The sequence below is a fragment of the Vitis riparia genome, chromosome 8 (genome assembly GCF_004353265.1).
Source record: "Vitis riparia cultivar Riparia Gloire de Montpellier isolate 1030 chromosome 8, EGFV_Vit.rip_1.0, whole genome shotgun sequence".
NCBI classification, from domain to species: Eukaryota; Viridiplantae; Streptophyta; class Magnoliopsida; order Vitales; family Vitaceae; genus Vitis; species Vitis riparia.
The window spans coordinates 3,998,829-4,143,007 of NC_048438.1; the positions used below are offsets into that span (position 1 = coordinate 3,998,829).

The 144,179-nt window shown below is 35.9% G+C and overlaps 7 protein-coding genes and 1 pseudogene across 19 annotated transcripts; 5 read left to right on the top strand and 3 right to left on the bottom strand.

Annotated features, from left to right (window-relative positions):
* Positions 1-1,785: 1,785 nt before the first annotated feature.
* LOC117920233 (ubiquitin carboxyl-terminal hydrolase 12) lies at positions 1,786-40,369 on the top strand. 5 transcript variants are annotated; one of them, XM_034837648.1, is made up of 32 exons: positions 1,787-1,914; positions 2,240-2,306; positions 2,645-2,795; positions 2,894-3,051; positions 5,668-5,933; positions 6,028-6,246; positions 6,324-6,432; positions 6,574-6,689; positions 7,606-7,704; positions 12,064-12,173; positions 16,106-16,180; positions 17,619-17,697; positions 17,791-17,937; positions 18,039-18,119; positions 18,232-18,351; positions 23,648-23,770; positions 32,196-32,273; positions 32,456-32,544; positions 32,628-32,736; positions 32,858-32,926; positions 33,010-33,120; positions 36,202-36,257; positions 36,352-36,529; positions 36,656-36,757; positions 36,858-36,929; positions 37,351-37,416; positions 37,701-37,766; positions 38,379-38,465; positions 38,559-38,675; positions 38,853-38,927; positions 39,052-39,138; positions 40,054-40,369. In XM_034837648.1, the coding sequence occupies exons 1-32, from the start codon at positions 1,885-1,887 to the stop codon at positions 40,135-40,137; spliced, it is 3,396 nt and encodes a 1,131-aa protein (XP_034693539.1). In that variant the 5' UTR covers positions 1,787-1,884; the 3' UTR covers positions 40,138-40,369. The 5 variants fall into 5 exon arrangements, with proteins under 5 accessions (XP_034693535.1, XP_034693536.1, XP_034693537.1 ...); XM_034837649.1 differs by having other exon boundaries at positions 2,243-2,306; XM_034837644.1 differs by having other exon boundaries at positions 1,786-1,914; positions 17,619-17,937.
* Positions 40,370-43,903: 3,534 nt separating this feature from the next.
* On the top strand, positions 43,904-53,951 carry LOC117920237 (50S ribosomal protein L22-like). The gene is made up of 7 exons (XM_034837655.1): positions 43,904-43,986; positions 48,229-48,360; positions 48,634-48,716; positions 49,210-49,368; positions 52,855-52,965; positions 53,218-53,284; positions 53,361-53,951. Exons 2-7 carry the CDS (start codon positions 48,240-48,242, stop codon positions 53,618-53,620), a joined length of 801 nt encoding a protein of 266 aa, XP_034693546.1. The 5' UTR covers positions 43,904-43,986; positions 48,229-48,239; the 3' UTR covers positions 53,621-53,951.
* A 753-nt stretch (positions 53,952-54,704) lies between these two features.
* On the top strand, positions 54,705-81,132 carry LOC117920235 (ubiquitin carboxyl-terminal hydrolase 12-like). Of its 3 annotated transcripts, XM_034837652.1 has the most exons (22): positions 54,705-54,727; positions 71,088-71,163; positions 71,740-71,795; positions 71,896-71,967; positions 72,391-72,456; positions 72,741-72,806; positions 73,422-73,508; positions 73,602-73,718; positions 73,898-73,972; positions 74,096-74,182; positions 76,600-76,655; positions 76,750-76,927; positions 77,055-77,156; positions 77,257-77,328; positions 77,752-77,817; positions 78,102-78,167; positions 78,783-78,869; positions 78,963-79,079; positions 79,259-79,333; positions 79,457-79,543; positions 80,863-80,945; positions 81,111-81,132. In XM_034837652.1, exons 2-22 carry the CDS (start codon positions 71,151-71,153, stop codon positions 81,115-81,117), a joined length of 1,635 nt encoding a protein of 544 aa, XP_034693543.1. In that variant the 5' UTR covers positions 54,705-54,727; positions 71,088-71,150; the 3' UTR covers positions 81,118-81,132. The 3 variants fall into 3 exon arrangements, with proteins under 3 accessions (XP_034693543.1, XP_034693544.1, XP_034693545.1); XM_034837653.1 differs by lacking the exons at positions 80,863-80,945; positions 81,111-81,132 and adding an exon at positions 79,868-80,158 and having other exon boundaries at positions 54,712-54,727; XM_034837654.1 differs by lacking the exons at positions 80,863-80,945; positions 81,111-81,132 and adding an exon at positions 79,692-79,813 and having other exon boundaries at positions 54,712-54,727.
* Positions 81,133-82,432: 1,300 nt separating this feature from the next.
* On the top strand, positions 82,433-85,421 carry LOC117920234. Of its 2 annotated transcripts, none has more exons than XM_034837650.1 (8): positions 82,433-82,843; positions 82,939-83,178; positions 83,450-83,569; positions 83,671-84,188; positions 84,275-84,359; positions 84,456-84,551; positions 84,655-85,049; positions 85,135-85,421. In XM_034837650.1, the coding sequence occupies exons 1-8, from the start codon at positions 82,505-82,507 to the stop codon at positions 85,277-85,279; spliced, it is 1,938 nt and encodes a 645-aa protein (XP_034693541.1). In that variant the 5' UTR covers positions 82,433-82,504; the 3' UTR covers positions 85,280-85,421. The 2 variants fall into 2 exon arrangements, with proteins under 2 accessions (XP_034693541.1, XP_034693542.1); XM_034837651.1 differs by lacking the exon at positions 85,135-85,421 and having other exon boundaries at positions 84,655-84,685; positions 84,754-84,873.
* Positions 85,422-93,165: 7,744 nt separating this feature from the next.
* LOC117920236 lies at positions 93,166-103,326 on the top strand (annotated as a pseudogene).
* Positions 94,361-96,836, bottom strand: LOC117920239. 6 transcript variants are annotated; one of them, XM_034837661.1, is made up of 2 exons: positions 96,535-96,836; positions 94,361-95,723 (listed from the first exon to the last, which is right to left on the bottom strand). In XM_034837661.1, exon 2 carries the CDS (start codon positions 95,457-95,459, stop codon positions 94,668-94,670), a length of 792 nt encoding a protein of 263 aa, XP_034693552.1. In that variant the 5' UTR covers positions 95,460-95,723; positions 96,535-96,836; the 3' UTR covers positions 94,361-94,667. The 6 variants fall into 6 exon arrangements, with proteins under 6 accessions (XP_034693552.1, XP_034693548.1, XP_034693550.1 ...); XM_034837657.1 differs by having other exon boundaries at positions 94,361-96,104; XM_034837659.1 differs by having other exon boundaries at positions 96,514-96,836.
* A 6,924-nt stretch (positions 103,327-110,250) lies between the features above and the next one.
* On the bottom strand, positions 110,251-114,088 carry LOC117920853. The gene is made up of 9 exons (XM_034838515.1): positions 113,876-114,088; positions 113,543-113,743; positions 113,231-113,351; positions 112,807-112,877; positions 112,599-112,647; positions 112,363-112,436; positions 112,127-112,239; positions 111,045-111,141; positions 110,251-110,581 (listed from the first exon to the last, which is right to left on the bottom strand). The coding sequence occupies exons 1-9, from the start codon at positions 113,985-113,987 to the stop codon at positions 110,478-110,480; spliced, it is 942 nt and encodes a 313-aa protein (XP_034694406.1). The 5' UTR covers positions 113,988-114,088; the 3' UTR covers positions 110,251-110,477.
* An 18,327-nt stretch (positions 114,089-132,415) lies between these two features.
* Positions 132,416-134,128, bottom strand: LOC117920231. Its single transcript, XM_034837643.1, has 2 exons — positions 133,101-134,128; positions 132,416-132,977 (listed from the first exon to the last, which is right to left on the bottom strand). Exons 1-2 carry the CDS (start codon positions 134,126-134,128, stop codon positions 132,416-132,418), a joined length of 1,590 nt encoding a protein of 529 aa, XP_034693534.1.
* Positions 134,129-144,179: the final 10,051 nt, after the last annotated feature.

The following is a 144,179-nucleotide window of genomic DNA, read 5'->3' on the forward strand; positions in this document are numbered from 1 at the left end:
ATCATCTTATGCTTAAGGGCCTAATAGGGTGCTCCCATGGCTCAAACCAGTGATCTTGACTTTTATATCAATTATTTGATTAAACTTTTGCTATCCCATTTGAAAACTAATTGATATTTAGTGAGGGTGGGTTAAACCTTTTATAACATTCAACTAACATCATACGAGTGATCCATCATTAGGCCGAAGAGCAACACTTGCATTCCAACACAAGCCCTTATGGTTTGATCCATTTTTTCACCTCAATGATGCTATTAGTTGTCATAACCCTTTAAAAATTAATTATTACTTCTCTTCATTGTAATTTGATTTAATCCTTTTAGAAATTTTTGTTATGATCTTATTCAAAATACTCCAAATATTTGTCTTTTTATAAAACCAAAACAAACTCTCTCCTTACATGTTATAAGCCAAACTCACCCATGCTCAAATGATTGCAATAATGCAAATTAACTCAAGATATAACATAAAACCTACAATCACAAACCAATTTTGATTGCCATGAAACTATAATTAAAATAAAAAATGATTTAATATAATTAAATAATATAAACATATTTCATACAACAAAAATGAGTCTAATGACTCCATGTAATATGACTTGTGAAATTCAAACAAAACAAATTAAAATAGAATCATATCATAATACTTAAAACACATTTAAATTAGCTTAAACTTGACTATTGTTGGATTGTAAAACCTAAATTAATTTTGTTACACTTCGCTCAAGATGTCGGGGATCGAGTTGTCCGATCAGCTTGTGGGGTTGAAGGGGGTAGCCCTCACCAAAGATCAAATACTTATTAAATTAATCCATATACAATAAATATTAAAGTTTTTAATAGATATAATACATTATTGAATAAATTATCCATTAGTGTAACACTTCATGTTTCTATTTTTAAAATAAAAAGAAAATTGATAACTTTTATAGAGGACACATAAACTCTCAAAGGCTTATATTAAAAAATAATAATTTTAAAAATGGTTTAAAATAATCTACATATCAACAATTTTTTATTAATTTAAAATTATTAATAATAAATTTTAAATATATAAAATAAATTTAAGGTTTATTTAACAATTGTTTTTTAAAACACATTTTAATTAAAATAAAGAAAATATGTTTGATAATAAAAAACTATTTTATACTTTTTGTTCTTAAGAATTAGAACCATGATATTTTTAGATAACATATTTTAGTTGTTTTCAATTGTTTCTATTTGTTTTTTTAATGATTGTTTTAAAAGATAATTTTACAATATTGTAAAATTATTAAAAGTAAAATACTGAATGTAAAAATTATTTTTAAAATATATTTAAAAATATGTTATAAACATTTTAAGTTTTTAATTTTTTTTTTGTTTTATAAAACATTGAAAATAATTTTTAAAAGTTGTTTAAAAAATAGTTAGCAAACCATCTTTATAGATTTTTATATGAAAAGGTTATATTATTTAAAAATTTTTGATTTTAAAAATAGAAAATAGGGAGTATGTTAATGAGAAAAAAGTTTGTTAATTTTAATTTTGATGTAAATTTTTACTTTTTTGTATACGTGGCATGAGGATTTGCCGTACAAAGGTGCCAGATGGTATATCCCATGTCACCAAATACACTTTGATTTACATGTCTACCTGTGGGCTCTCTCGCTGATTCTCTTACGGTCTTGCCTGTTACCCAAGCCTTTTTCTCCGTTTGCTTTTATAACTTTATATCAAAATACCTAAACTACCCTCCTCCACACTAAACTCCCCCAAGCGCCTTCCCATTCACCCAGGTTTTCTTTCCTTTTTTTCCTCGTCTCTTGTTGCAGAGCCCGTTGTTTCTCTCTCTTCTCCCCTTCTTCAGATTCGTCAATCGGACGATCCATTTGCCTCCGCCATGACTCTCATGACTCCTGCGCCATTGGATGTATATACCAGCTCTGTGTTTCTCTCATACCTTTCTCCCATCTCTTTCCCTCTACTGTCTCACACACTCTCTGCCTCTTTCTATGTTGTGGTTTCTTATCATTGTTGTTAGGGTTTTTATTGGTTGACTTGGTTTTTATTTGGTTTTTCTGTATTGTTTTTTTATTTTTGGGTTCTAGGGTTTTGGTTTCGGATTCAACTCTTCGTTTTCGCAACTTCGTTGTTGAAAAAATATTGATTTCTAGGGTTTTTATTGAGTGGGCTAGGGTTAGGGTTGGGTGTTTGGTGGATCAGAGTTCTGATTTGATTTGATTTTTGTGTGTTAGCAGCAAGAGGATGAGGAGATGCTCGTTCCCCATTCGGATTTAGTCGAAGGTCCTCAGCCCATGGAAGGTGTGTTCTTGGCTTTACGATGATTTTATTTGCGAATGTGATCGATTGTAGGCGTACACGAGTTTGAAACATTGTGCATGGTAGAATTGATCCTGGCTTTGGTTTCATAGTAAGATATAGTTTTTAATTGGCGGAATTTGATCCTACCCTTTGTTTGGATGCTGAGAAAACTAGGATGCGTCAAAGGAAAATTATCTTTTTTAGTATTGGATTGGTTTCCAAATTCATTTCCCCCTTTTTCTGCTTGTTTCTTGGGAAGCTTAGAGGTATGGGGTTTTGTTTTTTATTTATTTATTTTTTGATTCGTTTTATTTAATCTGTGTCTGTGGTTTCACTAGTGGTGGCGCAAGCAGATGCTAGTAGTGCTGTGGAGAATCAGCCCGTGGAGGATCCTCAGACATCTAGATTCACATGGACAATTGAGAACTTTTCTAGGTTGAACACCAAGAAGCACTATTCCGAGATATTCGTCGTTGGTGGTTTTAAATGGTAGTTAGATGACTCTACTCACTAAGCTCCTTTATGCGGCCCAACAAGATTTATTTCGTTTGCCATGGTTGATTTTTAACTTGCATTGGTTTGAGCAGGCGGGTGCTTATTTTTCCAAAAGGAAACAACGTAGACCACTTGTCGATGTATTTAGATGTTGCAGATTCTGCGACCTTACCATATGGGTGGAGTCGTTATGCACAATTCAGCTTGTCTGTTGTTAATCAGATTCATAACAAATACTCAATAAGAAAGGGTATTCTCTTCACTGTTCCTATTTTATTGGTTATGTGTCAGAGCTTCATATGAAAATTGTGTTTTTGTCCTTAGTTATTTACGTCAAGCATTTTTATTGCATGAAATTTGTGATTCTCATGTCATCATTTACATGCTTCACTTCAATATCTTATATTGTGCCTAGAAGTATTCTCGAATGAATGTCATAAGTGACTGCAATGGTAGTAAAAGATGTGATTCATATTCTTGTAATGAAAAATGGCTTCTATTCTGTTTTACCCATTTAAATGGTTACCCATTTAAATGGTTTAAGGCCTTGTTTTTGGCAGGAAAATAAATATTTTTTTCCAAACTTTGAGTATTGACTCTGGGTATATTTACTGTATGTTTGGAACTGGAAAATTAGAAGACTCTTAATTTCAAATTTTATTTTCCTCAATCTGGTTTGGATGGGAAACTGAGAAAAGGAAGCCTGATGGGAAATGAGTGATCTTTATAATCTTAGATTTTTTTTTGAATGTGCATAGATTTTAGAAAAATTAAATTTTAATGCATCGCTTTGTTTGGGTCTATGGAATCTAGTGCTGGGATCAAGACCTGTTTCTGTTTCTGGTCCATTCTTGCTCTTGGGAAGTGCACGTAATGGAGACATAGGAATCATTTTCTGCCTTTATTGCTTATGCGGAAATTTGAGCATCCAGTTCTAGCTGAGAAGGTGCTAGTTACATTCCATAGCAAATTGGAGTAGTTGTGCTAATCGTTAAGCTGGGTTCTGACCTTGATATGAGTGTGGTTTACGACTGAGTTTTCTGGAACTCCTCTGAAATCTATTTTGATGGTTTGTGGGAAGCTCTTGAGATGGAAGGTGGTATTACATGCCAATGGATGCCTACAACCCAGTGGGCAGCCTAAAAAGTTCAATTTTGATCAGTGCTTGCTAGGTAACCTGTGGTAGATAGGAGGTTAGGGCACTGGGAGAAAGTCTAGGTAGAGATGGTCCCTTTGTTCTCTATGCTGACTGGTTTTGGTTCTATGATTCAAATTTTAGCTTTGTGGAAAAGACTGAAGGAGGCTTTCTCCAGGGGCATCTGGAGTCTTCTTGTTGAAGGGGACCCTTTGTGGTTATTTATTGGCCAATAACAGGAGGCAAGAAAGATTTGTGATTTATCCTGTGGAAGAAAGTTACTTTCCATTGAAAGCCCAGATTGCCTAATCAGGTAGACAATGGGCTGACCAGGAGGGAAGCCCTGTATTGAGATGTACTCAATCGGGAACTCAGGGTTTTGTTGGGTTCCTTTTGCATCTTTCTCTTTTTAATTTTTTTCTGTTCTGCCGTTTCTGTTTCTCTCTCTTTGAAGCACTTCTCATCCTTCTGATGTATTACCTTTATATTACTGAAATGTGTTGTTTAGAGAACACGCGATACTCTTCTTTTATATTACTAAAATATGTTTTCTGAGAGAACACACAATCCTCCTTTTTTTTTGATAGGCAAAGAAAAATATATTGAAAGCGTTAACAAAAGAGTGCACAAAAGTATACATGCTGTATACAAAGGTGCCAAAAGGCCAACCAAAACTGAGGGATAAACTAAGAACAACACACAATACTCCCTTTATTCCCACTTCCCCACCCTGGCCTCCCCCCACCAAGAAAAAAAAAAAAAAGAAAACGGAAAAGGAAAAAGAATTTGTTTTGTTTTTTTTCATTTATTTTTTTCTTGCTTGATTTCTTTTCTACCAATTCCTAGTTGCAAACAAAGTGTACAACAAATTTATGAAACTTAACTAATTCATTTGTGTATATGTAGAAAGAAATTCAGCGTGTGGGTTAAATTTTCATTTATATCATTGGCACTACAGTTGGACTGCCATATATTCTCTCTGACGATATAATGTGTTTTTGGTTGAGTTTTACTGAACCACGGTATGATAAGAGCAATGTATTTTGATTGCTTTTGGACATACTCATGTTTGGTAATCACCATTAACAGTTGAGCATGTGTTTAATAATTATCCTTTACATTATATTTGCAAATACTTCTTTGTTTTATCCAATTGTAAACAAAAGGATGTTTCATGCCATGCATATCAAACTAAAACATTGCATTAAGAAGGGTGGGAGACTGCAGCAAAGCAGTCTGTGTGAGCAAAAGTGCAACTTTCGTGCCATATCTTGTGGAAGTAAGAGAATCTGCTGGGAATATGCACAGTTACTATGCATCTGAGATACACATTATGCATATTAAGAAACTTTCTTCCAACATTTAGTATCTCTAGCCTAAAGCGTCCAAATGCAATGTTAACTAGAATTTTCGAAATGACATTTGGGTTAATCAAGCTGTAAAACCTTAATTTTGAACTTGTACTCAACCCAGAATGAGCCCCCAATCTAGTTCAATTTATTGCTCAATTACACTATTCTTTAAGAACAAATCTTTTGATGGTTGGTTTGTGAATTGGTTACTTGAACCAAACGGATTAGCATGAGCAAATATGAACTTATTTAGTCCAGAAACTATCAGAAAAGCTGGCTTCTGTCTGATTTATTTGTCTCACATGGTGCTCAGACCATGTAAGTTAAACTTGTTTATAGTTTCAACCCTATTTTTTATTTTATTTTTGGGATTCTGCAGACACACAGCACCAATTCAATGCGAGAGAGAGTGATTGGGGCTTCACATCATTCATGCCCCTCAGCGATCTTTATGACCCTGGTAGAGGGTACCTTGTGAATGATACATGTATAATTGAAGCTGAGGTTGCTGTTCGTAAGATTCTAGATTACTGGACTTATGATTCAAAAAAGGAGACTGGTTTTGTTGGACTGAAGAACCAAGGGGCTACTTGTTACATGAATTCTCTCTTACAAACTCTCTACCATATTCCTTATTTCAGAAAGGTTGGGAGTATCTTATATTTTTCTTATTGTTTATTATTATTTATTTCAATGAGTATCTAAAAGGAAATACCTTATTTTGGACTATGTATGTCAGGCGGTGTACCATATGCCAACTACAGAGAATGATATGCCTTCAGGAAGCATTCCATTGGCTCTGCAGAGTTTATTTTATAAGCTCCAGTATAATGACAACAGTGTTGCAACTAAGGAATTGACGAAGTCCTTTGGATGGGACACATATGATTCTTTTATGCAGCATGATGTGCAAGAACTTAACAGAGTTTTATGTGAAAAGCTTGAGGATAAGATGAAGGTATATGAGGTTTAACAGCTGGAGCTTTCAGTATTTTTCACTGTTCTGAAGTTTTTTTATTTTATATTACTGGACAGGGAACTGTAGTGGAGGGGACAATACAGCAGTTGTTTGAAGGGCACCATATGAACTACATTGAGTGCATCAATGTGGACTACAAATCTACAAGAAAGGAATCATTTTATGGTATTCATTTTTGGTTCAAGCTTACATTCTTTGTAGCTAGGCATTCGCTATTAATGGGAATGCATGATACTTGAAGTATATATGTCCTAATATAAAAAGAAAGGAAAAAAAATGAACTGCATTTTTATTTTTGCATGGCAGACCTACAACTTGATGTAAAAGGATGCCGGGATGTTTATGCTTCTTTTGACAAGTATGTAGAAGTTGAACGTCTTGAAGGTGATAACAGATACCAAGCTGAGAATCATGGTTTACAGGTTGGTTGCTATTTATATATGGTGCTTTGATAGGATTCTGTTGTGCTGTGTGTGTGAATGTTGGACTAATATGTTTTTAGGACTTAGGCTTAAAGCACATTAGGGGATCTATTTGGAAGAATTGAAAAACTCTCCAGGTGTGCTTTATCTTATCTGGCCATATGCATTGGAAACCAACCATATTATTTGTTAGGAGATGTGCCAAATTTCAATGTCTTATGCCCCAGAATGTGCCAGCTCACATGCTTTAGTAACGGATTCAATAGGGATGGGTTTCTTCAGTGTGGGTGAAGCAATTCTAATGATACAAACAGGCCCTTGAATGCATATAAGATGGTTCAAAGTTTTGGGAAGTGCTTTGTACAGTTTGTTCATCATGAGCTGAGACTCTCATAATGGAAAATATATCCAGGAGAAGGTTTTTCTAAGAGGTAAATGAACTCAAGTTATAAAGCTATGTTTCCCTGAAGGTGATGAATGGTTTTGGTAAATTTCCTCCAAGTTTCCCCATTAAACATTTGTTGAAGTAAGATTGGCCTTAAAAGGGGTAAATTGTTAGCAGGAATTTTTTTTATATTGTTTGTTGAATCAAATGGGCCTGTGATAGTCTGTGTCCTTCCCTCTAAGTATATGCTATAGCCATGGATGTAAGCTGTAGCTCTATTTTGAATAATAACTTTTCTTAAGTTGGGGATTCCTTTGAGCTGGTTTCTCTTAGGTGTCCTCAGATTTCCTTTTGGCTTTTTGAGGATCCTCACTCTTTTATAATCTCTATATTCTGTTTGCTTGAAGGATTGCTGATCTTTCCTTTTACTTTTCTTCATTATCAATGAAATCTATGTTCTTGCTAAGTTTTTTGATTTTTTTTTCCTGAAGTTGGTTTCTCAAGCCATATGTTTGAATTGTGTTACTTCAGGATGCTAAGAAGGGTGTCTTATTTATTGACTTCCCACCAGTTCTTCAACTTCAGCTAAAGCGGTTTGAGTATGACTTCATGCGGGACACTATGGTGAAGGTCAGTACTAGGAAATTCTCTTTGCTTCATCATGATTAGTGTTACATGGTTTGGTTGAATGTTTTGCTTGTCTCCTTGTATTTCATTAGTATTGATTGTGTAGGTCATATAACTTAGGAAAATATGAAAAAATCAGCATATGGTAATTTAAAAAAAAAATATCATATTGATGTTGAGGCTTCCACATTGCATTATGAATATTTTGTTTTTGTGTTCTTGTCTATACCTCATAAAACTGTACTCTCTTATAGTTGGATGGCTGATATTGTAAGTGCATACATAATGAAGTTATAGATTTTGATAGCAAAATTAATGTCTTTCTCAAGACACACATCATATTACTATTTGATCACGAGATTAGACTTCTGTTTCTCCTTTTCAATTGTGGTTTATGGTAATTATCATGACTTTTTTTTTTTTTGATAGGCAAAAGCAGAATTATATTAGAAAAGGGCACCTTGAGGAAAACCCAAAAGCATACAGGGAGTATACAAAAGGCACCTTAAGGCACAAACAAAAGAAGAGAAGATAGAAAACCATCCCTCATCTAGCGCCTAGCCAATAAAAAAAACTAAGTAAAGGAAGAGGACCTTCATTTACAATTGACTTTGTCCACAACCAAAGATTACAAACAAAAGAATTTTTCAACCTATGAACCAAAAAATCCTCATTATCGAAGGCAATCCTATTTCTTTCCATCCAAACCGCCCAAAAAAGGCACAACGGGGCTGCCTTCCACACCTTTCTCCGCTTCTTGCCCAACATAAAGCCCCTCCATTCAATAAGGGTATCTCTAACCGAAAATGGGAGGACCCAAAACACTCCAAAAAGGGCGAACAATAACTCCCATAAAACTCTTGCCCTGGAGCAATGTATAAGAATATGATCAATAGACTCCTCTTCCTCACAGCACAGGAAACATCTATTAGCAAGAGCCCACCCCCTCTTTTTAAGCTGATCCATAGTAAGCACCTTACCCCAAGAAGCCTCCCAAGCGAAAAAGCTCACTTTGGAAGGCACACTAGGGCTCCAGATCAAACCATGAGGGAAAAGACCAGCTCTTCTTGAAGATAGATCATTATAGAGGGATTTAACTGAAAAAATCCCATTCGAAGTCACTTTCCACAGCATACTATCTTCCACAAGAGGAATAAGCCTTACACCCCGGATTGTCAAAAGAAGTTGAGTGCTGTTATGGACAATGTGCGTACCTAAGTGTCTGCTTAGACTAACATGAAGAAATGCTTTATTGAGGAGTGCTTTTAGGAAGTGGTTTAAAACTCAAAATGTTGTGTTGTTATGGACAATGTGCCTACCTAAGCTTGTCAAGGTGCTTTGTTCTCCTTAGCCTTCAGAAGAGATGAGGTTGGCTGGCTGCTAGAATAACTATAGAAGGTGTTGGAGCTGGAGAGGTCTTTGGGCTTTATTCAAAAGTATAGGGGAAAAACCAGGAGGCATCTTCTGGAGATTTGTTTTAACAACATAAGAAGGTTCAACAAAGTGTCGAAGTTTGCTATGAATTGAAGAACCACAACAATGGTTATTCTTGAGGATGAGAAAGGTAGAGGATTGGAAACCCTAAGGATGGAGATATCTTCAATGTTGGAGCTCCCTTTGGGGCTGTTATGGTTAGAAAAAGAGATGCTATTGAATCATAGAATCTAGTGAGTGATGGTCTTTGCAAGGTGAAACGCTCCTACGTAAGAGTTATTGAAGAGGAGGGCCCAAAAATAGGAGCTATAATCCCAGTCAGGAAGTAGGCTAGAGGTGTGATTTGTGAAAGTGAGGTTGGAAATCTAGATTGGGAAGAAGTGGGAAGAATTTTTGTTGGAAAGATGGGTATGAAAGGAACTTTCTTTGGTCAGGGATTGGGGAAGGCAAAAGAGACCATCTTGTTAGATGGGATGTTGTGTGTAAGCCGAGGGTAAAAGGGGGTTTGGGGATTGGGAAGATTCCTTTAAGGAATCGCGCTCTTTTAGGGAAATGGTTGTGGAGGTATCCTAGGGAGAGTACAACTCTATGGCATCAGGTCATTCTTAGCATATACGGGACACACTCAAATGGTTGGGATGCCAACACTTTAGTTAGGTGGTCACATCGTTGCCCTTGGAAGGCCATTGCACAAGTCTTTCAGGATTTTTCCAAGTATACTCGGTTGGTCGTAGGAAACGGGGAAAGAATTCGCTTTTGGGAAGATTTATGGTGGGGGGACCAAATCTTCAAAGACCAATATCCAAGACTATTTAGAGTAGTAATGGATAAAAGTGTTCCCATATCTTCAATTCTTGGTTCGGATCGCCCTTTCTCATGGAACTTTAACTTCCGTCATAGTCTAACCGATTATGAGATAGAAGATCTAGAACGCCTCATGTGTTCTATTGATTGTATGAATTTATCCACCTCCGCTTCAGATGCGAGATCTTGGTCCTTATTGTCTTCAGGACTGTTTACAGTCAAGTCCTTCTTTACAGCCTTATCCCAATCATCTGATTCATCTCTTTTGATCCCTTATAAGTTTGTATGGAAGTCTCAAGTTCCCTTCAAAGTTAAGGCCTTTGTCTGGCTTGTGGCACACAAGAAGGTAAATACCAACGACTTGCTACAATTGAGGAGACCCCACAAAGCTCTTAGCCCTGACATCTGTAAGTTGTGTATGGGGCAAGGAGAATCTGCAGATCACTTATTCCTTCATTGTTCTGTGACTTTGGGGCTGTGGCACAGACTTTTTCAGCTAGCCAAGATGGATTGGGTCCCTCCGAAAAGCATTTCAGACATGATGTTCATCAATTATAAAGGCTTTGGCAAATCCAAGAGAGGGTTGGTTTTGTGGCAAAATGCGTGCATAGCTTTAATTTGGGTTGTGTGGCGGGAAAGGAATGCTAGGATATTCGAGGACAAAGCGAGGAATTCAGAGAATCTTTGGGACTCCATTCATTTCATCGCTTCGTTTTGGGCTTTTTGCTCAACGGGGTTTAAGGGCATTCCCCTTAACGTTTTACAACTAGATTGGCTAGCAGTGTGTAGGTCCAATGAGACGGTGTAGTGTCATGTTATCTTTTTGTGTTGTTTAGTTTTTTTTCTGGCGGGAGGATTTCTCATCCTCCTTATGTACTATTTTATCTTATCAATATATTCATGTGTGGTTTCCTATCAAAAAAAAAAAAGATGGGTATGAGGGGCATGGTGTCCACAACCCCATTTTCGATCTTTAAAAGGTTGTTCTTTGTGGGCTCCATTGAAAGAGTAGTTTGGCTTCAAGAGCAAGGAAGAGTATTAGTGAAGGGAGGCCATAGTATATCATTGAGGAGATGGCCGCCAGTAGAAATTGCAGTGGTGCTTGGAAAATTTAGGTGAGAATGGATTGAACTAAGAGACCTTCCTGAAGAATTTTTCTCCCCATAAATGCGGAGGCAACCCTACCACTTGCACCCAAACCTCTTTGACACAATTCTCAACCCTGAAATAGCTTACATCAGGCCTCCACCAATCCATCTGCAGAGCTTTCCCCTCAAACCACTTGCTGATTCTAGTTTAGGTTCTGTATTTCATGTAGCTTGATCTCTGTAAAGACTTCTCTCTCTCTTCCTCCCTCCCTCCCTCTCCTCTTCTCTTTTCCCTCCCTTTTTTTGGTTAAGTCAAATTATAGAAGTTGCTGTAAGTGTCGAACTTTAAACATATGCTCTATTAACACAACTGTCACTTAGCTATTAAAACATTGGTTATGGTATCTCTTAGATTGTGTTTTACATGAGGGATATTTGAATGTGTTGGTGGGATATGATCAACTAACTGCACCATGTTATGTGTGGTACTAGAACACACAGGTCAAAAAAAAATACACGTGTTGGTTTGGTAAATAGGAGACAACACTATTTGACTATATCATCAAGGTAATAGAAGATGTGTGGTACTGGAACACACTAGTTGAAAAAAAAATACACACGTGTTGGTTTGGTAAATAGGAGACAATGCTATTTGACTATATCATCAAGATAATAGAAGATTTGGGCCAAAGTGTATTTAGGTGAGGAGTCTTTCTCCCTTATAGGTTTCTTGGAGTGGATAGCTTCCACTTGAGGGGAGGTAGTTCTTTTTGGTCCTTTTTCTGTTTTTGGGCTGTAGCCGTCTTGTATACTCCCTGTATGCTTTGTGGCGTTTAGCCTTTTTTTATGAATATCTTGCTTACTTATCAAAAAAAAAAAAATAATAGAAGATATGAGGTCATTTGGTGAAATCATATGGGCTTACTGTAAGCAACTAATAGTATTTATGAAATTCTAAAAACTCTAGTGCTATGTGTCTCTGATTAGTGTATACTTCATCTTTTTCCTAGCAATAATAATGCCTTTTGTTGTGCAGATAAATGACCGTTATGAATTCCCTCTTCAACTTGACCTTGATAGAGAGAATGGAAAATATTTGTCACCTGACGCAGATAGGAGTGTTCGCAACCTTTACACACTTCACAGGTATCAAGTTTCTCTTTCTATTGCTACCTGTCTTTGATTCTTGTATCTTGGTTGTACTTGGTTTTATTATGAATGTATAAATAATTCTTTTTACTACTGCCACTACCATTATCATTGCTGCTGCCTGACTGCTACTGTATATTGCTGCTGCTACTTCTTTTATCACTGTTGTTATTACCATTACCACCATAACTCAACTTTGCTTTATCCCAATTATTTGCTGTTGCTTTCTTTTGTCATTTTGCTCAATCAAAGGCATTTCTTCTGTTAAACACTGCAGGTCATCTTGTCTTTCCCCATTGCTTTGCCTTTCTGTCTCTTTAAACTTTCCTCTTGTCATTCTAAAGTGCTCAACTTCTCCCAATGTGTGATCCTTAATTTTTTGCATGGAACTAGATCTTCTTGCGCAGTTTTCTCTTGTTTGGCACTTTCTCTAATATTGCATGAGTGCATTTGTTCTAGTTCTATTCTATCTTGTCTGTACATACACCCATGTCAACATCCTAATTTCACAAAGCTCATTTTATGGACTTCAGTTAAGACTACCAATGTTTTTTACCACAAGGCATGGTTGTCCTTAGTCATCTCATAAATTTACTTTAACCAGACCTAAAGAAAAATAAATTTATTTTTCATCTAGTAGGTATTCATTCATTTCATCCATGGACAGAAACCTTTAATATAATGTCCAGCAATTTATTATTGTGATGAAGCTAATGACAATCAGATTGATGGTTACCATGTTGCTGATGAGTTAATAAATCTAATGAACATGGTACTTTTGGATATCTTGTAGTCATAAATGTTCATTGTTCCCTGATTTCAACACTGGGTTTTGCTGCAAGCACATTTTGTGTGTAGATATGTTGGCTCGCCCATAGTTATCTTGAAACCTTGGATTGTGAAGGACTGAGTGCCCACAAATCTTATGATTGTTGTTATTCCATCTCACTGACAACTGCTGAGGGTTACCTTTACTAGTCATCCTCTTCTGTCCAACTCAGTACAATCTGTATGCTAAGGAAAAACACGAGGTTTATAAGTCTTGCTTGGTAAAATTCTCTATAAACATCTATTTCATTTGATATTCCTATAGCAATTAGAACCATGTAATGCTCTTAGTTTTGGTAAAGTTTTCTCTATTTGTTATTATCGTTATTTCTTAATTGGCATCCTAACTATTTAGGTTTACCTGTTTGATTATCCTGTCTCTACAACATTCTACTTAGAGAGAACAAGATGATAATAGGATTGACTGAATAATAACAGTGTGTTAAGCTAGCTGGTTTGTTGAACTAGGTGAAGAGATGATAACTTTCCCTAGCTCTATGGAAATTCAGGAGTGGAATTTTAGAGTAGGCATCAACAAAAAACCAAAAATTTGGCTCTCGAGGCTGGCTGTAAAGTGGGCAGGCTGCCTTCTTCTTATTTGGGGATCCCTTTGGGGGCGAACCACAAGTCTGTGGCTGTTTGGGATGGGGTAGAAGAGAGATTTCGGAAACGGCTGGCCTTGTGGAAGAGGCAATTTATTTCCAAAGGAGGGAGAATCACTCTAATTCGGAGTACATTGTCAAGTATGCCCATATACTTGATGTCTTTACTTCGAATGCCAAAAGTGGTTAGTCTAAGGTTGGAGAAAATTCAAAGGGATTTCTTGTGGGGAGGGGGTGCTTTGGAGAGGAAGCCTCACTTAGTTAATTGGGATACCGTTTGCATGGACAAAAGGAAGGGGGGCTAGGGAGTTAGACGCCTATCCATCCTTAATAGGGCCCTTCTTTGCAAGTGGAATTGGCGTTTTGCGAATGAAAGGGAGAACTTTTGGAGGCATGTCATTAGTAGGAAGTTCGGGGAGGAAGAAGGGGGTTGGGGTTCTAGAGAAGTTAGGGAGAGTTATGGAGTAGGATTTTGGAAGGAAATAAGGAAGGAAGGTGCCCTTATGCAAAATAAAGTCGTTTTTTCAGTGGGGAGTGGTAGAAGGGTAAAATTTCGGAAAGATATATGGTGGGGGAACTTCGCCTTATGCAATTCTTTTCCCTCCTCTAAGGAGGCTTGGGTAGAGGAGTTTTGGGATACTTCGGGAGTGGAAGGGGTTTGGAGTCCTAGATTTTCTAGGCCCTTCAATGATTGGGAGGTGGAGGAGGTGGAGAGGCTTCTTTTGACAATCCAAGGTGCAAGGCTTAATCCTCTTATGGAAGATAGAATGATGTGGAATGTGACTTTGAATGGGATTTTTTCAGTTAATTCACTCTATAATGATCTATCTTCAAGAAGAGCTGGTCTTTTCCCTCATGGCTTGATATGGAGCCCTAGTGTGCCTTCCAAAGTGAGTTTTTTCGCTTGGGAGGCTTCTTGGGGTAAGGTGCTTGCTATGGATCAGCTTAAAAAGAGGGGGTGGGCTCTTGCTAATAGATGTTTTCTGTGCTGTGAGGAAGAGGAGTCTATTGATCATATTCTTATACATTGCTCCAAGGCAAGAGCTTTATGGGAGTTTTTGTTCGTCCTTTTTGGGGTGTTTTGGGTCCTCCCATCTTCGGTTAAAGATACCCTTATTGAATGGAGGGGCTTTATGCTGGGCAAGAAACATAGAAAGGTGTGGAAGGCAGCCCCGTTGTGCCTTTTTTGGGCGGTTTGGATGGAAAGAAACAGGATTGCTTTCGATAATGAGGACTTTTTGGTTCATAGGTTGAAAATTTTTTTGTTTGTAATCTTTGGGTGTGGACAAAGTCAATTGTAAATGAAGGTCCTCTTCCTTTACTTAGTTTTTTTGATTGGCTAGGCGCTAGATGAGGGTCGATTTTGTATTTCCTCTTCTTTTGTGGGTGCTTTAAGGGGCCTTTTGTACACTCCCTGTATGCTATTGGGTTTTCCTCAAGGTGCTCTTTTCTAATATATTTCTGCTTTTGCCTATCAAAAAAAAAAAAAAAAAAAACAAAAAACCAAAAATGAAGAAAAAGAAGGAAACTGTGCCAACTATAATTTTTCATAATGGAGTGTGCAAACTCACAACCCAAAGATTCTCCAATTGGGATCTTTTCAAATATACCATGAGATTGGAAAAATCAATGAGGATTTCCAAATAAAATAGCCTTGATTCCCCATGACTTCCAATACATTTTGGACAGGAAGAACCTTGATCATATGTTGCTAATAAGAGGACTATTGAACCAGAGATTGTTCATTAGAGCTTTGCAGATGATGTACCAAGCTAAAGTTTTTTTCTATTTTGCTTTGTACTTCTGTTTCCCAAAAATCTCTTTTATCATTTAGTCCTGGTGGGATTAAAAAGGGGATGGACCTTTCTTCTATGACCTTAGTTTAGACTGTTTAGTCATGTATGTTGTACGCTTCATAATTGAAATATTATCCTGATAAATCTTATGTTTAAGGAGGTGTTTATCCCCGCTTCTTTTTTCTTTCTTTTTTTTTTTTTTTTGGATAAGTAAGAAGGAAAATATTATAAATATTAAAAAAAGATGCCATACACCATAGTAGATACAAAGGGACACCTTTTTTCATGTTTTGATTAGTTTTGGATTTATTTTTACTTCTGAAACTTTCAACCAAAGTGTGAGTCAATTAGTAGTGCCTGCTTTGCTGATGGATTTACTGTTTAATTTTTTTGAGTTAGTTTGATAAATTTGCTATTGATCTTGACACTAGTCTGTTGAGAGTTTGTTTGTATTTGTGGCTATACATTTCATTTGACTCTACATTATTTTATCTACTTGTAAACTAAAAAATGTAACTGTTGATAGAAACAAAGAAAAAGAAAAAAAAAAAAAAGTGAATGAGCTCATGTTTGCTTTGACTCAGTGCAAATATGATCTGTCTGGATGACCTTGTCTATGATGCAATTTATGCAGTGTTATGGTAGCATTTGCTTCTGAGATATGCATATGTATTAACATGTCTTTTTCCTTTCCTTTTTGCAGTGTTTTGGTTCATAGCGGTGGTGTGCATGGTGGACATTATTATGCTTTTATCAGGCCGACCCTTTCTGATCAGTGGTATGCATCATATACTATAAGATTTTTTGCTAATAACTGTGTGTGCATTTGCATATTTTGCATCCAGAAGCTAGAAATCCCTTCACAGTTGCTGGGTTTGATCTTTGTTATTTTGATGAGCTAATTTTTCTGATGAATTTTGTCTTGAAAAATTTCATATATTTGTTAATATAAAAAACATTTGAATTGTGTGGGAAATAAAATTCTGAACTTTCCTAGTGAAAGCATGAATAAGAAATTTTGCCTGTGATATATGATAAATGGTCTCAGGTGCTGAAGTGGTGTGATTCCTCTGTATTTAGTATGCCCAAGACCCTATGAGTTGGGCAATATTACTTGATTATCGTGTATTATACTGATACTGTATTGGGCACCAGGCACATCCTAATAATATTGCCTTCCAGAGCGAAGTCAGGATTTGTTAGTATCCGAAATTATTTGAACTTTCTAAAACCACCAACATAAAAATTAAAGGATCCTATGTCATCTTCTGATTGATATTCTAAACCATGATATATCACATTAGTGCCTCTGTTGTTGAGTCCCAAATTCTTACTTTTTCTGTTCAAGGGATGCAAGCATGATGCATAGTCCAGGTCCATTTCCTGGCTCACCTTGGTGTTTTTACAGAGAATATATGATTGGATGTGGTTGATGCTTTCCCCACAAGGGAGATCGGTTTTGAAGGATCATTTATGGAACTTCCATGACATTTCTTTTGAATCTTCTGCCTTAGTAAGACAAATTTGTAGAAACAGCTTTGTTCTTTTGGTGCTGAGAAGAATTGATCGGATCAAGAAATTCATCTAGGCTGCAAAATGAGAATTTATTACCTTTAGAGAGGTAAAAATAAAGAGCAGATTTTATGGATTCATACAAGCTGGGAAGCGGATGTACTCTAGAGTCGAGCATTATTCCTGGTTCCATTTGAATGTGAAAGAAATATGTTCTGGTTTTTTTGATGTCGTCTGGTGTATTGGTCCCCTTGAATATACTTCCCGTTGTAGATGGCACTTCTTGCCCTTATGGGGCCTTTGTTCTTTGTTTACCTATTCTCTGGCACTCTCCCTGTAAACTCTAGCTTTGACGCATGGCTTTCTACTATTTATCTGGTAAATTGGTTGATTCTGATTAAAAAAAACCTGAAACTTTTACCAAGTTGTCAGAAAAAAAAATCTTTATAGTTTGCACCCTTTGGAAAAATGAAAGTTCAATGAACAGGGACTCTTATAGTTCAAGGGCATCCTTGATGCTGGGTTCTTATCTTTATTATTGACCTACATATTTTGTTTATGGAACGTTGTGAATGTTCAGGCAGCTTTTGTGTTTGCTTATTTGTACTTTTTTGGATGCTGCGAATTATATCAGTTTATCTTTTGATGCCAAATGTCATCACAGTGAGGGAACTTCCTGATTTTATTTCTTATTTGTTGTTCAGGTTCAAATTTGATGATGAGCGGGTAACCAAAGAAGATACTAGGAGGGCATTGGAGGAACAGTATGGTGGCGAGGAAGAGGCATGTCTTTACCAGTGTTTCTTTACTCCGTCAACTTTATTCTTGGGTAATTGTGTACTGATCTGGTTACCTTCTCCTGCTTGTATGAAACAGTTGCCACAGACAAACCCTGGATTCAACAACACTCCATTTAAATTCACGAAATACTCAAATGCATACATGCTTGTGTATATACGTGAAAGTGACAAGGAGAAAATCATTTGTAATGTGGATGAGAAGGACATTGCTGAACACCTTAGGGTAAAACATTTGGTTTTATTTGTAATTGAACTATAGAGATTTGGTAATTTCCATGTGTCTGCATGTGTGGATCCAGACTGACAATCAAAATCTAATTCCAGATAAGGTTGAAGAAAGAACAAGAAGAGAAGGAGGATAAGAGAAAATATAAAGCACAAGCCCACCTTTTTACTATTATAAAGGTAAGTTGTGTTTCTTTCTTGCCCTCATTTTTTGTGGTAATAGGTCTAGAAATGACTGGAACCTGTTGCTCATGGGGATCTTTTAACTAAAATAATCAATCAATGCATCTAGGTTGCACGGGATGAAGACCTTGCAGAGCAAATTGGAAAGGATATATATTTTGATCTTGTGGATCATGACAAAGTCCGCAGTTTTCGCATTCAGAAACAGTGGCCTTTTACCCTTTTCAAGGTATAGTTTACTTCGGTTTTGTCTCTGATATGATAAAGTTAAATTTGTTCTATTGTTATCATCATTGCCAGTTTCTTTAATTGAAGCTTCGGGTACTGGTTGTTTAATTACTGATCTTCATGTTGTCTAGGGCATAATAAGTTAGTTCCATATTTTTGGAGTATATAATATCGATCTGTTGTCTTATTTCAGATTTTTTAAGAGCTCTTACTGGTTGTGTAGTTTCTTCTCCGAATGACAGCTAATGCATCCTTCAATGTCCCCTTAGAGGACTTGTGTGAATTGACTTTAGCTTCACGTCATATTGTCATGCTCTACTCTTTAAATACTCTCTAATCAATATTAGAAAGTAGCATTGTTAACTGCATAAGGTTTCTTCTATGTCTCTCATAACTAAGAATTTTGATTTTTATAGCAACTTGAGAGACCTACGAAATTAAGGATCTCACTTCCTTCTACTTTTGCAAAATGCTTCTCTTTTTTCGTCTAACCCAGACAAAAGGGGTGGAGACCATGTGGACAAGTGATTTTTTCTTGTCATTTTCTGCTTGTTCTAAATCTGTCCCTGTTGTGTTCTATTAGCCAAGTTCATTTTGTGAGTTGAAGAGTCCCACAAATGTTTGCCCCTTTGCATGGTTGGTCACTCACAAAAAGGTCAATGCTAATTTGGTTCAATTCGTGGAGAGCCTATTAAAACTTTACTTCTTATCTCTTCATTCTTTGTGTGAGGAGTGGCGAGTTGTCAAACCCTCTCTTCCTCTATTGCTCCTTTGTGCAAGGATTGTTGTTGAGGTTGCTCTCTTTTGTAGGCTTGGAATTGTGTGAGTTGGTCCAAGGAGCATTGCAGATATGTTGCTTTTTCTCCTAGGGTTTGGGAAAAGCCCATAGGAGTGGGGGCTTGTGAGAGGGGCTATCTTGCTACTTATATGTTATTTGACTTGAGAGAACACCCAAATTTTTTAGGATTAAAGAAGGAAGCTGGAAAACATTTGGGAGAGAAACTTGTAGTGCTTAAGGAGACTTGGGATGTCTCTTTGAGAAATTTCTTGTGAATGCCATGAGGTTTTTAGTTGTCTCTTGAAGAGGGCGAAGAGTGGAGGCTACTTGGCTGGGTGGTGGGTTAGAGTAGGAGTGGTGTAGGAATACAAATCTCTCATTTGTTATTTGCAGATGATACTTTGGTGTTTTATGAGGCGTCGTAGGACCAGATGACTTATCTAAGTTGGCTTCTTATGTGGTTGAAGGCTAGTTTGGGCTTGAGAATCAACTTGGATAAAATTGAGCTTGTTCCAGTGGGGAGGGTGGAAAATATTGATGCTTTGGCCTTGGAGTTGGGATGTAAGGTTGGCGGGCTCCCTTCCCGCCACCTGGGTCTCCTTTCAGGGGTCACTTTCAAATCTGTGGTAGTTTGAGATGGGGTTGAAAAGAGATTCTGAAAAATGCTAGCCATGTGGAATAGATAGTATATCTCAAAGAGTGGGAGACTCACTTTAATTCGTAGCACTCTTTCTAGCATGCCGATCTATTTCATGTCTCTCTTTTGTTTGCCAAGGTAGGTGAGGTTGAGGTTAGAGAAGATTTAAAGGGATTTTCTTTGGGGTGGTGGGGTTCTTGTGTAGAAGCCACATCTAGTAAGGTGGAAAATGGTCTGTGTGGAGAAAAAGAAGGGAGGATTGGGTGTGAGGAATCTTTCTATGATGAGTAAAGCCCTCCTATGTAAGTGGAATTGACGGTATGCCAATGACAGAGAAGCCCTTTGGAAGCAAGTCATTAGTCAAGGAGAAGATGTTGGGGGGTGGTGTTCTTGTGAAGTAAATGAGAGGTATGGTGTGGGGTTGTGGAAAGCTATAAGAAAAGAGTGAGATATTTTGAGTATTAGATTGGCCTTCCAAGTGGGTAATGGTCAGAGGGTGAGATTTTGGGGGGACAAGTGGTGTGGAGGTGAGCCACTTTGTGAGTCCTTCTCTTCCTTATTTGCCCTCTCTTTATCTAAGGAAGCTTGGGTGGTGGATATGTGGAACCCCAATGGGGAAGGGGGTGGCTGGACCCCCTCGGTTTTCTAGGGCCTTTAATGATTGAGAGCTGGATTATGTGGAGCGTTTTTTGCAAAAGATTCAAACAACTAGGGTGTACAGGGATGTGGATGACAGGGTGATTTGGACAACATTGAGGTGTGGGAACTTCTCGGTCAGATCTCTTTATTCTATTTTGGAACCTGAAGACTCTCTTGTGTTCCCTAGCAGCATAATTTGGGGATCTTGTGCGCCTCCTATGGTGGCTTTATTTGTTTGGGGGGCAACTTGAGGGAAAGTTGTAACTTTGGATCAGATCCAAAGGAGGGGGTTCTATTTGGCAAATAGATGTTTCATTTGTAACTCTGAAGTAGAAACTGTTGATCACATTCTTATTCATTGTGCAAAGTCGCGGGTTCTTTGGCATCTACTTTTTTCCCTCTTTGGGGTGTCTTGGGTTCCTCCCGCTCGGTTAAAGGAAACTCTTCTTGGGTGACATTGGTCTTTGTGGGTAAAACCTGTAAAAAGGCTTGGCTAGCGGCCCCTTTATGTATATTTTGGATAGTGTGGAAGGAAATGAATTTGTTAGCGTTTGACAGTGGGGAGTTATTGATCCAAAGATTGAAAATTTTTTTTGTATGTATTTTGTGGTCTTGTTCAAGAGTGGTTCTAGATATGACCCCTTTTGTCTTTTTTTAGCTTCATTGATTGGTTAGACTCAAAGTAAGGGTAGGTGATGTTTTTTGTTTCTCCCCCTTGCCAACTAGGGTGATCTTTTTGGCTTTTGTTGTATACTTCCTGTATACTTGGGAATGCTGTGTTCGGCGTATCCTCTTTCGATTTATACTATTGCTATTTACCTATAAAAAAAAAAATTCTCAATATTTTCTCCTTAATGATATGTGATAGGATATTGTTAAATTGACAACATGTTATTCATGCGTAAGAATATTTTTTTGTATATAACAATATGGTATCCTTTAGAGAAACCACTGCATCAGAGGTGCTTTAGGTTGGGTCAGTGTTTTATTAGTCCTTTATGCTATTATGGTAGTGGTAGATATGGGTATTGATGACAATATGTATTGTTATTAGTGATATTCTTTAGAAATAAAGGATAAGATGGGTTGATTGAACTCAAATGTGGCAATTATTAATATGTATTGGTATTAGTAATATCCTATAAGTGCGGTTGGAATCCTTGGGTATGGATGAGGGCTGGCTTTTTCGCTTGGGAAGCTACATGGGGAAGGATATTGACATTGGATTTGCTTAAAAGGAGGGATGGAGAATTATGAATAAATGCTATTTGAGCCAAGAAGAAGAAGAAACCGTTGATCATATTTGTTGATCGTATTGTCCTACATTATTCGAAATCAATCATTTTGTGGTAGCTAATTTACGCATTATTTGGGATTGAGTGACTGAAGCACTCCACAATAAGGAGACCCTTTTGAGTTGTCATGGTTCTTTTGTTGGGAAAAAGAGTAAGAAAGCTTGGAAAACTACTCCTTTATGTTTATTTTGGATCATTTGGAAGGAAAGAAATAAGAGAGCTTTTGATAACAACGAAAAAGTTGATCAAGTAATAAAAAATCTTGGGAAGCTAAACATATGCTATCTATGTAATGGAGAAGAAACTATTGATTATACACTGCTTTATTGCATGAAAGCAATCATCTTGCAGCAAACTTATGTATTTTATTTATTTATTTATTTAGTTTGATAATCAAGGAACCGTCCATGGTTTAGCCTTTTGGATTCTCAATGGGGACCTAAACCTTTAGGTGTTGACCATGCTTGTCACAACCAACATCTACTAATCTAGGGCATTCAACCAGTGGCAGGAATTGAACCTAGTACTGTGTGCGTCTACCACACATCTGGGTATTTGCCCTAACCAATTGGGCATCTTGACGGGCATCTTGTGACAGCTCATTTATGCCCTATTTGTCATAAAGTTGGTGATGCATTCCTTGGGAAGAAGCATTTTTTTGAGTTGGCGTTAATATTTTGTTGTGAAAAGGAGAAAGAAAGATTGGAAAGTGGCTCCTTTCTGGTTCTTTTGAATCATTTTGAAGGAGATGAAAAAGTGGACCAAACAATCAAACAATTCGTTTGTCTACATAAGGGATTCCTCAATGTCCATGGTAGACTTCATTGATTGGTTGAGCTCTAAGTAGGAAAAGGGAATTGTTTTTGTCTGTCTAGCTTTATCTGGTTTTTTGGTGCATTTCTATGCACCATGTATGCTCTTGTGTTCCGTTTATTGGGCGCTTTTAATATATTTAATCCTTGCCCACAGAAAAAAAAAAAAAAGTTTGACTTCACTTTTTACCTTATATTAGGGGAACTCTCCTCATGGTAATATAGTTGCTAAAGAATGCATGCCACTCTTTTGCTTGAGAGTTTTTTATGTCAACTTTTGTTGTCCTAGAACAAAGTTGCAGATTTCTCTTTCCATTGATTATTCCCTATTCTTCTCATGATTTGGGAGATTCACTGTTCTTTCTCTTCAATGGCTTGAAATCTTGGTTAGCTCTTACAGAAAATCAGGCCTAGTTTGTTTTTCCTTTTTAATGCTTCTACTTCCTTGTTTTTAGCCCCTTGGATTTTGGTTTGTTCATAGTTGGCCCTTCTAGCTGTTTGTTGGAGGCTTAGGAGTGAAGGGATAAGATTTTCAGAGTCATACTGCTGTTCATGCATTCATCAACAACAATCCCACTTTCTTTGATAATGTTGGACCACCCTAAGTTAAAAGGGCATAAACCTTAAGCCATATCAAGTTAGGGGAACAACATCTTTGGTGATGCTTTCTATTGCTATTTGCCCTTGTTAAATCTTTTTTGGTTGTGGTGTGCTTGTATTATAACCTTGTTTGACGGTCTTTTCCATTAGCCATATTACATGCTTTTCTGAATAGTGATTGTTCAATTTTCTCATTGAAGATTGGTTATTTGGTGAATGATTGTAAGAATAGTTACAAACAAATGCTAGCATTGGCTCTTTAAGTACCCTTTGTTTCCAAACAGTTCTCGGCATCACTAATTTGGGAAGTTCCATGTATATATATATGTGTGTGTGCGCATGTGAAAATGCCACTTGAACAAATTTCTTTTTTTTTTTTTTTTAAATTTTCGGTTCCCCCCCTTTGTGAATGTGCACTGGTCTTTGATATTGTTGTTACAAGGTTAACCTGTTCAGTAGTATCATAATGAAGCTTATTAAAGCTTATTCATCTTTATCCCAAAATTTTCAAGCTCTGATTATAAAGTGTTTCACAGGAGGAAGTGGCCAAAGAGTTTGGTATTCCAGTCCAATATCAACGATTTTGGATTTGGGCGAAGCGGCAAAACCATACTTATCGTCCCAATAGACCATTGACACCCCAAGAGGAAGCACAGTCTGTAAGTATATATCCAAGTCTCTCTCATGTGCTCTCTCTTCTCTCTCTGCCTCATTCATATCTCATGTGATAGTTTCTAGTAGTTATGATGGCAGAGGTCTGTGATAGTGATTAGTATTTTAATAGACTAATAGGATAAATAAACCCTTCAGTCACCTATAAAAAAAAATAGTATAAATAAACCATTCAGTCATTACAACTAAGATGAGGGTTAGAGAATGCTGGTGAATGTTTTAGTGAGAAAAACATGTCATTGGCATCTATAAGACCACTGTTGTGAGGGAGGTTGTACTGTTTTTTCCTTTTAAAAAATTTATTTTAATAAAATTCTGTAGGTGAAGCCTCAAGGGTGGATCCTCAAATTTTCTATTATTGGGTCGGTCCAATGGTCAACATATAAAATTTCTATTATTGGCTTGGGATGAGACTAAGAACTCTAATTTCCTTCTCTTTTTGAGAGTCATTTATGACAATAGAGTGTGGTAGAAAATCCCAGGAAGAATTATTTAGGACAAGATCCTTCTGAACAATATTCACATTTCTAGATTGGATCTCCATGATTGTTGTGTTCTTTGACGACTGGAGATTTTGCATAAGTTCTATGTGAACTGGTGTTGATAGCCATTCTACTGTTATTAGCTTTGATCCTAGTTTGTACCAGTTGTCAGGGAAAGTTTGTTTTATTTCAAAGACTTGCTTTTTTAAGACATTGTTTTAGTGACTTTGACCAATTCTCCTGCGCTGATAAACAGGGTATTTGCTATTATGTATTGGATTAGTGATGTTAATTGACTTCATTTAACAGTTGATCGTGCAATTATTGCTGTGGCCCTAACCTAAATTTTCTTTTGTTTGTTCTCTAATATATTTGCCTTAATTACTGAAATTTTGGACCACTATTTGATGGATATATTCAGTGAGGTGGGATTACAATAAGCCTACTTGACTTCATTTAACAGTTGATCTTGCAATTATTGCTGTGGGCCTAACCTAAATTTTCTTTTGTTTGTTCTCTAATATATTTGCCTTAACAACTGTACTTTGGGACCACAATTTTATGGAGATATTGGGGAAGTAGGATTACAATAAGCCTACTCCTTGAGCGAATTTATCTTTTCTTCTAATTGAGCTAGAACCCTTGACATTCATCATGGTGTCCCCTTGTTGCCTAGCTCAAGTGGTAAAGGGCTGGGGTGGTTTCATTGTTTTAAAAGGCTATTGAGGCGTATGCCTTGAGGCGAGTGGTGAGTCTATAGCCTCCATAAAGGGTAATCGAGGCTTAAGTCTCACTTGATTGAGGCTTATAGCCTTGAGGCTATTGAGGCTTAAGCCTCTAATATTCAAAAGGTTTTAATGGGCTTAGGGCATTCATGAGCTTTTCGTATATATTTGTTAAGAGTTTAAGTTTCAATATTCATTGGTTGTCATGACTTTTGCCTTTTCGTATATATTTCTTATTATTTAATTTTCATGTGATTTTATTTGTACTTTTATGATTTTTTCTTTTATTATTTATTTATTTAGTTTTTTAAAGTTGAGGCTTATGCCTTGTTGTTCTACCTCAAGGCTTACGCTTAGCCTCATATGTGCAAAATGCCTTAAGACCGCCTTTGGCCTTTTAAAACAATGGGTGGTTTTATGGGAGGTTCTAGGTTCAAGTCCTAGTAAGAATTAACAAAAAAAAATAAAAAATACATATAAAAAATATCTTTACCTCTGTGGTGTCTTAGATGCTAACAATGCAATGATTGTTGTAATTACCATGAAACACTACTTTGTATTCTGGAGTGAATCATCAGAAAGTTCATGTCTCATCCAGTATGCTAATTTTACCAGTGCATAACTTGTATATGTACATATTGCTTCCGTATCTTTTTAATGAAGCATACCATAAATGTTGTGTTGAAAATGCAATATCATGGAGAACTCTTGGAAACAGGCAAATAATGTAATCCACAAGAATCCAACATACCTGGAAATGCTTCTTGTTATGCTCTTCAGTAATAATTCGCTAAAATATATAGTTTCATGATATGAATTAGGAAACACATGCATTTTGAATATAAAATTGAATAGTCCTCTTTAAATGTAAGCAAGAAATTCCGTTTCTCCTTCATAGCTGGCAATAATGTTCCAACAGGCTGACCTGTATGAGCTTAACTCCAATATGCCACTTTTGAAGTGACAAGCCTCCTTCACTTTCATGAACCCATGAGAATGTGCCTCTCCAGAGTCTTTATTGGTAACCAAGATTCATTGGAGTAGATACAAGAATGACTTGATAGAATTTAAAGTGACAATGAGGACTGATGATAATAGAGAAAAGTGGTGAGGTAAACCTGACATCTTTCTCGGGTTGTGGAGTTTTTTTTATTTGATAGGCAAATGATCAATATATTGAAAAGCACCAAGAAAGGCTGCATAAAGTACACAAGGTGTGTAAGTGTGCTACAAAGCAGAGAACAAGACGAGAGAAAAACAAAAAGTACTTGCAATCTAACCAATTGACAAAATCAAGCATGGACATGCACCCAACCTTTAAGCCTCCTTTGGTCCACTTTAAATAGTTACACATAAAAGAAAAATATACGCTGTTGATGTGATACCTTAACATTTTCAAATCTCTTCTATTTCTCTTTTTCCAAATAATCCAAAACAAACGTAGAAGAATAACTTTCCATGCCTAATTTCTCTTCTTTCTAGTGAAATGACCTTGCCAACTTAATAATGTTGCCTTTATCGAGGAATGCAAGACCCATGCAACTCCAAACAAGGAGAAGATCAATTGCCACAATAATCTTGCTTTTAAATATTGAAGGAGGATGTGGCAACTAGATTTCTCCCCACTTTTACACAAAAAATATCTGTTCACCAACATCCAACCTTGCCCCTTTGTATTGTCCATAGTCAAAATCCCTTTCTAGTCTACTTCCTAGATGACACACCTCGCTTTTGTTGGAGCCTATGAATTCAAAACAACATCTGTCAGAAAAGACTCAAATCTCCTTGGAACGATCTTAGTATAAAAAAGATTTAACTAAAAAGTTGCCTCCCTTTGTCGCCATCCACGCTGTTCTATCATCTACTTCCCTACTCACTAATGTTTCTTGTAGTCTCAAAAAGCATGATTCAATACGGCGCTTACTAAGGCGCTTTGACATAAGAAAAGGGGGTTTGGGGGTGAAGTGCCTTCTTCTCTTAATAAGGCCTTTTGTGCAAGTGGAGTTGGAGGTTTGCAAATGACAGAGGGGCCTTGTGGAATCAAGTGATTAGGGGAAAGTATGGGAAGGAGCAAGGGGGTTGGTGCTCTAAGGAAGTGAGGGGTGGATATAGCGTGGGGTTGTGGAAAGCAATTAGGAGGGAGTGGCATGTTGTAAGTGGTAGACTCTCCTTTGTGGTGGGCAATGGTTAGAGGGTGAGATTTTTGAAGGATAGATGGTGTGGAGATTCACCTTTTTGTGACGCTTTTCCTACTTTGTTTGCTTTAGCTAGGTCCAAGGACGCCTGGGTAAAAGATGTGTGGAGTTTCGCTGAGGGAGGGGGGAGTTGGAGCCCGTATTTCTGTAGGGCTTTTCAATGATTGGGAGATGGATAAGGTGCACAGTTTTTTATTGGGTCTTAATGAGAAGAGTGTTCAGCGGGGTGTGGAAGATAGTGTGCTTTGGATAGAGACTAAATGTGGGAAGTTCTCAGTTAAGTCTCTCTACAAAGACCTAGAATCTGGACCATCAGCCTCTTTCCCATTAAATGTCATTTGGAAATCATGTGTGCAGCCCAAGTGAGTTTTTTTGGGTAGGAAGCAACTTGGGGGAAGACCCTTACTTTGGACCAACTTCAAAAAAGAGGATGACCTTTAGCATATAGATGCTAGCTTTGTCAAATGTATGAGGAATCGATAGATCGTATTCTTCTTCACTATGCCAAGACAAGGACACTTTGGGTGTTATTTTTCACTTCTTCGGGGTGCAGTGGGTGCTGCCAGCCTCTTTTAAAATGACACTCTTGGGTTGGAACGGGTCTTTTGTTGGAAAAAAGAGAAAGGAAGTTTGGACAACAAATCCTATGTATTTTTTGGACAGTTTGGAAGGCAATGAACAAAATTGCATTTGAAGATGATGTGCTGTCTATTCAAAGACTTAAGAGTTCGTTTATTTATTTTCTTTGGTCGGAGACGGAATTGTTCATAAACGATGGTCCTCCGTCTTTAGTAGGCTTCATTGATTGGGTTGGTTCTTGCTGAAGGTGGTTTTTTTTTTGGCCCCTCCACTTTTTTGTCCCAGTTGGGTAGGGGGGTGTTCCTATGCTGTATATTTTTGAGTCGCTACTTTAGCATCTCTTTTCAAGACAATTTCTCCTCTTTTACCTATCGAAAAAAAAGAAAAAAAAAAGAATGATCTAATACAAACCAACTCCCAATCTTTGAGATTTCTTGATAAACATGGATTCCAATGCCCTCTCATCATTAGCTTGCTGCCATACATCAAATACCTAAGCATCCTTTGATGTAGTTGTAGAAAAGAAAGATGGGAAAGACATCCTGAAAGGAGAGTTCCTGCACCAAATGTCCTTCCAAAATCTTACCCTTCTTCCATCGTCCATTATAAAAGAGATCTTATTTTTGAAAGCACTCCACCCTCTACTTATAGCCTTCCACACCCCTTGCTTATCTCCAAAGAGCACCTATCCCCTTCTTCCCTAAACTTACCTATAATAACCTGCTTCCACAAGGTCCCCTTTCTGACATGAACCTCCAAAGCTATTTGCCTTGGAGGGCCTTGTTCAAGATAGAAAGATTTTAGAGACCCAACCCTCCTCCCTTGTTTGGTAGACAAACTTTTACCCAATTAACTAAGTGAGGTTTTTTCTTGGCAAGAGTTTTCCCTCCCTAAAGAAAATCCCTTTGAATTTTTTCAAGTCTACAACTCACCCTTCTCGGAATGACAAAAAGGGACATGAAATGAATGGAAAGGCTAGACAAGGTGCTTTTAATTAGAGTAAATCACTCCTTTTGACAGATATTGTCTCTTCCACCTTGGAAGCCTTCTCTGCAACCTCTTCTCTACAATGTCCCAAGATGTAGTCGATCAAAAGGTTGTACCCAAAAGGAGATTGAGATACTTGAAAGGAAGTGACCCCACCCTACACTCCAAAATATCCACTAACTCTACATTGAAGAAACTCTCAACTAGGATCAACTCACTTTTTTCTAGGTTGATCTTTGTCCCAAATATTGCTTCAAACCTATCAAAATCTAGGTACGATACATCATTTGGTCCTTGTGAGCCTCACAAAAAATCAGTGTGTCATTAACAAACCGCTTATGTCCCCAAATTCTGCCCAAATATCATCCTGCTCCTCCGTAAGAATAGGTCTGTACACCCTTGTAAACACCTAGGTAAAACCATCCTAACAATTCTTAAAATAACATGCCATCTCTAATAATTCCAACACTCTTTATTTTTAAAAAACCACTAAGCCACCGGTTGACCCATTTCTTCTGTTACTCTCGGCTCTAGAAATATTCCCACACCAAGACTTCTTACTAAATGCCTCGACATCTCTTGCACCTTAGTCTCTTGCAAATAGACCACATCATCCTTTTGCAACCTAATTAAGGACTTAACAACCTTCCGCTTTTCTCTGGCATTAACCCCTCTATCATTCCATGACAAAATTTTAATTTTGAAGGAAAGATTGATATCTCCCACCCATTCTCCACTTTTCCTGCTGTGCCATCATACTTCACTAAGAATTCTAGATTCTGAAGCTCAATCTCAGTTATGGATAAAGAATTTGTCTTTCTACTCTTTTCATAGACAAACCCTTTCTTCTTCCTAGCCTCCATTTTCCTCAACAAGGCCAAAATTTTCTTTTCAAACCCGTCAGCTGGCGAATCCACGAACCCAATGAACACAACTATCTTGTTCTTTGACCATTCAACAGAAATATTTGTCCCCATCTCAAGGTTTGCAGTACCTCCCCATTGTATCCATTGGCCTTCCCTCAACTAAGCTTCCATATTGAAGAGCCATTTTTAAAGGGTCCCCTTCCTCATACCTTAAGGGAACAAAGAGCTCTTCATAAACTTTCTTCAACTGCTCTTGGTCCCACTCGCTAGTGAAATCCAAAGGAAGAGAACCTACATGGAAAATCATTGGAATAGCGGCGGTGAAACTCCATTGCCGTCATCGTTCTCAACACAGTGCTCACCATTGCAATGATCCTACATTGCAAAGCACCCTCGTTTGGCTCATCGCAGAGAAGACCAGGACTACAAACATCCTTTGGCTTGCCATAGAAATCTCTAGATGCTCCCAGCCCAAAGCCCTTGCCTTCAGATGAGGCCTTTGAGGAATGGGCCCTTCACCACCAGCCATAGCCCGATCCAAGCTGGACGAGGTCTTTTTGGATGTAATGACATGATCTCCAGGCCTGCATCCACTAACCCATTGGAGTTGATCTGACCACTTGGACCTCTAGGATCAGCTCATCGAACCCATTGGCCACATTATAAACTAAGCCCAACTTCTTTGCACCATCACCATTGCTCTCCAAATATGCCACCTTTTCCAAGTGGGTCCCACCCTGTTGGCCCATATCTCCCCTTTTACCAACAACCATACCTTTCTCAAAATACTTAGCATGAGAAAATGACACGTTCTCCACCCCTACTTTTAGCAAGATAACTCAACTCCCTTGCTCTTCTATTGGTGCGTGTACTAACAACTCTTTCCCTAACCTATGGCTCTCTGCTCCCGGAATCTGAAATGACCTGCCGGACCCATGGCAGCACCTCCCACCATAATTGAATATACAAATTCCTGTGGTCCATTGCCACCTGCACTGATCCTGACACCTTTCTCCCATTTGTTTTTATCCCATTGAAAATTTCGCTGTTCTGCAGGACAGCAGCAATAAGCCCTCTGCAAGAGTCCCCCAGCCTTTTTAAAAAAATTCCAACCTCAGAAGTGCACTGGTAATCCAACTACTCTCACCCAGACTTTATTCATGCATTGATTGAAATTCAAACAAAAGAAAAGCTTTCCTCAACTTAACCACCTGTAAGTCCCTTTCTAAGTTCCAATTACACATAGCCCATCTCTTAAGCATCATTATATTTGGGACATAGTCTGAAGTCTTCCCCCATTTCCCCATGAAACATCTTCTCTTCACAACCTTGATCTTGTTGCCAACTTCCTCTTTCTCTTAACTCCAGCTACACAACATCGCATAGTTACACTCTGGGCTTTCTTAGAACCACTGCTAAAGATTTCCCATTTAATTGTGCTACTACACTACCATCCGCATCAGACCCCAACTAACCCCCTACCTTCCCGGACCACCAGAGTAAACCAGTTTTCTTCCACAGAGCAACTTGAGCACGGAATAAACCCTCCTGCTCCATTGCTACGAAGTTCCGTCTTGTACCACTTGCCCGTCTCCTTCTATACATTCTGACAAGGCTTCTCCCCCTTTCCAAAGGAGCATGCCTCCACACCCTCCAGCAAAAGGGATAGACTCTTCTCCCTTACTTTATCCAACTAGAGAAACCACAGCCTCTTTTTAGAACTCTACCTCCCACCCTCTTCTTGAACCTCTACTGAGATTTTGAAGGATTTGGACTCTATTCCAAACCAGCACTTCCCCCCTTTCATCTCATTACTGTATCAGATTCTTGATTCAGTTCCAACAATTTTAGCAGAGTTTGAAATTGGAATCAAGGTTAGGCCAAGTTTGCCATAAGAAAGTTTCTTGGATTGTGGATATATTTGTTCCCTTAAGTGACAGATACAATAAGCCAACATAGTGATATTTTCATATGTTAGGGTCCGTTGAGGTGTTAAGAAATTTACCAAAGCGCTTTATTTGCCTTTGAATGTGTATTTTTTCTGTTGGATGTCCTTCCAAGCTGATTCATGTGTGTTATGAAATTTTACCAAGGGCTTTATTTGCCTTTGAATGTGTATATATATATTTTTTTGAATGGGTTTTTCTATTTTTTCCATTCTCTTAATTCTTTTTTTTTTTTTGGATCTTTTGATTTATTTTCCTAACAATTCAACTTTTTTAATTGGTTGGGTTCTAGATGAGGGCTGGTGAGATTTTTTGTATCCTCTCTTCTTTTTATTCTTGCCTTTTGTCGCCTCTTGTATAGCCACCGTATGCTTTGGGCCAGCCTTCAGGTTCCCTTTTCTCCCTTTATATATATATATATATATTTTTTTTCTGTGCATTTACATATCAGAAAAAAAAAAAAAATTCCTAACAATGTTTTGTCTGCAAGATCCAGTTCATAATCCTGCTTTTCATATTTGTTTTGAATATTGTGGGAATTGTTGTTAGATTCTGACACACTAATTACAATTAAGCGTGTCTAGAATTTGTAACAAATTCATTCTCAATTTAATAATATTTCTGTTTTGTAGGTTGGGCAGTTGAGGGAGGTATCAACTAAAGTGAACAATGCAGACCTAAAGTTGTTTTTGGAAGTTGAACTTGGGCCGGTATATCTTCACTGCATAATCCGGATTTTATCCTTAAGAACATTTAATCAGTGTTTGAGTTATTTTTCGGCTATTCAGGACTGGTGCATAATTGTTGCTTGGAATTAATAATTTCTATGTACAATGTCCTTTTCTGGCAAGATATTTTCCTGCGCTAAAGTTAACTCCATATAATACCTCAGGATCTGCGTCCTATTCCTCCACCTGAAAAAACTAAAGAAGATATTCTGCTTTTCTTCAAGCTTTATGACCCTGAGAAAGAAGAGCTCCGGTACTATTAATTTATTCCCTTAACACTATTTACTCTATGCTCTTTCTTCTCACTCTTTGACGTAAATTTCTCCCATTTTCCAGATATGTTGGTAGACTTTTTGTGAAGAGTTCTGGTAAACCAATAGAGATTCTAACAAAACTAAATGAAATGGCTGGATTTGCTCCTGATGAAGAGATTGAACTCTATGAGGTTCTTTTCCTGTCGAGTTTTTGGATCATCTGTGCTTTTATCATTCTTATTTGACTATTCTATGCCTTATGTGTAGTTACATTAGTAAAAAATATCTGATTGGTTGTTATCCATGGTTTAGGAAATAAAATTTGAGCCTTGTGTCATGTGTGAACACCTCGCTAAGAGGACATCATTTCGATTTAGCCAGGTACCTTGCTTTTTTGCTAGCTAGTTTTTTGTAAAGTGACATTCACTGTAGTTGTTAATATATTTTTGTTTCCTTGTTTGCAGATTGAAGATGGGGACATCATTTGCTTCCAGAAATCTGCTCCTCCTGAAAGTGAAGAACAATGCCGGTATTCTGATGTCACTTCATTTTTGGAATATGTGCAAAATCGTCAGGTACAATATAGTGAAACTTTAGTAAATATTGCTTAAGGTTCACTAAGGTTTTTGGTCTGTAAGATAATTAAGTGCAGTTTCAAAGGATTGCTACTGTGAAGTTCTAATTCTTGTGGATCTATTCTCTTTTGATTTTGAAGTTGACATAATTCCAGGAAGGATGGAAATTTTAGTTTGAAATCTTTTAAAATTTATGAGATAATGATGACAGCAAAACGTGAAAAAGTGTACTTGCTATGTGTCGCACATGCTGCCATGTCGAATTGTACAAATTTATCATACCTGTGTTTTGGGTGGAACATCTATTTATCTTACATCATGTTAGGAAACTCAAAGAATGATGTTTAAAATATAGGGTTAAGAATCCGATATATCCTTTAAAAAAAAAATGCAAAACTCTGGACTGAGCTAACTTTTATATCGGTCACCCACTAATATAAACAAAATCATATCTCAGAAAGCTAATGTTTACACTTTGGTCTGAAATTTTATTTTTTATTTTTTTGGATAAAGAAGAGATTGTCATAGCTTGATACCAAGGACAAAAAAAATACCGTGATAGATGGAGGTTTTGCTGTGGTTATTATCTTGGTGGGGTGTGGGGCATGTTGGGTGGGGGATGGGATTTTTGTGCTCTGGTGGAATGAAGGTGGATTTCCTTGCTAAGAGGTGAGCAAGGACTTGAGAGGTTTTCTGATCACATTCATGGTTGGGGATCTCTTGGTGATTCCTTGTAGGCACTTATATTCTGGAAGGGTCCCAGGGTTAGGTTTAGGGCTTATCTGTTAGATAGTCCTTGGTCTCTTCTTTTCCTTGGTCCTGCAGAGCGGAGCACTACTTGGTTTCAGCATTATAAAAGAGGAATTGATGATTTTTTTAGCGCATAAGAATAGGGAGAATTTAATAATTTTTTTGTTTCTTGTAAAATGAAAAACTCCAACATTAGGCAACTTTTTTAATCCATCAAGGAAGAGTGTAGTTTAGATGTTTATTTTCTCCCATCCTGCTAAGATTAGCTTTGCTTTGGGCGTCCATATGGTTTGAGGTTGTATCCAAATTAAAAATCAATTCGGACAAAAGTGAACTAATTCTAGTTGGAGGGACCCCTAATATAGAGGAGTTGGTTAGAGTTATGGGATGTATAGTGGGTAATCTCCCCACCACTTATCTAGGCCTCCCATTGGAAGCACCTTGCAGGCATTCTTAGGATTGGGATGGGGTGGAGGGAAGATTCTAGAGAAGACTGACTATGTGAAAGAGACAATACTTATCAAAAAGAGAAAGGCTAACACTAATAAAAAATACTTTTTGTCATCCCCAAAAATGGTGAGTGATAGTTTGGAAAAGATACAAAGGAATTTTGATGTAGGACAACCCAAGGATGGTTGCCTACACTCAAAAGTAGGTGGGCTAGGATTTTTATTTTAGAGTATAAGGAGAGGATCAAGGAATAAAGCTTATGGTAGAGAAAAATAAAATATAAATAATAGAGAGAGAAGAAATGATGAAGAAAAAATAGACACCTTAGAGTCTCACTAAGGTCTTCTAGGAGTTTCACTTAGAAGAAAAATCAATAGAGTCTCACCATTGAGGATTGCAATACTTGCAATGAAAAAACATGATATTATTAATATCAATCAATTCATTACTTATGAAAAAAATAAAGAAAAGTATATCAATCAATTCGTTTCTTTGATTTACATCGATTATCCTTATCTATAGGCTTCTCTAAGAAATCCAAAGTCTACTAGAATTTTAATAACCTATTGTGACTCTAATTCTTATTGTCTTATAACGTAACTAGCTAATCCTAATTTGACTAACAAATACTAATCATTGTTTAATTCCAATTAATATTAATTCTAATTTGATTTCAACTAATACTAATTCTAATTTAATTCCAAGTAATATTAATCTTGCTTTCAATGCAACTAATACAAAAGTCGCTTTCTTGATATATATATATATATATATATATATATATATATCTTAGAGATTCATCTTTATTAGATTTCCTTTGTTTGGGAGGGGCCTCAAAGAGTAAGCTGCATTTGATTAATTGATCTATAGTTTGTATGGATAAAAAATCAGACAATGACAGAGCGCGACCTGTGATTGAATGAGAGATTGATCGACGTCCGAAGAACGCTCGATCGAAGGAATGAGTTAGAAGTGAGATTTTTATCCCCAACGACAAAGGAATGAGCATTTTCGGGGACTAGCCTGCTTCCTATTACTCAAGAGGGCAATTGTCTGGTCCGGTTCTTTCTTGAATGGGCAGCTGAGGTGTGGGAGGGGGGCAGTTTGAACCTTAGGTTTATAAGGCTATTTGATGATTGATGGTTAGAGGAGGTGGAAGTTTTCTTTCAGAGACTTCTTGAGCAAATTATTAGGAGGGAGATGGAAGATTATTTGGTTTGGTTGAACATGAAGAGTAACAACTATTTTGTGGGAGTTGATCTATGCCCCTTTTGTTGTTCAATGGGTGATGTATTCTTTGGTGAGAGGTGCCCTTTTTAGTTATCATGGGTCTTTTGTCAGAAGGAAGAGAAAAAAGGCTTGGACATTATGGAGGGAGAGCATTTGAGAATATTGGAGTAGGTGTCCAAGCTCTTAAATAGTCATTCATGTACCATTTGTTGGAATGGGTTAGGGTGTCTATAGGAGATCACTCCTCATCCATGTTGGACTTTGTGAAGTGTCTTGGCTCTAAGTAAGGTGTGCTTGCCGTTTCTTGTGTTCCCGTCTTGTTTTTTTGGCCTTTTTTTGCATAATTTTAGACCTTGCCTTGTTTTTTGGCCTTTTTTTGCATATTTGTATGCATTTTGTATATGTTATGCGCCTCTATATATGCTGTTTATACAAATGATATTTTACTTGTCAAAAATAAAAATAAAAATTCATGGTCGTTAGTGTTGTTATTTTATCATGATCAGTGTAGATGTTGGACTTCAATACCCAATTCTTAGTACTCCAAGATTCTATTTATGTTTTCTCATTTTGTTTTCAAATTCTAGTGAATCTTTTCTTTTGACTTCTCTAATCTCAGGCTAGTTATTTGTATGATTTGGTGCCTTTTAGGTTGTGCATTTTCGAGCTTTGGAGAGACCTAAGGAGGATGATTTCTGTCTAGAGTTGTAAGTACATCCATCTAATCAGTGGTTCTGACATGATGAGAATCTGTTGTTTTTATTTGATGTCTGTAACCCTCTTTCATTTATATTATTCAAGGTCAAAGCTACACAATTATGATGATGTTGTGGAAAGAGTGGCTCGTAGACTTGGTTTGGATGATCCATCCAAAATCAGACTTACATCTCACAACTGCTATTCCCAGCAACCTAAGCCCCAACCAATTAAATATCGAGGTGTAGAGCATTTGTCAGACATGCTTGTGCATTACAATCAGGTTGCTTTCACAAATACTGAGACAAATTTGATGCTTGATATGATCGTTTGGTTTTTTTTTTATATATATTTTTATATAACTTTTAGTAACAGAAACTTCTTCCTTCTTCTTTGGCCTTCGGTACAGAGTTCTGATATTTTATATTATGAAGTTCTAGACATCCCTCTTCCAGAATTGCAAGGTCTGAAAAATCTGAAAGTTGCTTTTCATCATGCTACAAAGGATGATGTGAGTTAATGAACTATCTATTTTCCACCATCGTACCTTTCTATATATCATTGTTGTTTTTTTTAAGCCTATTGTGCAATCTCATTTGGACTATTTTCAGGTGATAATTCACAATATTAGATTGCCTAAACAGAGTACTGTTGGAGATGTGATTAATGAACTTAAGACAAAGGTAAGTATGTTTTTCTGGGAAAAGTTTCAAAAGGATAGTTTTTGTGTTGTTATGAATTACTAAGGTTCTCTTTAAGCTCTGTTTGTTAGATACCATTTTCTAGTGGGGAAGAAAAAAAAGAGGTCCTTTCTTTGGACTAACTTTCTGTGTTGATGGAGGGGAAAATTTTTCCTCAAGCATTCTCATGAAAGTCATTTTCAACTCTTCCATCCAGCATTTAGGGGAACACATCTATCAGTATACTTGTTTCTGTTGGTTATTATGTTGTACAGTTATATTTTTGTGAATGAGCTTTCGAAGAAGCATGGCCTTAGGCAAATTTTTTATAATTCTCTTGTGCATGTTCATAGGTCCAAGAACAATTTTTCAGTAGTTGTTGTGGTTAAAAACTTACTCCTGTCTGGTGTGCATTATGGAACAGGTTGAGTTGTCTCATCCAAATGCAGAACTTAGACTGCTTGAAGTTTTCTATCACAAGATTTATAAGGTAATGGCTTTATGATTGAACTTGAAGTTCTACCAATATAATAGTGTTCTTTTTCTGCTAAACACAGACTCTTTTGACTTGTCACTCTTTGTGGAGTTGATTACTCAGTGACCCTTCTCCTGAATGTTGCTTCCTGCATCTTTGCCATATGATCCATGTGCATCTGATTTGGAATGAACTTCCTTCATGTTCAATAATTTGGATAAAATTTTATATATTCTTCTTTCAACCTCTTCTTTTCTACTTGTTTATATAGCTCATTATGCTGTGATATTGCCTTGCAGATCTTTCCACCCAGTGAAAAAATCGAGAATATAAATGACCAATACTGGACACTCCGTGCAGAGGAGGCAAGTGTCTTTCTGCCCATATGTTTTCTTCCATTAAACAGCTTGGTGAATATTGAGCAGTAGCCCTTTTTACATGTCTTTTGTGTCCAACTATTTTTATGCTATATTTCCAGAACTTTATTCTATGAACAACTATCTGATTGAATAAAATAGGACCTTGAAAGTGCCAAGTCTATACTTTTGTGCAATATAAAATGTGATATAAACAAGGAAAATGCTGAAACAAACAGGCCTAATTTTACACAATGTTAACTGGCATAACTATAACTTATGATAAAAAGTAGATCTTCTTAGCCATTAATTTGGGTAGAAGGCAAAAAAAATAGAAAAAAAAATGGTAGGTAAAGAAGGAAGGTTAGGTAAAGGAGTAATAAATGGAAATGCAGAAAAAGTGGAAGAAATTAGTTGAAGTTAGAAACAATGATTAGAGAAGGGATGGGATTAAAAGATCATATTTTAGGAGAAAAGGGTTGGCTTCTGTCAGGAACTATAATGTATTTAACCGTTGAGAGGATCGGTTTGATCATTGAACTTTAGATCGATGTACACAAATATCTTTACTGGTGTTCTCATGTTGGCTAATCTTATCTTGAACTTTTTTAATCATCTCAGATTCCAGAAGAAGAGAAGAATCTTGGTCCCCATGATCGCTTGATTCATGTTTACCACTTCACAAAGGAGACTGTACAGAATCAGATGGTATTGAATATATATATTTTTGGTGCTGAAAATAGCTAGGCATTGCAATGTACTTAAATTCTTATATTCCTTTTATCATGCCTTTTTTGACAGCAAGTACAAAATTTTGGTGAACCCTTTTTCTTGATCATCCATGAAGGCGAAACTCTTGCTGAAGTTAAAGAGCGCATACAAAAGAAATTGCAGGTTCCGGATGAGGAGTTTTCAAAGGTATCTTTGTGTCCCTCCTCTCTGTTGCAGTATGCTGCAGCAGTCACTAATCATGAACACACGCTCACACACTGTATATACATGTCGCATATGTTTAAAAAAAACCTTTGTATCGTATATCATAAGTACTATTGTCTGATTTGAAATATGAAATTTGGTTTTTTGTTTTGTGATCAGTGGAAGTTTGCTTTTCTATCACTGGGTCGTCCAGAGTACCTGCAGGATTCTGACATTGTGTCCAGCCGTTTTCAGGTGTCTTAAATTTAAAATTATTTTTTTTCTTGTGAATGCCGATGGCCTGTGCAAAACTTGTGATTTATCCTGATAGGGTTTTTATTGGATTTCGAGTTTAAATGTTTTGGTTTATTTTGTTCAGAGAAGAGATGTTTATGGTGCTTGGGAACAGTACCTTGGGCTGGAGCACTCTGATACTGCTCCTAAAAGGGCATATGCAGCAAATCAGGTATAGTGATATGTATTTTTTAAATCTATGTAAGGTTTCAAAGCATTGGTGCTGCAAAATATCTGGTTTGGTTTATGTCAATTTCTTTGTTTTTTTACCATGTCATGGACTGGATTTTTCATTATTTTTTAATTTTTTTATGTAGTCATAGTTGTGCCAGAATGGGTACAGGATGCCCTGGAAACCCTTAATTGTTGTTTTTGATCTCACTCAAAATTTTGCAGAACCGCCACACATTGAGAAGCCGGTTAAAATATACAACTAGAAAAGGATTGATGAAACCTCCTTCAGTGCATGACTGAACCCGATATTTTCTGAGTGACACATACATTGTGAAAAGGGAAAAGGATGAATGGACAACAACAGATTGGAACACAACAAAAGCAGCTTGCTTTCACAAGGTTTCTGTAGGGTTTGGTTGATTGTTGGTTTTGTAGGGCATATAATTTTTTTTTTCCCGTGATGTGGGGGGAGAGAGGGGAGGTCTTCTCCCAAATGTGGTCATTCAACCCTGAGCTTTTCCTTGTCCTTTGCTCTTTCTTGATGAGAGGGTTAAGTGGGTTTCCATTTTCCGGTTCCAGTGTAATCTAGCAGTACATAAAGAAGATTTTGGATAAGGGATGTATACCGGGTATAGTGGGGGTACCTTTTTACAATCATTCTTTTTTCCTTTGTAGTTCTTTTTCCCCTCCTTGTCTCCTAATTGGTCCGGATTTTCATTTGATGTTTTATTAGGGGATGGGGGTTTGTATAATGGTTGGATGAAAGGTCACATTCTAATCTTGTGTAAAAGGTACAACTGCCAAGCCCAGATTGGTTTTCTACGAGGTTTCTCTTTAGTTAAATTATTGTTTCAAGGTCCATTTTACTTGCGATATCCAGTGAATAGAGAGTATTAAATTCTCGTGTATGCAGTGTTCGAAGACTGACGGCACCCAATCTCTAGGGTCAGAGACGTTTCTTCACCTACCATCTAATAGATTATTAAAGAGAGAATAACAGCAATTTCTACACGGATTGGTTTAAAACCTTACTTGCACTCAGATGCCTGAATTCTCGACTTGGCTCAGGAGTCTGGTAGCCAACACTCTGGGGTGCGAAAGTAATAACCTTGTTAGATTGATTTTTGAGATGGGATTGGCACCATATATCTTTTGTCATACAATTCTTGATAAAATCTGCGGTTTATATTTGCATCCATCAATAAAATGTCTTTACACATCCATTTTGACACAAATTCTATTGACGCATATACTTAAAACCTTTTAATATAATTATGTAATATATTGATTATAAACAAATGATGTTTTAATATTAATAAGAAAAATTAAATGTGAATAGAATGATGGAAAGTACATTATGATTATGGGAAAGAAATTTTTTAAAAATTAATGTAATAAAAAAAAAGTGATTAGGAGGCCCAGTTTTTTTGTTAGAATAGTTTTTTGTTTTTCGTAACAAAAAAAAATTGAAAATATTATTGATAATTAGAAAACTATTTTATGTTTTGTATTATTTAAGAACATAAAATAAAGTGTTTTTATAGAACATTTTTTTTATATTTTTGAGAATTGTTTTAAAAAATTATTACACAAACATATATAATAATTAAAAATAAAGTTTTAGATATAAAAATTATTTTTAAAGTATATTTTGAAGATATATTTTTCGGAACTGTTTTAGAAAATAGTTACCAAATATGACCTAACCCTTTTATAATATAATATTAGAAAAATATTTTATAAATGGATAGAATAAAATATAAATTAAAATAAGATATTAATGAATAGAATTCGTATAAATTTAAAAAATAAATCATTTATTGGATTTATGAAACAGCAATCGACTTCAAACGGGCTCTAGATTAATTGTGGATTGAAATCTTTAGCCAAGTTCCAAGGGGACTCAATTATCGGGAATAGATTTGGGGTGTATCAGAAATCTAGTCACATGTAGCCCAGTAGTCCAGAAATTGGACCGGCTTAGGCCCAGCCCACTATCACATGACCGAAACACACTCTAGGGTTTGATGGCAGGCAGCAGAAGGAGCTCCAATCTGAGAGTGCTCGAAAGCGATCATTCCTCTCCAAACTCTGCTTTTCGGCCGTTCTTTGGGTTCAAACCTTCAAGGTGTTCTTCCTAACTCTATTCCCAGTTAGTTCAATGGACTTTTAGATTATATAGAATCGTTTGGGTGCTGAGAAAATAATTAGAAAATGAAACTTTATTTAATATTTCAATGGACTTTTAGATTATGTAGAATCGTTTGAATCCTAAATTTTTCACAATGTAGTGCTATGTTTTTATTTATTTATTTATTTTTTATTTTATTTTTCTCATTTTCTTTGTGACCCAAACGGAGGGTTGGATTTCACTGTCAGATTGGGAATGTTATTGCTGTGAGTTTTGATTTCTAGGGTTTCTCTTTAAATGGCTGTGGAACTATTGCTAGTTTGGATTACGGCTCACACTGAATTTTTTTTTAGATTGATGGTCTTTGCTAGTTGGGAGTGTTTTCTGGTATAAAAACAAATGCAGTTTACATACAGAGAAAAATATGATAGAAGTGATTAAAATTTTCACCAATGAACGATTCGAGAATACAGAAAAATGCTACTTAAAATTGAGGCTGCTGAGGGGCCTTTTCTTTTTTCTTTTCTTTTCTTTTTTTTTTTAAGCAAAAGAAGAGAAATAACTTAAGAATGAAAATGTTGTTTTCTTTCATTTCTGTATTTTTTTTAAAATCTAACAGAGGGCTAGGTTTCTCTTGGAATGCATGTAACCTGTCTATGCTATTTTTGAAAATTTTGAACTCTAGGAATTCATTCTGGACTGACTACATGGAAAAGGCCAAATAATCACTGGGGTGTCATTTCCCTCATGGTGCTAAAACCATTTTTAGTTATAAGGCTGAATTACTGTGACAATAACCACGGAAAATTTTTCACCTAGATGAAGAAATATTAGAACAAATCGACTAATTTTGAACAATGTTTTAAAAAGCTAAAGGTGGTCTTGAGGCTTTTTGCCAAAATGAGGTGAGGCATAAGCCTCGAGGCAGAATGAAGTGTAAGCCTCACCTTAAACAAATAAATAATAAAAATTTATCAAAAAATAAAAAAATACCCATAAAATCACAATAAAATTGAACAATATAAAAGACAAACTAAGACAAACTTCATAATGATAAAATTAATTATTTTCTATTGTTAATAATTCTAATTAAGTTAGTATTTCCTCTCATAAAATTTAACTCTCTCTCATGGTTTATTTTTCATTGTCAATAATTCTAATTTAGTTCCTTTTTCTCTCATAAAATTTAGCTTTCTCATGGTTTTGCCAAATAATTTTTAACATTACTACTACTATCACTAGGATCCTTCAAGGAATATAATAATACCCATTTGCTATGTTATCCTCCCCATTTGTGTTAATATCCACATATCCTTCTTCTTCGTCCACCCGCTGTGGTGGTATATTTTTTTTTTATCTATTAATAATTAGATTATATGTGAGATCAACCACTAGGAGTGACAACAATTCCCTTATTCTTCTCAATCTTTTTTTCGCTTCCACTTTAAAAGTTAACTGAAAGTTTAAGCTGTTATTTTGTAAAAGGTTTAATAAAGTGGGAACTCAATACAAAATTCATGAAATCAATATTAGAAGTCTACAAAAGTATAGATAATAGAACCCATTAAAACTCATTGAATATCGAGACTTGAGCCTCTTATAAAATATATACCAAAAGCTCATAAAGACCGAAAACCTTTTGGATATTTGAGGCTTAGGCCTCAACAACCTTGATGCTATAGCCTCAAAGTTATAAGCCTCAACAAGGTGAGGCTATAGTCTTGAGGCTAATTTGTAGAGCCTCACCTTGAGGTGAGCCTCAAGGCATATCGGTCTCAATATCTTGGAAATGAATTTGAGAAAGAGAGGAATTTGTAAATGGCGCGATTTGGAACATGGTTACTGGTTGCTGACTTGGCAAGTCTCGAGGCATATCGGTCTTAGTATCTTGGATCAATATATCATGATGCGCACACTATATTAGTTAAAAAAAATTCAAAAAACTCTAAAAGACTCATGCAAAATTTAGAAAAAGAATTATAAGTTAGATAGATTAAAAAAATTAATAAATTAACAGCTATCATATTTAACATTATCTAAATAATTATAAAAATAGGTGTTGCAATTAGTTTATGGTAATGTTAAGAACTAAGTTTTTTTAAAATAGTACTATAATCATTTTCATGCCAATTACCAATTTTTAGTAATAGTACATTTTGAAAATAAAAAATAAAAATGATAAAGGTGATTGGTAAAAATAATTATTTTGAAAATGAATGAGCTTGCAACTTTTGTGTTGTAAAACTGAGTTGTACCATGAGTTGGTGAAGTGATTCATATTTCAGTTCAAACCGAGTTATTGTTGAACTACATGATAGTAACTTGGGTATCAAACTCATCATGGCCATAACAAAGGTGGATATGATTCGGTCGATTCGTACCATTATCAGTCGTTACTTTGAACCGTGATTTGGAGTGACAAGTGTAATTAGTTCAACCACTGATTTAAACATCCATTATTTGTAAAGGGGAATATCTTGTAAATTGAATCCTTCATAATTTCTTATGCATTTAGCTAATAAAAAGGGAAAATTCTTGGGCAGTTTCTATAATTAATCTTATATGAGTGTATATCATCCTTTATGGTGGAGAAAATCTCATCTTACTTGGTCTTCTATTCTGAAAATTTCAGGCCTCTTCCTTCCAACTGTTGTGAGACCTATATTGGATTCCTTTTAAGCATCCAAGCAAGTTCATCAACCTGCCCTAGGTGATGTAAGTATCAAATTTTGCTAAATGTTCATCTTGGTAATCAATTCATTTTGTTTTGCTGTTGAATGGTTACATATTTAAACTTACTTTTAGAGTTTGAACACATTTTCATTTGTAAGATAATAAGTAATTTAAGAAAGTATGTGATGTATGAAATTTCTTGTACATTACACTATTTCACTGGTAGCTTGCCATCTATACATGGTATTGTTATTATTAACTCTTTTTCCTAGTTGGACGGATTTATTAACAATAGAATGTCTATGCTCTGTATGCTTTATCCTTTCATCCTTTCATTTAACCATTAATGGGGCAGACTTGGGTCTAACAATTTTATATAAAGAAAAATATTTGGCTTGAATAAAATTCACTAAGTACCTACCATGTTATGAAAATAGAAGCCTTTGGAAGAAAAGGAAGAGCAACTAAAGAAAAGATATAAACTCTTACCTTAAAAGGGAAAATGAAGAGCTCTAAAGTGCAAAATAAGTATCTGATAAAAAATGCTAACTAAGTAAGTGAATTTAATTTTATTAGTTATAACTGAGAAATAATAAAAAGGTGAATTTATTATAGTCTTTAAAGTGATTTTGTTATGGTTGTTTTAGTTAAATGATAATGTGAAATATGAGGAAATGAGTGATATATAGCGGTATTTTAGGAAGAAAAATTCTACCAACTTTTTATACTTTTATATATAGTTATAGATTATAGATCATAGATTATAGATTATAAACCATCCTGGTACTTTTTCTTTCTCTGTTTCTTCCTTGGGGACATGGGCAGCTTCTTATCCTTCTCTTGGTAGGACTGGTCTTGGTTCAGAGGTATGTGAGGTGGTTTTTGCTGTTGATTCTCTGGGAGAGGATAGCGGTCCCCTAAGGATGGTTTTGGTGAACAACACTTCGTTGGAGTTTGAAGAGACTGGGGTGATCCTGATCGAAGTTGCAGTGGGTGAGAAGGATAAGGACGAGGGGTCATGTCTTGGGTTGGTTTCAAGGGCAAAGGCGCCTATGGAGAATTGGTCCTCAAGCAACCTGACATTCTGACTTACAAGTTGGAACATGATACAGAAGTTCAGCACACCTGATAGGCCTTCTTTCTTGTATGCTTTGTTTTAAAGATAGATAGGATCACTCCTTTAAGAGGAGCCACACAGCTCAGTCACAGTACAAATGGCATATGCAGGAAAACCCGAAAACAAGATAGTAAAGGAAAAAAATGCAGAGCAAAATTACCTATGACTCAACCACATACAAAGTCTACATAGGATGCATTACCCTCTTCATAGAAGATGCCCCCATAAAACTAAAGTACAGAACATGGGTTCTACCTTGAAGAGGAAATGTTTTTTATCATCAAGAACCTATTCCTTTCTCTTCATATGCACCAAAGAGTACTAAAAGGAACTGAATTCTAGGCTGGCTTTCTCCTTTGCCCAAGAAAGCATTATGCCACCCCACAAGGTCATTGGTGATCTAACGCCAAAATGGAAACAATAAATAAAATGCCTGAAACTCATGAGCAGATAAACATTTTGGAGTCGATCCTTACCTGCCCTTTTTGCAATTCTTTTGTCTGCCTTATAGCCCTTTGGAGTATGAGATTGTATATCTGCAAGAAGCCCATTTATATCAAGAATGAGGAGCTTTTTCCTCAAATCACCTAGAGGTGCTCTTTCTTGTGGAGCCTCCAACTCATCTTTGAACTTCTTGTTTTTCTCTGCTATCTGCTTGGAGGAAGGATCATCAGATTTAGTATCTGAAATTTTGTCGTCATTGCTAGTGGGTTTCAAATCCCTTTGCCACACTCCCTTTACAGATGCAGGTCTATTGTCTGAAACCTTTGCAGCAAATTGACCAGTGGAGGCATCATCAACAACTGTTGATAAGGCGTCACTATGGTCTTCATGAACCTCCAGTGAGTTATCCTGTTTTTGTATTAAATCTGATGAGGTTGGCATTATTTTTTCCTTGGTACAATAACTTTTCAATACATCCAGTTGTTGTTCACCAGAAAATCCAAGCACTTCTGGTGTACTCCAGTCATTACATATCTCATCACCATTTTCTGGACTGGAGCGTTTATCAGTTGATATGATATTTCGGTCAGATTTGGAGAGGTCACCTTTCTCTAGCAGCTTATTTTCGAGTGCATCAGGCCTTTTCATTCTATTTCTCAATTCTATATCTTTCAGCAACAGGATTCACACTGGCAGGGCTTTCAGTTGTTTATATGTCATTCTTTTAAGTTACCATCAACCAGAGATTGCAGAGTTGAATCTCCTTCTAGTAGAGTATCTTGCACTTCACTCATGGTTATCAGAAAATTATCAGGTTCATTGAAGACCTCCATATTTTCAGGCAATGTTCGTTTTGTTCTCTTCACCATCCCTGGATTGATCTTCAGATCATTTTTGGTCTCCTTTACCATCTCCTTTTTCTATTGGGTCCTGCAATGATGGAAATTTAGTTCGAAAAAGGAAAAGATATATACTAATATAACACAAATCCAACAGTTCATGATTGTATATTATGCAAATAACCAAATCAATAACTTAGCAGCTCCTATGACTGAAGGATTGGATTGATAAACAGCTAAGAGACTATTAAAGGATGAGGATGGAGTAATTTTAAGAAGCCCTCAAGCTTCCATGAACTTCTATTTTTATTTCTGCATAAAGTCCGTCTCTAACAGACATTCCAATACATCAACAGCTTTGTTGAATCTGTCCTCCTGTTCTTCTTGTTAACAAAATAAGCAATTGCAAAAATTCCAGCTTGAATTGTGCAAGTTTGGGTGCATTTTCTTTGTGCTCCTGTTGCTCCCATGGCTACAAAACAGGTATGCCTAGATCATTAGGCTAACTCTCTTCTTCCAGGCATTAATATATAGTAACAAAGTTCCCAACAATATCAAAATTGAATGTTTTTTTTAATCTACTGCAAATGCAGCTAATTTTCTTTTTCATTCAAAACCAAACTACAATTTAATTTTCCCTCATGATATTCAATAGTGCTCCTCAAGCTTTTATTCCATCTACATGTGTTCTAGAGTGCAAAAGCAAACTTATACTTATGAAGTTAACCACTTGTACATGTTTTTTCAAATTATCAAATATATCAAAACAAGTTGCACTAGTTCTTCTCAATGTAGCAGGAAATTTGAAACGCTCTAAAATAAGCAAAATAGTACAACTTACAACTAAACAACATCTGAGGGTATTTGGGTGCAACATTACATGGGCAAGGAGTGCTCTTACAGCATGACATGGTGAGGAAAGTCAGCTTTCAACAACTGGTTGGGCATGCCGACAGTGGGCTTTGAGGCTGAGATCTTGGCACTCCTCAGAAAAATGAAGACTAGAAAAGAGGTAAGGGGGCAAGAGGATGGGAAGAGAAAGAAGAACTCTTCTTCAAAATCTGAAAGGGAATTAAAGAAACTGGAGTGTTCTGTGAATTACAAGGGATCAGAAGGTAATCGATGAGGGTGTGGATAGGGAGAGTGGGAAAACACAGCAGTGGGTAGAAGATGCTTTTTATCATCATTTTGGAATGTTAGATGGGCTTTTGCTATGTTTGGGTCACAACAACCAGTTTGGTAGGCAGGCCTACAAGTAGGTTGTCTAGAGGTACTTTGTTTTCTCCAGGTCTTTTAAGCTTTAGGCTTTAGGATTGGTTCAGGGGCAGGTTGCTGTTGCCATTTCCTTTGGCTTTCTGGAAGGTGCTTTTTGTATACTCTGTGTACTTTGAGGCACCTCTTTCAAGGGCTTTTAATTTAATCGCTTTTTTACCTATCAAAAATAAAAAAATTATAAATATACATTGTAGATATAGATTATAGATTATAGATTATAAATATAGATTATAGATAGATAGATATAGAAGGATAGATGTAGATAATTAAAGTAATTACGTTCTTTTTGTTAGATTGACAGTGTTTTCTATCTGGGAATGTTTTCTTGTATAACAACATATCTATTTTAGATGCATATAAAATTTCAACCAATGAGGATTCGGGATTCACATTGCTTAGTTAACCTCAGGTTTTCTTCTTCTTCTTCTTCCCTTTTTTTTTTTGGGGGTGTAGAAGATGAGAGAAAACATAGGAATGGATATTTTGCTTGTTGTATCCACTAGTTGTTGCCTTTCTTTGGTTTTCTCATTAACTTCCAAACTAATTGCACTAATTTTTCTGTGCAGATGGTTTGATATTTGCTAACTGGTTTCTTTCTTATTATTTTAGCATTTTAAGCCATGGTGGGCTGGCAGAGACATTTACGGAATGTATTTACTCAAATTGGGAAAAGAGTGGAACATAATTACAATGTATCTGCTAACTTTTCTTGTTCCCGGTTGGAGTCATCACCGCTAGTAGGTAAATCAATCTCAAATCTCTTGGTTTAAGCATGCTAAAAAATCATCTTCCTCACAGGCATTTAGGAATGCCAATATAAATTTGAATTTGACAATTTTATCAACTTTTTTGAACAAGCAATATGTAGAAGAGTATTGTTTCTTTTTTCCTGTTTTGCTATATGAAGTTGAGCTACTGGCCTTGAACATATTATTCTTTTTATGCATTCAGAGTTGCTATGACTTAGAATTATTCAAAGTTTTGATGGCTGAGTAACATGGATTACTTTTACAGGTGAGTTGCCTTATTTGCAAAGGCTGTGGAAATTACCTTCCGCTACCATCCCAAGGCCTTATTACTATTATTTCCAACAGTTGGTAATGCTTACTTGTCCTTCATATTGATTAGTATTCCTTCTGGTTAGTACAAGATTTATGTAGTTGGTTCCTCACTTCCTATCCTTCATTTTAGTCAAACCATGGAGGAGTTTGGTTCTGTATCTCTCTGTTTTCTTTTTTGAGAGAAATATTTGATTATTTGTGTCACTTCCCCCATGACGAATTCTATTTTCATCAATGTATGTGCTAAAAAATACATTGTTGTGAATTTCTCGATGTGCTATTTTTGGGGTTGTGAACGACACCAAAAATTGAAGATGGAGAAGACTGCTTCCAATTGTGAATATGTATCTTTTCATTTTGTGGTCCAACGTATGACACACACACACACACACACAAGTGTAAGTGTTGTCTATTGGTTAAACGTTCAGTATGAGTAGGTAGATATAATTGGTGTTGGATCATTTTAAATATTTATTTATTTCATTTTCTAAAAAAAGGCTTTAATTTGTTTCATCTTTTGTTGTTTTAGGGAATTTCTAGTTCAAGGCAGCTACTTGCAGATTCTGATGTAACACCTGTTGCTTCTCCATTGACACCTGCTTTGGCATTAAATGGTGGAAAAACTGAAGACCAGAAAGTTGTTTCCAAGCCTTCAAAAGTTCAAGCAGTTCTAAAGGGCATAAAGCAGGTATAGCATGCCAGATTTTTCTGCAACTTTTATCAATAATCATCTTAGGTCCTTTTTTGAATATATATGCACTGAATCTGGACTCTCAATGTGATTCTTTTTCTGTTTTGATAAGTGATGCCCTTAATGAAATAATTCAATTTATTTGTGTTTTGCATATTCTGCTAGCAGTTGAATGAGCTTGTCTTTGTTTTTTAGTACTTGTTTTGTGTAAGGTCACTATAAAAGTTAAGAAAATAACTTAATATTTATTTTCTTGTAGATAAGTTATGTTAGCCTGATATACATTATGCATCCTTTGTGGTGGGTGATGGGACTAGAATTCGTTATTGGGAAGATTTGTGGTGGGAGATCAACCTTTGTGTTCACGATTTCTAAGACATTTTAGGGTTACCACAACTAGAAACCTATCCATCTCAGCCATCTTAGGTAATGACACCTCTTTGTCTTAGGATCTTATTTTCCCGTCGGAATCTAACTGATGTGGAGATTGAGGATCTTGAAAGACTAATGACTTCACTCTCCCATGTACATTTGTCTCAATTTGTTCCATATGTGAAAGCTTGGGTACTTTCTTCTTCAGGAGTATTCTCAATAAAATCTTTTTCTTAGCCTTGTTCAATTTATCGTTTCCACTCAACTAAATTTTTGTTGAAATCAAGAGCCCCCTTCTAAGGTCATGACCCTTGCCTGGTTAGTGGCACATAAGAAGATAAATACCAATGATATGCTACAATTGAGAAGGCTGTTCAAAGCCTTTAATCTTGATTGGTGCATCCTATGTAGGGGATTGGAGAGACGATTGATCATCTCTTCTTATATCGTCCAATTACTTTGGGGATATGATACAACATATTCTCAGGCTGGGTGATGCTGTACGAAAAATAAAATGCAAGGAGAGTAGTGTATAATTGAAAGTACCCCAGGAATCACTCTTAGAAACCTTTAGGCTTCACAAGCAAGTACTCTTTGTATCACACAAAGAGAATAGTGGTTATTGGAAATTCATTCATTGATTGATTCTTTTCAAAAGACTAATCAACTACTATATAAAACTTTTCTAGGGACTTTATAACTCTTTGGAACTAGTCACGTGGTAATTATGCAATTTGAAAATAACAAAACTTAGACTGACTATGAGACCACATTAAAGACTATTGGGAAATGACAATGATAATGACTGCAACTGGTAACTTATAACCATTGACTAGACCCATAATTTGATTTCTGAAAAATACTTTCTAGTTTGAACCCATATTGAATTATATAAGATCCCCAATTAAGCCCATTATCATCTAGAGAGTGCCAAATTAAAGTTTGGGCCTTGGAGCCCACTTCTTTGCGCCTTTGATAAACTTTTAAAAGCGGCTGCCACTTGCCTCCATCAACTCCCCCTGGCTTAGGAAAAGTTGACCCTAATGAGTTAAAGACATGAAATCTCTCATAAAGGTCTTGATTCAAGTGTTGGAATTCCTTATCCGTGATCCATGTGTAATCTGAAAGTGGTCTCCCTCTCCATTTGACAGATACTTTTGATAGCCACCTCCTCTAGTTGAAACAATGTGGTGATCAATAACATCTTTAATTTCCTCCTTTAAATGAGGAGCTGGTGGTAAGTGAGCATTTTGGGCCACAATTAGTTGTAACATCTTCAGGATTAGAACATAGCGTGAGGTCCTTGATGTTGAAGATGTTACTAATGCCTATATTTTTTAGTAAATCAAGAACATAAGCATTAGAACTAATTTTTTTGAGCACTTTGTATGGACCAACATTCTTTGAGTGAAGTTTCTTGTATATACCCTTAGGATATCGTTTAGGCCTTATCCTTACCATAACCATACCTCCTTCCTTAAAACCAGCAAACTTTCTTTTCAAATCACCATGTGCCTTATAATTCTCATTTCTAAGAGCAATCTTCCTTTGAACATTGTCATGTAAATCATGTATATGCTTACTAAAAGCAGCAGCTTCAACACTTGGTTGTGCTTAAATTAATAGGCTTCCTGGGAAGCAAGCCAGTTACGATATCAAAGGGCTGCTATTGGTAGACCTATTTATTGAACTATTGTATGCAAACTTAGCCATTGAATTGGCCATCAGTTTGAGGGTGAAAGGCTGAAGAAAATTTCAGCTTTGTGTTCAGCATCTTACATAAGCTTCTCCAAAAATAACTCCTAAACTTTGCACCCTGATCAAAAACAATAGTCTTGGGCAAACCATGAAGTCGAACAATTTCTTTGAAGAACAATTTAGCAACATGGACAGTATCCCAAGTCTATGAACATGGGATAAAGTGCACCTTTTAGAGAAACGATCTACCACGACAAATATGGAGGCATGTCCCCTGAAAGTTTTTGGCAAACCAAGGAAAAAATCCATGCGTAGGTCTTGCCATGGTTCATGTGGCACAGGAAGTGGCATGCACAGTCCAATATTTTTCTCCCTTACCTTTGATGGTTGGCATGTGCGACATTTAGAAACATTCTTAGCCACATCTTTTTTTAAACCTGGCCAATAAAAATGATCCTCTTATCATTACGATTGTCTTTTATCGCTTCCAAAATGACCAAATGCTCCTCCAGAATGCAATTCCCATATCACTTGCTCTTGAAGTGATGTGTTAGGTAAGCAAAGGCGGGTCCTTTTGAAGAGGTCTTCATCATGCAGCAAAAAATTTGGATATGCTCCCAAGTTCCCTGCTACTAAGGCAGCATATATAATGCTGAAATCCTTGCAAGAATTATAATCCCACTTCAACAAATTAAATCCCACAACCTGTATAGCTATAGAAGAAAGGAATACACCACTTGACTAAGAGAATCAGCTGCCTTGTTCTCAACACCAGATTTATGCTTAATAACAAAGGTTGTATTCTTGTAAGGAGGCCCATTTCGCATGATGCTGGTTAGGCTTCTTTTGAGAGTTGACATACTTGAGAGCTTCATGATCAGAATATAAAATGAACTCCTTTGGAAGGAGATAATGATGCCAATAGTGCAAAGCTTGAACCACAACATATTTCTTTGTCATATATTGCATATTTTTGCTTTGCTTCATTCAGTTTTTCACTGAAAACTGCAATAGGATGTCCTTCCTGATCCACATAGGTGTTTTTGCTTGAATTCATCCCTAGTAAGTAAAGGAAATCTTGCTGTTTCTGTAATTTCTTAATCAAATGGTTACTCCATGGTTAAACAGCATGAAATAAGTTTTGCTATTTCTGTAAATCTTTTCTGTCAGAGCAAGTTAAACATTAATGGTTTGTTATATGGGCCACCAGATACTCCATGCAGCTGCATCCAATGGTTTCGCCATTTAGGTTGCATTTGTTATTTAGGAACTTGGAAAGTTTCCTTTCTGCACAATCAGATACTTCATGCAGCTGGACCCCAATGCCATGAACTTGTATGTGAAATTTTGCAACTTGGAAAATTTCCATTCTGTGCAACCCTTTTTAATCGCTTCTAGTTCACTTGGTTTCAGAGTCCAAAGAAGGTCAATTTAGTTGCTGAATTAGTTCGTGGCATGCGCGTTGAAGATGCATTATTGCAGTTACAATTGACAGTTAAGCGAGCTTCAAAAACTGTCTATCAGGTAATTTGACTATTCTAAACATTGACAATGTGGTTGTTAATTATCTTTTTTATGGTAACAAAAGGAAAGCACTGACCTTGTACCACATTTTCCTTTCCCGATTTCTCATAAGAACAATGAACTTAATTTATGGATGAGTTAATCTGACACTCGATCTAATCTTTGATTCTCGGAGGTGTTTTTGGAATTTCGAAGAAAAGGAATTTAATAGTGGAAGTTCAATACTACATAATAGAAATCTGTGTCATGCAGGTTATACACTCAGCACGGGCAAATGCAACCCATAATCATGGCTTAGATGCAGATCGACTCCTAGTTGGTATGTAATGCAAATCAATTTCATTTCTGTTTTTGATATATACACTGCTAATAATTGTACCGTCTTTTTCTTACAGCGGAGGCATTTGTAGGGAAGGGGTTTTTTAAGAAGAGAGTGTCATACCATGCTAAAGGGAAATGTGGGATAAAAGTGAGACCAGAATGTAGATTGACAGTGGTAGTAAGAGAGATGACTCCTGAAGAGGAGGCTAAGTTAGCCAAGCTGAGAGTCAGCAATTTCCGTAAACTAAGTAAGCGGGAAAGGCGGCTTGTACCACATCAGCTTATTGAGACAACTTCAATTTGGAACCGCAAAGCAAATGGTGGCGTGGCGTGACAACTTCATGAGCAAAACCTCCTCCCCTCTTTTCATATTTTTTGTAGTAGCTGTCAAAGATTGATTGTGAGTGCAAACTATATACAATACGAGCCTCAAATTATGGATTTTACAAGCTCCGTTGTATCCCTCAATTTGTTCTACATAGAACAACCAAAATCTGGCTCATGGAGGCAAAATAATCTGTCCAGTTGGTATTGGGTGGAACTCTCCTTCTCCTTCTGTATAGATGACTTATCTTCGTGACGCATTTTCCTTGTGGGGGAGAAGAGCAAAAAGTTGCTAAATTTTGCTAGCAGATTTATGAATAATTGTCAATTTCAGTTCCATTCAGGAGGAGCAGAAGCGGGTGTTGAACCCACGGTATTTTTGAAGAGCTCACAAAGTACTCCTACCTGGTGTATACTCTTCTCTTTCTCATTTTTTAAGACCTTAAAATTTATCTTAATTTTATCTAAGGGTCTCCAACGGGCGGGCCGGGCCGGTGGGCTTTTTGATTTAAGCCAAAATGGCTTTCAAAAAAACCAAGGGAAGGGAGAGGGGGGATTTGAACCCTTCCCCTCATGCTTAAACCTTAAGGGTCTAACCAACTAAACTACATTTATTTTATTTTTTATTAATTGAGTTAGTTATATTTATATAAAAATAAAGTATATTATTTAAAAAAAAAAAAATTAAAGACTCCAACGGGCCTAAGGGCGGGCCGGCCCGGCCTGGCTTGTTGGGCCTAAAATTAGGCCCACGACCCGGCCGGCCCAAAAACCGGCTCGGGCCGGGCCTAAAGCGGGCTGCGGGCTTTTTGGAGACCCTTAAAATTTTTATCAATAAATTTCAAACTCAATTAATATTATATTTTTAATTCTTAATTTTTATTATTTTATTATTATTATTATTATTTTCTTTCTTCTCTCTCCTCTCTCTTCCCACTTACCACGCACCTACTCCCTCCCTCATTCTCTCTCCTCATTCGGACGACCATACCCCTCTCCCCCTTTTTTTTATATTTAATTTTTTCATTCTTTTCTCCGCGAATTCCACATTTCCCTTCCATTTTTATTTTTTCTTTTTCCTTCCTCCGCCGCCACACCCAACTTCCGAGCTCACACTGCCCTTGGTTATATATATATTTACTTGTTATGTACAAAATTCAACATCAAACAAATCAAAAATTTTATTTAAATAAAAAGAATAATTTAATAAATATGTTTTAATAAAATGATAGTTTTAAAATATTTTTCTTAATAAAAAAAGTTTTTTATTATTAATAAAAATTCAGAAAATTGCTTTTAAAAAAATCCAAAAAAATTGTTTTTAATAATAATTATCCGAAAATTGTTTTATAAATGAAGTTGTCTTAAAAATTAATTTTTAATAAAATTATCCAATTTTTTTAAATAAATTCTTTTTTCTTAATTAAAATATTTTTAAAAGTAATTTTTTGAAATAAAGGATTTAAATAATTTTTTTTAATGAAAATAGGATGAGAGTTATTTTTTTTTCAAATTAAAGTTGTAGAAATCATTTTCTTAGATTGAATTTTAACATTTTTATAACTTAAGGCATAAGAGTTTTTTTTTTAATTAAAAATTCTTTTACAAATAAAGTTATGTCTTTTTAAATAATTTTTATAATCACTTTTCTTAAATGAAAATAAATCAAAATATTTTTTTAAATAAAATTGTAAAAATAATTTTTGTGGCCAAATTGAAGTTTTATAATAAATTCTTTTGATACAATAAGTATAAATAACTTTTTTGAAAATTAAATACAAATAAAATTAAGAAAATGGATTGACTCTTATTTTGTAAATAAATAAATTCAATTCATTAATTTAAAATCATTTTTAATAAAATCCTTTGAAATTACTTGAAAACTATTTTTTTAAATATCTTTTTTTATTTATTTATTTTTGTCTACTCTTGTAATTTGATTTTTTTTTTTTTATCATGATTTGTACATACTCATTTGTGCGATTTTTTTTCTTAGTATCCATGACTAATTAATTAATTGTCACAATTCCCTTAATTCGTTTAGTAAAGGTCATACATTTCCAATAGGTAACCTGACCCCGAATTCAGACTCGGTTTTTCACGGACCTGTTTTTCCTTCAGGAGTCACACTTATGGTTTTTCTTTCTTATTTTGTTTTTCTCTTTAAAAATAAAACAAAAATGAGTAACGGCTCAAAGTTTTTTCTAAAAATCAAAATTTCACTAAATAAAAAGCGAGTCTCGCCGTTGAGTGGGGATGCATATGAAAAATGCGGGTCCACACTAACTGATACTCAATTCCTTATTTCGGGATAGGAAAAAAAAGGAAAAAGATATTGGGTTTATGTATTTACATAAGATTTATTACCATTATCATTAATATGAAAAGATATAGAAAAAAAATGTTTATTTCAGATTATATCAAAGGAAGAAAAAAAAATATTTATTTCATCTTAAAATATTATATGCTACATTTGAAAAATAAAATTTATAAATATCACATGAAAAGTGAAAATTTGTACATGGATAATGAAGAAATGAACTAATTTTTTTGGAGCCAAATTTCAACATAATTCTGCACCCAAATGTTGTTTTTGCAGGCCCAAAATGACTAAAAACATTGAAAAACTGAGTAAATCATTCCTAATATTACTCCATAAGTATGTAATTTGGATCAAAATAACAAAACTAGAATTTCGTCAACTAGTCTCATTGATTTGTACCATTGGTTTTAATGTTTAGTAACTTTCATCCTATTGCTTTATACTAATGTTATGACTTTTGTCATGCCTCAAACTTCTGGGTAACCCAGAACCTGACCCATGATCCCAGGTCAAAACCTTAAGAGTTGCTCCTAATTCAAGCTGGTAGCCAATGTGAAGCCTTGGTTTTTTCCTTTTTAATACAATGACATTTAATACCATATAAATTTATTAAACTAGGATTTACTACAAATTTTTTTTTTCAAACCATCACTTGCTTACAAGTAAAATAAGTCTACTGATCATCTTACCACACGAGTGATTATTCATTTTATTTATGATAATTCCTATGATAATATACTCCCAAAGGTTCTTTACAAAATTTTAAAATATAGATTAAGTTACAATAATTTATATAACTTAAATTAATACATACCAAAAAGGTAATGTAAATTAAGAACAATCATTATTAAGTTATTCACTTCTTAGGACTTTTTGGAACACTCCTTGATTTTCCTTTGGTTCCTTAGGAATAATATTTACATCTAAAAACTTTTAAGAAGAAAGGGGTGAACATTTCCACGTTATTTAGTAAGGTGTCTTACACCCAATAGGGTTAATGATGCTCTATGAATACAATACCATAGTATACCAAAATATTATAATATTTTATTTATACTATATACATTAAATGAAACCTCAACCATACAAAATTAAATATATATCTATCAAATATTTATAATTTTCATATACAAAATAAATAAATCATTTTTTTTCTAACAATATATTCAAACATATGTTAGACATCATTCAATCAGTTTATATAAATTCATCGTTCAAATGCATATATGATGCAAATGTTTATACATACTCAAGCAATGCACTGTCATTCTCAAGCTTTCATTGAAGGATATGTGTCCGTACCCAAATACACTATTCATTTGAAATCTTACTAGGATAAATTTTTATACTTTTCGCACTAGAGATCTCACTTCATTCTTAATTCATTATTAGTGAGATTCTTTTATTTCTCATTTTCTTTTCTTTTCATTTTTTTCCCTCTTTGGAATCTTTTTATTCTTGTTTCTATTTCATACAACCATTTCTTTATTTTTCCTTACAACCATGTAGGTAAATGCGATAATGCAATATTGTGGACCTGCATTTTTCATGTGCATTCTCACTCGATGACAAGACTCGTTTTTTATTATATTGTGAAAAAACAATTTTTTGAAAATTTTGAGTCGTCACTTATTTTTGTTAATTTAAAAAAAAAAACAAAATAAGAAACAAAACCTTAGTGTGACTCTCTACAAAAATCGAGTTTGAATATGGGGATTAAGTTACTTATTAGGAAAGTATCATAGGGTAACGCCCCTTTAAACCTTAAAAAGGTTTTTACTAAGTAAGTAAAAATGAACTATAATAATTAATTAATTAATCATGAATAACAAGAATATACATGTGTAGACCCTCTCTCTTCAGCTCTTGGATTTTTTTTCTTGATGATTTAAAAACAATAGGGCATTACATGGCCCGGAGGGGACCTCCTTAGGTAGGGAGGAACAACACAGGACACATGGCGAGAGGGAATAGCAGTCATGATGGTGGTTGAGGAGCCCATACTTGCTGATGGGATGAACAGGAAAGAAAAGGTGGCTTGCCAAGGAAGATAAAGAAACAGAGGTGAGATATTTTGGAAGCTCAGGAGGGATACACTCGGAAAAAGGGCAAGCAAGAGGAGGGAAAACCGGACCACCTTTAGCTAAAAAGCTTAGGTATGGCCATCTCCCCAATTCTTATCTTTCTTTTTTGCTATTTTTGCTCAGTTTGTGTTGAAGTTCCTGACATAGAGAGCAGCATACTAGTTCTGATCTCTAGGATACTCCAATGGTGTTCTAATAAATCTATTCTCTTCTGTTATTGGGCTTGTTGATTATTGCTTTGGCACCATTCTTTCCAAACCCTATGTGCGACCATCCCCTGTAACTCTCAACTCTTTCACTCTCACCACCCATTAGAAACACCACCCTCCCATTTCCATCATCTCTTTCACGTGTATGGAGTCTCATGCATGGCTACCCAAGCCCCCTCCAAAGCCATTACTAAAGTGTCAAAGTCCACCATTCCACATGCATGGGGACTGAACATGCATGTCGCCACCATTTCTCTCTCCATCACCACCTTCTCTCTCTATATCCTCGCCCCCACTATCACTTAGACCTCTCCACGCGCGAGCCTTCTTCAGTGGCTAGGGAACGGGCAGCAGCCAAGCAGCCTCTTGTTCCTCATGAACCTTGCTAGAGCCGCTGCCCCAGTTCAAAGCGCCTCTCTCTATGCCGTTGACGGCAGCCCGCGCGCCGTCCTCTTCGATTGCTTCCGCGGGGTGGTCGTCGGCGCCATTGACGAAGACGCCCATCTTCTGGTGTCGTGGCCTCGAAAGCCATGTATCTCCGCCGCCTCAACGCTGCCCTCGAAGCCGCCACCCCTTCCCTCTCCTTTGGGTCGCTGATGGTGGAGGCCTCATCTGAGGGTGGTGCCCAGATGGAGGTTTGAACCCAAGCCCAAGGCTGTGATGGGGAATGGGTTTTAGGCTTGCCTATGGGTGGAGGTTTGAGCCCAAGCCCAAGTTGTGATAGAAATGGGTTTTAGGCTTGCCCATAGGTGGAGGTTTGAGCCCAAGCCCAAGACTGTGATGGGGAATGGGTTTTAGGCTTGCCCATAGGTGGAGGTTTGAGCCCAAGCCCAAGGTTGGGGGGGGGGGGGATAGTTGTTTTGGGCCTGCCCATGGCACGAATTTGGGCTTGAGTTTGGAGCCCAACCCAAGCATATTGATGGGGAGCCTCATTGCTCCTCAAACTAACCATCCTCATGGCCCAAGTCTATGTTTGGGTTAGCGCATTTGGCTGCCTCAATTCTAAAAAAAAAAAAAAAAAAAAAATATCTTAACCTCTAATCTCCATAATCTGTTAATGCATTATTTAATTTTTATTTCCATCATAGTTCTGAAAGGCGCGTATAGGCTCGGGGCGGCGCGACGCCATCCTCTGGTGCCTTGCCTGAAGGGAGGTGACGTCCCTTCATGAAGGTGCCGCTTAGGCGCGCAAGGTGCTTGCCTTCGGCAAGGCGCGAGGCGGTCGCCCGAGTTGCCTTCGACGGTCCGACTAGGTACGCACTCCTTCTTCCTCCTGCCGTCGAGTTGTAGAGGCGGGAACCCTAAATTTTTTTTTTTATTTGCTGGGCCCAAAACGACGCCGTTTTGGACCCTGTTCATTTAAAAGAACAGGGACCAAAACAATGTTGTTTTGGAGCCTGTTCTTTTAAAAAAAAAACAAGCCAAAACGACGTCGTTTTGGCCTGTTCCTCCCATCCAGCCCCATTTTCTGGTCTTTCTCAACCCAAGACCACTGCCATTCTTTGCCCTAGCCTCTTCCGTGCTGGAGAAGTGAAGAAGAAGAAGAAAAATAGGGGGAAAATAGGAGAAAAATAAAGGGGAAATAGTCACGTACCTTCCGGACCTCGGTATTTTTCTTTTTTCTTCACTTTTCTGCATTTTTTTTCCATTCTTATCTCATAACTCTCATTGGTAATTTTTTTTTTTAAATATAAATATTATATTTTGAGTTTTTGACATGAAAATTTTACAAAATAAAAATAAATAAATAAAAAGTACTCATATGCATATTTGTTGTTAATATGATATTTGATAATGTGATATGCATTTTTTTTTCAATTTTTTTTCTTAATTTAATTAGAATTGTAGCTATGCCAACTTTGCCATGTTTAATTTTTTAAATGGGACGGGGAAATTTCCATACCTGCCCAGCTCGTTTAACTTTTTTTAAAATTACTGTTAATTTTTTTAATTACATTAAAATAAATATATTTTATAAATAATTAAATTATTATATTTTTTATAACTTATTTTATTAAAAATATTTTTTTATTATCTATATATTAAAAATAGTAAAATAAAAATTAAATTAAATTAATTTTATATATAATTGGGGCGGGGCGGGATAGGATAAGGCAATACCCAAACCCACCTCGGGTTTAAAAAAAAAATCTCAAACCCAAACTTGCTTATTAAAATTGAAACTCATCCCATTAGGAGCGGGGCGGGTACCCGAAAAAACCCGCCCCATTGCCATCCCTACATGAAGTGCACCAATAGTCAACAATTTACTAATAAAAAAAAATGAGAAGAATTACAATGGTGAAGTTCTCAAAAAAAATACCTCATATTTACATAGTACTCTCTAAAAAACATAAAACCCTAAATATGAAATAATTTAATACATATATATATATATATATATATATATATATATATATATATATATAATAAGGGCAAACTCGTCAATCATCACATAAAAAAATAAAAAAAATAAAAAATCTCCAAGAGAGCTACCCCTTCAACCCCACAAGTTGATCGGACAACTCGATCCTCGACATCTTGAGTGAAGTGTAACAAAATTGATTTAGGTTTTACAATTTAACAATAGTCAAGCTTAAGCTAATTTAATTGTGTTTTAAGTATTATGATATGATTCTGTTTTAATTTGTTTTGTTTGAATTTCACAAGTCATATTACATGGAGTCATTAGACTCCTTTTTGTTGTATGAAATATGTTTTATATTATTTAATATATATTAAATCATTTGTTATTTTAATTATAGTTTCATGGCAGTAGAAATTGGTTTGTGAATGTAGGTTTTATGTTATATCTTGAGTTAATTTGCATTATTGCAATCATTTGAGCATGGGTGAGTTTGGCTTGTAACATGTAAGGAGAGAGTTTGTTTTGGTTTTATAAAAAGACAAATATTTAGAGTATTTTGAATAAGATCATCACTAAAATTTCTAAAATGATTAAATCAAATTACAATGAAGAGAAGTAATAATTAATTTTTAAAGGGTTATGACAATTAATAGCATCGTTGAGGTGAGAAAAGGGATCAAACCATAAGGGTTTGTGTTGGAATGCAAATGCTGCTCTTCAGCCTAATGATGGATCACTCGTATGATGTTAGTTGAATGTTATAAAAGGTTTAACCCACCCTCACTAAATATCAATTAGTTTTCAAATGGGATAGCAAAAGTTTAATCAAATAATTTATATAAAAGTCAAGATCACGGGTTTGAGCCATGGGAGCACCCTATTAGGCCCTTAAGCCCAAGATGATTCAAATGGATTATATACCTCCATAGTTGACAACGATCTAGTAATGGTTGAGAAAAATTAAAAAATAAAGTTTTAATTGAAGATGATATGATAGAAATATTGTCATAATATTCATTATACAATATGAGTATATAATAAATTTATTATAAAAAAAACACTTCAATTTTGATGAAGGGGGTAGGGCGGTCTCTCTATACGAGAAAAATAAAAGATAAAGTCTTAATTGAAAATGATAAGATAGAATTAGCGGCATAACATTCATGATATGATATGATCATATGATAAATTTTACCATAAAAATGCTTCAATTTTGATAAAGTTGATAAGATGGTCCATAAGAGTGGAGTCCAATACCCTTTTTTTTTTTTTAAGCTTGACACTATGTTAAACCCATAATACATACAGATCAGCACATTGTTGTACATGATTTTATTCTTAATTTGGTCACATTTGAAAAGTTTATCCTCAATACATGGCATTTCATCATTTGCTTTCCGCAAAGTTTTTCGGTCAAATATTTTTCCAACCATATATGATCTTAACTAAATTTAACCATAACGTAAAATTCATATTATTATAATATCATTCCCAAGTGAGGTAGCGTTTGTTATTTAGTTAAAAGTAACTTGTTGATATCAACCAATATAATTAAAATAAATTTGTTATTAATAGATTCACTTTAGTCATGTTAGTTGGCATCAATAAGTTACTTTTAATTGAATATAAAATACTAAAATTTTTGAATTTTTTATATTTAATAAAAAAAACAAACACCGTCTTATTTTTCCAACTCAATAAATGTAAATCACATATTTTATTATTAGATAATCATAAAATATTTACTCAAATTGGAAAGTTGTATTTATTAAATGATCATATTTTAAATAAACTACGTACATCGATAAATGTTTCTTAAAACTATTAATGCCAATCATATATGTTGTGAAATTGAAAATACCATAAATCAATAGCTATTTAAAGGACAATTGTAGGCCATGTGATTTGAGGTAATTATGCGTTAATTAGGACTTGATTAAAATACTTTTTTCCTATGATAAGAAAAATATTTGTTAATGTCTTGTTTAAGCATGATTGAACAAGTTTTACAATGTAAATATTTTTAGTAACTCGGACATGGACATGAAATAATACAAGTTAGTATTTACGGGAATGTTAGCTATGCCAATAAATATTTTGTTTCCATTTCTATTATCTCTAATATGAATGAATTTGATAATTCTAATTCTTGTGTTTGGATGTATATATTTACAATAAATGTAAAGTTTGAATGATAATTTATTTCCATTTTAATGCTAAGTAAAAATGGGAATCAAAATGAAAAAAAGAAAAAAAAAAAAATCTACAATGTCTGTGTAGACCCCCTTTGAGGTGGATACCGGGCAGCACTTGAGAGAAGTGGGGGGCCCTCTTTTCTCCACACCCAGGAAGTCAGCTGCATGGGCATGCAGCAGGCCATGCTAGTAGGTGAGGGTGCCATGCTGCTGATGCAAGGAACAGTGCGACAAGTAGTGGCTTGCCAAAGAAGATAGGAACAGAGGGAGTTAAGGTGGTACGAGATGGCCAGAAGGAGTTTTTTTTTTTTTTTGAAGAGGATTGCCCGTGGAATTCCGAGACGGCCCTCAAGCTAGGTATGTTCTTATTTCTTAATATACTCTCGCACTCTCTACTGATTTACGAGCAAAGTTTGGATTGTTTGCCGTGGACGTTAAGGGCCACGGGGTTTGTTTCGATTGAATATATTTATTCATGTATGATGCTCTGCTTGATCTCTTTCCCGTGCTTGATTTTCTTTTCTTTTGAAAATGACGGGATCCTCATTGAGTTTTGGTTTGGATGTTCTGATGATTATATTGTGGATTTTTAACTCATCCCACCAGCTAGCCGCTCGTTCATCATTCATGAAACGAGATGTTGCTTAGTAATTCCTTGACCCATCCATTCTTGCTTTGTGTTCCTTCTTCATTCTCTATCCTCTGTTTCATGATGATTTCGCGACTTAGGGAGGATGAAAACCAGAGAGAAAGCGAAAGCTTACGGTAACGAAGATCCTGGAATGATAACTAGGATACGATGAAGGTTGGATGATGTGTTTCCACAATGAAGAAATTTCTGATACAGTAGCGGCTTTCTTAGTGGCGGTGGCAGCCGCTTTGCCAATGGCGGGGCTGGTCAGTTGGGTACCAATAAGGCAGCAGAAAGGATGTGTTTGGCACCGAGTCCGCTTGCCCATCCTTCACTGCCATATCTTCTGAACCCTACTATGTTTGCTATTCGTAAGCTAGAGGAAGTTCTCTAGCTTATGGTGATTGAAAAACTAGTTTTCGAGATGGGAATCATGCTAATCTGGTTATTCCTCATATACCCATTTCTCAATTTCCCTACATGCCACTTTCATCTTCCATATCATACCCGTTATCTTCCACTGCTACCTACATTCTTCATATTTCAATATATCCAATACCATGCCCATTATGTCCAACACCACTCAATTTCACATCTCTCATTCCTGCCACCAGCCACTCCATGTATCTCCTACTCGCTTATTGTTAGTATTCCAATGCACATGAAGCCTCGCACTTGCTCGCCATCCTTACCCCTTCAATACCCAGCCTGCTCCTATCTATCTCCGCGTTTCTCTCTCTATATCCATGTAAATACCCATTTTTGCATGCCCACCACACTCGTGTTGTTGTTCATCCCCGTAGGAACCCCAAAGCCATGCATGCAAGCTCCTCCCCCCGCGGTTCATATTCGCCCACACCACCGACAGCCCTCCACTTCCAAAACAGTCCGGCCACCTCTCTACACTTTTTTTTTTTTCTTCTTTTGCTGTGTGCATGACGCGGGTAGAGGCTGTTCTGTTGCCTTCCTAGCGCCGCCGGAGGACTTTGAGGGCCGGTCCCAGAGGCTAAATTCCACCAGCAGCTACTCCGCCATCTCAAAACCGCCGCCCTTTCCTTCTCATCTACGTCGCTGATGGTGGAGATCTCATCTGAGGGTGACGCCCAGCTGGAGGCGGCTGCCTTAGGCTTGCCCATGCATGGCAGTGGACTTGGGCTCAAGTTGGAGCCCAGGCCCAAGCTCTAATGGTGATGGTGTTTTGGGTTTGCTCTTGGTGACAGTTTTGGGCCTGGTTGGAGCCCAAGTCCAGTTGCATTGATGAAGGGCCTCATGCCCCCTGTGCTGTTCACTCTCATGGCCCATACTCATTTCAAGCTGGCCCATATGATTATTTCCACCTTATATAGTTCACTTTTCTCTAAATCACTCATTTCTTAATAAACCCTCTAATTTCTAATTTCCAAGCCCAACTTACAAAAATTCAATCTTCAAATGACACTTCAAAATTCAGATTTATAACGTTCAATTCCCATTTTCAAATTCCCATATTCCCACTAATTTATTTAATCATCAGCATTTTATTTACTTATTTCAAAACTCTATTTTAAGTCAAATTTTAATCCCGAGGGTTCCCATATTCCCATTAATTTATTTATTTCAAAACCCCATTTTAAATCAAATTCTTCAAAACCTCCAATTTCCGAATTAAAACTTCAATCTCAAAAATTCTATCATCCATTTTTATCCGCCCAAATATTATTCTCGTTAACTAATATTATAATCCCATACCTACCTATTTATATAAAGTTATATCCTTTAAAAATCCAACGCCCTAATTCAAACTTTCAAAATCTTATTATTATTATTATTATTATTATCGTTATTATTAATTCAAACCCTCAAAACCTTATTGTTATTATTATTAATTTAACTTTTAAAATCTCATTATTATTATTGTTATCATTAATTCGACTTTTAAAATCTTATCATTAATCTTATTATTATTATTATTATTATTATTATTAATTCCCCTTTCAAAATCTTATTCTTATTTTTATTAATCCAACCTTTTAAAATCGTATCATTAATATCTTATTATTATTATTATTATTATTAATTCCCCTTTAAAAATCTTATTCTTATTTTTATTATTAATCCAACCTTTTAAAATCTTATCATTAATCTTATTATTATTATTATTATTATTATTATTATTAATTCCCCTTTCAAAATCTCATTCTTATTTTTATTAATCCAACCTTTTAAAATCTTATCATTAATTTTATTATTATTATTATTATTATTATTAATTCCCCTTTCAAAATCTCATTCTTATTTTCATTAATCCAACCTTTTAAAATCTTATCATTAATATCTTATTATTATTATTATTATTATTAATTCCCCTTTAAAAATCTTATTCTTATTTTTATTATTAATCCAACCTTTTAAAATTTTATCATTAATCTTATTATTATTATTATTATTATTATTATTATTAATTCCACTTTCGAAATCTTATTCTTATTCTTATTAATCCAACCTTTTAAAATCTTATCATTAACATATTATTATTATTATTATTATTATTAATTCCACTTTCAAAATCTTATTGTTATTATTATTATTATTAATTCCACTTTCAAAATCTTATTATTATTATTATTATTATTATCGTTATTATTAATTCAAACCCTCAAAACCTTATTGTTATTATTATTAATTTAACTTTTAAAATCTCATTATTATTATTGTTATCATTAATTCGACTTTCAAAATCTTGTTATCATTATTATTATTATTATTATTTCAAAACCTTATTGTTATTGTAATTATCCTTATTATTATTATCGTCATTGTTATCACCTTAGGCCCTTATAATTCCAAAGCCTTCTTTAATCCCTTTCGTTTATCCATATTATTATTGTCATTTATTGTTTTTATTATTATTATCATTATTATTATTATTAAAAATCTATACTCTAGCCGTTTAATTTCTTAAAGTCCATTTCTTCTTCTTATTATTAAAAATCTATATTCTCGCAGTTCAATTTCCCGAAGTTCATTCCTTGTTATTATTATTATTACAAATTCAATTTTCAAAATCCATACCCTTGTAGTTTAATTCCCTAAAGTTCATTTTTTATTTTATTTTCTCTGGCAGATTTTATTTTAACTATCGAAGCTCTAATCTTTTAAATTTAATTCCCAAAAATCCAATTTTCACTCGAATAGTTTTAATTCCATTTCGATTCCTAAATAATCTTCTGTTCTTCTTGATTTTACATAGGCGATAGTGAATTCTTCTTAATCCTAAAACATGGAATTTGTGAGATTAGTTCATGAGTAATAAATTGGGCTTTGGTGGGGGCCCTATGTTCGATCTCTTTCGATTTGTCAACTGTTGTGCTTAGTGTATTTTGCTTGAGCTTCGTTTTGCGCTCCGATATGCATGAGCTATATTTTGTATTCACCAATTGTGCACTAATTCTGTTTCTTGATAGCGCATTATGGCTCATGGCCGAGGTACGCATCCACTCCCACCCTAGTCAATCTATATTGCGTGCTTTGATTCTCATATTGTGCATGATTTAGGTGGGTATCCATTGACTTTCTCGTTGATTGCCATGATTGCTTCATTTTATTAGTAGAGACCCGACTTTAGGGACTTAAAGGGGTGCTGCGGTCTTTACCGTACCTTCCCGATAAGTAACCTGACCCCCGAACCCGATCCAGTTTCGTAGATCGCCTTTTCCAAAATAAGGAGTCACACTTAGGGTTTTTCTTTCTTATTTTGTTTACCCTTTTAAAAATAAAACAAAAATAAGTGGCGACTCCAAGTCATTTTTCTTAATCAATAAAATCATTTTTTAAATAAAAATCAAGCTCGCCATCGAGTGGGGAAACGCATGAGCCGAAATGCAGGGTCCACAGTCTGTGTAATTTTTTTGTTTATAATATTTGTACATATTTTTATAATATTTATAAAATCATATAAATATCATTATGAATTATTAATTTTGAATTATTTTATTATTATTTATTTTTAACAAAATAAATCAATTAACGTTAATATCTATATTTTTATAATACTTATAAAAAAGATAATATATAATTTTATTATATTATTAAATTAATATTCATATTTTATTAAAAATTATTTATTTTGAATTTTTTGTAATTTAAAATTTGTTTTTATTTTTAATACAATGCAAATTAAATTTAGTTTATGTTTACAATTTGTTTTTTTATAAAGTTGGAATAAAAAATTATATTTAAAACAACTTATCTAAAAAGCCTTTAGTTTTTGAAAAGTATTTTTAAAAATAATTTACATTAAGAGATCAAAATACTTCATAATTTGGATAAATTGAAATCCTATTTATAAGTGGAATTATATTTTCATGAGAATCGCTTTTGATTTTATTCCAATAATCATTTAAATTATTCAAACATGGAAATGAAAGAGAAAATGAACGAGATATTCATTCTCACTCCTCATTTTCATATATCAAACACACCCTAAGAGTTAATATAAGGTTAAATAAATGTGCAATTAAGTTAGGTCTCTACATATCTTATAAAGATATAGCTACGAGCCTACTAAAACCATTTTTCATTTCAAAATAATTTTCATCTAAAAAGTTTTTCACAAGTGAACCTTCATATACAAAATTGGATGAAACTCCTCTTATTGTTTAAATTAAAAAAAAACCATTATTGGTTAAGTGTTTTCCAAAACCAAAGATGTTTTCAAACTTAAAAAGAAAATGTCATGCCTAAGACCTACTCTAAAGGCATGACAATCATTTCACACTTTAAACCCATAGATTTAAAATGCAAATAACTCAAAAAACATCAATTATTGAATTTATGTTCAAAATAAGTAAAATATACCATATTCTTTCAAACTCAACTTTAAAATTAATAATAATAACACGTCAATCACTTTATCTTTATCCAAACAAATTTAAACTTAAACAATTCAAATAGTAACTAGTTTATAACATTTAAACGACATACCAAAATAAAAGTCTAAACCAAATCTCTAACAAGGACAAATTTTCATCCTAATTATCACTCTTTGCTTGAATCGAGAGTACTTGAAAAATGATAAATGAATGGGAATGAGCTCAGAACCCAATAAGAAAGATTGATACAGTTTCATGAATCAAAATTTTCAAATATAATCACATATAAGGAGATAAAATTTATATATATATATATAAATCCTTGAAGTGTAAACATGTTAAGACAATCAAATATTTTCAATCAACATTTTCCAAATTTAAGTCGATAACAAATTTACATCAAATCAACTTAAATGGTTTCAAAATATCACTAGGAATATCGATTTATAATTTTAGAGAAGTAGCCAATAATAATAGTTGTGAGTTAAGTTTTGAGGAATATAGTTTTTTTGTTTTTTTTTTGTTTTACTTATCAATTACAAAAAACTTGTTAAATTATTCACATCATGGGCCTTCAAGCTTAAGGTATGAAATGATCAACATGCCTTTAGAGTGGGTGTTAGAGTATGATAGAAGGCACTTAGGTAGTGAAAGTTTAAAAAATGTCATTTATTATGCAAAAAATTGTACTTCAAGCTGTCTAACTAAAGTGGTCGACTAGCTAGTCAACTGATCCCTTGCTGCAAAAAAAGAGGCTAAAATGGGGATGTTTGGTTGTAACTGCTGTCACGATTTGTCATTTGGTCGCCTGCTTTATTGACCAACAACAAAGAAATATGTATTACTAGTTTGTGCAAAAATCACTTATTCAAAGTTCATAAACTCCATTTTATTATTATTTTCAATGATAAAATATCAATCTTATCAATTATGGAGAGCTTTTAGCGTGCCCTTTATGTCCTTGTTCCAAACTTTACAAATCTTTCTTAATTGTAACTTTTGACTCTAACTATTTCATTATTTGTACTTTATTGTAAACAGATTCTTATACTTCATTGTTCTTTGTCTTTTAGAGGAAAGGGTTCTAAGTGTTGGGAGAACATCAACAATTTGTAGAGGTCTATTGAAACATTATAATGAGCATACAAAGGAACATTAAGAACTTTGATTAGAGGAAATTCTTGATGTAATGGATAAACCTCCGAATTTGGTAAAAAGCTAAAAAGAGTGGATATATATGATTATTAAACAAGTCTCATTCTTTGCAATTTTTTTTTTTTTTTTTACTTATTATTTATATCACTGCATGGTATTTCCATTAAACTTTAAATTTCTCATATAATTTATTATTGTGTAAAAATTAATCCACATCCAATTCACCATCTTCCTAAGCGAGTGACAATCGTTATTTGCATATTGCACTAAAGGACTTAATTCAACATGTATTAAAGGGGATTAAACAAAAAAATGATTTAAAATTTGTAATTTATGTTTTAAAAAGCTACAAACCCTAATAGTTATGTTTTAACCTAATAATTTTAGAAAAATTTGAACAATTATACACAACTATATTTGTGGATAAATAAATAAGTTAACTAATGATAGGAAAATTAATTATATGAAAGGAAAAGTAAGTTTTAAAAGCACTAAATGAGGTTAATGATAGGAGTACAACTTGGATTGGTCGAACCGACTCAACTCTAACTCACTTCAATGTTTGGGAGGGTTTGGATAAATATTTTAATAAAGAGATGTATTAAAGCGGGTTAAAACAAAAAAAATGATTTGAAAATTGTAATTTATGTTTTAAAAAAGCTACAAACCCTAATAGTTATGTTTTAGTATAATGATTTTAGAAAAAATTTCAACAATTATTGCACAACTATATTTGTGGGTAAATAAATAGGTTAACTAACGATAGGAAAATTATTTACATGAAAAGAAAAGTAAGTTTTAAAAGCGTTGAGTGAGGTTAAGTATAGGGATGCAACTTAGATTGATCAAACTGGCTCAACTCCAACTCGTCCCAATGCTTGGGAGGGTTTGGAAAAGTATAAATAATGCTCAAGTTGAGTTTGGATTAAGGTTTTTCTTTTAACTTAAACTCAATTTGGTTTGGTTTAGGCAACTTAAACCTAACTCCAACTCGATTTAATATTTTATAATATTATAATTTATATTATTATATATATGAGGATTTTTTTATATCATTTCAAATAATTACAAAATGAAAGAAATGTCAAATTTAGTTATATATATATAAAAGCATTGTAAACCAAATATACATACACACATTCTAAGTTACATATATATATATATATATAATAAATTAATTATAATAAAATTATTATAAATAAATAAATTTTAATTATGTCTTTTATATAATAATTAAATACATAATAAATATAAATTTATGAATGATATTATCAAAATTTTAAAATAAAAAATATTTATACATGTATCATCATTTTTTCTATATCATTATGTACATTCAAATTAGATAGATATATATAACACATGTTTTTAAGTTATGAATATTATGGTTTAATACATTTTACCCCCCTTAAACTATAGCGTGTTTTGCATATTGCCCCCTTTAGTTCAAAATCGAGCAATGTACCCTCCATATTTTCTAATTGCATGCAATGTACATTATCTAAAAATGTCGTTAATTTTTTTGGACGGAAAGGCATGTGCGTTCCGCGTGAGTGAGGACAAAAGTGTCTTTTTTGCTATAAATAAGGGCAAAATGGTCATTATAAGTTTAAAACCCCATACTGCAGTCTCGATCGTTCCTCCTTTATATCTAGTAGCAAAGCCCCAAGTCGAAACCCTAGAATCCCAAAGAAGCTAATGCAAGGTTGACATTGAAGAGAAGACATGGAGTTCAACGGTATTTCTTTGTCTTTCAATTTCTTTAGGGTTAGGGTTTCGTTTGGATCTTTAAGAGAATTTGAGAAAATTATGGTAGAATAGAACTCAAGCAAATTGAGGGTTAGGGTTTTTACATTAGGGTTTAAATTTGTATGTTATGCTTCTGGTTTAGGGTTATGGTTTTGATTTCATGTTTAAGAAAACTGAAGGAATTTTTTAGAAAATTTTAGGGCAATTTTTGGGAGTAAATTTGGGGAATTTATGGGAAAAGTAAAACTCAGGGAAATTGAGGGTTAGGGTTTTAATTTTTATGTTATGCTTTTGGTTCAAAATTATGGTTTTTTTTTTTTTTCATGTTTAACAAAACTGGGGGAATATTTAGGGAAATATTAGGGCAATTTTTGAGGAAAATTTAGGAAAACTAAATTGGTGCTTAGTTATAGTTTGTTAGGACAATTTTCATTTTTCTTTTTTACTTGCAATTAATGTTGCATTATTGATTTACCTAATATGAGCATAGCTACAAACAGAAACTTCTTCCTTCTTCTTTGGCCTTTGGAACAGAGTTCTGATATTTTAGACATCCCTCTTCCAGAATCGCAAGATCTGAAAAATCTGAAAGTTGCTTTTCATCATGCTACAAAGGATGATGTGAGTTAATGAACTATCTATTTTCCACCATCGTACCTTTCTATATATCATTGATGTTTTTTTTAAGCCTATTGTGCAATCTCATTTGGACTATTTTCAGGTGATAATTCACAATATTAGATTGCCTAAACAGAGTACTGTTGGAGATGTGATTAATGAACTTAAGACAAAGGTAAGTATGTTTTTCTGGGAAAAGTTTCAAAAGGATAGTTTTTGTGTTGTTATGAATTACTAAGGTTCTCTTTAAGCTCTGTTTGTTAGATACCATTTTCTAGCGGGGAAGAAAAAAAAGAGGTCCATTTTTTGGACTGTAACTTTCTGTGTTGATGGAGAGGAAAATTTTTCCTCAAGCATTCTCATGAAAGTCATTTTCAACTCTTCCATCCAGCATTTAGGGGAACACGTCTATCAGTATACTTGTTTCTGTTGGTTATTATGTTGTATAGTTATATTTTTGTGAATGAGCTTTCGAAGAAGCATGGCCTTAGGCAAATTTTTTATGATACTCTTGTGCATGTTCATAGGTCCAAGAATAATTTTTCAGTAGTTGTTGTGGTTAAAAACTTACTCCTGTCTGGTGTGCATTATGGAACAGGTTGAGTTGTCTCATCCAAATGCAGAACTTAGACTGCTTGAAGTTTTCTATCACAAGATTTATAAGGTAATGGCTTTATGATTGGACTTGAAGTTCTACCAATATAATAGTGTTCTTTTTCTGCTAAACACAGACTCTTTTGACTTGTCACTCTTTGTGGAGTTGATTACTCAGTGACCCTTCTCCTGAATGTTGCTTCCTGCATCTTTGCCATATGATCCATGTGCATCTGATTCGGAATGAACTTCCTTCATGTTCAATAATTTGAATAAAATTTTATCCATTCTTCTTTCAACCTCTTCTTTTCTACTTGGTTATATAGCTCATTATGCTGTGATATTGCCTTGCAGATCTTTCCACCCAGTGAAAAAATCGAGAATATAAATGACCAATACTGGACACTCCGTGCAGAGGAGGCAAGTGTCTTTCTGCCCATATGTTTTCTTCCATTAAACAGCTTGGTGAATATTGAGCAGTAGGCCTTTTTACATGTCTTTTGTGTCCAACTATTTTTATGCTATATTTCCAGAACTTTATTCTATGAACAACTATCTGATTGAATAAAATAGGACCTTGAAAGTGCCAAGTCTATACTTTTGTGCAATATAAAATGTGATATAAACAAGGAAAATGCTGAAACAAACAGGCCTAATTTTACACAATGTAAACTGGCATAACTATAACTTATGATAAAAAGTAGATCTTCTTAGCCATTAATTTGGGTAGAAGGCAAAAAAAATAGAAAAAAAAAAAATGGTAGGTAAAGAAGGAAGGTTAGGTAAAGGAGTAATAAATGGAAATGCAGAAAAAGTGGAAGAAATTACTTGAAGTTAGAAACAATGATTAGAGAAGGGATGGGATTAAACGATCATATTTTAGGAGAAAAGGGTTGGCTTCTGTCAGGAACTATAATGTATTTAACCGTTGAGAGGATCGGTTTGATCATTGAACTTTAGATCGATGTACACAAATATCTTTACTGGTGTTCTCATGTTGGCTAATCTTATCTTGAACTTTTTTAATCATCTCAGATTCCAGAAGAAGAGAAGAATCTTGGTCCCCATGATCGCTTGATTCATGTTTACCACTTCACAAAGGAGACTGTACAGAATCAGATGGTATTGAATATATATATCTTTGGTGCTGAAAATAGCTAGGCATTGCAGTGTACTTAAATTCTTATATTCCTTTTACCATGCCTTTTTTGACAGCAAGTACAAAATTTTGGTGAACCCTTTTTCTTGATCATCCATGAAGGCGAAACTCTTGCTGAAGTTAAAGAGCGCATACAAAAGAAATTGCAGGTTCCGGATGAGGAATTTTCAAAGGTATCTTTGTGTCCCTCCTCTCTGTTGCAGTATGCTGCAGCAGTCACTAATCATGAACACACGCTCACACACACTGTATATACATGTCGCATATGTTTAAAAAAAACCTTTGTATCGTATATCATAAGTACTATTGTCTGATTTGAAATATGAAATTTGGTTTTTTGTTTTGTGATCAGTGGAAGTTTGCTTTTCTATCACTGGGTCGTCCAGAGTACCTGCAGGATTCTCACATTGTGTCCAGCCGTTTTCAGGTGTCTTAAATTTAAAATTATTTTTTTCTTGTGAATGCCGATGGCCTGTGCAAAACTTGTGATTTATCCTGATAGGGTTTTTATTGGATTTTGAGTTTAAATGTTTTGGTTTATTTTGTTCAGACAAGAGATGTTTATGGTGCTTGGGAACAGTACCTTGGGCTGGAGCACTCTGATACTGCTCCTAAAAGGGCTTATGCAGCAAATCAGGTATAGTGATATGTATTATTTAAATCTATGTAAGGTTTCAAAGCATTGGTGCTGCAAAATATCTGGTTTGGTTTATGTCAATATCTTTGTTTTTTTACCATGTCATGGACTGGATTTTTTATTATTTTTTTATTTTTTTTATGTAGTCATAGTTGTGCCAGAATGGGTACAGGACGCCCTGGAAACCCTTAATTGTTGTTTTTGATCTCACTCAAAATTTTGCAGAACCGCCACACATTTGAGAAGCCGGTTAAAATATACAACTAGAAAAGGATTGATGAAACCTCCTTCAGTGCATGACTGAACCCGATATTTTCTGAGTGACACATACAATGTGAAAAGGGAAAAGGATGAATGGACAACAACAGATTGGAACACAACAAAAGCAGCTTGCTTTCACAAGGTTTCTGTAGGGTTTGGTTGATTGTTGGTTTTGTAGGGCATATAATTTTTTTTTCCCGTGATGTGGGTGGGGGGGGAGAGGGGAGGTCTTCTCCCAAATGTGGTCATTCAACCCTGAGCTTTTCCTTGTCCTTTGCTCTTTCTTGATGAGAGGGTTAGTGGGTTTCCATTTTCCGGTTCCAGTGTAATCTAGCAGTACATAAAGAAGATTTTGGATAAGGGATGTATAATAAAAAATACTTTTTGTCATCCCCAAAAATGGTGAGTGCTAGTTTGGAAAAGATACAAAGGAATTTTGATGTAGGACAACCCAAGGATGGTTGCCTACACTCGAAAGTAGGTGGGCTAGGATTTTTATTTTAGAGTATAAGGAGAGGATCAAGGAATAAAGCTTATGGTAGAGAAAAATAAAATAAAAAAAATAGAGAGAGAGAAGAAACGATGCAGAAAAAAATAGACACCTTAGAGTCTCATTAAGGTCTTCTAGGAGTCTCACCCAGAGGAAAAATCAATAGTCTCACCATTGAGGATTGCAATACTTGCAATGAAAAAACATGATATTATTAATATCAATCAATTCATTACTTATGAAAAAAAAAGAAAAATATATCAATCAATTCGTTTCTTTGATTTACATTGATTAGCCTTATTTATAGGCTTCTCTAAGAAATCCAAAGTCTACTAGAATTTTAATAACCTATTGTGACTCTAATTCTTATTGTCTTATAACGTAACTAGCTAATCCTAATTTGACTCTAACAATACTAATCATAGTTTAATTCCAATTAATATTAATTCTAATTTGATTTCAACTAATACCAATTCTAATTTAATTCCAAGTAATATTAATCCTGCTTTCAATGCAACTAATACAAAAGTCACTTTCTTGATATATATATATATATATATCTTAGAGATTCATCTTAATTAGATTTCCTTTGGTTGGGAGGGGCCTCAAAGAGAAAGCTGCATTTGATTAATTGATCTATAGTTTGTATGGATAAAAAATCAGACAATGACAGAGCGCGACCTGTGATTGAATGAGAGATTGATCGACGTCCAAAGAACGCTCGATTGAAGGAATGAGTCAGAAGTGAGATTTTTATCCCCAACGACAAAGGAATGAGCATTTTCGGGGACTAGCCTGCTTCCTATTACTCAAGAGGGCAATTGTCTGGTCCGGTTCTTTCTTGAATGGGCAGCTGAGGTGTGGGAGGGGGGCAGTTTGAACCTTAGGTTTATAAGGCTATTTGATGATTGATGGTTAGAGGAGGTGGAAGTTTTCTTTCAGAGACTTCATGGGCAAATTATTAGGAGGGAGATGGAAGATTATTTGGTTTGGTTGAACATGAAGAGTAACAACTATTTTGTGGGAGTTGATCTATGCCCCTTTTGTTGTTCAATGGGTGATGTATTCTTTGGTGAGAGGTGCCCTTTTTAGTTGGCATGGGTCTTTCGTCAGAAGGAAGAGAAAAAAGGCTTGGACATTATGGAGGGAGAGAAATAGGAGAGCATTTGAGAATATTGGCGTAGGTGTCCAAGCTCTTAAATAGTCATTCATGTACCATTTGTTGGAATGGGTTAGGGTGTTTACAGGAGATCACTCCTCATCCATGTTGGACTTTGTGAAGTGTCTTGGCTCTAAGTAAGGCGTGCTTGCCGTTTCTTGTGTTCCCCTTGTCTTGTTTTTTTGGCCTTTTTTGCATATTTTTATACCTTGCTTTGTTTTTTGGCCTTTTTTTGCATATTTGTATGCATTTTGTATATGTTATGCGCCTCTATATATGCTGTTTATACAAATGATATTTTACTTGTCAAAAATAAAAATAAAAATTCATGGTCATTAGTGTTGTTATTTTATCATGATCAGTGTAGATGTTGAACTTCAATACCCAATTCTTAGTACTCCAAGATTCTATTTATGTTTTCTCATTTTGTTTTCAAATTCTAGTGAATCTTTTCTTTTGGCTTCTCTAATCTCAGGCTAGTTATTTGTGTGATTTGGTGCCTTTTAGGTTGTGCATTTTCGAGCTTTGGAGAGACCTAAGGAGGATGATTTCTGTCTAGAGTTGTAAGTACATCCATCTAATCAGTGGTTCTGACATGATGAGAATCTGTTGTTTTTATTTGATGTCTGTAACCCTCTTTCATTTATATTATTCAAGGTCAAAGCTACACAATTATGATGATGTTGTGGAAAGAGTGGCTCGTAGACTTGGTTTGGATGATCCATCCAAAATCAGACTTACATCTCACAACTGCTATTCCCAGCAACCTAAGCCCCAACCAATTAAATATCGAGGTGTAGAGCATTTGTCAGACATGCTTGTGCATTACAATCAGGTTGCTTTCACAAATACTGAGACAAATTTGATGCTTGATATGATTGTTTGTTTTTTATTTTTTTATATATTTTTATATAACTTTTAGTAACAGAAACTTCTTCCTTCTTCTTTGGCCTTTGGAACAGAGTTCTGATATTTTATATTATGAAGTTCTAGACATCCCTCTTCCAGAATTGCAAGGTTGGAAAAATCTGAAAGTTGCTTTTCATCATGCTACAAAGGATGATGTGAGTTAATGAACTATCTATTTTCCACCATCGTACCTTTCTATATATCATTGATGTTTTTTTTAAGCCTATTGTGCAATCTCATTTGGACTATTTTCAGGTGATAATTCACAATATTAGATTGCCTAAACAGAGTACTGTTGGAGATGTGATTAATGAACTTAAGACAAAGGTAAGTATGTTTTTCTGGGAAAAGTTTCAAAAGGATAGTTTTTGTGTTGTTATGAATTACTAAGGTTCTCTTTAAGCTCTGTTTGTTAGATACCATTTTCTAGCGGGGAAGAAAAAAAAGAGGTCCATTTTTTGGACTGTAACTTTCTGTGTTGATGGAGAGGAAAATTTTTCCTCAAGCATTCTCATGAAAGTCATTTTCAACTCTTCCATCCAGCATTTAGGGGAACACGTCTATCAGTATACTTGTTTCTGTTGGTTATTATGTTGTATAGTTATATTTTTGTGAATGAGCTTTCGAAGAAGCATGGCCTTAGGCAAATTTTTTATAATACTCTTGTGCATGTTCATAGGTCCAAGAATAATTTTTCAGTAGTTGTTGTGGTTAAAAACTTACTCCTGTCTGGTGTGCATTATGGAACAGGTTGAGTTGTCTCATCCAAATGCAGAACTTAGACTGCTTGAAGTTTTCTCTCACAAGATTTATAAGGTAATGGCTTTATGATTGGACTTGAAGTTCTACCAATATAATAGTGTTCTTTTTCTGCTAAACACAGACTCTTTTGACTTGTCACTCTTTGTGGAGTTGATTACTCAGTGACCCTTCTCCTGAATGTTGCTTCCTGCATCTTTGCCATATGATCCATGTGCATCTGATTCGGAATGAACTTCCTTCATGTTCAATAATTTGAATAAAATTTTATCCATTCTTCTTTCAACCTCTTCTTTTCTACTTGGTTATATAGCTCATTATGCTGTGATATTGCCTTGCAGATCTTTCCACCCAGTGAAAAAATCGAGAATATAAATGACCAATACTGGACACTCCGTGCAGAGGAGGCAAGTGTCTTTCTGCCCATATGTTTTCTTCCATTAAACAGCTTGGTGAATATTGAGCAGTAGGCCTTTTTACATGTCTTTTGTGTCCAACTATTTTGATGCTATATTTCCAGAACTTTATTCTATGAACAACTATCTGATTGAATAAAATAGGACCTTGAAAGTGCCAAGTCTATACTTTTGTGCAATATAAAATGTGATATAAACAAGGAAAATGCTGAAACAAACAGGCCTAATTTTACACAATGTAAACTGGCATAACTATAACTTATGATAAAAAGTAGATCTTCTTAGCCATTAATTTGGGTAGAAGGCAAAAAAAATAGAAAAAAAAAAAATGGTAGGTAAAGAAGGAAGGTTAGGTAAAGGAGTAATAAATGGAAATGCAGAAAAAGTGGAAGAAATTACTTGAAGTTAGAAACAATGATTAGAGAAGGGATGGGATTAAACGATCATATTTTAGGAGAAAAGGGTTGGCTTCTGTCAGGAACTATAATGTATTTAACCGTTGAGAGGATCGGTTTGATCATTGAACTTTAGATCGATGTACACAAATATCTTTACTGGTGTTCTCATGTTGGCTAATCTTATCTTGAACTTTTTTAATCATCTCAGATTCCAGAAGAAGAGAAGAATCTTGGTCCCCATGATCGCTTGATTCATGTTTACCACTTCACAAAGGAGACTGTACAGAATCAGATGGTATTGAATATATATATCTTTGGTGCTGAAAATAGCTAGGCATTGCAGTGTACTTAAATTCTTATATTCCTTTTACCATGCCTTTTTTGACAGCAAGTACAAAATTTTGGTGAACCCTTTTTCTTGATCATCCATGAAGGCGAAACTCTTGCTGAAGTTAAAGAGCGCATACAAAAGAAATTGCAGGTTCCGGATGAGGAATTTTCAAAGGTATCTTTGTGTCCCTCCTCTCTGTTGCAGTATGCTGCAGCAGTCACTAATCATGAACACACGCTCACACACACTGTATATACATGTCGCATATGTTTAAAAAAAACCTTTGTATCGTATATCATAAGTACTATTGTCTGATTTGAAATATGAAATTTGGTTTTTTGTTTTGTGATCAGTGGAAGTTTGCTTTTCTATCACTGGGTCGTCCAGAGTACCTGCAGGATTCTCACATTGTGTCCAGCCGTTTTCAGGTGTCTTAAATTTAAAATTATTTTTTTCTTGTGAATGCCGATGGCCTGTGCAAAACTTGTGATTTATCCTGATAGGGTTTTTATTGGATTTTGAGTTTAAATGTTTTGGTTTATTTTGTTCAGACAAGAGATGTTTATGGTGCTTGGGAACAGTACCTTGGGCTGGAGCACTCTGATACTGCTCCTAAAAGGGCTTATGCAGCAAATCAGGTATAGTGATATGTATTATTTAAATCTATGTAAGGTTTCAAAGCATTGGTGCTGCAAAATATCTGGTTTGGTTTATGTCAATTTCTTTGTTTTTTTTTACCATGTCATGGACTGGATTTTTTATTATTTTTTTATTTTTTTTATGTAGTCATAGTTGTGCCAGAATGGGTACAGGATGCCCTGGAAACCCTTAATTGTTGTTTTTGATCTCACTCAAAATATCTGGTTTTCTACGAGGTTTCTCTTTAGTTAAATTATTGTTTCAAGGTCTATTTTAGTTGCAATATCCAGTGAATAGAGGGTATTAAATTCTCGTGCATGCAGTGTTCGAAGACTGACGGCACCCAATCTAATAGATTATTAAAGAGAGAATAACAGCAATTTCTACACAGATTGGTTTAAAACCTTATTTGCACTCAGATGCCTGAATTCTCGACTTGGCTCAGGAGTCTGGTAGCCAACGCTCTGGGGTGCGAAAGTAATAACCTTGTTAGATTGGTTTTTGAGATGGGATTGGCACCATATATCTTTTGTCATACAATTCTTGATAAAATCTGCGGTTTATATTTGCATCCATCAATAAAATGTCTTTACACATCCATTTTGAAACATAAATTCTATTGACGCATATACTTAAAACCTTTTAATATAATTATGTAATATATTGATTATAAACAAATGATGTTTTAATATTAATAAGAAAAATTAAATGTGAATAGAATGATAGAAAGTACATTATGATTATGGGAAAGAAATTTTTTAAAAATTAATGTAATAAAAAAAAAGTGATTAGAGGCCCAGTTTGACAACTGTTTTTTAGAATAGTTTTTTGTTTTTTGTAACAAAAAAAAATTGAAAACATTATTGATAATTAGAAAACTATTTTATGTTTTGTATTCTTTAAGAACATAAAATAAAGTGTTTTTATAGAACATTTTTTCTATTTTTTTGAGAATTGTTTTAAAAAATTATTACACAAACATATATAATAATTAAAAATAAAGTTTTAGATATAAAAATTATTTTTAAAGATATATTTTTTGGAACTGTTTTAGAAAATAGTTACCAAATATGACCTAACTCTTTTATAATATAATATTAGAAAAATATTTTATAAATGAATAGAATAAAGGGATAACCGATTAAAAGGGACAAAAATCCCTCAATATTGCAAAACTAACCCTTTACTTATTTAAGTCTCAAAAATGACCTAATTCGGACAAAAATACCCCATTTTTCAGCCCTTTTTCCCTCCAACTCCAATTTTCTCGTTTTGTGTCTCTTCCTTACCCTGCAAACTCATTTGTTCCATCTGTTAGCCTGCGAGAAAGAAATCACGAAGGATTTTTTCGTTTATTGCAAGAGAACAAAAAGGCAACACAATACAAAGAAAAAACAGAAAGTAAGTTTCACTGTTTCATTCTTTGATTTTAGTTTTTCGAACCGTATATGTGAATCTTCATCTATGAAATGAGAAGAAACCCTAGATATCTTATTTTGATTCTTATTATTATTTTTTTTAATCAAACCTTATTTTTCATCTTTCTGATATTGTGTATTGATTCAGTTCATGAAAATGGAGGAAGAAAAAAATTCGGTGATGAAAAATACGAAACAGAAGAGGTATAAAATTTTGGGAAAAAAAAGAAGTGAAAGAGAGTCAGGTTTTGAAACCTCGTCATCGTCATCAGAAAATGAGAAGAAATCAACTGATTCAGTAAGCATTAATTTTCTACTTGAAATTTTGATTTTTAATTTTTTTTAATTTTATCATTTTTAATATATATATATATATTTTTTTTTTTATGAATTTATTTTTCATGAATTGATAATCTAATTGTTGGAAATTTTCTCAGTGAGGTTATAGTCCAAGGTTTAAAACAATATTTGAATGATTAGAAAAAACTAAACTTAACTACTATCAAGTTTACCATAAAAAAGTTTTGAAATTTTGTGTAATGAAGTTATTTGTTATGAATTTATAACGTATTTGAATATAATTTTTATGAAATTATTTTATCCAAATATTTAGAATTTTGATTTAAATATATATGTTAAGAAAAAACTGAACTTAATTGCTATCAAGTTCATTGTCAACAGGTTGCAATTTCAAAATGGTTTTGTTTTGTTTCAAATTTCAATAAACACTAGAATAATGTCTCCAATTTTTTGTAGCTACAACTTAGTAAAATATAATAGCTTCAATTGCATTAGTAAAATAATATCTTTAGAATATTAGCATTTGACATGACATCCTTAAATTATGGGAAAATAAAGTCTATGTTAAGAAGTAATACAAAATGATGGATTTAACATAGTTGGATAAGTTTGGTAATATAATTTTGCTCAATTTATATTAATATTTTTACAATTTGTTATTATCTTGCAGATTGACATTCCTCCTCCTCTCCTATCTTTTATATCTAAAATATCTAAAGAGGAGTACTTTCCTGGAAAAATTGCATGTTTGTCTCACTTGGTAGCCATTGAAAATATTAAGAAGAAGTTGACTGAACCACAATTGGAGATGTTTAGAAAATCATGCTTTGGTCATTTTTTACTCCTTCCCGAACTTAGATTTTCAGCCCAAATTGTTCATCAATTGTTGTTACGTCAATGTGAAACCAAAAAAGACAATGAAATTTGGATTTTATTAAAGTCAAAGGGCTTAAGATTTAGTAAAGAAGAGTTTGCATTGATTACGGGCTTGAGTTTTGGTCCTATTACAAAATGTGATAAAAAATCATTACGAATAAGGGACACATACTTTAAAGGAGAAAACAAGGTGCGTAATGATGAGTTGGAGAAAGTTTTTCTTTCTTTAGGAGAGGAAAAGAAAAAGAAAAAGAATAAGAAAAATAAAAATAAAAAGAATTTGAAGATGAAGAGGTGATAAAGTTGGCACTTTTGTATTTTTTAGAGCATGTTTTATTTGGGAAAGAAGGAAAAAATTTAATAGATATGGAATGGGTTGCTTTGGTTGATAATTTGGAGGCTTTTAACAAGTATCCATGGGGGGGGATTTGTTATGAGAGGACACTATTTGGTTTGCAAAGAGCTTTGGAGAACCGGGTATCCAAATACCAAGATAAAAAGAAAGCAAAGGGAGAAGCTGCAGTTGAAGCATATAGTCTTGTTGGATTTCCATATGCATTCCAGGTTTGGGCATACGAGGCTATTCCACTTATTGGATTGAAATATGCCACTCATGTAGCTGAGAGTTATCCTCGAATATTAAATTGGAGTGCAACAAGTGCTTCAAGGTCTACTGAGGTTGAAAATGTCTTTCTAGAGCCTCATGTAAGTAATTCTTTACCTTTAAATGTTAAGAATGCAATTATAAATATTATTGTATTGTTGTTTATTAATAATTATATTTTATTTGGACTTTGTAGTTAACTTTTCATTCGCTTCTAACACCCACTTTAGAGGAGCAACAACAAGACTATTACAAACATGTAGATAAACAAGGAGCTTCAACAGAAATGTTGCACCAATCAAATGCCTCACAAGATGCCAAGAAGGATGACTTAAGGCATGAAAAAAGCTCATCTGACACTACTGCATATGTTGCTACTGCTACTGCTGCAATGGCAAAAGAAACAACAAATGATGCAGTCGCCCCATCAATAGAGGTAACTTAACCTAAACTTAGCCATCATAAATAATGCATGCATTTTTTTTTTTTTTGGTACTTTATTTAATATAAGATGTTCATTCCATAATTAACATGTGGAACCTGACCTTAACTATAAATAAACTTAAAGGAAGTTAAGTTTGTAGGGATCATGAAAAAACCTAAATTTAACAAGTGTGTTATTTCAAAGTGAACAAACTTGTCATAATATATATATATAAATATTGTAAGTGTTAAATTTTTATTTCATTTATGTGCAATATGTGCAGAAATTATGGATGGAGTTTGTGAAATTCAGACAAAGCTCAGAGTTAAATTTCAATCATCTAAAGAAAGAAATTGAAGGACTCAACTTGAAGATGGATGAATTGAAACAACTTTTATTAGAAGTTAGTGACATGTTTACTTGTTTAAATTTTCTAATACTTCAATGTTTTGACATTTGTGTTTTCTCATATTTATTATTATTGGGTGGTGTATGCAATTTTAGGTTAAGAGTTCGAATGAGGAACATGGTATGCATGACACTAGATTCAGAAAATCTAGTACAAAAGAAAATGATAATAATATGGGCTTTGATTTCCAGACTGGAATTTTTGAGGATGTTACAGATGATGAAGTGGAGAGAAATGACATTCCCATGGATGTGAACATTGATATGGAAGCTTCTAGAAACCTTCAGCTTGCAGAAAAACACATGACTAAAGAGTTGAAAGATGACTACTCTATTGATGATCCAGTTATTGATATTGCCAAGTTGTTTGGTACCCCAACTATATCGGGCGAGTTTTCAGTATATGTCATACCTCACCATCTATCTCCTGCCATTTTTAAGCGAAGGCGTGAGATTAAAAAGTCTCATATCTTGCAGCACCCTTTCACAGATCCCACCAAGAGAAAGAAACTAAGAAAAGAGATTGAGAAACCATTAACTTCATTTGATCCTTTGCGTCCAATCTCTGAAGAAGCATTAGAGTCCTTTCAAAAGTGGATGAGTGATGACCAAGGGTAAGTTGTATACATCCATACTTGTAAATTTGTGTTCTTCATAAGTTATAAAATTACTAATGTTTTTATTTTTTTTTATGTCAAAGGTCCACAATTGACATTGACTACATGCATATAGATAAAAAATGGTTTCAATCACTGTCTAATCATGGTTCATGGCTTGCTGACACGGTTTGTAAATGATGCATTTTGTTTTTATTTTTATTTATTATTATGTTCAGCTTACAACCAAATAATATAACTAATTTACTTTATTGTAATTGTTAGCACATTGATGTTGCCTTCTTCTTTTTCCGGAAGCGGCGAATAGAAAATCCTCATCTTTTTTCCCAAAAGTTTACCACAGTGGATACTATGTTTTGGGTATGTGTAGTTTGAATTTTAGTTATCATTTTTAATTTTTTTGTAATAATGAATCTTATGATTTTGGTTATTTATTTATATATGTTAACTTTATTCTATGTAGCAAAATGCTCAAGCAAGATGGATTAAGCATGGTAAGAAGTGGAACCAATTCAAATTACCAGAGAATGACATCCTTATTGATTATGCCAATGGTTTGCAGCCTCTTTATTCTGTCAAATGGCCTGATGTTGACATTGTGTATGTCCCTATCAATGTTCGGGCTAGTCACTGGGTATTAGGAGTTGTCCATCTTCATCGAAGGATTATATACGTATATGACTCATTGATGGGCATCAATAATAATGCAAGATTGCAAGTTGCCATTAAACCATTAGCCAAATTGTTGCCACATATATTGAATGCAATAGCATATTATGGTTTTCATGGTGACACAAAAGTTAACTACCAGGAATGGGAAATTGAACGGCTGCAAGATATTCCTCAACAGGAAAATGAGTAAGTGATCTTAAATTTACTTTCATAACTTATACACTTAATCTTTAATAATAGCCCTAACATTGATTATCTGTGTACCATGCAGTGGTGATTGTGGCATGTTTGTTATCAAATATGTTGAATACTTGATGCACAACCATCCATTGAAGTCATTAACAAGTGCACGAATGGACTGGTTTCGGGAAAAGATGGCAGCAGAGTTATTTTATATGAAATACTTGCCTATGTAATGAATTCATGTTGATATTTCACATTTTGATAATGTAGTTGGATGGTTTGTTATATGTAATTGGATAGCTTCATATATGTAGTTAGACATTTTGATAAATGTAGTTGGACAGGTTGATATATCTACTTGGATATTTTGATGAATGTTGTTCGATAGTTATGTATACAATTGACCTTTTAAACTAAACTTCAATGTTGTCAAGTTGTTATGTGTACAAACTTGAAGGTAGTTAAGTCCACAGTCTTAATAGAACACATGAACTTAACTACTATCAAGTTAACTGTGAACAAACTTGATAGATATTAAGTCGAAATCTATTCCAGAATAACATATTTAATCTGGACTTAACAGGTATCAAGTTGATCTTCTATAGACTAATAGGAAGTTGTGTCTACAATTGCCATTTTTACCTGAACTTAACTATTGTTAAGTTATTTTATGAACAAACTTGAAGGTAGTTAAGTCCACAGTCTTCAGACAAAACCTGAACTTAACTATTGTCAAGTTGTTTTATGAACAAACTTGAAGGTAGTTAAGTCCACAGTCTTCAGACAAAACCTGAACTTAACTATTGTCAAGTTGTTTTATGAACAAACTTGAAGGTAGTTAAGTTCACAATCTTCAGACAAAACCTGAACTTAACTATTGTCAAGTTGTTTTATGTACAAACTTGAAGGTAGTTAAGTCCACAGTCTTTAGACAAAACCTGAACTTAACTATTGTCAAGTTGTTTTATGCATAAACTTGAAGGTAGTTAAGTCCACAGTCTTTAGACAAAACCTGAACTTAACTATTGTCAAGTTGTTTTATGTACCAACTTGAAGGCAGTTAAGTCAACGGTCTTTAGACAAAACCTGAACTTAACCATTGTCAAGTTGTTTTATGTACAAACTTGAAGGTAGTTAAGTCTACAGTCTTCAGACAAAACCTGAACTTAACTATTGTCAAGTTCCTTATCAATAAACGTGAGAACAGTTGAGTCCATAGTTTGAGAATAAACATGTAATTTTCATTCATACTTTATACATAACTCATCATAACATATATGTACAAAAGTAACAAATATCTCCATTTCTATGGGTATGCAAAAAAGGGGATCATTATTACAATATTCATTTATGTGCTTATCCTATCACCTTATACAAAAAAGTAACTTACATTTTTGTTCACATGGGTACCAAAAAAACAAAAAAGCTCACTATTACAATTTTCATTCCATGTAAGTTCATAGAGTGCCAAAGCTATCATGATATCAAGGATTGGTCGTTTGCATGTTTTCCGATTATGCCCATATTGACCACATCGACTACAACGAGATGTGCGCTTGCCCTCTCCACCAGAAGGAATTCTTACTTTCCTTGGTCTTCCTGTTGGGCGTCTCGTTTTAGGTGGTAACACAACTTTGTCACGAATATGATTAGGTACTACCCAATCTATTTCATTTCCAGTTGGATAAATACACTCTGAATATGAAGATAACAATGCTTTAGTAGTAAAATACTTGGAGCACAAAGTGTAACATGAAATGTTGTAAAATCTACAAGCAGCAATAGCATGTGCACATGGAATATGATCAAGATCAAATTGTCGACATGTGCATGAACGAGTGTCTAAATTCACTTGAGCACTAGTGCCAGCATAGTTAACATTACACTCCTTGGAGTTGATAGGTTCCACTAGATATGTTGCTGACATATTATACCTAGAACGAAGTTCTCCATCAGCCCACATGGTAAGTTCAGTTGACATTGACATGCTTGTTGTTGACGAGTCACAAACCATTTTTGAAGTAAGTTTCTCAATTCTTCAACCAATTGCAAAACCGGAAGATCTCTAGCATTTTTCAACACAGCATTAAGGCTTTCAACGATCCCTGTCGTCATGATATTATATCTTTTTCCGGTAGAATATGAACGTGCCCATCGATCAACACCTATATCCATCAAATATCTTGCTGCTCTTGGGTCAATCATCTCTAGTTGCCCAAATATAAAATTAAACTCTGAAACACGATAAGCATGGGCAGCATCATGGAACAACTTATGAATTGCAGGATTCTTGAACTTTGTTTTCAAATTTTGTCCAACGTGATAAGTGCAGACACCATGCCTCGCATGGGGAAATACTTTATGTACTGCTTTCTCAATGCTACCATGTCGATCTGATATCACAAACAAATCATCAATGTGTCCAAGTGCATCATGTAGTTTTTGTAAAAACCACTCCCATGAGGCATCATTTTCTGAATCACTAATCCCAAAGGCTAAAGGGTATATCTGATTGTTGCCATCTTTACACGCTGCAATAAATAAAGTCCCTAAGTACTTTGCTTTCAAAAATGTCCCATCAACTGCAACCACAGGCCTTATTGATGTGTGAAACCCAGCAAGAGATGCACCAATCGACATAAAAAAGTATTTGAATTGATTATCACAATCAGTAACTATATCAGTAATGGTACCAGGATTTTTTTGCTCTAAAACATAGCAATAGGATGGTAAAGTGTTATAAGACTCCTTAGGTGATCCCCTAATAGAACCTAGAGCAAGTTCTTTGGCTCTCCACGCCTTATCATAACTGATTTGAATGCCATACTGCTTTCGAATGTCTGCTACAATGTCTTTTGGTCGAAATTCACAACCAACCCCTTGATATGTTTCTCTTATACTCTCACCAATCAACCAACTACTTGCATGTCGATTGTCACGAGACATCATATCTAACCGACAAGTGTGTGTTGAATAGAATTTCATTATTTGAAACATATTGGAAATCCCCAACTTGGTAGCACGAACTCGCCACTTGCATTCTTTATCAAAACATTCAACAAGCAATAACTTAGTAGTGGATTTAGTTGTTTTGAACTCAAAATTCCTTTTCAGAGCCATCATATACAACTTCCTTTGTAATTCTTTCTTACTTGAGTAAATTTGGTGTTCTTCTAGATGGTCATCACTAATTCCACTAACTATAGGTTGTTGCATCATGTTTTGTCTTTCATTTGCTACATCTTCGATTATAGTGGGATTGTCATGTATGAACCCATCACTTGTATCAATCATGGTCAAGATTTCTGCACTCTGAGCTGAACCAGTTTTGAATGAACCAATTTGGGTCACTTGCTTATCACTAGTAGGGTTAGTATTCATTCTATAATCCTCCTCATTAATTGCAGTCTCATTCATGTTCCAATCATGAACTTTATACCCTTCAAGTGAGTCATTTTGAAATCTTGGTCCATTTTCACCATCAACAGTAAGAGTTTCAACTGAATCACAATGAATGTGTCTACTTTTATGCATCAACATTGAGTCCCCATTCAATTCTTTATTAATCTCAGAAGACATATGACATTCGAAATAAGAATTGCAAATTGATTTCTGATTGTGATTATCAATTCTCTTTTCAACTGTGATGCACAATGGAACAGGCAGCTTACCATTTGTACAATTTAAGCCAATAAAGAATTTCACATCCCCATCATCAGTTAGTTGTATAGGACTTGTGGGTATGTTGGCATTGAATACATACTTCATTGAAAGAAAACAATTTGTTGGATCTAGTTTCAGAATATGATGGACAACCCCTAATAACTCTTTATATGATATAGTTTTCGAGATCTCAATGCCTTTACCTTTACTTCCTTCGAAATAGAAAACATTTCCATCTCGTACCCATTCTCCTTCATATAAAAGCATTATTCCTACTTCATCAACCACTGAAATAACAGAATAATTCAATTAGTGGCATCAACAAACAATATTAGAATATTGTTTAGTTACATCATAGCATTAGCACCAATAAATAGGTATTAATTTTAAAAAACTCATTCATTATTAAATACATATTATTTCATTACACATATTTATTTTTTTAATAAACAACAAATAAATAACATTATTAATCATCTTTACTACCTCAAATAATACCAATAATGATATAGAAATACAATGTATATAGTTATTAAATAAATTCAGACATTGTAACTCTAAACTATTTTAAACAATAAAAATATATTTATTTACTAAAAGATTGGTTATGTTGTAATTTATTTAATGTCAAGGGTAATTTGCAAATGATTCAACTCAAATTGAGTATAATTAAATACAATAACAATAATATAATGTTATTATAAAATAACTATATACAATCTTAACTTACTTCAAGTTCAACTTAACACACGTCAAGTTCAACTTAATATCCGTAAGGTTTTGATATATAACTAAAAAAGACAACTTTATATATTATGTCAAAACCCTATTAACACATATATTTACATCTATATAAAGCACAAATATGCAAACAATACCAAAACCATCATAAAATTCTATAAGTTTTATTACTTACCATCATTTGATTTTTCCATATAGACAATGTTTCTCCACACTACACTTTTTAAGCTGATTGTTTCCTTCTTTTAATCCATTTTTTCATGGCTGTAAATGATATTAAAAAAATTATAACAATTTCAAACTTATTAAATATTTACTACATCTCATTAAATGTTTGAAAATATTCAATAAATAAAACATGAAAGAAAAAAATATGGAAAAATAAAAATAAACGTACACTGTTTATCCAACCACAACTTAAAGCGCTTTAAGTTGAAGAAATCTGAAGAGAAACTGTGTGAGACTTGAAGAAATGCACTGAAAAGAGAGAAACGGAATAACGGGAGAAAATGAAAAAAATGAGAAAGTGGAAGAAATAATAAAAAAAGAGGTGAATGGAGGGAAATAAAATTAGAATGGGAGGGAAAAAGGAGTTGATGTAGCTGAGGGGTATTTTTGGCAAAATCGGGTCATTTTGGAGGCTATTAAAAGTGGGGGGTTAGTTTTACAATATTGAGGGACTTTTGTCCCTTGTGATCAGTTTTCCCTAGAATAAAATATAAATTAAAATAAGATATTAATGAATAGAATTCGTATAAATTAAAAAAATAAATCATTTATTGGATTTATGAAACCGCAATTGACTTCAAACGGGCTCTAGATTAATTGTGGATTGAAATCTTTAGCCAAGTTCCAAGGGGACTCAATTATTGGGAATAGATTTGGGGTGTATCAGAAATCTAGTCACATGTAGCCCAGTAGTCCAGAAATTGGACCGGCTTAGGCCCAGCCCACTATCACATGACCGAAACACACTCTAGGGTTTGATGGCAGGCAGCAGAAGGAGCTCCAATCTGAGAGTGCTCGAAAGCGATCATTCCTCTCCAAACTCTGCTTTTCGGCCGTTCTTTGGGTTCAAACCTTCAAGGTGTTCTTCCAAACTCTATTCCCAGTTAGTTCAATGGACTTTTAGATTATATAGAATCGTTTGGGTGCTGAGAAAATAATTAGAAAATGAAACTTTATTTAATATTTCAATGGACTTTTAGATTATGTAGAATCGTTTGAATCCTAAATTTTTCACAATGTAGTGCTATGTTTTTATTTATTTATTATTTTATTTTTCTCATTTTCTTTGTGACCCAAACGGAGGGTTGGATTTCACTGTCAGATTGGGAATGTTATTGCTGTGAGTTTTGATTTCTAGGGTTTCTCTTTAAATGGCTGTAGAACTATTGCTAGTTTGGATTACGGCTCACACTGAAATTTTTTTTAGATTGATGGTCTTTGCTAGTTGGGAGTGTTTTCTGGTATAAAAACAAATGCAGTTTAGATACAGAGAAAAATATGAAAGAAGTGATTAAAATTTTCACCAATGAACGATTCGAGAATACAGAAAAATGCTACTTAAAATTGAGGCTGCTGAGGGGCCTTTTCTTTTTTCTTTTCTTTTCTTTTTTTTTTTTTGAAGCAAAAGAAGAGAAATAACTTAAGAATGAAAATGTTGTTTTCTTTCATTTCTGTATTTTTTTAAAATCTAACAGAGGGCTAGGTTTCTCTTGGATTGCATGTAACCTGTCTATGCTATTTTTGAAAATTTTGAACTCTAGGAATTCATTCTGGACTGACTACATGGAAAAGGCCAAATAATCACTGGGGTGTCATTTCCCTCATGGTGCTAAAACCATTTTTAGTTATAAGGCTGAATTACTGTGACAATAACCATGGAAAATTTTTCACCTAGATGAAGAAATATTAGAACAAATTGACTAATTTTGAACAATGTTTTAAAAAGCTAAAGGTGGTCTTGAGGCTTTTTGCCAAAATGAGGTGAGGCATAAGCCTCGAGGCAGAATGAAGTGTAAGCCTCACCTTAAACAAATAAATAATAAAAATTTATCAAAAAATAAAAAAATACCCTTAAAATCACAATAAAATTGAACAATATAAAAGACAAACTAAGACAAACTTCATAATGATAAAATTAATTATTTTCTATTGGTAATAATTCTAATTAAGTTAGTATTTCCTCTCATAAAATTTAACTCTCTCTCATGGTTTATTTTTCATTGTCAGTATTTCTAATTTAGTTCCTTTTTCTCTCATAAAATTTAGCTTTCTCATGGTTTTGCCAAATAATTTTTAACATTACTACTACTATCACTAGGATCCTTCAAGGAATATAATAATATCCATTTGCTATGTTATCCTCCCCATTTGTGTTAATATCCACATATCCTTCTTCTTCGTCCACCCGCTGTGGTGGTATATTTTTTTTTATCTATTAATAATTAGATTATATGTGAGATCAACCACTAGGAGTGACAACAATTCCCTTATTCTTCTCAATCTTTTTTTTGCTTCCACTTTAAAAGTTAACTGAAAGTTTAAGCTGTTATTTTGTAAAAGGTTTAATAAAGTGGGAACTCAATACAAAATTCATGAAATCAATATTAGAAGTCTACAAAAGCATAGATAATAGAACCCATTAAAACTCATTGAATATCGAGATTTAAGCCTCTTATAAAATATATACCAAAAGCTCATAAAGACCGAAAACCTTTTGGATATTTGAGGCTTAGGCCTCAACAACCTTGATGCTATAGCCTCAAAGTTATAAACCTCAACAAGGTGAGGCTATAGTTTCGAGGCTAATTTATAGAGCCTCACCTTGAGGTGAGCCTCGAGGCATATCGGTCTCAATATCTTGGAAATGAATTTGAGAAAGAGAGGAATTTGTAAATGGGACGATTTGGAACATGGTTACTGGTTGCTGACTTGGCAAGTCTCGAGGCATATTGATCTCAGTATCTTGGATCAATATATCATGATGCGCACACTATATTAGTTAAAAAAAATTCAAAAAACTCTAAAAGACTAATGCAAAATTTAGAAAAATAATTATAAGTTAGATGGATTAAAAAAATTAATAAATTAACAGCTATCATATTTAACATTATCTAAATAATTATAAAAATAGGTGTTGCAATTAGTTTATGGTAATGTTAAGAACTAAGTTTTTTTAAAATAGTACTATAATCATTTTCATGCCAATTACCAATTTTTAGTAATAGTACATTTTGAAAATAAAAAATAAAAATGATAAAGGTGATTGGTAAAAATAATTATTTTGAAAATGAATGAGCTTGCAACTTTTGTGTTGTAAAACCGAGTTGTACCATGAGTTGGTGAAGTGATTCATATTTCAGTTCAAACCGAGTTATTGTTGAACTACATGATAGTAACTCGGGTATCAAACTCATCATGGTCATAACAAAGGTGGATATGATTTGGTCGATTCGTACCATTATCAGCCGTTACTTTGAACCGTGATTTGGAGTGACAAGTGTAATTAGTTCAACCACTGATTTAAACATCCATTATTTGTAAAGGGGAATATCTTGTAAATTGAATCCTTCATAATTTCTTATGCATTTAGCTAATAAAAAGGGAAAATTCTTGGGCAGTTTCTATAATTAATCTTATATGAGTGTATATTATCCTTTATGGTGGAGAAAATCTCATCTTACTTGGTCTTCTATTCTGAAAATTTCAGGCCTCTTCCTTCCAACTGTTGTGAGACCTATATTGGATTCCTTTTAAGCATCCAAGCAAGTTCATCAACCTGCCCTAGGTGATGTAAGTATCAAATTTCGCTAAATGTTCATCTTGGTAATCAATTCATTTTGTTTTGCTGTTGAATGGTTACATATTTAAACTTATTTTTAGAGTTTGAACACATTTTCATTTGTAAGATAATAAGTAATTTAAGAAAGTATGTGATGTATGAAATTTCTTGTACATTACACTATTTCACTGGTAGCTTGCCATCTATACATGGTATTGTTATTATTAACTCTTTTTCCTAGTTGGACCGATTTATTAGCAATAGAATGTCTATGCTCTGTATGCTTTATCCTTTCATCCTTTCATCCTTTCATCCTTTCATTTAACCATTAATGGGGCAGACTTGGGTCTAACAATTTTATATAAAGAAAAATATTTGGCTTGAATAAAATTCACTAAGTACCTACCATGTTATGAAAATAGAAGCCTTTGGAAGAAAAGGAAGAGCAACTAAAGAAAAGATATAAACTCTTACCTTAAAAGGGAAAATGAAGAGCTCTAAAGTGCAAAATAAGTATCTGATAAAAAGTGCAAACTAAGTAAGTGAATTTAATTTTATTAGTTATAATTGAGAAATAATAAAAAGGTGAATTTATTATAGTCTTTAAAGTGATTTTGTTATGGTTGTTATAGTTAAATGATAATGTGAAATATGAGGAAATGAGTGATATATAGGGGTATTTTAGGAAGAAAAATTCTACCAACTTTTTATACTTTTATATATAGTTATAGATTATAGATCATAGATTATAGATTATAGATTATAAACCATCCTGGTACTTTTTCTTTCTCTGTTTCTTCCTTGGGGACATGGGCAGCTTCTTATCCTTCTCTTGGTGGGACTGGTCTTGGTTCAGAGGTATGTGAGGTGGTTTTTGCTGTTGATTCTCTGGGAGAGGATAGCGGTCCCCTAAGGATGGTTTTGGTGAACAACACTTCGTTGGAGTTTGAAGAGACTGGGGTGATCCTGATCGAAGTTGCAGTGGGTGAGAAGGATAAGGAAGAGGGGTCATGTCTTGGGTTGGTTCCAAGGGCAAAGGCGCCTATGGAGAATTGGTCCTCAAGCAACCTGACATTCTGACTTACAAGTTGGAACATGATACAGAAGTTCAGCACACCTGATAGGCCTTCTTTCTTGTATGCTTTGTTTTAAAGATAGATAGGATCACTCCTTTAAGAGGAGCCACACAGCTCAGTCACAGTACAAATGGCATATGCAGGAAAACCCGAAAACAAGACAGTAAAGGAAAAAAATGCAGAGCAAAATTACCTATGACTCAACCACATACAAAGTCTACATAGGATGCATTACCCTCTTCATAGAAGATGCCCCCATAAAACTAAAGTACAGAACATGGGTTCTACCTTGAAGAAGAAATGTTTTTTATCATCAAGAACCTATTCCTTTCTCTTCATATGCACCAAAGAGTACTAAAAGGAACTGAATTCTAGGCTGGCTTTCTCCTTTGCCCAAGAAAGCATTATGCCACCCCACAAGGTCATTGGTGATCTAACGCCAAAATGGAAACAATAAATAAAATGCCTGAAACTCATGAGCAGATAAACATTTTGGAGGCGATCCTTACCTGCCCTTTTTGCAATTCTTTTGTCCGCCTTATACCCCTTTGGAGTATGAGATTGTATATCCGCAAGAAGCCCATTTATATCAAGAATGAGGAGCTTTTTCCTCAAATCACCTCGAGGTGCTCTTTCTGGTGGAGCCTCCAACTCATCTTTGAACTTCTTGTTTTTCTCTGCTATCTGCTTGGAGGAAGGATCATCAGATTTAGTATCTGAAATTTTGTCGTCATTGCTAGTGGGTTTCAAATCCCTTTGCCACACTCCCTTTACAGATGCAGGTCTATTGTCTGAAACCTTTGCAGCAAATTGACCAGTGGAGGCATCATCAACAACTGTTGATAAGGCGTCACTATGGTCTTCATGAACCTCCAGTGAGTTATCCTGTTTTTGTATTAAATCTGATGAGGTTGGCATTATTTTTTCCTTGGTACAATAACTTTTCAATACATCCAGTTGTTGTTCACCAGAAAATCCAAACACTTCTGGTGTACTCCAGTCATTACATATCTCATCACCATTTTCTGGACTGGAGCGTTTATCAGTTGATATGATATTTCGGTCAGATTTGGAGAGGTCACCTTTCTCTAGCAGCTTATTTTCGAGTGCATCAGGCCTCTTCTTCATTCTATTTCTCAATTCCATTTCTTTCAGCAACAGGATTCACACTGGCAGGGCTTTCAGTTGTTTCTATGTCATTCTTTTCAGTTACCATCAACCAGAGATTGCAGAGTTGAATCTCCTTCTAGTAGAGTATCTTGCACTTCACTCATGGTTATCAGAAAATTATCAGGTTCATTGAAGACCTCCATATTTTCAGGCAATGTTCGTTTTGTTCTCTTCACCCTCCCTGGATTGATCTTCAGATCATTTTTGGTCTCCTTTACCATCTCCTTTTTCTATTGGGTCCTGCAATGATGGAAATTTAGTTCGAAAAAGGAAAAGATATATACTAATATAACACAAATCCAACAGTTCATGATTGTATATTATGCAAATAACCAAATCAATAACTTAGCAGCTCCTATGACTGAGGGATTGGATTGATAAACAGCTAAGAGACTATTAAAGGATGAGGATGGAGTAATTTTAAGAAGCCCTCAAGCTTCCATGAACTTCTATTTTTGTTTCTGCATAAAGTCTGTCTCTAACAGACATTCCAATGCATTAACAGCTTTGTTGAATCTGTCCTCCTGTTCTTCTTGTTAACAAAATAAGCAATTGCAAAAATTCCAGCTTGAATTGTGCAAGTTTGGGTGCATTTTCTTCGTGCTCCTGTTGCTCCCATGGCTACAAAACAGGTATGCCTAGATCATTAGGCTAACTGTCTTCTTCCAGGCATTAATATATAGTAACAAAGTTCCCAACAATATCAAAATTGAACGTTTTTTTTTAATCTACTGCAAATGCAGCTAATTTTCTTTTTCATTCAAAACCAAACTACAATTTAATTTTCCCTCATGATATTCAATAGTGCCCCTCAAGCTTTTATTCCATCTACATGTGTTCAAGAGTGCAAAAGCAAACTTATACTTATGAAGTTAACCACTTGTACATGTTTTTTCAAATTATCAAATATATCAAAACAAGTTGCACTAGTTCTTCTCAATGTAGCAGGAAATTTAAAACACTCTAAAATAAGCAAAATAGTACAACTTACAACTAAACAACATCTGAGGGTATTTGGGTGCAAAATTACATGGGCAAGGATTGCTCTTACAGCATGACATGGTGAGGAAAGTCAGCTTTCAACAACTGGTTGGGCATGCCTGACAGTGGGCTTTGAGGCTGAGATCTTGGCACTCCTCAGAAAAATGAAGACTAGAAAAGAGGTAAGGGGGCAAGAGGATGGGAAGAGAAAGAAGAACTCTTCTTCAAAATCTGAAAGGGAATTAAAGAAACTGGAGTGTTCTGTGAGGCAAGAGGATGGGAAGAGAAAGAAGTAACTCTTCTTCAAAATCTGAAAGGGAATTAAAGAAACTAGAGTGTTCTGTGAATTACAAGGGATCAGAAGGTAATCGATGAGGGTGTGGATAGGGAGAGTGGGAAAACACAGCAGTGGGTAGAAGATGCTTTTTATCATCATTTTGGAATGTTAGATGGGCTTTTGCTATGTTTGGGTCACAACAACCAGTTTGGTAGGCAGGCCTACAAGTAGGTTGTCTAGAGGTACTTTGTTTTCTCCAGGTCTTTTAAGCTTTAGGCTTTAGGATTGGTTCAGGGGCAGGTTGCTGTTGCCATTTCCTTTGGCTTTCCGGAAGGTGCTTTTTGTATACTCTGTGTACTTTGATGCACCTCTTTCAAGGGCTTTTAATTTAATCACTTTTTTACCTATCAAAAATAAAAAAATTATAAATATACATTGTAGATATAGATTATAGATTATAGATTATAAATATAGATTATAGATAGATAGATATAGAAGGATAGATGTAGATAATTAAAGTAATTACGTTCTTTTTGTTAGATTGACAGTGTTTTCTATATGGGAATGTTTTCTTGTATAACAAGATATCTATTTTAGATGCATATAAAATTTCAACCAATGAGGATTCGGGATTCACATTGCTTAGTTGACCTCAGGTTTTCTTCTTCTTCTTCTTCCCTTTTTTTTTTTGTGGGGGTGTAGAAGATGAGAGAAAACATAGGAATGGATATTTTGCTTGTTGTATCCACTAGTTGTTGCCTTTCTTTGGTTTTCTCATTAACTTCCAAACTAATTGCACTAATTTTTCTCTGCAGATGGTTTGATATTTACTAACTGGTTTCTTTCTTATTATTTTAGCATTTTAAGCCATGGTGGGCTGGCAGAGACATTTACGGAATGTATTTACTCAAATTGGGAAAAGAGTGGAACATAATTACAATGTATCTGCTAACTTTTCTTGTTCCCGGTTGGAGTCATCATCGCTAGTAGGTAAATCAATCTCAAATCTCTTGGTTTAAGCATGGTAAAAAAATCATCTTCCTCACAGGCATTTAGGAATGTCAATATAAATTTGAATTTGACAATTTCATCAACTTTTTTGAACAAGCAATATGTAGAAGAGTATTGTTTCTTTTTTCCTGTTTTGCTATATGAAGTTGAGCTACTGGCCTTGAACATATTATTCTTTTTATGCATTCAGAGTTGCTATGACTTAGAATTATTCAAAGTTTTGATGGCTGAGTAACATGGATTACTTTTACAGGTGAGTTGCCTTATTTGCAAAGGCTGTGGAAATTACCTTCTGCTACCATCCCAAGGCCTTATTACTATTATTTCCAACAGTTGGTAATGCTTACTTGTCCTTCATATTGATTAGTATTCTTTCTGGTTAGTACAAGATTTATGTAGTTGGTTCCTCACTTCCTATCCTTCATTTTAGTCAAACCATGGAGGAGTTTGGTTCTGTATCTCTCTGTTTTCTTTTTTGAGAGAAATATTTGATTATGTGTCGCTTCCCCCATGACAAATTCTATTTTCATCAATGTATGTGCTGAAAAATACATTGTTGTGAATTTCTCGATGTGCTATTTTTGGGGTTGTGAACGACACACCAAAAATTGAAGATGGAGAAGACTGCTTCCAATTGTGTAATATGTATCTTTTCATTTTGTGGTCCAACGTATGACACACACACACACACACAGAAGTGTAAGTGTTGTCTATTGGTTAAACGTTCAGTATGAGTAGGTAGATATAATTGGTGTTGGATCATTTTAAATATTTATTTATTTCATTTTCTAAAAAAAAGGCTTTAATTTGTTTCATCTTTTGTTGTTTTAGGGAATTTCTAGTTCAAGGCAGCTACTTGCAGATTCTGATGTAACACCTGTTGCTTCTCCATTGACACCTGCTTTGGCATTAAATGGTGGAAAAACTGAAGACCAGAAAGTTGTTTCCAAGCCTTCAAAAGTTCTAAAGGGCATAAAGCAGTTATAGCATGCCAGATTTTTCTGCAACTTTTATCAATAATCATTTTAGGTCCTTTTTTGAATATATATGCACTGAATCTGGACTCTCAATGTGATCCTTTTTCTGTTTTGATAAGTGGTGCCCTTAATGAAATAATTCAATTTATTTGTGTTTTGCATATTCTGCTAGCAGTTGAATGAGCTTGTCTTTGTTTTTTAGTACTTGTTTTGTGTAAGGTCACTATAAAAGTTAAGAAAATAACTTAATATTTATTTTCTTGTAGTAGATAAGTTATGTTAGCCTGATATACATTATGCATCCTTTGTGGTGGGTGATGGGACTAGAATTCGTTATTGGGAAGATTTGTGGTGGGGGATCAACCTTTGTGTTCACGATTTCTAAGACATTTTAGGGTTACCACAACTAGAAACCTATCCATCTCAGCCATCTTAGGTAATGACACCTCTTTGTCTTAGGATCTTATTTTCCTGTCAGAATCTAACTGATGTGGAGATTGAGGATCTTGAAAGATTAATGACTTCACTCTCCCATGTACATTTGTCTCAATTTGTTCCAATGTGAAAGCTTGGGTACCTTCTTCTTCAGGAGTATTCTCAATAAAATCTTTTTCTTAGCCTTGTTCAATTTATCGTTTCCACTCAACTAAATTTTTGTTCAAATCAAGAGCCCCCTTCTAAGGTCATGACCCTTGCCTGGTTAGTGGCACATAAGAAGATAAATACCAATGATATGCTACAATTGAGAAGGCTGTTCAAGGCCTTTAATCTTGATTGGTGCATCCTATGTAGGGGGATTGGAGGACGATTGATCATCTCTTCTTATATCGTCCAATTACTTTGGGGTTATGATACAAGATATTCTCACAGGCTGGGTGATGCTGTACGAAAAATAAAATGCAAGGAGAGTAGTGTATAATTGAAAGTACCCCAGGAATCACTCTTAGAAACCTTTAGGCTTCACAAGCAAGTACTCTTTGTATCACACAAAGAATAGTGGTTATTGGAAATTCATTCATTGATTGATTCTTTTCAAAAGACTAATCAACTACTATATAAAACTTTTCTAGGGACTTTATAACTCTTTGGAACTAGTCACGTGGTAATTATGCAACTTGAAAATAACAAAACTTAGACTGACTATGAGACCACATTAAAGACTATTGGGAAATGACAATGATAATGACTGCAACTGGTAACTTATAACCATTGACTAGACCCTTAATTTGATTTCTGAAAAATACTTTCTAGTTTGAACCCATATTGAATTATATAAGATCCCCAATTAAGCCCATTATCATCTAGAGAGTGCCAAATTAAAGTTTGGGCCTTGGAGCCCACTTCTTTGCGCCTTTGATAAACTTTTAAAAGCGGCTGCCACTTGCCTCCATCAACTCCCCCTGGCTTAGGAAAAGTTGACCCTAATGAGTTAAAGACATGAAATCTCTCATAAAGGTCTTGATTCAAGTGTTGGAATTCCTTATCTGTGATCCATGTGTAATCTGAAAGTGGTCTCCCTCTCCATTTGACAGATACTTTTGATAGCCACCTCCTCTAGTTGAAACAATGTGGTGATCAATAACATCTTTAATTTTCTCCTTTAAATGAGGAGCTGGTGGTAAGTGAGCATTTTGGGCCACAATTAGTTGTAACATCTTCGGGATTAGAACATAGCGTGAGGTCCTTGATGTTGAAGATGTTACTAATGCCTATATTTTTTAGTAAATCAAGAACATAAGCATTAGAACTAATTTTTTTGAGCACTTTGTATGGACCAACATTCTGAGTGAAGTTTCTTGCATATACCCTTAGGATATCGTTTAGGCCTTATCCTTACCATAACCATACCTCCATCCTTAAAATCAGCAAACTTTCTTTTCAAATCACCATGTGCCTTGTAATTCTCATTTCTAAGAGCAATCTTCCTTTGAACATTGTCATGTAAATCATGTATATGCTTACTAAAAGCAGCAGCTTCAACACTTGGTTGTGCTTAAATTAATAGGCTTCCTGGGAAGCAAGCCAGTTACGATATCAAAGGGCTGTGATTGGTAGACCTATTTATTGAACTATTGTATGCAAACTTAGCCATTGAAAGAATCTGACCCCAATTAGTGACATGTTCTCCAACTAGGTAGCGAGTAGATCACCTTAGACATTGTTGCCATCAGTTTGAGGGTGAAAGGCTGAAGAAAATTTCAGCTTTGTGTTCAGCATCTTACATAAGCTTCTCCAAAAATAACTCCTAAACTTTGCACCCTGATCAAAAACAATAGTCTTGGGCAAACCATGAAGTCGAACAATTTCTTTGAAGAACAATTTAGCAACATGGACAGTATCCCAAGTCTATGAACATGGGATAAAGTGCACCTTTTAGAGAAACGATCTACCACGACAAATATGGAGTCATGTCCCCTGAAAGTTTTTGGCAAACCAAGGAAAAAATCCATGCGTAGGTCTTGCCATGGTTCATGTGGCACAGGAAGTGGCATGCACAGTCCAATATTTTTCTCCCTTACCTTTGATGGTTGGCATGTGCAATTTAGAAACATTCTTAGCCACATCTTTTTTTAAACCTGGCCAATAAAAATGATCCTCTTATCATTACGATTGTCTTTTATCGCTTCCAAAATGACCAAATGCTCCTCCAGAATGCAATTCCCATATCACTTGCTCTTGAAGTGATGTGTTAGGTAAGCATAGGCGGGTCCTTTTGAAGAGGTCTTCATCATGCAGCAAAAAATTTGGATATCCTCCCAAGTTCCCTGCTACTAAGGCAGCATATATAATGCTGAAATCCTTGCAAGAATTATAATCCCACTTCAACAAATTAAATCCCACAACCTGTATAGCTATAGAAGAAAGGAATACACCACTTGACTAAGAGAATCAGCTGCCTTGTTCTCAACACCAGATTTATGCTTAATAACAAAGGTTGTATTCTTGTAAGGAGACCCATTTCGCATGATGCTGGTTAGGCTTCTTTTGAGAGTTGACATACTTGAGAGCTTCATGATCAGAATATAAAATGAACTCCTTTGGAAGGAGATAATGATGCCAATAGTGCAAAGCTTGAACCACAACATAATTCTTTGTCATAGATTGCATATTTTTGCTTTGCTTCATTCAGTTTTTCACTGAAAAATGCAATAGGATGTCCTTCCTGATCCACATAGGTGTTTTTGCTTGAATTCATCCCTAGTAAGTAAAGGAAATCTTGCTGTTTCTGTAATTTCTTAATCAAATGGTTACTCCATGGTTAAACAGCATGAAATAAGTTTTTCTATTTCTGTAAATCTTTTCTGTCAGAGCAAGTTAAACATTAATGGTTTGTTATATGGGCCACCAGATACTCCATGCAGCTGCATCCAATGGTTTCGCCATTTAGGTTGTATTTGTTATTTAGGAACTTGGAAAGTTTCCTTTCTGCACAATCAGATACTTCATGCAGCTGGACCCCAATGCCATGAACTTGTATGTGAAATTTTCCATTCTGTGCAACCCTTTTTAATCGATTCTAGTTCACTTGGTTTCAGAGTCCAAAGAAGGTCAATTTAGTTGCTGAATTAGTTCGTGGCATGCGTGTTGAAGATGCATTATTGCAGTTACAATTGACAGTTAAGCGAGCCTCAAAAACTGTCTATCAGGTAATTTGACTATTCTAAACATTGACAATGTGGTTGTTAATTATCTTTTTTATGGTAACAAAAGAAAAGCACTGACCTTGTACCACATTTTCCTTTCCCGATTTCTCATAAGAACAATGAACTTAATTTATGGATGAGTTAATCTGACACTCGATCTAATCTTTGATTCTCGGAGGTGTTTTTGGAATTTCGAAGAAAAGGAATTTAATAGTGGAAGTTCAATACTACATAATAGAAATCTGTGTCATGCAGGTTATACACTCAGCACGGGCAAATGCAACCCATAATCATGGCTTAGATGCAGATCGACTCCTAGTTGGTATGTAATGCAAATCAATTTCATTTCTGTTTTTTATATATACGCTGCTAATTGTACTGTCTTTTTGTTACAGCGGAGGCATTTGTAGGGAAGGGGTTTTTTAAAAAGAGTGTCATACCATGCTAAAGGGAAATGTGGGATAAAAGTGAGACCAGAATGTAGATTGACAGTGGTAGTAAGAGAGATGACTCCTGAAGAGGAGGCTAAGTTAGCCAAGCTAAGAGTCAGCAATTTCCGTAAACTAAGTAAGCGGGAAAGGCGGCTTGTACCACATCAGCTTATTGAGACAACTTCAATTTGGAACCGCAAAGGCAATGGTGGCGTGGCAAGTGATATGGCTTCATGAGCAAAACCTCCTCCCCTCTTTTCATATTTTTTGTAGTAGCTGTCAAAGACTGCCTCAAATTATGGATTTACAAGCTCCGTTGTATCCCTCTTAATTTATTCTACATAGAACAACCAAAATCTGGCTCATGGAGGCTTCTCGTTAAGTTTGGTATTGGGTGGAACTCTCCTTCTGTATAGATGACTTATCTTCGTGACGCATTTTCCTTGTGGGGGAGAAGAGCAAAAAGTTGCACAATTCTCTAGATTTATGAATAATTGTCAATTTCAGTTCCATTCAGGAGGAGCAGAGGCGGGTGTTGAACCCACGGTATTTTTGAAGTGCTCACAAAGCACTCCTACCTGGTGTATACTCTTCCCTTTCTCATTTTTTAAGACCTTAAAATTTATCTTAATTTTATTTTTATATTAATTTTATGAATAAATTCAAACTCAATTAATATGATATTTTTAATTCTTAATTTTTATTATTTTTTCTTTCTTCTCTCTCCTCTCTCTTCCCCTTACCACGCACCTACTCCCTCATTCGGACGACGGGAACCGGGATGACGTGTTGCATGAAGTCGCATTACCGAGTGACACTGTAGCACCGTACGCATACCCTCCCCCTTTTTATTTATTTAATTTTTTCCTTCTTTTCTCCTCGAACTCACTTCCCTTCCATTTTTATTTTTTATTTTTTCTTCCTCCCACACCATTTATTTAATTTTTTCCTTCTTTTCTCCGCGAACTCCACACTTTCCTTCCATTTTTATTTTTTCTTCCTCCGCCGTCGAGAGCTCACTGGGCTATAATATATATATATATATTTACTCCAAGTTTTTTAAAAAAAAATCAAATTTTCACTAAATAAAAAGCGAGTCTCACAATTGAATGGAGAGGCATATGAAAAATACGAGTTCACACTAAGTAATACTCAATTTCTTATTTTGGGATAAGAAAAAAAGGAAAAAGATATTGGGTTTATGTATTTACATAAGATTTATTACCATTATCATTAATATGAAAAGATATTAAAAAAATATGTTTATTTTAGGTAATATCAAAGAAAGGAAAAAAAATATTTATTTCATCTTAAAAGATTATAGGCTACCATTTGAAAAATAAAATTTATAAATATCACATGAAAAGTGAAAATTTGTACATGGATAATGAAGAAATGAACTAATTTTTTTGGAGCCAAATTTCAACATAATTCTGCACCCAAATGTTGTTATTGCAGATCCAAAATGACTAAAAACACTGAAAAACTGAATAAATCATTCCTAATATTACTCCATAAGTATATAATTTGGCTCAAAATAACAAAACTAGAATTTCGTTGACTAGTCTCATTGATTTGTACCATTGGTTTTAATGTTTAGTAACTTTCATCCTATTGCTTTATATTAATGTTATGACTTTTGTCATGCCTCAGAATTCTGGGTAACCCAGAACCTGACCCATGATCCCAGGTCAAAACCTTAAGAGTTGCTCCTAATTCAAGTTGGTAGCCAATGTGAAGCCCTTGGTTTTTTCCTTTTTAATACAATGACATTTAATACCATATAAATTTATTAAACTAGGATTTACTACATGTATTTTTGTTTTCAAACCATCACTTGCTTACAAGTAAAATAAGTCTACTAATCATCTTACCACACAAGTGATTATTCATTTTATTTATGATAATTCCTATGATAATATACTCCCAAAGGTTCTTTACAAAATTTAAAAATATAGATTAAGTTACAATAATTTATATAACTTAAATTAATACATACCAAAAGGGTAATGTAAATTAATAACAATCATTGTTAAGTTATTCACTTCTTAAGACTTTTTGAAACACTCATTGATTTTCCTTTGGTTCCTCAGGAATAATATTTACATCTAAAAACTTTTAAGAAGAAAGGGGTGAACATTTCCACATTACTTAGTAAGGTGTCTTACACCCAATGGGGTCAACAATTCTAGATGAATACAATAGCATAGTATACCAAAATATTATAATATTTTATTTATACTATATACATTAAATGAAACCTCAACCATACAAAATTAAATATATATCATATCAAATATTTATAATTTTCATATACAAAATAAATAAATCATTTTTTTTTCTAACAATATATTCAAACATATGTTAGACATCATTCAATCAGTTTATTTAAATTCATCGTTCAAATGCATATATGATGCAAACATTTATACATACTCAAACAATTGCACTGTCATTCTCAAGCTTTCATTGAAGGATATGTGTTCGTATCCAAATACACTATTCATTTGAAATCTTACTAGGATAAATTTTTATACCTTTCGCACTAGAGATCTCACTTCATTCTTAATTCACTATTAGTGAGGTCCTTTTATTTCTGATTTTCTTTTCTTTTCATTTTTTCCCTCTTTGGAATCTTTTTATTCTTGTTTCTATTTCATACAACCATTTCTTTATTTTTCCTTACAACCATGCAGGTGAATGCGATAATGCAATATTGTGGACTTGCATTTTTCATGTGCATTCCCACTCGATGACTAGACTCGTTTTTTATTATATTGTGAAAAAACGATTTTTTTGAAAATTTGGAGTCATCACTTATTTTTGTTAATTAAAAAAAAAAACAAAATAAGAAACAAAACCTTAGTGTGACTCTCTACAAAAATCGAGTTTGAATATGGAGATTAAGTTACTTATTGGGAAAGTATCATAGGGTAACGCCCTTTAAACCTTAAAAAGGTTTTTACTAAGTAAGTAAAAATGAACTATGACAATTAATTAATTAATCATGAATAACAAGAATATACATGTCAATTGCAAACACAAATAATAAGAATACGAAATGAATAATAAAAGAATTGCACAAAGTGATTTATCAAAATGATTAAAAGAATTATTTGATTATTTTAAAGATTACAACATTTTTAAGAAATTTCAAAAAGAATTTATTTATATTAAAAGCAATTTCATTTTATTTATTTACAAATAAAAAGTTTCAATTTATTTTTAACAAATGATTTGATTCAAGTTTTATTTTTAAGAAAGTTATTCTTACTCATTATTATTAAAAGAATTTATTAAAAAAAAATTATTTAAAAAATAATTTTTATTTATCTTTTTGTTAGGAAAATAATGAATTTTATAATTTTATTTACAAAAGTATTTCAATTTAGTTTTTATTTAAGGAAAGTGATTTTTGCAAATTATTTAAATTTAAATTTATTTTTATTTTTTTTATAAATTTATCTACAAAAGATGTTTCAATTCAAGTTTATTTGCAAGCAAATTGATTTTATTATTTTGATAGAAAACAAGACTTTTACAATTTTATTTACAAAAATATTAAAATTCAATTCAATTTTATTAGTAAAAATGATTTTTAATAAGAAAATGACTTTTTTTCACAATATATACTTGAATCTTTTTTATTTATAAAAAAATGATTTATTTTTATTTTTTATTTGATTTAAGAAAAATGTTTATTAAAAAAAAAGGAAATTGCTTATTTTTGGTTTAAAGAGAGCTCATCTATCAGGTGCTCTTCCATTTGATATCTCCTCCTATGGAGTTGGGCACAAGAAAAGTGTAGACTTTTCTCTCTAGAGGGTGGCTAGGGTTTTTCTCTAAAGACTCTCTTTAGAAAATGACAAACAAAACTGAAACTCTATCCTTTAACGAGGGTATTTATAAGGCTTCCTATGGGTTTAACTGACTTGAGCTCAAATTGGGTTTGAGTTACATAATCTAACCCAATTGGGTCCTAATAATTAGTCCTAGTATGTTCCAATTAATTAGTTGATTTATACCAGAAAGACAATTCATAAAATCTAGTGCAACCTTGCACTTATACCAAAACACCCTTATACATATACTTATGAACTAGAAACTCAAATCCCTCAAAACAAACATGCCTCCATGAATTAGGAGTTTGAGCAGGGACCACTAGGAATTATAGGAAAATACTGGCTTTCTTTAAATCCAATTTTGAAGTTGATTCAACACTCTACTAAAGAGAATCAACTACACTCCAACATCATATGAAATTACTAGGCACGACTTAGGTTCGTGACCTACTATCTACTGCATGTAGACCCTTTATAAATTGATGTTCGTAATTTAACAAGGTAGTGTTATCACTTATCAAGATTAACTCTCCAATTATTGAGTTACAAATATTTCTTATTATGTGATCGATTGACATACTCTAATTCTAAGAAACATATGTCAAATTTCTACTAAAAGAAATGATATGACTATAGTCTTCTAGATCACATGTCTTTTGGATCACCAAAGGAGACACACTATCCCAATATATCTTTATTGAAAATATCTATGCTACTAGCATCCATCAATAATGATCAAATCCACAGGGATATATGATAGGGTCTCACCCATAAGTTAAAGTCTCCTATTGATTTTGGCATAAACTTAATACCCTTTCAAGATTGAGAGTCCATGTAGTATAGTAACTTGGTGAATCATGATATTTATACCCTTATGTCATGATTCACCATGTGTGAAGCTTAAGTATATCTATGCCAAATGCTTGCTACAAGATTATAAGGGTAAAAAATCAAGCAACCTTGAAAGTAAGTTGGAGCAAGATTAAAGTGACCTTATCTTAAGTAGAGCATAACTTATTTTAGTGTAGAGTCAAGGTGTGAACCTAAGGCCAAAAGCACTGGTTCATCACCTTGTCTTTTGCTTAACCTCTAGTCAAAAGTAACTAGTTAAAGAAGAGGATTAAGCTAAGGATGGGTGTCCTTGTGGAGCCCTGCTCTTGATGTCTATCTTGTTAATTTTATTAATTTAGATTTTGGACTCCAACCACTATACTTACAAAATTATAGAGCTTTATTTGCAACAAACACCATTTCAACACACCCATTTCTTGCCTCTACCAATGAAATCACTAAGTCCTTGTGGGGACAATCCTAATACTCCTGGGGAACCATGATTGAAAGGTTTTCTACTTGGAACTTGATACTCTTTGTTAGCATTAACCCCTTGAAGAAACACAAGCACCATAATAGTTTTTTATACTAAAATTTATTATATGATATGCTCTAGAATAGTTTTTACGTTGGACTAACCATCTTAATACTTATATATCATGATCATTCACTGAACTTTTATATCGAATCCTTTTTTTTTTTTTTTTTTTCAATGAGGAGTCTATTAGTCTAATTAAGGTTAAGTAGAAGCTAGTCCCCAAGAGCAAGCCCTATAGCCTATCAACTTATTTTGTTGTGCTTAGTTATGTTGGGCATGTTTCTATTACTTATCAAATCTTGTTCTATAATTTGGTTTGATCTTGTAGTCCAATATCCCGTACCATGACATATCTAGAATAGTAGTAATTAGTGAACGAAAAATACTTATACAAACTACCGAAGTAACCCCCCATCTCCAATGGTTTAAAGATTAAAATCTTTGCAATATTTTGAACCATTCATGAACATCATAGCAAATATGATTAAAACATTTATAACTCCCACATAAATAAAGAGTTGTGTAGTAGCTACAAAATGGGAGTTTGATGGAATATAAAATAAGGATATACAAATAAAAACCAATCCCAATGAAAAGGCAAAATCAATCTAATTGGTAAGTAATACCACTCCTAGACCTCCTAATATAAGACCGGATCCCAAAAAGATTAAAAGAAAATCATGTATTGGTCTAGGTAAATCCATTAAAATAAAGATAAAAAATCGAAATGTTTCATGACCTTATTGACCCGACAAGGAAAAAGTTACCTTACCTTATTTTTTTATGAAATCGCCTAATTGAATTAAATACTAATTGATGTGGATTGATGTAGATACAATTATAGGACCAATTTCATTCTTTTCCCTTTTCTTTTAGATAGCAATAACAATAGGGCGGGTCACCTTTAACTCAACCTTATCCATCTGTCCCAAATAAATAATTAAAAATAAATAGAATGAGATGGGTAAAGGAATTTCTCATATCTTTTTGACCCCATTTAATTTTTTTATTATTTAAAAAAATTAATTGTATTAGAAGTGAAATATAATTTATACATAAATAAATATTATAAATTTATACAATTTATTTTTATGCGGAATAAATTTATTTTTTATCCTATATATGTTAAAAAGGAAAAAACAGAAAAAAAAAGTTATTTTTTATTTAATAGTATATATAATTGCAGCAAAGCAAGCCACAACAGGGCAATATCTAAATGCAACTCATCTTTAAAAGAAATTCTCAAACCTAATCCGAATTATATATACTTCTCTCAAGCTCATCTTATTAAGGGTGGGGCTTGTAACAAAAACACTTGTTCCATTTTCGGTCTTACTTTTAGAAATTATGTTTTAGTCTCTTTTGCTTTAGATTTTTTAGTGGTATTTAAGTTTGCTTTACCAGCCTATCTCTCACCCTTTTTATAGTGTTAATTTACTCTATATTTCACCTTTTGAGATGTTGACCTAACTGGGAATTTTGATTTAGAGTAGGATCACGCTGTGCATAGAAGTAGGAGGTTGAATTTTTAGCAAATTGGCTTATTTCTGTTGATGTGTTTCTTTTGCATGATTGATGAGGTAGTTTTTATATGGTTGAATGTTTGATAGTGTGGAAAGAATAAATCTTGGTTTCTATGAAATATTATTCTTGGATATGGTTAGGGTAGAGTGTAAAATGATGTTGATTAGCTTCACCATGGGATTCAACATCTAACTTCAAACTTCAAACCAAAGGATTAGCTTTTTCTTGACTTTCCTTCTATCCTTTTCAATTTGTGCCAAAAAGACCCTCTGAATGGTGTTTACATCGATTTATATTTACATATTTTGTCTTATCTTATACTCAAATTACCACCTGTCCATTACTAGGGCCACAAGTTGGGTTGGGTCACATTTCCAAACTGATACAAGGAATATTTCATGGTCACTACCTAAAAATGATTCTTACATGCTTATGTTCCAAACTCCAATTTAATGAGTGCTTTACTGCTTCCTCTATAATTTTGAACTTAACAGGGCCCAGCAAGAGATTATGAGGCTCAAAAGGAATCTGCAGGCTGCAGTGGTGAGAAATTAAGCTTAAAAGGCAAATAATTGGGCAAAAGGCAGCATAGATGATGATAGGGAAACCAAAGAAACATGGAAGACATCTGAAGAGTCGCATAAGTTAGTGTGTATAATGACATTGGATCCCTATCAGCATTCAGTGTGAATGAGAGTCAGTGAACAACAGTTGATCGGCCATCTCATCTTGGATGCAGTTATTTATAATTTGGACTGAGGAACACTACCCAAAATTACACACTTCCATGTGACTAAAAGAGGAACATGACACGGTTTTGGTTTTATATGCTTTGAAAATTGGAGCAACTGGCAACATGATATTTCAATACAAGAGTTTGAAAACTGTGCTCACATTGATGATAAGATGGGTCTAATGGCTACCTCAGCAGTTATATTTTAATGCCTGCTCAATACTCGATAGGAAATTGAACCGTCAACCGTCTCCACGACCAGCAAATTCATGCGCACGAGGAGCAGCAGATAAGATCTCGCTTTAGGTCCTGCAACAATAAAATAGCACCAAAGCAACAAATTTAAGCCCAATCCAGTGTGAAGGTTCAAGGTACTAACAGAACCACCTGACTAAAATTCAGTGACTTGCAACAGAAACCTGTTATTGCCTTTTTCATCAAAATTCAGGATTTGCAGATACAAGGATCAACCCAAGTGTTGGGATCACTTGCAACATCTTTTGGGTGTTTGCACCAGTTGTTTTCTTAAGGGAGATCTCTTGCAGGCATTTTGCAATACTAGCAGAAGTAATACAACACTGCCAGTTACTGACACTTTTCCTTGTTGAGGAAAGTTGGCTGGTTTAGATATAGAAATGAAGGATTCAGTGCATGTGCACCCTTGCATCATCTGATGGCATATTATGCTTGTTTCAACATCAGCACCTGGCAGCTCTATTGTTTTCCTTGTATTAAATCAAGGGATGGAGAAATATTTGTTGAAAACACATACCCAACTCCAATGATTCAAGTTCATGTTGGTGGAAGAAGTTGCCCCTCTCTTTATTCCTCAGCCCTGAGTTCATCTTCTCCACAGTAGCAAGCAGATCCTGCAAAATTACGCTTCTAAGCTTTGAATTCAACAAGATGCCTAGGAATTTAAGAAAATTTCAACAAACTGACTTTTCTTAAAGAAAATACTAATTATGAGAAATATCATATGGTTTTTTGTGCTTAAATATAGATATTATGATCACAGAAACAAAAGGAAGCAGTTGTCACTGGGTTATGAAGGAATTAATCAATGAATATCAGTAAATTATCATGACAGTTCTTCAAATACAGAACTGTGGAAAGTAGAGGATTCATAGAGTTAAAATTCCTATAAATAAGTGATAGACAAACATTAGAACTCCAACCTATGCAAGAAATTGTTAATACCGTATTCTATTGCCAGTACATAGAGGTACGGTAGCAGTTCTAATATGATGGGTAGAGCTTAGAAAATTGGAGAGCCAATCATCCAAGTTGCATTTTGCAATTTGCAACATAATGACATCCAAAATTCTTCACTCCAGCCCATGAATTTCAACAATATCTTTCACTTCTCAACTAAATATCTCCAAATAGTTCCATTTATCTACCCAGGAATTTTTAACAGACCTGCAAACCAGTCCTGGGTCACATTCATTGTAGGATGCAATCTAAGAAAAGTCTTGAGCATGGCAGTAATGACAAGGTAAAAAATGTCAGATGAGGTCATGTTTGCTCCACCCACCCACAAACCAAGAATAAAAACCTGGAGAAACTGAAATGAAGAAACAAAATCAAGATAAAATTGTTCTATTTTAATTTGATTTTGATAGTCTCGAGGTCATAGCAATGTAAATTTTAACCTTAATATAAGCTTAAGAGTAAGCATTCCCAATTGTTATGAGTAGTTTATATTTTAATTAAGGTTTTCCATCTTATGTTTTCAGACGCAGAAATGAGAATAATGACCGTGGATGGTGATCTAGAGCATTGTCTCTTTTCTATTTGCTGCATTGGCCACTAACATTAGTTTAATCACAAGAAATATATAGAACTTCTTACCTCCCATGATACCAAGGTTTTCATATAGGAAGGGAGCTGTTCATAATCATTCTTTGATACATTTATCACAGATTTAGGAGCTCCAACTGAGTTCAAGTCATCTCCCACTTCCCCTACAATTCATAATGAATAATAAGAAGGATGAAAAATAGAATCTGTCAACCAGGCATTATTAAATGGAAAAAACATGCTAGAGTAGGAGAATCGCAATAAGCAAAAGCTCAATGGCTTATTACCTGCAATGGACCCTAATATCTTTGTAGCAGACTGAGATAGCCCCTCTACATTGTGTAATTTATCCTCATAAAGCCTAAACATCAGAAAACAAACATTTTTTTTTTTTTTGATAAATAAGAGAATGTATTAATTAGGGCAAACAGCGCACAAAAGTACACAGGTTGTATACAATGAGCACCAAAAGGCTATATGAAGAACGAGTTCATCAGGCAACAGGAAAAACTTTAAAACTTACTTAATTGGTTCTTCCCAGGATATATTTGGGTTATCAATCTCTTCATAAGCTGCACGGAGAGAGGGAAATTTGTGTTAGTAAAAAACGAAAAAGTCCTACATTACACACAAATAAGTGTCAAGATAAATCACAGTTCACCTCAGAAAATTTTTTATTCAAGGAGTACATAAAATCAACAATGGAAAATGGTAATAATGTACTCACTGACCTTCTGATGCTAAAGTGGCAAGGCAAACTTCAGAAAGACCAAGATTCTTTAAACTTAATGACTCATCTGATCTAAAGAATGTCAAGGAAGACAGAAAAAACTCCGACTAATAAACCCAATTCTTAGCTAATTAAACTCAACTTCTTTTATCCTTTGTGGTTGATCTGGTTGTTTGAGAAAATGTGGAAAAAGAAATAGGTATCAAAACCTCAATTTTCTTAGATTTTTAGGAACCAGAATATGAAGACCTGAACCCAAGTCCGATTCAACTATTTCCTCAATTGTGGTGAGTTTTTCATTTTCTGGAAATCAAAACAACAAAAGAAAAATGTTTTCACTTAGAACTACATAGTAAGGATCCCCAATTACATCGCTTATAAAGTTACACTTGTTCAGGTAATTAACAATGAGACTATAAGGATACAGAGGGTCCTCATCGAACTTCTTGCCAATCGAATCAGTTGCAGAATCCGAAATCCTTGAGTCTAAACCCAGAGGTGTTGGTAAACCAGAAGCCTCATCATCGTCATCATCAATCTCAAGATCTAGACCAAAAAGACAAAAATCAAAATCGTCGATTTCAGAAAATAAAAACTAAAGCGGGAAGTGAATTTTGCTCTGTTTGGATGCTAAGAAAAGGAGAAGAAAACAAAATAAAAATCGACAGTCAGCCGAGCATAACACTGTTTTCTCAGCAACCAATGGGAGAGTTAAAGGCAGGAGTAAAGTAACGCACTGGGGACGTATCCATAGTCCCTTAGGCGATCTTCGAGCTCAGAAAGATCGCTCTGATTCTTTTTATAAACTTCACTGCAGTGACCCAACAGCTCTTCGAAAGAGACGGTCCCGAATGACATCGTTTCAAGCAGGTTGAGATCACTGCTGGCGGATGATATTCTGCGCTTGAGGCATTGTACGAAGGTGGAAGACGCCGAATCTGTTAACACAAAACAGCAGAATTCAAATTTTAACCTCCAATAGGCGCTGTTTCGTTGCAGGAAAAAATAAGTTAGGGCAACAAATCAGAAGAAATAGAAAGAAGAAGAAGAAGAAGAAGAAGAAGAAGGACCGAGAGGAATAGGGCGGCGGTCGACGGATTGTTTGAGAGCGTGACAACTGGAGTGTAGATGGTTGCAGAAGGAAGCTAGGGTTTTGCAGAAGCTCCCTATGGAATCCTCCATTTCTCTTTCCCTCCAAAATGTTTTAAATTTTGGGTTGGATGTGAAGCGTGGAACGAGGAGAAAATGATGGAAAGGAAGATGCTACCGGCAGGTCCGGCACTCGTTAACGTATTTCAAACCAACGGGAAGTTAATTCCTTGTTGAAATGTGGATGGATGAAAACAAAGAATATTTGTTTAAATTCAAATAAGAATTTTTATTACTCACTATTTTAAAATAAGTAAATTATATTTATTTCAATTTTCTAGTAAATAAGAGAAACAAAAAAAGGTTATTAAATGTTGTCTCCAATTGAGTATTGACTTGTTTGGTAGTTGGGTGTATAAGAGTATTTGTGGTGTTTCACACCGAGAAAGATGAAAATTTCCGATATTATATAAATATGAACACATTTTAACCTTATAAACGTAAGTATGAACTTCTCTTAATTTTGTAAATGTATTTTAAAGCCGTGATGACCCCTTTAACCCCATAACCTAATTGATTTAGGTTATGATACTCAAAACTCTAATACCATGCTAGGCTACTCCAATAGACTAAAAAACTTAAGCTTTGGAGGCTACCAATTCACCTAAGTGAACCGTAACTCTAATACCATGTTAGGCTTCCAATTGACCAAAGTTAACCATAGTTTTGGTACAATGTTTGTAGGCTACTAATTAACCTAAAGTTTTAAATTGTTAGAATATGAACCCACAATGTATATAACCTACTGTTAACCATAAATGTTGAGTTACTAATTTTTCTAAAAGTTTAAACCACTAGAATATAGACCACAATGTACATCATACCAACAATGATAATTAGTAGAATCTTCATATTTCTGAGACATTATAGGCATTCTCTTTGAATGGAAAAGATACATTGAAAAATCAAGCTTGCTAAAGAATCTAACTTCAAAGTAACACTTGTACACATGCATATACTGTCACGCCCCAAAACCTATTCTATGGGCATGATACTCATTTCACACCTCAAACCTGAAGGCTCAAAGTGGAAACAATACAAACATTCATTTTGTAACTGTAAATTACCAGTTACCAAATTCCTATTAAGAGTAGTAGAATAAATAAATTCTATAATCAACTTTAAAAACTAACACATCTACCCAAGTGTTATTGTCCAAATAACTTCAAACTCAAATAATCCAAACGAGAATTAAATTTTAACATCTAAACAATGTCCAAGATAAAGTTTGAACCAAAATATTAACAAAGACAAATTCCCCAACCTAGCCATCACTCATAGCCTGAACTGAGAGTAATTGAAAAATTATCAACGAAGGGACATGAGCTTAAAGCTCAATAAGGAACATCAATGCAATTTCATGGATCAAACATTTTCAATTACAATTACAATTACAAACCAGATATACAACATATAATTATTTTCATAAAACCTTTTGAGTTCAAAATGCTAATACAATCAAACTTTTCAATAAAACTTTCTCGTATCCATTCCAAAACAATTTCTCATCAAAACCAAATCAAATACATTCAAAATATCTTTACTCTAATTACCAAATAACAAATGGTGCCCAATTAGGTGAGACTTTACAAATGAGTGACAAGTTTCAAATTTGTTCCATTTAAGGTGAACAAAACTAAAAGTCAACAATTATAACCCGTTGACAAGGGGTCATAAGGTCAACTATTATAACCCGTTGACTAAAGCCATATAATATCAACTATTATAACTCATTGAATAGGGTCATAGAAACTAGAGTTAAATACTTCATTTCATTAATTCAAACTTACAAAACAAAATATCATCTCCACAATTTTCATTTTTCATAAACAAAGAAAATGCTCAAACATATTTTTCGTACAAAACATATATTTGATCCATGTATAGAAATAAAAATAATATTTTTACACATTTCAAAATATAATATATATATAAAAAAACTTATTTCCTTTTACAAAATGTGCATTAATTTCCCTTACTTTGAAGAAACACTCAAAATCTTGAAGAATTTACTTTTCACCTAACATAATATCGTATACAATATTTATTATTGATTATTAATCTAAAGATATAAATTTGACAATCCTAATAATATTTTATATAGTTCTCATAATTCTAATTAATTTCTTATGTTAACATTATTACAAATAATATTATTTTCAATTTCCTAAACAATAATAAATTAATTTAATAAGTTTCCAAATTTTTATAAAATTCATATTCCTCTCTAATTCTATCATAACTATTTTTTTTTATATATACTTAAATTAAATTAAAGCTTGTAAAAAAACTATTATTATTATTAATTCCAATATCCTTTCTTACTCAACAAACTACCATGTACGTTTAACAACTCCAACAACCCTACCAACTCCACTTATTATTCTTATTCTTATTCTTATTATTATTATTTTAATTTATTCCTCTACCACTCTTTTACCCTTTGACTCTCATTCTTAGATTGATTTTTTTTTTTCACTCAACATTCTCGTATTCGTTCTTTTTTTTTTTTTTTTTTTTGAAATTGTCACCTTAACATAGTTCCGAAACATGCTATTCTTCTTATTACAATTAATTTAATTTATCATTATTTTTCTTTTTCAATCTAAAGCCTCCACAAATGATTTATTTATTTATTTTCTAAATCTAAAATTTCTCTTCTTCCACTAATTTTTTTCATTTATTTATTTTTATTCAATTGAAAATTTCCAATTTTCATCAATAAATTAATCTACATTCATAAATTTCTAATCTTTTGATAAAAAAAATTAAATAAACAAACCTTAATTTAGATTGAGATTTCTAAAGTATTCAAATCTAATTAATGAATATAAAATACTAATCCAATGATTAAAATCATACCTGAAAAGTTGATCTTCAAACCCTATGCTCTCTAATCTTTATGATATTCGTGTAAAATGGTTTTTTGAATAGAGAAGATAGGGAAAATCTAATTTATACCTAAGGGTTTTTAAATCAAAAAGACTTTTCTACCCTTATTAGATTAATTAATTTAATTAATTAATTTTTAATTACGATTTTACCCCTAAATTGGGTTTGGGGTATTACATATACAAACTGTGACACACACAAATAGTTATTTTTTGGTAAGTGAAAACGAATTCTTATCTCTAGCCTTGCATAGTGACATTAGAAAACATCCTTTTCTTATCCAAAAAAAAGATATGAATGAGTATTCTTTGTATACCAAGGAACCAAATTAGTCGTTTGAAAATTTTGCGCATAAACTGTTAATTATTGGGAGGACTTCTATGATTCAGGTGTCTATGTAAAGTTGAAAATACAGTGATCAGAGCTAAAGAATGTGACTTATGGAAAACTTGTTTTTCAATTTCCAAAATGATCATTTTGAAAATTTGGAAAGCAGATGGTTCATGCTTTTCATTCCTCCTTATTTTAGTTCATTTCTTTTTGCTCCAAATCACTTCAACAGTATAACAACTTCCAAAAACATACATAAATGCTTAATGTAGAGATTAATAGAGGTTTCATTGGAACAAGTTCATCATTATAGTTTTTTGAAACACAATAGTTTCCGATAACAATCAACATCATTGAACTAGGGGAAGGGAAAACACTCACCAGATGCTTGAACCATTGCCTTCTTTGTGCCAAAGCCCGTGTTCGGTCTTTGAGGCATTATTACAAATAGCTGTGACATTAGAAGGTATAGGAGAAAGGTTAGTAGGATCCAAAACATAGAGATTGCCACTACATCTACCCATCCCAATCATATTCCCTTGCATACGATCCTGGATAAAGCAAGATTCAGATACAAAATGCACTAAGCAATAGATGATATTGAGTGAGGGCACTAATGAAAAGAAGATTGAAACATTTTCGATAATGAAATGATCAAGCAATTCAACAGACCCTACTCTAGTGACAACAACAAAATGTCTATTTGGAAGAGTGACTATGGAATTATGTGATAGAGAACAGGTTTTGAACCATTGTAGGGAACAACACACATGACACATTGCCCTAATATCCAATACCCAAGAATAAGATGGAATCAGAATATGAGAAATAAAGGAGAAAAATAATCACTTTACCACTGAAACAAGACACAGAAGAACCTTTTTGCAATTGTGATTCCACTAAGGTAGTTGAGCTACGTGGTAGCTGGGAGCTCAATAAGGCTATAAGCTATTGACATTGGCTATAGGAGAGATTACCTAACATCGATTTAGAAGGAGCTGAGTCATCAGAGAGAACAGAGGTCTGATTAGTGTGAGCATGACCTGGTGTATTCTTCAATTTGGGTTTATGTCCTGTGGATATCCATGTAGCTTATAACACTTGTCAATAGTATGACCTTGGAGGCCACAATGAGTACACTGAGGACATTGGCGCTTTCCTTTAGGGGTAAAATTACTAGTATTAGCACCCAAAACAACAAAAACATGTAAAGGGGGGATTCCATTATTAATAGTTCTTTGACATTCCTCCTAGACCACCAATGCAAAAACTTTTGTGAATGGTGGAGTAGGCTCCATAATCAGAATCTTACCATATGACTGAGCATAAGAGTCATTCAGACCCATCAAAGACTATATGACATACTCTTATTGCTGATACTCTGACCACGCCTACATTTCGTCATAGTGCAAAGAATGTAGGGGTTGAAAGTTCTTAAGTTCTTCTCAAAGTATCTTGAAATGAGTGTCATATTTATTGACATCGAGCACCCCTTGCTACAAAACGATCGGATGTTTCTTCAATTGAAAAAAAAATGCAAGAGATGTTGCTTTAGTGAAAACGATCCCTAAGATTGCTCCCGATGTCACAAGTCATCGCAATGTACATCAAACTATTCGTTGTTTCTTTAGAAACGAAATTAAGAAGCCATGAAATTACCATGCTATTACAGTGGGTCCAGGCATAGAAGAGAAGATTGTCTGGTGCCACACGAGGAATGGTGTCATTGACAAAATTGACTTTCTTCTTTGTCGTCAAGGCCATCATCATCACTCTACTCCAGGTGTTGTGATTGCTCCTAGTCAAAGGGTACGAGATGAGAACGACCCCAGGATGGTCCCTATTATGAAGATAAATTGGGCTACTAGAATCCTCTATTAGTGATGACTCGAAAGATCTAACTACAACATGCGCGTTCCATTGATTACCTCAAGCCATTAGACAAAAAAATGAAAGCGAACAGAGACGAGAAGAAGGAAATGCTCTAATACCATATTAGTTGTATCAAAAGAAAAAGAAAAAAAGTTCATAGAGAAATCTGCAATTCATTCATGCTTCCGAAAATGTATTCAGAATGCCCAAAAGGCATGACTATATAGAGCCTGGAGAGCTACACCCGTAATTGACTCACCAGGTTATAAGTTTTTTTTACAAAACAAGACCAAATAGAAAATAGAACTGATTAGTAACAAATACAAAAAGGGAAATTTATGTAAGCATACACCAATGGGCAAAATTTTGCCTTCTAGAAACTTTGCTTTTTTACTTTTCAAATTCAGTGGATTTTGGGGAAAATAAATGATGTTTCATACATTGTAAGCGTAATGTTGAGACCCTTCCAAAAATACCCTCCTGCACTTTGAGATCTATCCTAGTTGGATCACCCACTTGGAAAAGTCACGTAAGTAAGATCCAAGTCAGCTGCCCACTAAATCTGATGACATGGATCATGTACATGTCACCATCCAACTAGACACTCCACATTGATTGATTTTTTTAAAAATGTTTACCCCCAAATGTCTTCTTCTTTCTTCAACCAAACCCTAACACCAAAAACTCATGTTCTTTCTTCTTCGTTCACAGGCACAACCCATCACAAGGTGAAACGATCCATAAAAAATTTGTTAGCTTCTCAATTCGCAATAACCCATCAACCCCAAACGAACCTCCAAACTTGATCTCTTATTTTGTTTCTCTTCCATCACCATAAGGAAAATGATATTGTCATTTTCCCACCAAACATCAATCTGAAAACAAAAGTCCAAGTGTAAACCCCTTAACAAAGGCTAGGTAGACAAAAAAAACCCCTTTCCTTATTCTCATTTTAGCACCGACAGTTATTTTTCTCCTTACTGTACTTCCTCTATTGCTTTTACATCGAAGAAAGAGAAAGAAAGCAATTGAGAGAGCGAGAAAGTGAGAAAACAAAGAATATAAATATTATAGTTGCATTTAACTTTTAAAGCAAGGGTTTTTCCAGGTGATATATTTATTTTATTAAATTTTGTAATAACTTTTTATTTTGATTTGTCATTTTGATTCTTTGAGATTTGAATAATGTCATAGTTATGTGATTTGTGCAATTTTGTGATTTAAACTTGATTGCATTGCATATTTCTACATGTTGAATGTTCATTAATATTGCATCTAAATTTATATTTTAATTTATTTAGGGTTTATTTGAAATGAAATATGGTTTAAAATTTGATAAATGATAGGAAAATGAGATGGTGGTAAGCTATATTGATTTTGTTTTATTTTCTGAATTGTTGTGTTTGTGTTGTATGTGGTTGTTGAAAATATATAGAAAAGAGAAGATAAATATGACTATTGCATGAGAAAGGAATACAATTTTTAGGAATGTTCAAACAATTTGTTGTTTAATGGTGTTTATATGGGATTCAAGATGTTTTGTTGTTTAATGTTGTTTATATGGGATTCCAAAATGAGTAAGTTGAGTGATTTTTTATAGTTGTTAATTGGTGAATTTATGCATGGGAAAAGAATTCATGTTTAGTCATGAGTAGATGAGTATAAATTTTAAAATTGATTGGGACTAAGGTTTGAATAAATTTCTTTATAAAAGTTTTGAATTTGTAATGAATGAGGATTGAATTGAAGAAGAAAATAAAACAAATGTAGTAAAGCAGACATGAATTTATGTGGGAATTAGGGAAAATAGTAGTGGAGCCTTAGGTGTAAATTTGATGGTCATAGCCACAAATATGAAATTTGTTTTGTTTATGTGTGTAGTGGTCATAGTAAGGGTCTACCCTTGGGTGAAGGGGTTGACCGTAATTCAGATAATGACATTTGGATGAAATTATTGTTTTCGTAAGAGGTTGTAGTAAGTGAATTAAAGGTTGGCCCATTTGTTTGGAGGTAGACCCTTAGTTGTAAACATTGTTGTGGTTTAATCTGGGCAGTGGGCAAAATAAAGGAAAACTCGTTGTTTCAAGGGTTGACTCAAAGACAGTGACATTAACATTAACACAATTTGGCTATGGTTGGCCCATGAATTAAGAGGTTCACTCCCTAACTTATATAACATAGCAAATTACTACCAAATAAAATAGAATAATTGCATTGCTTAATGTTAAATACACACTATGCATGTCTATATTTACACCATTAATTGTAGACCATGAAATGTAAATGAAGCTCGTTTGTAAACTTCCAAAGATAAATGATGTATTAATATATGATGGTCATAGGCATGATAATCAGTTTTGTTATAAGTAAGTTGGTTTAGGTAGTGTTATTAAGAAATTAATTAATTCTTTCAGCTTGACTAAAGGTTCATGTTTTTAAACAGGGGCTGCACATGATCAAGTACCATTTAAATGGATCCAAGTAATACAATTTATTGTTATCTGCACATTAGAGGAGAGCTGGTAAGGGATGAACATGGCAATGTGGAATATATGGGTAGGAGATGAGAGAGTCTAAGTGTGGACCCCGCATTTCGGCTCAATGCGTTTCCCACTCGATGGCGAGCTCGATTTTTATTTTATTTGAAAAATGATTTTTATTTATTGTTTGAAAATGACTTGGAGTCGTCACTTATTTTTGTTTTATTTTTAAAAGGGTAAACAAAATAAGAAAGAAAAACCCTAAGTGTGACTCCTTATTTGGAAAAGGTGGTCTACGAAAAACCGGATCGGGTTCGGGGGTCAGGTTACTTATCGGGAAGGTACGGTAAAGACCGTAGCACCCCTCTAAGTCCCTAAAGTCGGGTCTCTACTAATAAAGTGAAGCTGATGTGACAGTCAACAAGAAAAATCGATGAATACTCAAATCGATCATGCACAATATGAGAAGCAAAGCATGTATAAAGAATGAGCAAAATATGAATAGATGCGTACCTGAGTGGCAATCACGAATGCGCTATCATGAAACATGGTTAGTTAACAATGAACAGATACAATTAAGTGCATATCAAGGAATAGAGTAAATCAATCATGCTTGGAAAACCAATCAACTAATCAGTAAATCAATCATGAAATCACATATGTTGGGCCCCCACCAAAGCCCGTTTGTTTTAGCATAAATTAATTCCATAAATTCCATTTATTCGGAATTGCGAAATTAAATTCTTGATTATTTTAAAACATTTTAAAAGATCATGAAAGATTTGAAAATTGCTTGCCGAATAGAAAGTGGAAGCAAATTTTATTAAAAGTGAGGCTCTTGAGTGATCCTAAAAATTCTAAGGATGGAAGATGAGAAAATTGGGATGATTTGAAAATCAAAATTAGGGAAGGATATTTACAAAAAAAAAGGGATTTGAGAAAACGTTTTCAAAACCAAATAAGAAGAAATCCAAGAATTCACATGGCCCAAAGGTGGCCATGCAAATCATGCAAGAGTGGGTCCCCTAGAGGTGCAACTGTATAAAACTGTAAGGTAACTATGGAGGGATCAGCCGCAAACTTTTCAATGAGACCCTCTTTTCTGACACAGCCTTCAGTTCCTCCATCAAAGAATTAGACTCAATGTCTATGTCCTTCAAATCGTCCCTAAGTTGCTTGATTTTGGCCACGACAATTTGCTTCTCCTTACTCAATTGATATGATTTCATTGAAGTTTTTGGTATTGGGAATGCCGAGGCCACGCATACCATGCTGATGGTGCCATTCCTTACAATACCGTCCAAAAGCCCTACGCTCCCAATAACTGTGATTCCCACATAAATCACACTTGAATTCCTGTCCAAGTGTGGCTCAATAATTGTCATGAACTTAAAGATGGAAGATGCTTTTCTCTGCAAATTTGGGGATGGGGTCTTTAAAATTTCAACAAGGTGAGCAGTGACGGCAGAGCTTATGACAACCTTCCCTGCAATTGATTTTTTTGATGCAGCTGTCACGTCCAGTTTAATGATGCCAGAAGAAACTCCATTTCCCCTACCTGTTGTCCCCCTTTGCTTGGCCCTTCAGTACATAGTTGACACCTGCATAAAGACCCAAAATCCCGTCTCTCTCAAGGATTCCCAATAGCACTTGCCAGGATCTCCCCTTTGCACCAGCTTGCATTCTCTGTGTAATCGACTCCTTGGACATCGAATTCCATCCAGCAATGCTCCCCATATGCTATTTGTCGTGAAAAACTACTTCCCTTCAACCAATTCTGCATTAATTTCTGAGTCCCCAATTAACTACCTTTTAAACAATGCTTCAACTCCTCTACATCCCGCTGTTCTGCCATGAAACAACTGTATCTGCAAGCCTAGCTTTCGCAACTTCCCATCTGAACGCTACTCCAACTCATCTACATCGTCATCATGATGATCGAGCTCTTCATCTGGTGAGGGGTTCGATTTCTTCGGATTTGGCCAGTAGTGGTTGCAGCTGTGACTGCATTGAAGCTGGAGTACTCAGGCTGTGGGTGGTCTTCTTTTCTTTTGAGAGGCTTCACAACTTCCCATGCGAAGTCGAGGTCATCTCTTCCAAAGTGTCCGTGTGCAGCTGTCTTCAAGAACCTGCCATTGCCGCCTCTCTTGAGATCCAGGTTAATGGCAATCATTCCAGGCCTGAAGTCAAAGCTCTCTTTCACAGCCTTGAGAATCTCCTTGTCTGGAATCTTTCCAGTGGCAGCCTTCAGTGCGTGTCAACAAATACGGATAAAGGCTCGGGCACACCAATAGCGTATGAGACCTGCTCGATGCACCTGTGGGCAAGCCCAATGTGGAGATCTTTCTGTCATCTGGACCTTTCTGTATGCATGCAGAAATAAAGGAATAGAATTCTGCAGAAAATTGATTAGCAGATGCCAGATGCACAAGGCTGTGGCTGCTCAACAATGGCTTCCATAAGTTCATGAAAGCTGGTCCATACTTCCCCTTGCTCTGGTAGAGTTTCTTCAACTTTAGAAGCTCCCTACTCCTCCATGTTGGAGGTTCAATGTATGATTCTGCATATGATACTGGTAATCTATCAAAACAATGCCCAGAAAGTGTACAAACCACAATATCATTGGCTGTATACGTAACAACTACTTTGCATGTATCATCACATACATGAACACGTCCGGTCTTCTCACAAACAAATACATCTCCAATCTGGTAGTAGGTACAAGTTATTTCAGAACAGATATGGTCGATGCCCACCTCATCAGTCATACCTCGACTACTTTTCCAACTAGACACTTGATCAGCAGTAGCCTTAAAGAAACCCAACAAATTCACTTGATCACTCTTAGAAAGTTCAGCATCCAAAAGTTCTTCCTCATATGGCCGTCAAGGCTTCTCAAATGTCTTTTCATAGTTCCGGTAGAGGGAAGAGCTAAGTGTCTTTGGTGCATCATCATCGTTTTTCAAGGCATGTTGCCCACTGTTAGAACTGAGTTCTTGTGGGGCCTCATTCCCAGGTAGCAGAGGCACAAAAGTGTTGGATAAACTGCTCCAGTGAAGGGCGCCAGCTAATGTCTGACTGTTATTTCCTCGATATAATTCAGCATGCATAACTTCATGGAAGTCTCTTGGATTGGGTGAAGCTGAGGGAGCCCCTGTCCCTGAGTGAGGATGAGACAATGGAGTAGTTTGGTTGATATCAGTAATTCCTTCCCATTCTGTTCAGTATCTCCGTAGCCTGTGTCCTGTACTAAAGCAATTCCCGTTGACTCTCAGTACATTTCTCATCAAGGTCAAGGGTTCCTTCAGGAACTATAATGACACTAGAGACAGCAAAATCATGCACATGATCGTGATGATATCGCTGCGGGAATATGAGAAGAAAACACAGTATCTTGGTTTTGCAGAGGCCACCAGCTGTGAGTAGGTGCATCATTAAGTTTTTCGCCGGCCATCAAAGGAGAGGAAAGTGAAGGAGCTTCAATGGTTGCTTGGCGTTCCGGTGATGGCGGAGGCGTTTCGCCGCCGGCGGCTTGTTTGAGGACAGCTTTGCTTGCTTTATTCTGTGCAAATTCCCTTTGGAAGATCTAAGGCTGCTAATCTCATGAATTCATTTTCTCCAGGAGCATTCTGGTCATGGATCACAAACTCCTCAATCAGTTATCCAAAGGATGGACAATGGACCAGAGGCAAATCAACTAGCAGGTAGTGAACAGATTGCATCAGGGACACCCAAATACTGCTACTGATCCACACAAGGCAGAATCTGCGACTTCAACAAATTCATCAACTTAAACGGTCTAAGCAATCCCATCTGTTTTCCTTGTCCAGATATCTACTAGAGACTCTGATGCTGAGCTCCTTCAGAAGCACCCCAAACCAGATTTCCTTCGGCAATGCTTTACTCTTTTAGGTAGAGATGAGAAATCTGATACTCACCATGGCAGAGCACCAAGAACAGGGGAAAACAGCAAAGGAGCAAGCACAAAAACAAAGTAGCAACTAAAACCAAAGGAAACACCGACCCAAGCTCCATTTCATATCGGAGTTAATGGGTTTATGCATGGATGGGAAAAATCAAAGGGAACTAAGATCTCAAAGATATGACTCAAATATCCAAATGAGAGATATAAAGGAAACAGATTACTTTAAAACAAATTTCCACTGAAGAACAAAGTATGGATACTTCATCACATAGTCACAGCAAAACAAAAGACATCAATGGCAATTAAAATATGGTCTAGCAAACGTACCTGAGGGTGCTCCCTTTCTTCCCTCTGTTTCTTCTATTTTAGCTTTCAGTTGCTTTTCCTCTCAAACAACCAGTCACAAGAATCACCCTCCTTCAAGCGACCTGTAACCCCAGTTTCTCCCTTCTTTCACCTAAACTCTACTCTCTTTTCCATCCCATGCTCTGTTTTTCTCAGCTTGCTTCTCAAGAATGTCTCCCTCTAAGCTCTTCGAGACTCACCTCCCTCAGCTAAACTCTCTAAAAAAAACCTGCTCTGTTTTTCTCTCACCAACAGTCTCCAAAAAGCAAACCTCTCCTGTGAAAGCTCTATCTTCTCTCAGGTTCCCTCCTCTCAAGCCAACAGCCAGCCCAAGAAAAATCCTTTCTTCTCTCGCTCCTCTCCTCTCAGCCTTCACTCCGTAGTCGTCTAAGCACAAGGAATACTCTCCCTCTCCTAGCTCTCTGCCGCACGTCCAAAAAGCCTGCACCAAAAAGCACCACTACCTCCAGCTGCCAGAGACGCTCCTCCATAACGGCTTCCAGATTGCTATGCAACGTGTCACCTTTTGGTTGCTCCTCAATTCCACTACCTGATTCTTCAGCAACCAGCCAGGAAACGACACGTGGCCTCCTGAAATCCGGACATTTGGCAAAACAGGTTGTATGAAATGCACCCCATCATGGGGGTCTACAAATATGCCCCTCTTCGGTAGAGTTCACGAGTGTAAGGAATATGAACACTGAAGTGAATAGTAAGTGTGAATAGTGAGTGGAGTGAAGTGAACTCTACCGAAGAACCAAAGAGACCCCCAATGAGACACTAGTGAAACACGAAAACTTGGGCCAAAAGGTGAATAAAAGGCTCTAATCCTAAGAGAAATGGTATCAAAGCGCCTCTAAAGTCACACCAAGGATCCAGACTCCCTCTAAGATGTCCCCAAAAGTGACTTGAAAAACCATATCAAAGATGAGTAACGGTCGAACCACCTCGGAGTACGGGAAAGAATGTACTCAAGGGAGACCTCCTTGTGTGAACCACATGAGAATGCTAAGTGTAGGGTGTCCAACAACATGACTGAAATACGTGTCGCGAACTCAAAGAACTGTGTCATGGTAGTGAAAGGGGAATCCCAAAAGAGCAATGACGATCAAGCAATAAGCTCCAGGTAACTGAGTGAGGAAAATAACTCTGAAAAACCAAAATGGAGGAAAAATGGTGACTCAAAATGCAAAGAAGACTCAACTATGCAGGCGTGACTCGGAGATGAACAAGACTCAACTCAATCCGACAAAACCATGACTGATCGATATAGGTGCGGTCCCGACTCAAACTAAACACGAAAAGTGATAGGAACATGGCCGATCGATATAGGTGCGGCCCCGAAAAACACGAATTGACAAGATGATGACCGATTGATATAGGTGCGGTCCCAGACTCGAACTAACATGAAAATGATCGATCGATATAGGTGCGATCCCAGAAACACAAACTGACATGACAAGGAGATGGCCGATCGATATAGGTGCGGCCCCGACTCAAACTCAAACTGATAAGATGATGACCGATCGATATAGGTGCGGTCCCGGAAACTATACTGTCATGACAAGGAGATGGCCGATCGATATAGGTGCGGCCCCTACTCAAACTCAAACTGACACGATAATGACCGATCGATATAGGTGCGGTCCCAAAACTGAACTGTCATGATAATGAGATGGCCGATCGATATAGGTGCGGCCCCGACTCAAACTCAAACTGATAGGATGATGACCGATCGATATAGGTGCGGTCCCGACTCGAAAACTGACATGACAGGGAGATGGCCGATCGATATAGGTGCGGCCCCGACTCAAACTCAAACTGATAGGATGATGACCGATCGATATAGGTGCGGTCCCGGAAACTAAACTGTCATGACAAGAAGATGGCCGATCGATATAGGTGCGGCCCCGACTCAAACTCAAACTGATAGGATAATGACCGATCGATATAGGTGCGGTCCCGACTCGAAAACTGACACGACAGGGAGATGGCCGATCGATATAGGTGCGGCCCCGACTCAAACTCAAACTGATAGGATGATGACCGATCGATATAGGTGCGGTCCTGGAAACTAAACTGTCATGACAAGAAGATGGCCGATCGATATAGGTGCGGCCCCGACTCAAACTCAAACTGATAGGATGATGACCGATCGATATAGGTGCGGTCCTGACTCGAAAACTGACATGACAGGGAGATGACCGATCGATATAGGTGCGGCCCGACTCAAACTCAAACTGATAGGATGATGACCGATCGATATAGACGCGGTCCCGACTCAAACTAACACGGTAATGATCGATCGATATAGGTGCGGTCCCGACTCAAACTGACACGATGATGACCGATCGATATAGGTGCGGTCCTAGAAACTGAACCGATAGGAAGATGGCCGATTGATATAGGTGCGGCCCCAACTCAAACTGACACGATAATGACCGATCAATATAGGTGCGGTCTCGACTCAACACAAACTGATATGACAATGATGATAAGATGGCCGATCGATATAGGTGCGGCCCCGACTCAAACTCGAACTGATAAGACAAGATGATGAATGACCTGATCAAATGGCCCAAAGCCAAAGGATAACCCAGATAATGATGTAAACAAACTCGGGAGGGGATATGCCCCAGTATGACGACTCATGAGGATCGACAACTAGGTCGAAAGATAATGAAGCCTGTGAAAGGTCCGATGATCCTAGGGAAGGAGGGTATGCCCCAGTATGACAACTCGAAAAGGTCAACAACTAGATCAAAGGTGAGTGAAGCCTGTGGAAGGCCCGATGCTCTCGGAGAAGGGGGTATGCCCCAGTATGACCACTCGGAAGGGTCAACAACTAGATCAAATGTGAGTGAAGCTTGTGGAAGGTCTGATGATCTAGGGAAGGAGGGCATGCCCCAGTATGTGACAGTGAACAGACTGAGATATATAATATCTCAAAACTACTGTACTCTGAAATATGCTCATCCATCATGTAATGAAAATGTCCAACCTTAGATAGGTAATGCCAAACAGGACCATGCATCGTGATACCATGCTGACTAAACAGAAATGACTGACGAATAAAAACAATGATGACTAGTGCTCAAAATGCGAAAAACAAGCAAATCAACACTCAACATGCCAACTGTCAAAATGAAAGCATCATCACTAATAAATCAACAATCTGTCAGGCCCTGCCGTCATGGAAAATGTTGAACCTAAAGTCCAAAAGATATATGAAAGCACAACCAAGGTGATCGAGGACTGATCTACATCTCCTCCTAATCGAGAGAGGGGTGAGGTCATGTGTCACAGTGGGATGTGTAAGATAAAAGAAGGTGATGATCAGGCTCTGGTATGATGGAAGGCGTGAAAGTATCCAGGGTGAAATAACTGAGTACGAGATGAAATGTATGTATCCGAGATCGTCCAAGTACGCCGAGAAGACTAAACCCGAGGTATCAATAGCTCCATAATCCATCGAAAAGCAGTAATCACAAACAGGAAGCCAAATCTCGATGTCGAAACATCCAACAAGGTGGCTATGCCCCAGTATGCAATGAGGACAACATGAAATAATCCAATAATCTCCATATCACTCGTCGGATGCTCCAACGTCAAGAATCAACCTGATCTCCCTCCAAAAGATGGATATGCCCCAGTGTAAGGAATCCAATAGGGTGACTATGCTCCAATGAAAAATGCTCTCCATCCCGGCTATGCCCCAGTGTAAAGTAGTGTATTCGAGTCAACAAATCAATCAATCTCAAGTCCCGCTGTCAAAAATGATAATATCTCAACGTGATCCATACGAATCAGAATCCCCGGGCCCTATGAATGTGAATGTGGTGGCTATGCCCCAGTATAAACCAACTGAAGTGACTATGCTCCAATGAACAATCAAAGTCCATCACCCATGAGAGGGCTACGCCTCAAATAAACCGTCATCTCAAAAATCAACCATCAATGAGTAGAACGTGTCCCAATGCAAAATATAGAGTAGAGTGACTGTACCTCCAATAAAAACACTCTCTGAAAGGGCTATGCCCCAGTGTAGGGTCATCCCATAACTGCTAATCCATCATAATCCAAGTGACGAAGCGAACTGACTATGCCTCAATGCAAGACACCATCCCAAAAGAAAACGTCATCGATGAGCGAGGTATGCCCCAGTGTAGATAATGTCGCCTCTGAAAGTCCATCACCGATAAGAAGGGTATGCCCCAGTGTAAATCATCATCTCAACTCCACATCCATCATGCTCCGAGAGATAATCACCGACCAAGCTCGAGTATTGCCCATGTGTGAGCCGTCAAACACAATGTGAAGTAATGGCCTCAGGGTGGTCTTCAGACACAGGATGTAACGTAGGCCAAGGTAATAGGGTGAAAGAAACGAAAGGAAACTAGGCTCAAAAATCCCAATGATATAATCCCCATACCCCTCGTGCATGATATGCAATGCGTAGAAAACGTCATGAGTCCCAAACCTAGGGGTCCCCACACAAAAAGTGATGGTAAATGAATGGTCGCATCGAATAAGCAAGAATAAAGTGTGGATGCTGAACCCATGTCAAACATCAAACAGAATGAGAAAAGAATGAGATAAGATGAAGTGGAATGACACGGAGGGATAAAATAAAGATGGAAGAAGGTGAAGAGATAGAAAAGGGAGTGATGGTCACCCTGCATCAAAGCATGGAAAGTAGTCACATCCGAAATAGACGGAATGATGGATAGAGCAAGGATCCAGAGATACTAAAGAAAGATCGCTCACATCTCTCACAAAAACGAATGGGCGAATCATACTCTCACCCAAAATATACATCAAGATGAGTCCCAGAAAGGAGCTCTCATACGAACTCTCTCTATCATATGAACTCAATGAAACAACCCGGCACGTCCATACACATGCCCAATGAAGAATGATACGATGAATAATGTGCTATCATTATTTTTTATTTTATCTTTATTTTATTTATTTTTTTTTTTTGCGCATACTCTGATAAATAATGAATGAACTCCCATGAAAATACATACCCAAACGAATAAAAACACCCCATGTACTGACGTAGCATGAATCCACGCTAACAAGACAACCTCTAAAAAATAAGATCTCTGGACCACTGCCCATAAGGTGAATGAGGGAGGAACGTGACAATCCTCCATGCAGTGACGTGTGAGAAACCATCACTCAAGGTGAAACAAGGATAATGTCGAGTAAGCAATGAAGAAAGACAAGATAGTGAACGAATATCACAAGTGGTGATATGTGATATCGGAAAATAGTGATGAAATGATATCCAAGTGGAAAATATCACAATGAAGAGTGAAGAATGAGGCCTGAATATGTATGTCAGGTCTGGAACTCATGACGTATCCAATCATAGCATGCAAGCACTACAGGATCCCCAACCCGGTGTAATAGGTAAATGAGGTGATGAAAGAAAAGGCTACGATGCTCGTGCGAGGCTCAAAGGGCTAGCAACGGGTAACTCTATGTGCGAGGGTGATAAAGTAAATAGGCTCATGAAATGATGGTCACCCATCCTTTGACCCCAACCTCAAACATCGTGCTTTCAAGATCCCACATGGCCAAAACTGAAGACTGGCATCCATCTAACAAAGTCATGGCGACTCCTCTGAAATCGCGTGAAAGCTCCCATTGATGCTCTATGATAACCATCAATGTCCTCTGAAAATCAACCCACTCCATCATCATAAGTCACTCATCATCGTCTCATAAAATCACCATCTTTAGTCATCCCGAATTTCTAAAGTCATGTGTAATGACTCAAATCCGGATGCTCCATGACGATCCCTCTGCCTCAGCAATATCATCAAACAGTCAAGCCACTCTCTCATCATGATCCATCTATCATCGTGTAGAGCTCACCTCAAGTCTAACCATCTCGGACTCTGCCTGGTCGATCAAGGAAATGATGGAAAGGAAAGACAATGGTACTGTAGCATGATAAGGCGAACGAGGGTAGTAAAGTCGTGTAACGGTACCAAGGGGTGGTATCATGCCAGGCTCAAAATGGGTAGGTCGCCAAGTCTACAGAGTCAAAGTACGAATATGGTACTGCTCTGAACGGAAGGTGAAACGAGTCATAGTGTCGAACTCTCTAGGTCGATCTCCTGATCCTAGGTCAATAGGCTCAATATCCTCCATGATAGGTCAGGCCAGAGTAATCGTGATGTAAGTGAAAATATGTCTCAAATCAAAAGCATAACACACATCAACACAAGATACGTGAAACACACTCATGAGAAAAAATGCCACATACTCAGATAAAAAAAAAACATATCACTAAATGAATCAACGAGTACATCATGTGTGAAATGACAAAGGACTACAAACAACTGGAATCTCAACATGAAACTAAAAACAATGACCCTAAACCGAAAACATAACTCAACAAAACAAAGATGATTCTGACAAACTAAAAAAAAACTGGACTCAACAAAATGGGAATGAGTCTGATGATGACCATAATCAAAATGAGAAATGCTCTGAACTGAACTGCTACCAAGTGATGTACCCAATGTCGGCTGATCCAAGTCCTCAACCTGGAAAATCCCAAAATACCATATGCCAACAGTACCATCAACATCCAAATCAATCTACTGAAGACTATGAGGAGGAGGGACTGCATGTGTAGAATGCGTAGGCAGAGGATTGGTGGTCACATTTGGCCCAGCCAAGTCGACCAACCCCGAATCAATCAAGTCCTGTATCGCATGATGGAGTGCTGAACAACGCTCAGTATCGTGCCCCAGAATCTGATGATACAAGCAGTGCTCATGTGAACGGAAATGAGGAGGAATAGGATGGGGCAAAGGCCTCGGCGCCAAAGGAACAATCACTCCAGCGTCCCTGAGCTTCTCAAAAGCTCTAGTCAAAGTCATGCCCAAAGGAGTGAACTGTCTCGCGGCCCTCTGTGCATAGGGTCTAGGCGGCGGGTGAGTAGTGGCTCTCGGATGCGAAGGTCGTGGCTGCATGCTGGTCTGAGCAATGTAAGGCTCCTGAACATAATCCGGCTGATACTGATACTGTGGATGAGGGAAATGAGCCTTGACTGTAGGAGGCCTATAAAGTGAGTGATGCGTAGGCCTCCGATGCTGATAACTAATAGCGCCAACCTCTCCAGATCTACTAAATGGCCCAATCAGCTTCTTCCCCTTACTGTCAGGGGAAGGAGTAGTATCTGTCCATAATCCTCGAGCAATGGACTCCTCAACACTGAAAGCTGCCTGAACCAAACTCCTGAGATCCTGAAACGGGATGCCCACAAGGCGTCTCGCGAACCTCGGCTGTAGGTTCCGAAGAACCATATCAATCTGATCCTGCTCCTTAGGCCGATCTACCATACCAGCCACCTTTGCCCTCCAACGAGTGACAAATGAAGGAATAGACTCCTCTGGCCTCTGTCTAGTGGCCTCTAACTCTCGTCTGGATACATCAATATCGGCACTGAAAGCGAACTGAGTCAGGAACTCATGAGCCACATCCTCCCAGGTGCGAAGTCTCGAAGGCTCAACTGAAGCAAACCACCTCTGAGCTGCCCCACTAAGTGACATCGGGAAGAGGGCCACCAACTGTGCATCATCTATCCCATGTGCTCTCATAACTGTGCTGTATAGTCTCAAGTGGATCTTGGGACAATCAATCCCACTATAGCGCTCAATGTCTGGCATGCGAAACTTGGCGGGCAAGCTAGCCGCCGGTATGCCATCTCTATCATCCCAAGTCAAACCTCTGTCCTGCAATCTGATCTGTCTCATCATGGACTCAAGCCTCTCAACCTTGGCCTCCTGCTCGGCCAATCGAGTATCCTCAATAGTAGAAACCATGGGAGGCGGCACTATGACAGTAGGTGGTGGAATGATCTCATAATGATCTGCCAGATGGAATGGAGTACCAAGTGAAACCCCAGGTGGACGAGTCTGTGCTGTCTGAGATGCATGAGGAATCGTCTTGTCAGTGACCATGCCAGCCGGATGAGGATCCTGGCGAGAACTCTCTAACTGATCCAAGCGCCTACTGACTCCGGCCATGAACTCCTGAATGGAAGCAAGTGTGGAAGCTAGCTCGTCTGACATCTCAACTGAACTGTCTAAACTCGGATATGAATCTGCTCTGATCAATCGTCCTCCAACTCTCCTCCAAGAATGTGACTCTAGACTCAAATGACTCCTAAACTGACTCCTACAATGCAAACAAGATGGATGAAGGACACGAGATAAAACTCTAAAAGACGACAATACAACATACAAGCACATGGTCCTGAGGTGGCAATCAGAAATCTGGACATATGACGAGAACTCTGGAGTCATAAAGGTATCCACTGCGAGATGGGTACAAATGTGACTAGGGAATCTCCATCAATAATCCGAGATAAAAGAGGTGTGAAAAACACGCTATCACGAGATCAATACTCCATCTATAAACATATATCTTTGAATCAACCTTCAACTCGAGCTCCATAAGAGAAAAAATGATAAGGTGATCAAGGCGAATCTCTCGAAAAAGTGTGGATGTGAAAATGTGCCTTTCACCTTTCCGTAATGAAAATATGAGCATCGAATCGAAAATTGAATCAAAGATCAAACAAAGAATGAGGTATCGGGCTCGTGATAGGTGTACAATGCTAAAACAAGATGATCATGATCGATGAACATATCCCGAAGTATCAAGTAAGTGTCAACAAAGTGAATGGATGTGTCGAACCAAGAAAGAAAGACGAAAGTCCTAGGGAGAAAGTGTGCTAAACTCAATGAGCGACAAGAAGAAACCAAAACCGTACAATAAAGGGTGGTCCAACTGATACTCAAACTTGCACTGATCTCTGAGCACTCTCAACTGGAGACTAAAAAGAGGGAATACCAGATCTGAACTGTAACTAAAGAGGCTCTGAAGGCCCTCAGATGCACCCACGTGTAGGGAGGGAGTCCTACTCGAAGGATCTACGGCTCAACCTACGAGGTCAAGGTGGCTCTAAATGGATATGGGTGGACTTTAAAGATCCCTAGCAGAAGCGATCGTACCCTCCGGCGGTACGCAACCCTCTGCACGTCTCCGAAGAGACGGGGCGCTTCCATGCAAGGTGGTCATCAGCTCCACACATGCACTACCTCGACATCCCATGGGGGTTCCTATGGTGAAACCTCTCAAAACTCTCAACTCTCGAAGGTCAGCTGATGTGCACAGTGAATGGTGTGGGTGCATCCGAAAACCCTAAGAAGCTAAAACAAGAGAGAAAACACACTGGTCGCACAACTATCCATGAAACCTAGCTCGGGGCTATACAGGTCTTCAATGATCGGACTCCAATCAGCATCGATATGTCGGTCTCCTCCAGAACGCTCCCAAACATCGGTATAGCTCGTCGCTAGACCCTACTCCTAACCTCTATCTCGGTCAGAGTACAAGCACACACAAGGCCTCACACTTGCAAAAGTGAGAACCGAAATGAAGGAAATGACCGAAACTGGAGGGTCGGAGATAAGGGGATAGATGTGCTACCCACACGGACAAGTGACACGCAATCACACAAAGGAAGGGTAGTCATGCACCATACAATCAAGCAGAGTACAGGTATATCACTCAAGTCCACACAAACTATAACGATCAAGACGAATAGTGATACAGACATCATGCTCAAAAGACAATCAAGGCAATATACAAGCCAAAGAATCAACACATCAAGTCAAATGATATACACCAGTGAATCTATGCATGTGAGGTGAACAGAACAATCATGACAAAATCAGTATGACTATGCTAAGTAAGGCAAGATGATCAATCAATATAATCAGCATGTCAATACACTCAACAAACATGACAATGAAGCACAGAAAAATCAAAATCCTTAATCAAGATAATCAATCATCATAATCGACATGTCAATGTCTCAAGTAAAAACAAACACCCAAGCATGCATCCAATAGTATCGGGAACTCTCAATGTGCAATCAAGAAATAGGTACCCACTGATTGACTCATCAAACGCCATATTTTCTTCACTTTAAGTTCAAGCTTGACCCTCTAAAGGGTCCCCAGCGGAGTCGCCATTTTGTGGACCCCGTATTTCGGCTCAATGCGTTTCCCACTCGATGGCAACTCTGCTGGGGATATTTTAGAGGGTCAAGCTTGAACTTAGGATGAAGCAAACGTGGCGTTTGATAGGTCGATCAGTGGATACATTTCTCGTGATTGCACATTGAGAGTTTTTGATGTCATTGGAGACATGCATGGATATTATATTCATTTGGGCTTTGACATGCTGATTTTGATGATTGATTATCTTGATTGGGGCTTCCGATGCCGTGATTTTTTCTGTGCTTCATCGCTATATTTGTTTGAGACATTGACATGCTAGATTGCTGTTGATTGTTCATCTTACCTTGCTTAGCATAGTGACCCTGATTTTGCCATGTTTGTTCTGATTGCTTCACATGTATTGGTTCACCATTGTATATCATTTGATTTGACATGATTGATTCTCTCGGTTATATATTATCTTGGTTATCATGGAGCATGCTATCATTTGTCAGTTATTCTTCTCGATTAGCTTGTGTGTAGATTTGGATGATATATACCTGTTTTGCATGACTGTTTGTTGCATGACTTCTCTCATTTTCGTGTGACTGCATGAGTTGCGTGTCTATGTGGGACACACGCTTATCCCCTTATTTCCGAGTCCCTAGTCACGGTCGACTTTGTTTTCTGAGGTCTCGTATTTGATACGAAACTCATTGCTTTGCTTGCTCTTCGACCGAGCTAGTGATTAGGAGTAGGGTCTAGCGATGGGCTATATCTATGTTTGGGAGCGTTCTGGAGGTGGTCGACATATTGATGCTGATTGGAGTCCGAACTTTGAAGACTTGTATAGCCCAGAGCTAGATTTTAGGATATTTGTGTGGCCAGTTTGTTTTCTTTTTAGTTTCATAGGATTTTCGGATGCACCCACACCGTCACTGTGCACATCAGCTGACCTTCGAGAGTTGAGAGTTTTGAGAGGTTTCACCATAGGAAACCCCATGGGATGTCGAGGTAGTGCATGTGTGGAGGTGATGACCACCTTGCATGGAAGCGCCCCGTCTCTTCGGAGGCGTGCAGAGGGTTGCGTACCGCCGGAGGGTATGATCGCTTCTGCTAGGGATCTTTTAAAGTCCACCCATACCCATTTAGAGCCACCTTGACCTCGTAGGTTGAGCCATAGATCCTTCGATTAGGACTCCCTTCCTACACGTGGGTGCATCTGAGGGCCTTCAGAGCCTCTGTGGTCATAGTTCGGATTCGACACTTCCTCTTTTTAGTCTCCAGTTGAGAGTGCTCGGAGATTGGTATGAGTTTGAGTATCGGTTGGATCACCTTTGGCTTGTCACCTTGGATTGAGTTTTTCACTCGATGAGTTTGTCATGCTTACCCCCTAGGGCTTTCGTTTTTCTTTTTTGGCTTGACACGTCCTTTCACTTGGTTGTCACTCACTTAATACTTTGGGATATGTTCATTGATCATCTTTTCACACTGTACACCTATCATGAGCTCGGTACCTCATTCTTCGTTTGATTATTGATTCGATTTTCAACTCGACGCTCATATGTTCATTACAGAAAGGTGAAAGGCACGTTTTTACATTCACACTTTTTTCGAGAGAGTCGCCTTGATCATCTTATCATTTTTTCTCTTATGGAGCTCGAGTTGAAGGTTGATTCAGGGATATGTGGTTATAGATGGAGTATTGATCTCGTGATAGCGTGTTTTTCACACCTCTTTCATCTTGGATTATTGATGGGAATTCTCTAGTCACATTTGTAGCCACCACGCAGTGGATATCTTTATGACTCCAGAGTTCTTGTCATACATCTAGATTTCGGATTGCCATCTCAGGACCACGTGCTTGCATGTTGTATTGTCATCTTTTAGAGTTTTATCTCGTGTCCTACATCTGTTTTGTTTGCATTGTAGGGAGTCAGTTTAGGAGTCGGTTGAGTCTGGAGTCATACTCTTGGAGGAGAGTTGGAGGTCGATTGATCAGAGCAGATTCATATCCGAGTTCAGACAGTTCAGTTGAGATGTCAGACGAGCTGGCTTCCACACTTGCTTCCATTCAGGAGTTCATGGCCGGAGTCAGTAGACGCTTGGATCAGATAGAGAGTTCTCGCCAGGATCCTCATTCGGCTGGCATAGTCACTGACGAGACGATTCCTCATGCATCTCAGGCAGCACAGACTCGTCCACCTGGGGTTTCACTTGGTACTCCATTCCATCTGGCAGATCATTATGAGATCATTCCACCACCTACTGTCACAGCGCCACCTCTCATGGTTCCCACTATAGAGGATACTCGATTGGCCGAGCAGGAGGCCAAGGTTGAGAGGCTTGAGTCCATGATGAGACAGATCAGATTGCAGGACGAGGGTTTGACTTGGGATGACAGAGATGGCATACCGGCAGCTAGCTTGCCCGCCAAGTTTCGCATGCCAGACATTGAGCGTTATAGTGGGATTGGTTGTCCCAAGATCCACTTGAGACTATACAGCACAGTTATGAGAGCACATGGGATAGATGATGCACAGTTGGTGGCCCTCTTCCCGATGTCACTTAGTGGGGTAGCTCAGAGGTGGTTTGCTTCAGTTGAGCCTTCGAGACTTCGCACCTAGGAGGACGTGGCTCATGAGTTCCTGACTTAGTTCACTTTTAGTGCCGATATTGATGTATCCAGACGAGAGTTGGAGGCCACTAGACAGAGGCTAGAGGAGTCTATTTCTTCATTTGTCACTCGTTGGAGGGCAAAGGTGGCTGGTATGGTAGACCGGCCTAAGGAGCAGGATCAGATTGATATGGTTCTTCGGAACCTACAGCCGAGGTTCGCTAGGCGTCTTGTGGGCATCCCATTTCAGGATCTTAGGAGTTTGGTCCATGCTGCTTTCAATGTTGAGGAGGCCATTGCTCGAGGATTATGGACAGATACTACTCCTTCCCCTGACAGTAAGGGAAAGAAGCTGATTGGGCCATTTAGTAGATCTGGAGAGGTTGGCGCTATTAGTTATCAGCATCGGAGGCCTACGCATCATTCACTTTATAGGCCACCTACAGTCAGAGCTCCTTTCTCTCTTCCACAGTATCAGTATCAGTTGGATTATGCTCAGGAGCCTTACATTGCTCAGACTAGCATGTAGCCGCGACCACCACATCCGAGAGCCGTTACTCACCCGCCACCTAGACCATATGCACAGAGGGCTGCGAGACAGTTCACTCCTTTAGGCATGACTTTGACTAGAGCTTTTGAGAAGCTCAGAGACGCTGGAGTGATTGTTCCTTTGGCGCCACGCCCTTTGCCCCATCCTATTCCTCCTCATTTCCGTTCACATGAGCACTGCTTGTATCATCAGATTCCGGGGCACGATACTGAGCGTTGTTCAGCACTCCATCATGCGATACAGGATTTGATCGATTCAGGGGTGGTTGACTTGGCTAGGCCAAGTGTGACCACCAATCCCCTACCTACACATTCTACACATGCAGTTCCTCCTCCTCCTGGTCATCAGTAGATTGATTTGGATATTGAGGGTACTGATGGCATATGGTGTTCTGGGATCTTCCAGGTAGAGGACTTGATTCAGTCGACATGGATACATCACTTTGCAGCAGTTCACTTCAGAGCACCTTTTCATCCTGATTATGGTCGTCATCAGAGTTGTTTCCGTTTTGTTGAGTCCAGTTTTCAGTTCATCAGAGTTGTTTTTGTTTTGTTGAGTCCTGTTTTCGATTTAGGGTCATTATTTTTAGTTTCATGTTGAGAGTCCAGTTGTTTGTAGTCCTTTATCATTTCACACATGATGTACTCGTTGATTCAGTTAGTGATATGATATTTTATCTGAGTATTGTGGCATTGTTCTCATGAGTGAGTTTTACATATCTTGTGTTGATGTGTGTTATGCTTTCGATATGAGACATTTTCACTTACATCACGATCACTTTGGCCTGACCTATCATGGAGGATATTGAGCCTATTGACCTAGGATCAGGAGATCGACCTAGGGAGTTTGAGATTGTGACCTATTTCACTTCTGATTAGAGCAGTACCATACCCATATCCACACCCTGACTCTGTGGACTTGATGACTTACCCATTTTGAGCCTGACATGACACCACCTTTTGGTACTACTGCACGGCTTTACCATCCATTGTTCACCTTAGCATATTACAGTACCATTGCCTATCCTTTCCGTCATTTCATGGATCTGACCAGGTAGTATCTGAGATGGTTTGACCCGAGGCGAGCTTTGCACGATGATAGATGGATTGTGATGAGAGAGTGGCTTGACGGTTTGATGATATTGTTGAGATAGAGGGATTATCATGGAACATCTTGATTTGAGCCATTGCATATGACTTCAGGTGTTTTGGTATGATTAGAGATGGTGATTTTATGAGATGATAGTGAGTGGCTTGTGATGATAGAGTGAGTTGATTTTCAGAGGACATTGATGGTTATCATAGAGCATCAGTGGGAGCTTTTGCACGATTTCAGAGGAGTCGCCATGACTTTGATTGGATGGACGCCAGTTTTCAGTATTGACCATGTGAGATCTTGAAAGCACAATGTTTGAGGTTGTGGTCAAAGGATGGGTGGCCATCATTTCATGAGCCGATTTACTTTATCACCTTCACATATAGAGTTACCCGTTGCTAGCCCTTTGAGCCTCGCACGAGCATCATAGCCTTTTCTTTCATCACCTCATTTACTTATTACACCGGGTTGGGGACCCTATAGTGCTTGCATGCTATGTTTAGGTACGTCATGAGTTCCAGACCTGACATACTTATTCGAGCCTCATTATTCACTCTTCATTGTGATATTTTCCATTTGGATATCATTTCATCACTATTTTCCGATATCACATATCACCACTTGTGATGTTTGTTCTCTGTCTTTTCTTTCATCATTGCTTACTCGACATTATCCGTGTTTCACCTTGAGTGGCGGTTTTTCACACGTCAATACATGGAGGATTGTCACGTTTTTCCCCCGTTCGCCTTATGGGCAGTGGTCCACAAAATCAGTTTCGGGACCGCACCTATATCGATCGGTCATCATCTTATCAGTTTGAGTTTGAGTCGGGGCCGCACCTATATCGATCGGCCATGTTCCTATCACTTTTCGTGTTTAGTTTGAGTCGGGACCGCACCTATATCGATCGGTCATGGTTTTGTCGGATTGAGTTGAGTCTTGTTCATCTCCGAGTCACGCCTGCATAGTTGAGTCTTCTTTGCATTTTGAGTCACCATTTTTCCTCCATTTTGGTTTTTCAGAGTTATTTTCCTCACTCAGTTACCTGGAGCTTATTGCTTGATCGTCATTGCTCTTTTGGGATTCCCCTTTCACTACCATGACACAGTTCTTTGAGTTCGCGACACGTATTTCAGTCATGTTGTTGGACACCCTACACTTAGCATTCTCATGTGGTTCACACAAGGAGGTCTCCCTTTAGTACATTCTTTCCCGTACTTCGAGGTGGTTCGACCGTTACTCATCTTTGATATGGTTTTTCAAGTCACTTTTGGGGACATCTTAGAGGGAGTCTGGATCCTTGGTGTGACTTTAGAGGCGCTTTGATACCATTTCTCTTAGGATTAGAGCCTTTTATTCACCTTTTGGCCCAAGTTTTCCTATTTCACTAGTGTCTCATTGGGGGTCTCTTTGGTTCTTCGGTAGAGTTCACTTCACTCCACTCACTATTCACACTTACTATTCACTTCAGTGTTCATATTCCTTACACTCGTGAACTCTACCGAAGAGGGGCATATTTGTAGACCCCCATGATGGGGTGCATTTCATACAACCTGTTTTGCCAAATGTCCGGATTTCAGGAGGCCACGTGTCGTTTCCTGGCTGGTTGCTGAAGAATCAGGTAGTGGAATTGAGGAGCAACCAAAAGGTGACACGTTGCATGGCAATCTGGAAGCCGTTATGGAGGAGCGTCTCTGGCAGCTGGAGGTAGTGGTGCTTTTTGGTGCAGGCTTTTTGGACGTGCGGCAGAGAGCTAGGAGAGGGAGAGTATTCCTTGTGCTTAGACGACTACGGAGTGAAGGCTGAGAGGAGAGGAGCGAGAGAAGAAAGGATTTTTCTTGGGCTGGCTGTTGGCTTGAGAGGAGGGAACCTGAGAGAAGATAGAGCTTTCACAGGAGAGGTTTGCTTTTTGGAGACTGTTGGTGAGAGAAAAACAGAGCAGGTTTTTTTTAGAGAGTTTAGCTGAGGGAGGTGAGTCTCGAAGAGCTTAGAGGGAGACATTCTTGAGAAGCAAGCTGAGAAAAACAGAGCATGGGATGGAAAAGAGAGTAGAGTTTAGGTGAAAGAAGGGAGAAACTGGGGTTACAGGTCGCTTGAAGGAGGGTGATTCTTGTGACTGGTTGTTTGAGAGGAAAAGCAACTGAAAGCTAAAACAGAAGAAACAGAGGGAAGAAAGGGAGCACCCTCAGGTACATTTGCTAGACCATATTTTAATTGCCATTGATGTCTTTTGTTTTGCTGTGACTATGTGATGAAGTATCCATACTTTGTTCTTCAGTGGAAATTTGTTTTAAAGTAATCTGTTTCCTTTATATCTGTCATTTGGATATTTGAGTCATATCTTTGAGATCTTAGTTCCCTTTGATTTTTCCCATCCATGCATAAACCCATTAACTCCGATATGAAATGGAGCTTGGGTCGGTGTTTCCTTTGGTTTTAGTTGCTACTTTGTTTTTGTGCTTGCTCCTTTGCTGTTTTCCCCTGTTCTTGGTGCTCTGCCATGGTGAGTATCAGATTTCTCATCTCTACCTAAAAGAGTAAAGCATTGCCGAAGGAAATCTGGTTTGGGGTGCTTCTGAAGGAGCTCAGCATCAGAGTCTCTAGTAGATATCTGGACAAGGAAAACAGATGGGATTGCTTAGACCGTTTAAGTTGATGAATTTGTTGAAGTCGCAGATTCTGCCTTGTGTGGATCAGTAGCAGTATTTGGGTGTCCCTGATGCAATCTGTTCACTACCTGCTAGTTGATTTGCCTCTGGTCCATTGTCCATCCTTTGGATAACTGATTGAGGAGTTTGTGATCCATGACCAGAATGCTCCTGGAGAAAATGAATTCATGAGATTAGCAGCCCTAGATCTTCCAAAGGGAATTTGCACAGAATAAAGCAAGCAAAGCTGTCCTCAAACAAGCCGCCGGCGGCGAAACGCCTCCGCCATCACCGGAACGCCAAGCAACCATTGAAGCTCCTTCACTTTCCTCTCCTTTGATGGCCGGCGAAAAACTTAATGATGCACCTACTCACAGCTGGTGGCCTCTGCAAAACCAAGATACTGTGTTTCCTTCTCATATTTCTGCAGTGATATCATCACGTTCATGTGCATGATTTTGCTGTCTCCAGTGTCATTATAGTTCCTGAAGGAACCCTTGACCTTGATGAGAAATGTACTGAGAGTCAACGGGAATTGCTTTAGTACAGGACACAGGCTACGGAGATACTGAACAGAATGGGAAGGAATTACTGATATCAACCAAACTACTCCATTGTCTCATCCTCACTCAGGGACAGGGGCTCCCTCAGCTTCACCCAATCCAAGAGACTTCCATGAAGTTATGCATGCTGAATTATATCGAGGAAATAACAGTCAGACATTAGCTGGCGCCCTTCACTGGAGCAGTTTATCCAACACTTTTGTGCCTCTGCTACCTGGGAATGAGGCCCCACAAGAACTCAGTTCTAACAGTGGGCAACATGCCTTGAAAAACGATGATGATGCACCAAAGACACTTAGCTCTTCCCTCTACCGGAACTATGAAAAGACATTTGAGAAGCCTTGACGGCCATATGAGGAAGAACTTTTGGATGCTGAACTTTCTAAGAGTGATCAAGTGAATTTGTTGGGTTTCTTTAAGGCTACTGCTGATCAAGTGTCTAGTTGGAAAAGTAGTCGAGGTATGACTGATGAGGTGGGCATCGACCATATCTGTTCTGAAATAACTTGTACCTACTACCAGATTGGAGATGTATTTGTTTGTGAGAAGACCGGACGTGTTCATGTATGTGATGATACATGCAAAGTAGTTGTTACGTATACAGCCAATGATATTGTGGTTTGTACACTTTCTGGGCATTGTTTTGATAGATTACCAGTATCATATGCAGAATCATACATTGAACCTCCAACATGGAGGAGTAGGGAGCTTCTAAAGTTGAAGAAACTCTACCAGAGCAAGGGGAAGTATGGACCAGCTTTCATGAACTTATGGAAGCCATTGTTGAGCAGCCACAGCCTTGTGCATCTGGCATCTGCTAATCAATTTTCTGCAGAATTCTATTCCTTTATTTCTGCATGCATACAGAAAGGTC

Excerpts from the sequence above, each read along its gene's own strand:
- LOC117920239 (XM_034837661.1), bottom strand. The coding sequence starts at position 95,459 with ATGGAATTGAGAAATAGAATGAAGAAGAGGCCTGATGCACTCGAAAAT.
- LOC117920853 (XM_034838515.1), bottom strand. The coding sequence starts at position 113,987 with ATGGAGGATTCCATAGGGAGCTTCTGCAAAACCCTAGCTTCCTTCTGC. Across the intron at positions 113,744-113,875 it reads CCGCCGCCCTATTCCTCTCG|ATTCGGCGTCTTCCACCTTC; the intron begins GTCCTTCTTCTT and ends TTGTGTTAACAG. Across the intron at positions 112,240-112,362 it reads GATATTAGGGTCCATTGCAG|GGGAAGTGGGAGATGACTTG; the intron begins GTAATAAGCCAT and ends TATGAATTGTAG.
- LOC117920235 (XM_034837652.1), top strand. Across the intron at positions 71,796-71,895 it reads ATCATGCTACAAAGGATGAT|GTGATAATTCACAATATTAG; the intron begins GTGAGTTAATGA and ends GACTATTTTCAG. Across the intron at positions 79,080-79,258 it reads CGGATGAGGAATTTTCAAAG|TGGAAGTTTGCTTTTCTATC; the intron begins GTATCTTTGTGT and ends TTTTGTGATCAG.
- LOC117920233 (XM_034837644.1), top strand. The coding sequence starts at position 1,885 with ATGACTCTCATGACTCCTGCGCCATTGGAT. Across the intron at positions 12,174-16,105 it reads AACCTTTACACACTTCACAG|TGTTTTGGTTCATAGCGGTG; the intron begins GTATCAAGTTTC and ends TCCTTTTTGCAG. Across the intron at positions 39,139-40,053 it reads GGGCATATGCAGCAAATCAG|TGTTCGAAGACTGACGGCAC; the intron begins GTATAGTGATAT and ends TCGTGTATGCAG.
- LOC117920231 (XM_034837643.1), bottom strand. The coding sequence starts at position 134,128 with ATGACTCCAGAGTTCTCGTCATATGTCCAGATTTCTGATTGCCACCTC. Across the intron at positions 132,978-133,100 it reads CTTCGGAACCTACAGCCGAG|TAAGGGGAAGAAGCTGATTG; the intron begins GTTCGCGAGACG and ends TTCCCCTGACAG.
- LOC117920234 (XM_034837650.1), top strand. The coding sequence starts at position 82,505 with ATGGAATGGGTTGCTTTGGTTGATAATTTGGAGGCTTTTAACAAGTAT. Across the intron at positions 83,179-83,449 it reads CAGTCGCCCCATCAATAGAG|AAATTATGGATGGAGTTTGT; the intron begins GTAACTTAACCT and ends CAATATGTGCAG. Across the intron at positions 84,552-84,654 it reads CAGTGGATACTATGTTTTGG|CAAAATGCTCAAGCAAGATG; the intron begins GTATGTGTAGTT and ends TATTCTATGTAG.
- LOC117920237 (XM_034837655.1), top strand. The coding sequence starts at position 48,240 with ATGGTGGGCTGGCAGAGACATTTACGGAATGTATTTACTCAAATTGGG. Across the intron at positions 48,361-48,633 it reads GGAGTCATCACCGCTAGTAG|GTGAGTTGCCTTATTTGCAA; the intron begins GTAAATCAATCT and ends TTACTTTTACAG. Across the intron at positions 49,369-52,854 it reads TTCTAAAGGGCATAAAGCAG|AGTCCAAAGAAGGTCAATTT; the intron begins GTATAGCATGCC and ends ACTTGGTTTCAG.